This window comes from Heterodontus francisci, chromosome 5 (assembly GCF_036365525.1).
Source record: "Heterodontus francisci isolate sHetFra1 chromosome 5, sHetFra1.hap1, whole genome shotgun sequence".
NCBI lineage: Eukaryota > Metazoa > Chordata > Chondrichthyes > Heterodontiformes > Heterodontidae > Heterodontus > Heterodontus francisci.
Window position 1 is genome coordinate 66,759,820 of NC_090375.1, and position 127,380 is coordinate 66,887,199.

Consider the following 127,380-nt stretch of genomic DNA (forward strand, 5'->3'; position numbering starts at 1 on the left):
GACAAAATCAAGGCTGCCACTCACTTCTGTACAATACTAAGGGCGTACTGTGCTGTCAGAGGTGTTACCTTTCAGGTGAGATGTCAAATGGAGGCCCAGTTGCCTGCTCTGGTGGCTGTAAAAATATCCCATGGCAGTATTTTGAAGAAGCGCAGGAGAGTTATCCCTGATGTCCTGGTCAATATTCATCCCTCAATCAAAATCACAAAAACAGATTATCTGGTCATTATCACATTGCTGTTTGTGGGAGTATCCTGTGTGCAAAATTGGCTGCTGTGTTTCCTGCATTACAAGTGACTGCACTTCAAAAGGTTCATTGGCTGTAAAGATCTTTGAGATGTCTGGTGGTTGTGAAAAGCATTATATTTATGCAAGTTTTTCTCTTTTTTTAAAAGGAGGAGGATTGCAGTAGGGTACCAGGACCAAAGGTGGGGGAGGGGGGCAGTCAGCCAGATTTTTATCTTAGTACCTGGAGGAAAGAAATGCAATGTTAAAATAAATTTAAAAAATCAAAGTTGTAGCAAACTTGCCCAAGAAGAAACATAATTTCAAGAAAAAGCCAAATGGCATTAGAGATGGGACAAACCACTCTGGTACTCAGTGTTAGAGATTGCAGGGAATGACAACATGTTGAAAGAGTGCTGTCTAGACCATGGCACTAATGGGCAAGGGACTGCACAGGAGGGAACAGCAAAGGTAGAAATGCAGTTGCTAAAAGAGATTCCATAATTAAGGGGACAGACAGGCATTTCTGTAACAATCATCTCGAGTCCCACACGAGATCACAGAGAGGGTGCAGCATAATCTGCAGGGGGAAGGGAGTGAGCCAATAGTTGTGGTTCAGGTCAGTACCAACGACAGAGAGGGCAGGTATTGAGATTCTATAGTCAGACTTTCAGAAGCTAGGGAGGATGTTAAAAAGTTGGACCGCAAAGGTAATAATCTCTGGATTACGCCTAGTGCCATACGCTAGCATGAGTAGGAATAGGTAGATAGGAGGAATCAGTGTGTGGCTTGAAGCTTAATGCAGGAGGGAGGGCTTCAGATTCTTGGGACATTGGGACCATTTCTGGGGCAGAAGTCAGAAGGGATGGGTTGCACCTCAATAGGACTGGGACCAATGTCCTTTCAGGGAGGTTCACTAGTGTGGTTGGTTTAAATTAAATTGGCTGTGGATGGACACCAGCATATAGAGGTAGAAAAGAGGGATGAGATGCATAGAGTGTTGGATAATATGAATGAAGGAAGTAGTACCCTAATAGATAGATGCAGACTAAGAAGGACTTCAAGGAATCTAAAGACAGGTTTAGAATGCATGTATATGAACACACAAAGTGTGCTGAATAAGATTGGTGAGCTACAAGCACAAATAGCCGTGTGAGAATATGGCATAGTGGCAATAATGGAAACATGGCTTAAAATGCTGAGGACTGAGTGCTTACTATTCAGAGGCGCAAAATGTTCAAAAAAGATAGGAAAGGAGAAAAGGGAGATAGGATGGCAGTACTGATTAGGGAAGACTTTGTAGTGTTGGAAAGAGAGGATGTCCTTGAGGGGAAAGGACAGAATCCATTTGATTAGATTGAGAAGCAAAAAGGGGATTATCATGCTACTGGGGGTATTCTATAGGATTCCAAATAATGTGTGTGTGTGTGTGAGAGAGAGTAGCAAATCTGCAGGGAAATCACATGGTGTGCAAGAACTATAGAGTGGTGATATTGGGGGATTTTAATTACCCAAATATCAATTGGGATAATATTAAAGGGAAAGGAAGTACTTCTGAAATATGTTAGGGCGACCTTCCTTGATCAGTATGATCTCAATCCAACTAAGAAAGAGGCATTAAAATAAAAGCAAAATACTGCGGATGCTGGAAATCTGAAATAAAAACAGAAAGTGGTGGAAAAACGCAGGAGGTCTGGCAGCATCTGTGGAGAGAGAAGCAGAGTTAATGTTTCAGGTCAGTGACCCTTCTTCAGAACTCTGTTCAGGAACAACAGTTCTGAAGAAGGGTCACTGACCCAAAAAGTTAAACCTGCTGAGTTTTTCCAGCACTTTCTATTTTTTTGTTAAGGAAGAGGCATTGCTGGATCTGGTGCTGGGAAATGAGATGGGTCAAGTGGACCAAGTGTCTTTGGGGTGGGGGGGGGGGGGGGGGGGAGGCGGGGTGTTGGGGGAGAAAGCACTCGGATAAAAATCATCATATCGTAAGGTTTAGATTAGTAATGAAGAGCAAGGAACAATCCAAAGTGAAACTTCTAAATTGGAATGTCTGTTGAAGCAGAGATGGTAGAGGTAATTGATGGGATGATAATTGATAGGTAGGATGTACTGGGAAGGCTGGGTATACTTAGAGTCAATAAGTTACCTGATCTGGATGGCTTGAATCCGAGGTTGGTAAAGGAAATGGGAGTGGAGATAACTGAAGGGTTTGCCATAATCTTCCAAACTTCCCTAGATACCAGGGTAAGTGCCAGATGATTGGAGAGTGGCAAATGGGTCACCTTTATTCAAGAAAGGGTGCAAGGACATTCCTAGTAACTACAGCCCAGTCAGTTTAACAGTGGTAAGGTTTTAGAAACGATACTCGGGGGTGGGGAGGGGGGGGGGGGGGGGGGGGCGGTGGGGAGGAAAGTCAACAGGCACTTGGAGAGATTTGAGTTAATTAAGCAGAGCCAGCATGGATTAGTAAAGGGCAATTCATGCTTGAGTAATCTAATTGAACTTTTTTGATGAAGTAACAGAGAAAGCTGATGAAGGGAATGCAATGGATGTTGTCTATATGGTTTTAAGAAAGCGTTTAACAATGTACCACATAAAAGGCTAGTTAACAAAAATCGAGGCTTATGGAATAGGAGGGTCAGTGTCACCTTGGATAAAAAATTGGCTTAAGGACAGAAAAAAAGATTAATGGTAAATGGTTGTTTTCAGACTGGAGGATGGTGGACAGTGTTCCACGAAATTCAGTGCTAGGACCACAGCTTTATTTTTGCTATATATAAATGTCTTGGATATTGGAATACAAAGCAAAGTTTCAAATTTGCTGATGATACCAAACTTGGAAGTGTGGCAAACAGTGAGGATGATACAAACCGACTGCAACAGGACATAGATAGGCTAGAAGAATGGGCAGACAAGTGGCGGATGAGATTTAATACAGAGAAGTGTGAGGTAATGCATTTTGGCAGAAGGGATTGGGAGAGGCAATACACACTGAATGGCACAGTTCTAAAGAGTGTGCAGTGACAGAGGGGCCTTGGAGTTCATTTGCACAGTTCCTTGAAGGTGGCAGGATATATTGAGAGAGTAATTAGCAAAGCTTATGCTATCTTGGGCTTCATAAATATAGGTATTGAGGACAAAAAGCAGAGAAGTTATTTTTATAAAGCTCTGGTTTGGTCACAACTGGAGTATTGGGTCCAGTTCTGGTCACCACACTTTAGGAAGGATGTGAAGGTCTTTGAGGGGGTGCAGAGGAGAATTACCAGCATGGTTCCAGGTTAGATTGGAAAAGCTGGTATTGTTCTTCTTGGAGCAAGGGAGATTAAGGGGAGATTTGACAGAGATATACAAGATTATGACAGGTTTAGATAAGGCAGATAAATAAAAACTGTTCGCATTAGCTGATGGTACAATGATTAGGGGACACACATTTAAGGTTTTTGGCAAGAGATGTGGGGTGATGTGAGGAAGAACCTTTTTTCAGCAAGTGGTAATGACCTGGAACTTGCTGCCAATGAGGGTTGTGGAAGCAGAGAAGATTAATGATTTGAAAATGAAATTGGATGGGTGCTTGAGGGAACTAAACTTGCAGGGCTACGGGGGAACTGACTGGATCACTCTGCAGAGAACCAGCATGGACTTGAAGGGCCGAAAGGCCACCTTCTATGCCGCTATTACTCAATGAATTAGGATTAAAACCAGATAATGTAATTTCAGTGTGACAAGTTTACATGGCAAAACAACATTGGAATTTACAATGAAAAAACGTTTACACAAAAAGTATAACAGAAAATTGGCAACCTGGAGTCATGTGGTGAAAACACCAAGTGCACACAGACATGGCTTATTTTTAATTACAGATGTACAAATAAAAAAGGCTTGCAGTTAGCATATAGATATTACATTTTATTACAAATGCAAAATAATCTTTAAAAAGAGAAACAACAGCAGGCATTGACCAGGACTCTGAACTTCACAAGTGCTTTCTGATCTGCATAATCCCCTCACCAAACAGTAATTAAATTCATTGATTTGAGGCTTTGTTTTCTTAACAATTAAACTTTGTGGCCATAAAAGCACACAGTCCTGTTGCAATAAAATACTATACAATGCTATGCACGACACAGTATAACATACATATCTTGATAAAACATACTATTAACATAACACTGGTGATTTACTTTCTACAGAACAGCAAGAAATCACAATTAACCATTCATTTAAGTTTACAAAAGAAGGATGAACAGATGTTTCCTCTATCTAAGTGTTGGTAAGACTGAAGCCATTGTCTCTGGACCCATTGTCTATGGGCGGCACAGTGGTTAGCACCGCAGCCTCACAGCTCCAGCGACCCGGGTTCAATTCTGGGTACTGCCTGAGTGAAGTTTGCAAATTCTCCCTGTGTCTGTGTGGGTTTCCTCCCACATGCCAAAAGGCTTGCAGGTTGATAGGTAAATTGGCCATTAGCAATTGCCCCGAGTATAGGTAGGTGGTAGGGAAATATAGGGACAGGTGGGGATGAGGTAGGAATATGGAATTAGTGTAGGATTAGTATAAATGGGTGGTTGATGGTCGGCACAGACTCGGTGGGCCGAAGGGCCTGTTTCAGTGCTGTATCTCTAAACTAAACTAAACCGTAAACACTGTTCCCTAGCCACCACCTTAATCTCTCTCCCTGTCAACTGTCTGAAGCTGAAACAGAATGTTATGGCATTATACTTTACCAAGATGATCTTCTGACGACATATCCATTCCATCACTAAGACTGCCTATTTTCATGTCAGTAACATTGCCTGGCTCCATCCATGCCTCAGTCCATTTGCTGCTGAAATCCTCATCGCGCCTTTTGAACCTCTGGACTTGACTGTTCCAATGCTAAAATTCATATCCTACCTCGCACCAAGTTTTGTTTACCCATCACCACTGTGCTCACTGACCTACATTGGCTCCCGGGCCAGCACCATCTCAATTTTAAAATTCTCATGCTTGTTTTCAAATCCCTCCATGGCCTCCCCCTCCCCTATTTCTGTAACCTTCACCAATCATTCAACCCGTTGGGATCTCTGCACTCCTCCAATTCTGGCCTCTTACACATCCCCAATTTTAATTGCATCCCAGCATTGGCACTGTGCCTTGGCCCAAAAGTCTGGAATTCTCTCCCTGAAACTCTCCATCTCACTTTCCTCCTTTAAGACGCTTCTTAAAACCTATCTCTTTGACCAAGCTTTTGCATCATCTGTCCTTTGTGGCTCATGTGGCTCGGTGTCAAATTTTGTTTCATAAACCCCCATGAATTGCCCTGGGATGTTTTACAATCTTATATAAATGCAAGTTGCTTTTGCTGTCATTTAGGGAAGAAACCATCTGTTGTCGCCTTGTTGAATCACGCCATCTTATGGCGCTCCTCTGCAAGCTTCAGGCATGATATTCTTTTCTTGGATGCCCACATTCTGTAACACCTCTGATTCTCTTGCCCTCTTCTTGCAGCCTGTGCAGGTCTTTTCTGCCTTTCTCATATCTGCTGCTCCTCCTGATTTGGCATCCTTAATAGTAAGCCTGCAGCATTCCCATTTTCAATAAGTCAAAGCAAGTAAATTCTTTAGAAAAGTTCTTGGCCTCCACAAGCTCTAGCTGCAACAGTATCAAACAGAGAAACACTTACCGTAACAGTCAAAAACCTAGCCCAAATCTCCCCTAAAATGACTAACCAGACAAAGACTTATTTTGATGGAGGTGAGGATCCCGTTAAACACGTGTGAAAGCTGGTTACCGATTTAGAACCCCAAAACATGAGGCCCATTGCAATTTGTCCCCCAATGTATTTTTCTTCCACTAAAATGTGTGTACCCTCTATGTTACAAAGATTAATTAACAAGTGAACATCAAGTGAGTTCATTCTAAAGTTAATTGATATTCAGACGGGGGAATGGAATTCTGATTCTTTGGAAAGGCAATGAAGAGCCTGCAGACATTATGACTTCAGTACACTGGTGTTTTGAAATTTTCTGTACGTTTTAGACAAAAGAATGCCCTTATTTCTTTACTCTGTTAACTTTTTAAAAATGTTACAAATATTTCCAATAGTTTGCTATTTCTGCACATATTATTATATAGCTAGGTATGGATTAAACCAAACAGGCCTGTGTAGAGTCAAGATAATACTTTAGTTTACAGGAATGGCTAACCTTACATCATTCAATATGTATAGTTATTGGCATAATTACCAACTTGTTAGACTATCTGATGAAATATCTCAAAAGGTTACATCCCTGACATCTTGCCAAATGTAAAGTTATTTCTGCTTCTTTACTTTAACCTATAAATTTCAATGGAGGAGCAATGGCACCACTTGGATAATCATATCAATTCAATCAAACACAAATAGATCTCAAACCAAAGTTAATTTTACATAACTTTTATTTGCAACAGCACTTGTGTGAAGATTATACTCAACATTTCCAAAGCAAAACAACCATTTAAAATAAAACTACAAAAACATACACATGGATAATGCACGATCAGGTTAGGGCTATTCAGCAATACATAGTAACTTGGATTACATTTTGTGGTTAAAAAGTACCTAATCCTGTTCGGATACCGATAAAGGTCTCTGAAGTTGATCTTACAAGACCATTTGTAAGGTGACCCTAGATCACGGAGATGAATTTGATATTTATCCACTTCTTTAGAAAAAGTTCTCTTTTAATTTTCTCCCCCTTACCCCTCCTCTCCTGAATGCAAGAATGCATGTTGGAGTACCATTCCTGGGTCATGGCTGTTTGGCACAAAATTCAAGGGATCATTTGATATGGAAAAGTCTGGAGAATGAGTATTGATAGATTATAGAAGCATGGGATCACCATAGCTAAATCCTCAGCTTGTTTTCATGTATACATTTCCAGATCAATGGATAACAAGCAGGAGCAAGAATCTTGGAAGTTCCCTTCCAATACAGGATTACTGGAGCTAATGAAACACTTTCACTCCAACTAATTTAGTATGGAACAAGGACTATCAAACCTAGGGCTTTCATAATCTGTACATCTCAATTCCAGACCAGGTGGTGCATTGAGGGGAGGAAGCTAATTTGAGGGGAGGAAAACCTTTTCTCTTTAAGTAGCACCACAATTTAATCTACACAGCAGCATATTAATGCAAAGTTTCAACAATTTCTGTGCAAGCCAGAGGGGATAGCATCAGAAAATACACTTAGTGAAGTACCAATGTTAAAATTTCCCTCTGGTATTTTAATCATACAAAATGTGCAGTAGTACAAGTTAGAGAAATACAGCAAATAATATGTAAGATTTTTCCACTATAAAAACATATCTGACATTCCGAATAGCATTCATTGACTAGGTCAGGTCTTAAAGTTACTGAAGCTTTGCAACACAAAATGACAACATTTAATGCTTGATCCACTGAACATTGTTGAGCAAGTCAGCAGAAGCGAGTACGTATGCTAAAAATTCAAAATTTATTAAGCAAAAAAAGAAAATCTGGTATTGACCTGGTATTTGTGAAGTATGCACCTGTACCATTCCTGAAATGTTCTTTGTTCCCTACAGACGTCACAGAGAACAAAAGATAAAACGGTGCTCATATCACAGTCTTACCATACTTCATTTGTGCAGGAAATCAGTAAATATATGGAGAAGAAAATGCCAGAACAATGTGGCAAAGATATTTTTTAAAAACACAAAGTGCTGAGCTATAACAAGAACAAGCCTCTGGAGGTTGTGCTGGAACTTTAATTAAATGTGGTCTGACCAGTGCACCGTACTATGTTTAATTATGGTTATTACCATAGGGGTCAGGCATAAAAATTGCACCGGATGAGGCCCGCCATGAGCCTCGATGCTGGCAGGGCCCGTCCCGATATTGCTGGCAGCAACGAGGCCTTGTGGCAGCGCCCACCCGCATCACCCACCCCAGCCACTTGGAGACGGGACAGTAATTTAAATATTCAAATAAATTTACTTACCTGCATTAATGACTTTCCCGTCGCCTTCTGAAGTGCCGCCGCGATCATCATCCCGGCACTGCTGCGCCTTTGGATCCCCATCTGGAGAAACGAGGCGCAACACTGGTGGGGAGGGGGCAGGAGGTAAGCTTCTCAGTACAGGAGTGGGTCGACGGGGTCAAATGAACATCACTGGTGGAGGGGATGGTGGGAAGTGTTACCGTTGAAAGTTTGAGCAGTTTTTTGGGTGGTGGGGGGGGATATAATTAACTTAATTGATATTGGGGGGGGACAGAGGCACAAAAGAAATTATTTATTTTCTTTCATTTAATGTTTCTTTAAATATTTAAGGCATAATATTATTAATAATTTAAGAACTTAAGGCATGCAATATTTGAAATCATGTGCCAGGTCAGTAGTGGGGGCAAGAAGATTAAAGCCATTGAAAATGCAGATTGAGGCTATTATGGGAAAGTGTTAGGTACAGAGAATGATGGGCTAAGCAGCTTTTCCTTTGTTTTAAAAAAAACCCATTCTGTCCATGATGCTTGCATCTTTCAGTGAGCATTTAGAAATGACATGATCATGAACTCTTTCCATTTATTTCATTTCCTCACAAATGCAAATTACTATAGATAACATTGTCCTTCATTTCTCCTGCAGATCCCAAAAATAATCCAGTTAACCTGCACCACATCAAATATTACATCAGTAGCAAGATGTCCATCACTTGTCCCTATACTGAACGATGGAAAAATAGACCCCTTCATCAATGTAGCTCCTATCTTTTCAGTGTTAGTACTGAGATTATACAAAGTACTTGGTATACAGTCACTGACTGCATCAGTAGCACACAAGTGTTTACCTTTTACTCAGTGAGTAACTGCAAATGCATCTTGCTGTCATTGCTTATAGTTATGCATGACATGGTTAATAGCAATACTGGACATGGAAAGTAGGTTTTCAGGCCAATAACACAGCACTGCATTATGCTGTATGGTTTTAAACAGTAAGTATCCAGATTTTAAAAAGTTTTAAAAGTGACTATTTATTTCTTCACATTGAGTGGAAACATTTTAATTCTAAAGTCTGAGGGCTGGATTTTGTTGAGCTCCCGACGTTGGGCTCCATGACGGGGGAGGGGGTGGAGCCTGGAAGGTCGCACTGGCAGCAGCCCGCATGGAGCCTGATGCCAGGATTGCCAGGCCCAATCTTCCCGGCGGCAGCGAGGCTCCGTGGCGGTCCCCTGCCACTTGGCGACGGGACCCAACTTTAAATATTTAAATAAAGGATAGGCATGCATTTACATACCTTTCACAACGATCTTGTCAGCTATCCGGGATCTTGCGAGCAGCAGCTGACACTCACGCACCTTCACTTTCTCTTCCAGGGAAAGCTGGCGCCACTGAGGTGGGGAAGGGGGGAACTTAGGATTTTTAGTGAAGTTGGGGGGTGGGGGTCAACTCTGTATTTCCAGTGGGGGGCAGGGGGGTGACCTCTGCACTTTGTGAAGTTGTGGGGTGAGGTTGGTGGGGGGGGGGGGCGGGGGGGGGGAAGGTCAGATAATACCGTATTACATGCAAGTGTTTTTTGGGGGCAGGGGGAGGAACGAGGTGGCCATTTATTTTCTTTGTATTGGGGGTGGGGGGGCCGTTTACAGGCCACAAATCAATTTACAGTGTATTTGGTGGGGGGAGTACAGGCTTCAAATGAGCAGATCTGGAAGCCCTTCCAAAATGGCGGCAGCGCCTGCACAGAGGCAGTTGACGCTGTTGCCAGCGTTGCAGAGCCTGCCCCCGCCACGTGATTGGGGGGGTGGGCAGGGAACTGATCACCCTGCATATGTAGGTGAGCCACTGTGGGAGAATAAAATTCAGCCCCAAGTTTCTCAGATATACACCACCCAGATGCACTAAAAGCAAACTGATTTCTTCAAAATCTTACATATTGAAGAAAAATTAGCAGGAATGAAAAAACAGTTGTAGCATTTGATAGCTCATTTAAATTATTGTCCGCAAATACTTTTTGTGGTTTTACAGTGTAGCAGGTGAACTTGGATTCTTGTGAGACCAAGGCTCCAATCACAAAGCCTGAATAAAATTCCTAATATTTTTCTTAAACATAACTACCATTAGATCGGATGTTGAATTTTTAAAATGTTTATATAGAGAAAAAGATAAGATAAAGAAATAGGTTAAAACAAAATACAATGGACAGGGAAATTCTAGAGAAAATGCTTCAATGGTAAAGCAGTCTTTACAGATAGTCGTCCCATAGAGATTAAGTATAACGTAAAGATGGGTCAGATTGGCACTGATGGTCTCAGGTAAGATAGGTCTCTTTAAGATCTCTTAAGTTAATATAGGTTTCACTATACATCAGCATCTTGTTACAAAAATCATGCTACATATGTAGGAATTGTTTCTGTGAAAGAATTCTAAACTTTTCAAACAATCTAGCAGCAGCAGTGGCAGAATGTTAGACATCTGTACAGGGTATAAGGGCTGAAATTCTAGTGACAAATGGCTTTTGAACTCAACTAGGACCTATATCACTAGACATGCCAGAGAAAGCTATCTCATTAATCAAAAAAGCAACATCGATGCTGGTCATGAAAATATAATAGGCTACACCATCCCACCTATAGGAGAGTTCAAAGTACCAGAACAGCAGAAAGAATATGACACTGGGGAGGGAAAGAATATAATATACTGGGAGGGAAAAAGACAGCCAAAATGTTATGCACAATTTATAAAACACGAAAAAGAATCAGAACCTTCATGTTGGGATCTATACTTAGAATCAAAATGATTGGGACCCGAGCAACATATTCCCATTAGAATGGAATTCTATCTACAGCATAAAAAATTGTAAATCTACAATCCTACAGGAATTATGTACCCTTTGCAAGGCACAACATTTAAGAAGATTACTAGTATGTAACTTATGCAGACTTATAAAGCATATAGTTATGAAGCACTCAAATCTTCCCAACTCCCCTTTTGTTCTTCTCAACCATTCCCACCGCAATCCAACACTTGCTAATCTGGATGGTTGATTTTCCCCAAATATGGTCCAGCCCAAGATAGACAAATCTCCAGGAACTGATGGTTCCCACCTTAGAATATTAAAAGAAATAGGTGGGGAAATTGCAGATACCTCTGTCATAATTTTACAAAGGCTCTCTAGATTCAGGAACTGTGCTTTTGGATTGGAAAACTGCAAAAGTCACTCCATTATTTAAGAAGGGAGAAACCAGGCAACTACAGACCCATCAGTTTAACATCAGTTGTGGGGAAGTTACTGGAATCTATCAAAGATAGAGTAACTAAGTACTTGACTAAGTACTTGGACAAAGAAAAGCTGATCAAAGAGAATCAGCATGGATTTATGAAGGATAGGCTGTGTCGGATTAATCTAGTGCATATTTTGAGGAGGCACTGGCATGGTGGACAGGGGAGTGTTTACAGATATTTCAACATAGACTTTCTGAAAGCTTTTGATAAGATCCACAACAGAACAACAACAAATATGAAAGCACATGGAATTGGAGGTAATCCTGTGACAAGGATCAATAACTGATTGAGAGATAGGACACAAAAGGCGAGGATAAAGTTTTCCCTGATTAGCAGGAAGAGACAAGAAGGTGTTCCCCAGGGATTTGTACTAGGGTCTCAGTTTTTCATCATAGAAATTAATGATTTGGATGAAGGAACAGAGTTCTATATCAAAGTTCGCACTTAACACTAAGAGGCACAGCTGTGTAGATGGGAGCAGGAAGTTACAAAGGGACATCGAAGGCTAAATTGCAGTGAAGTATGAGATCATTCACTAACGATCCAAGAAAGATTGGAATATTTTCTAAATGAAGAGACCCAGACCTGTGGAGGAACAAACAGATTTAGGTATGCACAAATCACTAAAAGATAGAGTGCACAGATTGAAAAAATATCAAAAAGGCTAATGGGATGTTGTCTTTATTTCAAGGGGACTGGGATACAATGGGAAGGAAGTGATGCTTCAGTTGCAGAGAGACTTGGTCAGACCCCACATGGTGTACTGCATTCAGTTTTGGGCAATGCACCTCAGGAAAGATAAACTGGTCTTGGAGATTCACCAGAATTCTGCCAGGGTTAAAGCGTTAAATTGTGAAGGCCAGTTGCGTAAACTTTGTTTGTATTGCCTTGAGTTAGAAGGTTGAGGGATAATCTAATTGAGATCTTTAAAACACTAAAGGAATCAGACAGGGCACATAAAGAAACTATTTCCACTGGTATGGGAATCCTACACCTCAAGGACTGCACCGGTTCAAGAAGGCAGCTCACCACCACCTTCTCAAAGGCAATAAATGCTGGCATAGCCAGCAATGCTCACATCCCCCAAACGAATATACAAAAAAAAAAGGCATAATCTTAAAATTAGAGCTAGGCTATTCAGAAGTGAAATCATTAAGCATTTTCCCCCCACACAAACCAAACGACAATGGAAATTTTGGAACTATATTCTCCAAAACACCATGAATGTTGGGTCACTGGAAATCACAGAATAATACAGTGCAGAAGAGGCCCTTCGGCCCATCGAGTCTGTACCGATGCATTAAGACACCTGACCTGTCTACCTAATCCCATTTGCCAGCACTTGGCCCATAGCCTTGAATGTTATGATGTGCCAAGTGCTCATCCAGGTACTTTTTAAAGTATGTGAGGCAACCTGCCTCTACCACCCTCCCAGGCAGGGCACTCCAGACCGTCAGCACCCTCTAGGTAAAAAAGTTCTTCCTCAAATCCCCCTTAAACCTCCCGCCCCTCACCTTAAACTTGTGACCCCTCGTAACTGACCCTTCAACTAAGGGGAACAGCTGCACCCTATCCATGCCCCTCATAATCTTGTACACAAGAAATTTTCAAGATTTTTCTTGGGTATCAAGGCATGTGAAGCAAGGTGGATAAATGTTGTTGAGGTACAAAACAACCACTATCTATTTATAATTGAATGGCAGAACAGGCTCGAGAGGATGAATAGCTTTCTCCTATCCTAGGTACAGTCTTCTACACCTTGCTATTTTTTCCAATGGATCAGGTTTAAGCTTCTCACCTTCATCAGCCAAACCCCCTCTTAAATGCTTTACCATCATATTCATTTATTTTAATCCACACCATATAGAGTGCTCTTTAACAAATAGAGTTTGTAAAAGACCCTTTTTGAACTAATACCCAGGCCTGACTATTTTTAAAAAACATCTTAATGGGTATTATGCTTTCATTTTACTACCATTTCACCCACTTAATGGGACACCAACTTGCAGTTATAGAATACTATAAAAAATAGATGCACGAAATCAAAAGGAGAACTTTTGAGATTTTGTTCTGCTCAAGGTGAGGAATGATGTGCTGGGGAATGGAACACTTTCCATTTGAAGCACCCAGCATTAAGTCTTCTTGGGTGAGGTATAACACACCGAGATGCAGAGTAAAGCTAGCTCTACTCTGTTTCACTTGCAAAAGGGTATTCTCTGCTGCACCAGTTTGACACATTTCCACACCCTGAGTCCTGTGGCTTTTCTGAGTGAGATTAGTACCAAACTAGCTTTGTGGTTGTAGGCCATGCGCACAAGGAAGTGGATTGAGAGTGCTCAAACTTATTTACATTCGACCATTACAGCTAGTAGACAGAGAACATTCATCCCTTCAGTCTGGGCTGGATTTGAACATTAGCCTCGAGGTTAGTGTTTAACCTACTGCAGCACCATTTTCCACTCCCAAGTTATTTTCTTTTTGAAAGTGAATGTGCTGTTTTCCCTCTATTTTCCATTGCTTCATCTTTCTATTTTGAGTAAAGATGTTGCAAAGGCAAAGCTGAGTCACTTGCTTCCCACAAGTCTGATAAGTTGAGTTATAAACTAGACCACAAACAAGGGCATCAATAAGCAGCAAAATGCATCACCAGCCTGGCCTGAATAACCTTACAGTGCAGATGCCACCTAACAGCTCACCTCCAGGGTAATGCTCAGTCTTTCTCCTACCTGATGTTCTGGAAGATGGCTCATATTAGCAAGAGTGTGAGGCTAAAAAAAAATTTTCTCAAATAAAATAAATAAAAGAACAATCTTCCACTTTGTTAGATCACGGTTTAGAAATCATGGTTTTCTTGCAGCTTAAAATTAAAAGTATGTGGTGCCTAACAATTCAATACAAAATGAAATTCATTCATAATATACAGTTAGTTTACTGTATATGTGCATTGCATGATGTTTAAACCAGACTGTTCTTACCAAACTAGTAATTAAAAAGACAGTGCCAACTCCTAGTCATGCTCAATACCAATTTTTAGTAAGCCCTCAAGGACAATGGTCCTGTTTCTCTGTGTGTCTATAACTAAAAACAGTAAAGTAAATTACCTACAGTAATACGTTTTTTAAAAAGATGTTTACAACTGATATAAAAGTCGCTAAGCTTTGGGCAGAGCTTAGGCATGCAGACGATATGTACACAATGCCCAGGGTGTGCTTAAGCTCCATCTGGAGTGCAGTGATTTTTAAGACCATGTGTAGCTCAGTAGGGTCTGTTCCTTATCCACACAAGTAAACACAGTACTCTTTGACAGCTGAGTTAACAGATATGGATTAACTTATTTCAACCTGATGCAAGTTTTTGTTTTAGACCTCCATTCTGAACAACACCTGAGCCTGCTTTCAAAAAATAAGATTTGTGTTCTTTTCATTTCCAAACTAATTTATAAAAAATAAATTAAAAAAACAAATGTTATTTATATGCTTTCAAAAGGTCCATTTTAAAAGTTCACCTGTAAAATGAGACATTACTTCAACACAAAAATTAAATATATGCAATACTAATGAGGATGGCGATTCGTAAGGCTTCATTCTTCATTAGTACTGAAATGATATCAGTGTGTTGACTCTGTACACACGATATGACCTATTCCAGTAGACACGGGTAAAATAGTTCACATATGGAGAATAGTCCAGTTTAATCTCATGGCAAAATCGCCCATACAGCGAAAACGCAGAGTTTGCATCACTGTCTCCGTCACTATAAAGTATCTGAAAAAGGAAAAGAAACAAAAAACTAAAATTGCAGTTGCTAACAAAAAAAGAGAGAATATATTCACATCACAACAGTCTGAAGCAGTGGCCTTCACATGCACAAGTACAGCAGTTTATTAAAGTTTGCAAATTACTTACAGTACAGAAAAAGGAAATGAGGCTCTTTAAGTCTGCACCAATGTTTTTCTCTATCAGCCAAGTGTAATTCCACTCCCCTGCTCATTCCTCATGTTCCTTTATGGTTAAGGACAATTTCATTTCAAACAATTATTTAATTCCCTTAAAACTACTATGAACTCTGCTCTAATAATTTGTGTCAGAGAATTTCATACTCTAATCACCCTCTGTGTAAGTATAAAAGCAAAATACTGCGGATGCTGGAAATCTGAAACAAAAACAAGAAATGCTGGATTCACTCAGCAGGTCTGGCAGCATCTGTGGAAAGAGAAGCAGAGTTAACGTTTCGGGTCAGTGACCCTTCTTCGGAACTGACAAATATTAGAAAAGTCACAGATTATAAACAAGTGAGGTGGGGGTTGGGCAAGAGATAACAAAGGAGAAGGTGCAGATTGGACCAGGCCACATAGCTGACCAAAAGGTCACGGAGCAAAGGCAAACAATATGTTAATGGTGTGTTGAAAGACAAAGCATTAGTACAGATTAGGTGTGAATATACTGAATAAGGAACATCAGCAAGTGCAAACCTGAAGAAAAACAACCTGAAAAAAACAGTGGGTAAGCAAACTGAACAAACTAAGATGAAATGAAATAAATGCAAAAAAAGATTGTAAAAAATGTAAAAAGGAAGAAAAAATAACTAAAAATGACTAAAAATGAAAGTAAAGTGGGGGGCTGTCATGCTCTGAAATTATTGAACTCAATGTTCAGTCCGGCAGGCTGTAGTGTGCCTAATCGGTAGATGAGATGCTGTTCCTCGAGCTTGCGTTGATGTTACTCTGTGTAAGTATTGTGGCTTCTAACCTCTTCAGTTACTTGTGATTATCTTAAGTTTCTACCCTTTCATTACTGTTTCAACTACAACTGGATACAATCCATTACTATTTGCCTTAAAGCCATGCTTCATAATTTTGAAGTAATTTTGGTTAGCATTTGTCCTCCTCAGCGAAAGTGGAAAGTTGCTTACTTCTCCAATCTCTTTTCATAATTGCAACCCATCATCCCAGATAATATTCCAATGCATCTATGAGTACATTTTTCATTGTTCCTTACAATAGGGCATCCAAAACCATACACAATACTCCAGCTAATGTCCAACAAAGTCTGTGTACAGGTTCAACATTACCATCTTACTTTTGTACTCAATGCCCAGACTTTTTTCACTTTAATTCCTGCAGGAATGGCAGGACCATTTTTAGGTCGGAAACTTGACTCACTGATTTGTGCGCCCAATCGTTTCTCTATCCCAGAGCAAACAAATTTGCATCCCGCCTCCGGGCTCCCCGACAAATTAGGGAGGGCTGGCGGGATTATGCATCCATTCTGTCAGTGGAAGGATTTCTAATTAAAAGGGATCCTGGCTTGGGTTACAATGGCTCCTATGGAGATGGATTCCAGAGGCTGCAGCAACCACAGGAATGGAGAGGAGTCCTTGGAAGGCTTCCCACTGGGGGTCTCACTCTTACCTGGAGGTTCTATTGCATGATCCATGGGGCTGCAGTGAAGTGAGCTCTCAAGGATGGGAGGACGATTTTAAGAAGTTAGGAAAGAAATTAAGAAGCAAGACCTCAAAGATGGTAATCTTAAGATTACTTCAGGTGCACACATACTAGTGAGTATAGAAATAGGAGGATAGGAGGATACAGAAGATGAATGCGTGGCTGGACAGATAGTGCATGAAGGAGAGATTTAGATTCTTGGGGCATTGGGACTGGTTCTGGCCAAGGTAGGATCTGAACACGGCGAGTGGATTGCATCTCAACAGAGCTGGGACCAATATCCTCACGGGCAGGTTTGCTGGGGAGGAGTTAAACTAGCTAGGCAGGGGTTGGAAAGCTGAGCATTGATTCAGAAGGGAGAAAAGCAGAGCTGGAAATGGAAGGCAGAAAATAAGCGCGAGAGTGGAAGGCTGAACAAACAAAAGTTGGAAAATAGACAAAAAAAAAAGAGTCCATTTGTGCTTAATGGTATATACCTAAATGCAAGGAGTGTAGTAAATAAGGCAGATGAGCTGAGGGAACAGATTGACATGTGGAAGTATGATTTCTTTTTAGCTGTTACTGAAACATGGCTTAGAGGGGGCAGGAATGGCAGCTTAACATTGCTGGTTACAAGGTTTTCAGACGAGAAAGAGGGGGGAATAAAAATGAAGGTGGGGTGGCAGTATTGATTAAAGAAACAATTATAGCCATGAGAACAGTGGATATGCTCGAGGGATCATCAAATGAAACAATACGTGTGGCACTAAGGAACAAAAAAAAAGGGGCAATCACACTGCTGGGAGTGTACTATAGACCTCCAAACAGTCCAAGAGAAACAGAAAAGCAAAATTTGTAGGCAAATTTCTGATAAATGCGAAAACAATAAGGCAGTAATAGTGGGAATTTCTATTTCCCTAATATTAACTTGGATACAGTCCATGTAAAAGGTATAAAGGGCACAGAATTCCTAAATTGCATTCAGGAGAACTTTTTAGCCAGTATGTGGCAAGCCCAAAAAGAAGAGGGGCAATTCTGGATTTAGTTTTAAGTAATGAAGCTGGGCAGGTGGAAGGAGTATCAGTGAGAGAGCACTTTTGTGGTAGTGATCATAATTTAGTTAGATCTAGTAGAGTTATGGAAAAGGACACATAAAATGGAGTGAGGATTCTAAATTGGGACAAGGTCAACTTTGCTAGGCGGAGAAGCAATTTAGCAAAAGTGGGCTTAAAAACAATTACTTGAAGGTAAATGTATGTCAGAGCAATGGGGAGCATTCAAGAAGGAGATTTAAGAGGTTCAGGGTAAATATGTTCCCACAAAGAAAAAGGGTTGATCAGCAAAATCTAGAGCCCCATTGATGACAAGGTGCATAGAGGGTAAGATAAGGCAAAAAACCCAAGCTTATGCTAGACAACGAGAGCTTAATACTACATAAAGCCTAGAAGAGAACCGAAAGTGTGGGGGTGAAATTAAAAGAAAAATTAGGAAAGCAAAACAAGGGCATGAAAAAATACTGGCAAGTAAAATCAAGGAAAATCCAAAAGATGTTTTATAAGTGTATAAAGATCAAGAGGATAACTAAGGAAAGAGTAGGGCCTGTTAGGGACCATAAAGATAACCTATATGTGCAGGTGGAGGATGTGGGCAAGGTTCTTAATGAATACTTTGCAGCTGTCTTAATAAAAGAGGGGGCCAATGATGATGTCATAGTTAAGGAGGAAGAATGTGAAATATTGGATGGGATAAACATTGTAACAGAGGAAGTATTAAGTTTCCCTCCAAGCCACGCACCATCCTGACTTGGAAATATATCGCTGTTGAATCAAAATCCTGGAACTCCCTCCCTAACAAAACTGTGGGTGTATCCGCACCAGATAGACTGCAGAATTTAAAGAAGGCAGCTCACCACCACCTTCTCAAGGGCAATTACGGATGGGCAACAAATGCTGGCCTTGCCAGTGATGCTCACAGCCCATGAAACAAATAATAATAAAAAAAACCTAGGCCCCTCTTTTCCTCTACTCCACTTAAAATCTTGTCACTTAAGCTGTATGTACTTGACTTTTTTTATACAGTGAAATGTATCTACTACCTATCTGCCCGTCCTGCGACCCTACTTATGCCATCTTGTAATCTTTCAGTCTTGTCACAATTTGCCCCACTCATCAATTCAGTGTCATCATAAAACATTGACATTCATCACTCAGTTAAGTCTGTCCACTTATGTACATAGGAAATAAGAGCGTTCCCAACAAAGACTGCTGTGGAACACCACTCATATTTTTCCAGTCCAAGAAATTTCTCACACCTTTCACTTTCCGCCCTCCAACCAACTGATGCCTTTCTGCAAAACTCCCCGACTTACACAGGAGACATTTTTTTTTTGCAACTGCTGACTAGACTCACATTGAGATCATTAGCTCCAGATGTACAACTCTTCCTATACGATAAAAGGCTTACATTACGCTTGTCAGAAATACAACACAACAAATGCAGTGCTACTTTCAGATAGGAGTGTGCAGATTTTTTCTATTAGAAGGGGAAGAGGACGTAAAAGAGAATATACATTGAATGCTAAAAGGGGCATTATAGGCTTAGCTTTTACTGATATTTAAAATGTGATGCCTCAAATAAAAAGCAAATCAATTAAAAATGCCAACAAAGCATAGGCTTTTATTTCCAGGAGTATGGAATTCATAAACAGAGAAGTTATGTTAAACTTATACAGGACTCTGGTCAGGCTGCATAGTTCTAGTCACCATGCAATAAAAAGAACAGAGAAGCACTGGAGAAAGTGCAAAAATGATTGACAGTGATGATACCAGAGCTGAGAGATTACAGTATCAGGAAATACTGAACAGGTTGAGGTTTTTTTCTTTACAAAACAGAAGACTCAGAGGAGAGAGAATGTTTCCACTTGTGGGAGAATCCTAAACTAGGAACCATAATTACAAGATAATTACCAATAAGCTAATAAAAGGAGATATTTCTTTACTCAGAGAGTGGTTAGAATGTGGAACTCGCTACCACAGAAAATGGTTGAGGCAAATAGCTTAGATGTTTTCAACAGGAAACTAGACAACTACATAAGAGACAAGGAAAAGAAAGATAAGCTGAAAGGCTGAGATAAGGCAGATGGAATGGGAGGAGGCTTGTGTGGATTATTAACACCAGCACAGACCAGTGTGGCCAAGTGGCCTGTTTCTGTGCTGTATATTCTATGTACACAATAATAATGCAGGTATATAAAAGACATGTGATTGAAGTGCCTCAAGGCAACATAAAAAAGCTTTAAATATCCATCATATGACTGTTGGCATTATTGTATTTGCTTAACCTACAAAAGGCTTCTAATATCTTTCGAGTGATGTGATCTGTCACATGAGCTGAAGACTGAAGAATGCTGAGTCACTGGATTTTCTACCGCACAGATTTCAGCTAATATAGCTAATGTAAATTCATTCTGCTGTAAAATGAGGAGTTATACTCTGTGAGATCATATTCTTATGCAATGGAAGTTGAAAGCAGAACTGAAACTATTTTCTACCATCAGTCCGTTAGAATAAACTCTAACATAGACCAACTTGGCCGACTTATATTTCAAATGCATCTCCTACAGCACTGATGCAGTTACAAATTCAGTAAAACTTTAAATATAGATAATGCTGGAGCAGATTTTAATTATGGACTCTGATAACAGGACATCTGACACTTAAAGAAGAAAATTATAACGCAGCATTTCAGTTCAGTACTTGCAAACAGCAATTAACTATAACATTCCTATGATTTTATAAAAATGATTTTATACAATTCAATGGTTAATAGCACCAATGTTTTGCACCATATAGTTTTTTTTATTCGTTCATGGGATGTGGGCGTCGTTGGCTAGGCCAGCATTTGTTGCCCATCCCTAATTGCCCTTGGGAAGGTGGTGGTGAGTTGCCTTCTTGAACTGCTGCAATCCTTGGGTATAGGTACACCCACAGTGCTGTTAGGAAGGAGTTCCAGGATTTTGACCCAGCAACAGTGAAGGAACGGCGATATAGTTCCAAGTCAGGATGGTGTGTGGCTTGGAGGGGAACTTGCAGGTGGTGGTGTTCCCATGCATCTGCTGCCCTTGTTCTTCTAGGTGGTAGAGTTCACGGGTTTGGAAGGTGCTGTCAAAGGAGCCTTGGTGAGTTGCTGCACTGCATCTTGTAGATGGTACACACTGCTGCCACTGTGCATTGGTGGTGAAGGCAGTGGATGGTGTGCCAATCAAGCAGGCTTCCAAATCCTGGATGGTATCAAGCTTCTTGAGTCTTGTTGGAGCTGCACCCATCCAGGCAAGTGGAGAGTACTCCATCACACTCCTGGACTTGTGCCTTGTAGATGGTGGACAGGCACTGGGGAGTCAGGAAGTGTGTTACTCGCTGCAGAATTCTCAGCCTCTGACCTGCTCTTGTAGCCACAGCATTTATGTCGCTGGTCCAGTTCAGTTTCTGGTCAATGGTAGCCCCTAGAATGTTGATAGTGGGGGATTCATTGATGGTAATGCCATTGAACATCATGGGGAGATGGTTGCATTATTTCCTGGCAATTGTGTGGCACAAAAGTTACTTGCCACTTATCAGCCCAAGCCTGGACGTCGTTTCGGTCTTGCTGCATTTGGGCTGCTTCAGTATCTGAAGAGTCGTGAATGGTGCTGAACATTGGGCAATCATCAGCGAACATCCCCACTTCTGACCTTATGATTGAAGGAAGGTTATTGATGAAGTAGCTGAAGATGGTTGGGCCTATGGCACTACCCTGAGGAACTCCTGCAGTGATGTCCTGGGACTGTGATGATTGACCTCCAATAACCACAACCATCTTCCTTTGTGCTAGGTATGACTCCAACCAGCAAAGAGAGTTTTCCCCAATTCCCATTGACTCCAGTTTTGCTAGGGCTCCTTGATGCCAAACTCGATCAAATGCTGCCTTGATGTCAAGGACAGTCACTTTCACCTTCCCTCCTTCTGGTGGCTTACTACACTGTTGAATATACTTCAGAAAGTTTTTTACAATCAATTATCTAAGTAATTAAAATATGTGTGTTGAAACAAGGGTAATCAGCTCACAGAAGCTTGTAAAGCTACATTTAAAAGTATTGATCACTGCTCACCTACCGTCTTTACACATCATTAAGCAGTGTAACCAGTTCTAAACTTTAAAATAAACTCTCAGGTTTATAAATCAGTTCTGTAGGTATGAACAGAAAACAAATAAGTGGTTTTACTGCTCAAAGTGTATTATCTAATATGTCAAAAGTCAACAAATAGGAAAAAGACAAGGGTTGAAACTCCCTCCCAATCACTGAAACAATTTGGAACTTTTCTTTAAAATGCTCATTCCTATAATATACCCACAGAACCTAGTATTAGGTAGATGAAAATTGAGCAGCAAATGAAAGTCAGGAACCTCCCCACAAAAACAGGAACAATTACTCTTTTCTTACCATGTACTGTATCATCATAGTCAAATACCATCTTAGTCTTCCTCCCAAACCAATGCATGAGTATTGGAAAATAGATCTTTAACAAACTTACATGGCCATTTGCAACATCCAGCAAGTCCTTTACTCGACAGCCTTTCACTGGTCCCATGTCGTTACAAATTCCCTCTTCAATTATGAAATAATCAGCTTTATATGACATGAGAATCATATAAATATCTTCTGCAGATCTCCTAGAATAGACCTGGTAGATCTAGTGACAAAACAATTAATTTCTGAAAACAAAGCAGCAAATTGGGTAGAAGAAAAGTCCCAAACCATGGATTTGCAACTCTATGAAAAGAAACATTCTTGCATTAGCCCATCATACTAAAATTTCTGTATTTAAATTTACTCTGGTACTAGCATTAACCTTTAGAACAAAAATATAACCTTTCTATCTTCGATACAGACAGTGCTGTATTATGCTAATTCATGAGGGGTGATGATTCCAAAGGCACTGGTCCCTCAGTATTTTACCCAACTGACCATTCTTCATGGATGAGCATAATAAGAGTGTTGGCATACTACTGAACTGTGTGAGCAGCAGAGCAGAACATGGTCATCATCTAATATCCAGCCAGGCTCTCAGTTCAGCAGGGTTCACTAGATCATAGTAATCAGGAACAGTCAGTTGCCAACTCTCCACTTCCTTAACTAGGGCGCCATGACCAACAATAGCATCCCTATTTCTGGATCCCAGCTGAGAAGTTAATTGGGCGCACAAATCAAACCTGTGTCCTTACTTACCTGTTCCATAATGGATGATGCATTTATGTAAATTCTTTTTAATTTTAATTTGTTCCTGGGATGTGGGCGTCGCTGGCTAGGCCAGCATTTATTGCCCATACCTATTTGCCCTTGAGAAGGTGGCGGTGAGCCGCCTTCTTGAACCGCTGCAGTCCATGTGGGATAGGTACATCTACAGTGCTGTTGGGAAGGGAGTTCCAGGATTTTGATCCAGTGACAGTGAAGGAACGGCGATATAGTTCCAAGTCAGGATGGTGTGTGGCTTGGAGGGAGCTTGCAGGTGATGGCGTTCCCATGCGACTGCTGCCCTTGTCCTTCTAGGTATTAGAGGTCGTGGGTTTGGAAGGTGCTATCTAAGGAGCTTTGGTGCATTGCTGCAATGCATCTTGTAGATGGTACACACTGCTGCCACTGTGTGTCAGTGGTGACATGAGTGAATGTTTGTGGATGGGGTGCCAATCAAGTGGGCTGCTTTGTCCTGGATGGTATCGAGCTTCGTGAGTGTTGTTGGAGCTGCACCCACTCAGGCAAGTGGAGAGTATTCCATCACACTCCTGACTTGTGCCTTGTAGATGGTGGGCAGGCTTTGTGGAGTCAGGTGGTGAGTTACTCGCCGCAGGATTCCTAGCCTCTGACCTGCTCTTGCAGCCATGGTATTTATATGGCTACTCCAGTTCAGTTTCTGGTCAATGGTAACCCCCCAGGATGCTGATAGTGGGGGATTCAGAGATTGTATTGACATTGAATGTCAAGGGATGGTTAGATTCTCTCTTGTTGGAGAATTGGCATTTGCCAATTGAAACATTGGGTGGGTCCATACAGAGGCAAACACCCAAAATGCGTACTGATTCATGTCAGTGGTTCAACGCTGAAGTAATACAATGCCACTTCAGTACAACCAGTGTGTGACATGATGTGCATCCTGTTAAGCCAATAAGAAGTGCTCACCTCCTCTGTCCGTTTTCGTAAGTCCCTATCTGAATAGAGAGGGTGGGTGGTCACTGTTCGGCCAGTACAAAGTTTCACAGTTCCCATAAGTTGCATGCTTCCAGCAAATACAGCAGCAGTTGGGGTTTGTCTTCTAGGCAATTAGAGCAATAAAAATTAGAAATAGATTTTTGTAAATTTTGGAATTCTAAAGCACAGAAATGACAGGTGCATTTAAAATGAGTCATCGAGTCGTACAGCATAGAAATAGGTCCTTCGGCCCACCGCGTCCATGCCGACCATAATATCTATCTATACTAATCCCACCTGCCTGCATTAATTCCATATCCCTCAATGCCTTGCTCATTCAAGTACCTGTCCAGATGCCTCTTAAATGTTGCTACTGTTCCTGCCTCCACCACCTCCTCTGGCAGCTCATTCCAGATAGCCACTATTCTTTGTGTGAAAAATTTACCCCTTTGATCCCCTTTAAACCTCCTCCCTCTCACCTGAAATCTATGCCCTCTAGTTTTAGTCACCCCTATCATGGGAAACAGACTCTGGCCATCTACCCTATCTATGCCTCTCATAATTTTATATACCTCTATCATGTCCCCTCTCAGCCTCCTTCGCTCCAGGGAAAACAGACACAGCCTATCCAATCTCTCTTTATAACTCAAGCCCTCCAAACCAGGCAACATCCTTGTGAATCTTTTCTGCACCCTCTCTAGCTTAATCACATCTTTCCTGTAGTGCGGAGAGCAGAACTGCACACAGTACTCCAAATGCAGCCTAACCAACGTTATGTACAACTGTAACATGACGTCCCAACTCTTGTACTCAATGCCTCGGCCGATAAAGGCAAGCATGCCATACGCCTTCTTCACCACCCTGCTACCTGTGTTGCCACTTTCAGGGAACTATGTACTTGCACCCCAAGGTCTCTCTGCTCAACAACACTCCCCAGGGCCCTGCCTTTCACTGTATATGTCCTGCCCTGGTTTAACTTCCCAAAATGCATCACTTTGCACTTATCTGTGTTAAATTCCATTTTCCAATCCCTTGCCCACTTTCCCAGTTGATCTATATCCTGAGAGAGGGCAACAACATTTATTTCGTATTTTAGACAACCTTCGTCACTGTCCACTATACCACCAATTTTGGTGTCATCTGCAAACTTACTAATCATGCCCTCTACATTCTCATCCAAGTCATTAATATATATAACAAACAACAGAGGGCCCAACACCGATCCCCGAGGGTGAAAGCATCAATAATCAGGCTCACTGGTATACAAAAGGAGGTTTACACAAAACTGTAAGCTTCTCAAATGAGAAATTCAGGTGGGGAGGAAAAAAATGAAGCTCATATCTTTAAGCAAAAAATGAGCGAACGAACATGCATTAAAAGAGCCACTTATCACTTCTCTCAGGGCGTCCTGAAGTGCTTCATTTACAATGAAGTGCAAAGTTACAAAGCACCCAATCCTCTATCCATCTTCTCAAATGGTAAAATGATATCTGGTACACATGAATAAGGGAGAGGGCAACAACATTTATTTAGTATTTTAAAAATGGTAGGGTTTCCTTTTGTTGGCATGATCAAAATTATGAAAATAAATTATTCTTGTATAAAAACCTGAGTCTACTGAGAAATCCCAATTTTTTTTAATAAAGTAAATATTGTGGCAGAAGACTTGTACCATAAAAAAGAAATCAAATATCGGCACCAAAAGTCCCTTATGTAAATACTGCATGAGGAAAATGGGTCTGTGCTCTGCAATGGCTCAAGATAGAGAACACCAATGTAAAGAATAAATTATTGAAATTAAATCAGAACAATGATGATGGAAAATAGTTCAGAGGATTAAAAATATTTTGAGATAAATGGCTTTCAATGGTCCCTTCAAATTAGTTTGGCTATCTACATTAGCATTACATTACCAGACAAGAGAAAAGATTGATAATGTGAACTACAAGAGAAACTAAAGTGACTAGGGTTGAAAACTTTTCGACTCCCGCCCTAATCTATAGTATGAAAATGCAATTATTTTGCCTCTTAGACATAGTTTAAGGCAAGAGATTGTGTTTTGAAGGTTCACTGATGTGCAGTTTCCATAACAAAGTAGAATGTCAGGCAGCAAATTAAAATGCTATTATGCATGGAGCTGGAGTATTGAATTAAAGTTGTCTGACTCAGCTGTATGCAGAGCAGAATTTACTGAAGAGGTTCAATTGTGCAGACTGGTGAGACTGCTTCTAGCATGACACGTGCCACACTATACTGATAGATAATCTGATTTCTGTCTCAACAAACTGCTGTCGCTTTATCCAACCATATTCAGCTTTCCATCTAAATTTGCTAACAAATGGAAGGTTATGGTCTGCCCTGAGATAATTGGGCTGAAACTAAGAGTCTCCCGTTACATTCAAAAGCTGGTAATTAAATGCACGTTAGTAGTAAAAGCTAGCTCAAATTAGCACTTCTATTGAGCTGAACTGACCATATTTGGTTCACATACCATTATGTGTATATTAAAATATATATAGCCCAAATACTTCTTATTTCTGTGGTAAAATATTGTTGCATTCCTTAAAATGTGGTTTGGTGATGTTTTTCTTCCTCAGAATGAATGACATTAGCATTGAGAAATGAAACGCTTTCCTATTTCATCCATCTAACCATCTTGTTTTCCATTTAAACACTTCCTAGGCCATTTAAATCCCTGTTTCATTTGCCTGTGCATATTTCCTTCTCTCTCCCCGTTCGCTTTGTCCTGTTCTTCTTCAAATGCGGTCTTTCTGTAATTCTTTCCATTTTAATTGGAGCGCTCCCCTCCTGCTTCCACACTTAAACCTCAGGCCTCACTCCCCTCTGCCCCCTCCCAGAAACTACCCTTGTGCTGCCCTCTGTGTCGACGTTGGCTGAATTATCTAGGACGCCGACTGACGAGCTGCATCAGGACGTCTGACTGGTGCCCACAGCTTGCCAGTGGTATCGTGTAGGTGAGGCCGGAAGTCTAATTTCCAGTAAGCCTCGGGTCTTCATCGGCAGGCGCATCTGATTTCCACCATGAAACCAATTTCCCAGTCACTGACTTTAATAAAGAATACACACACATACACACATAAAATTACAACTTACTTGATCCAGCTCATCAGCTCTACAGTATCAGCATCATAAAATTCTTCAAGTTCAGAGAGTTCAGCCATTACATCTGGAAAGAACTGATGTTGACGTACTTTAAGTTAAATGCATAATGATCAGCAAAACTAACACAAACAAATGAAAATGCACTATTATAACAGCATTTGCCTTGCCCCTTCTCCTGAAGGCAATTATATATCATAGTAATTTCCACAGTCACTGACCATCCTACAGCACCTCACTGAAATGGTCATTTCTCAAGCATAATCCCAGACAGTGAGTGTTAATTGGTTATTCAACTGTGAGAGGCATTACCATTAAGCAACAGAGGATTGAGATTGGTGTGGAGAAACATTACAGAGGCAGATTAGAGGTGCCTCTTCTGTAATCAACTGGGCTACAGCTATCTTGGGACTGCTCAGTGCCAGAAATGGGAAAAGTTTTCTTCTAATCTTCTGCATTCTTCCTCAGTTTCTCAGCCCTCTTTTAATTTCAGACAACTTTGATTCTTCTTGTTCCAGTCAAAGTCACTAATAAAAATGGAAAACAAGAGAGATCCCAGTACAGATCCTTGAAGCACATCACCACATCATACTAAACTCAAAAACAATCAATTAATTCCCTTTCTTTGCTTTCAGTCTCAGCCTATCACTTTACCTATGTGGCTACATTTCCTTTGATACCGTGTTCCTTAATCTATAGGAAGTCTCTTATGCAACAATTTATCAAACACTTCGGACTATCCAGATACAAACAACATCCACCCCAATCCCTTTATATAGATCCATTGATTTCCTGAAAAGAAATCAATTAGTTTTGTCAAGCATGACCAGCTCTTTACAAATCCATGATTAGTTTGTGCTTTGCTATGCAGTCACCAATTTCTTCCTGTATTATGGACCCTAGAATTTTTCTCACAACCAAGGGAAGACTATTTAGTGACCCAGAATTTCCTGGCTAATCTAATTCCCCTTTTCTTGAACAGGATAACATATACCACCCTCCAGTCTTTTCATATTCAATAAAGATATTTGAAAATGATGGTGATGCCTCTGCTATCTTTTTCCCAAACTCCTTAAGAATTCTGGGGTGGCACAACATCTGGACCTTGTGACTTTTTTTTACTTTTAGATTAATTACCATTACTAAAAACACTTCTTTTTAAAAATAGTGTCCTCTTCAATATTTATCCTTAGTAGTTTCTCTTCCACAGCTTCCTCAGACACTCCCGGAGTCCTATTTCACCATTCACTCTAAAAGCATATGCCAAATACTTAAAACATTCCTAAGCACAAGATGATCCCTTCATTTTTTTAACCCCACCTCTTCTTTGACTATTCTTTTACTTATTATGTGCTTACAACAGCTCTTGCTTTTCTTCTGTACATCAAGTGCCACCTTTCATACTTCTCCTTGGCCCTTCTAATCTCCCTTTTTGCATCCTTTCTATATTTTTTATATTTCTTATAGTTCCTCAGCCATGAAGCACTGGACTTAACAATGACCCTCAGCTATCCTACTTTAAAGCAAGCAAGGAGACACATTTAAGTGAATTAAGGCAGACTACATCATCAGCTTGTCTAACAGCAGAAAAAGTCACCACGTGCCCAGAAATGCCCTGCCCACATCTTCCTACTATCTGAATTACCCAGCCAACATTCACTATCTGCCCAGATACGATACTGTCTGGAAGTCCATATCTTCCCAATGTCTGAATTACCCAGCCACTTTTCGTAAGTGATTTCAAAACACATCTGATTAAGAAATGTGCTTGTTAACATAACATATCACTGTACTGGAACAGAAGTTTGCAAATATACTCACATCCTTCCACATGCTGAACCCTATTATGGTTGGAACAGCAGTACTTAACATAAGTGCCTAAATTAAAAAGAAATACAAAGAATATTACTTCTGTAGAAGAAAATTTATTAAAAAATCCTGTGGCTTTCAATGATCTAAAGGAGTATTCTGAATTCACCAGCAGCACTGGAGGAACTGTTCTTAGCCGCAACCACTTAAATACAGTCATCCAGATCTCAGGAGAGCAAACACCAAAGGCAGCGAACATACAGGCATAAGGAGTCCATAAATACTTCAAGCTGTGAAGACACAAAATGCAGTAAGGGTTATTTACAGGTATTCCTTTAAGTTTTTGTACAAACATCACAAACCAAAATTACACAGATAAATTGTCTGGGAATTCCCACTAATGTCAACAAAGTTGTGCAATTTCATATAGGAAGCTCAACAGCACCACCATCTGGGCACTGACTGGAATAACTCCATCCATGACTCAAAAGTAGAAAAGTTCACTTAATTTCCACAAACTGACTACATATTATTTATATATTTATTTTCTGGACTGCCACTATTACAAGTTAATACACATTTGTGTGAAATAACAGTTCCCATCCTACCACAAACTGCACAGTGACTATTATTTACACCAACTAATCTCTCACACAGCAATATCTCTTATAACATGATGACTCAGTGGGGAAAATCATTGTTCTGTGTCAGACTGAGATGTAGAGAGTATAAAAGGTCCCAGCTTCAATCTGTGGCTGTGGTTAATGGATCGCAACCACAATAGAAATGAGAGTGTTACATAGTGGCCTGGGCAGCGAGAGGAAGGAAACTATAGTTCCAGCCGCAGACCGTTATCCATGGACTGCCGCTGGAAAGTGCCCATGTGGATGTCGGGTGACAACAGGACCAGATTTTTTTTTTAATGTCTTTCTCCCTCTCTCACACACACAAAAATTACTGTTATCCTTTACAGGCGTCACAAAATTAAGGCCCCATCATTTTAAAGCCCATCAATGTGAAAACAATTAGTGATTTATTTTTATTTCTTTTAAAAACTTGCTAATAAGTTTAACAAAATTACAAAAATAATTAATCCCACCCCCCCCCCCCCACCAATTCGACACTAATCGAGACGTGAATGTAGGAGGTATGATCAGTAAGTTCGCAGATGACATGAAAATTGGTGGTGCCATAAATAGTGAGGAGGAAAGCCTTAGATTACAGCACGATATAGATGGGCTGGTAAGATGGGCGGAGCAGTGGCAAATGGAATTTAATCCTGAGAAGTGTGAGGTGATGCATTTTGGGAGGACTAACAAGGCAAAGGAATATACAATGGATGGTAGGACCCTAGGAAGTACAGAGGGTCAGAGGGCCCTTGGTGTACTTGCCCATAGATCACTAAAGGCAACAGCACAGGTAGACAGGGTGGTTAGGAAGGCATATGGGATACTTGCCTTTATTAGCCAAGGCATTGAATATAAGAGCAGGGAGGTTATGATGGAGCTATATAAAACGCTAGTTAGGCCACAGCTGGAGTACTGTGTACAGTTCTGGTCACCGCACTATAGGAAGGATGTGATTGCACCGGAGAGGGTGCAGAGAAAATTCACCAGGATGTTGCCTGGGCTGGAGCATTTCAGCTATGAAGAGAGACTGGATAGACTAGGGTTGTTTTCCTTAGAGCAGAGAAGGCTGAGGGGGGACATGCTTGAGGCATACAAAATTATGAAGGGCATAGATGGGGTAGATAGGAAGAAACTTTTCCCCTGAGCAGAGGTGTCAATAACCAGGGGCATAGATTTACGGTAAGGGGCAGGAGGTTTAGAGGGGATCTGAGGAAAAAAAATTTCACCCAGAGGATGGATGGAATCTGGAACACACTGCCTGAAGGGGTGGTAGAGGCAGGAACCCTCACAACATTTAAGAAGTAATTAGATAAGCATTTGAAACGCCACAGCATACAAGGCTACGGGCCAAGTGCTGGAAAATGGGATTAGAATAGGTAGGTGCTTGATGGCCAGCACAGACACAATGAGTTGAAGGGCCTGTTTCTGTGCTGTATAACTCGATGACTAATGAGTGTTGAACTGCGACAAGAGAAGACTAAGTAACTGAATTTAACTCATATATCTGCAGTTCTCATTAGCAATGTTTTTTTTTAAACATGAGTAGTGAGCACAGCATGGATTACTGGAATTCTTCCATTTAATTTATAACACTCTGCAGGTTCCAAGAACTTGAGTTCTTATTACTAAGCATCACTTTGAAAGGTGTCCACAGGATCTCCATAAACACACTTACCCTTGGAACATCAGTGCCAATGAACCAAAGAGCACCATGTGGAACATGTGGTAAACTACCTCTGGCCTCTCTCCGATCACCATATTCTCTAGTGAGCCATCACTTTTTTGAGGAACATCGCTAAACAAACAAATTACCACATTAAAATCTTTATGACTTCAGCAAAAGGAACTAAGAAACATTTTGGGACACAGAGGGTACAATCTATCAAAGCTGTAATATTGGGTAGCAAGGTCCTCATTTACTTATTTTAGATATCATAAAGAATTCCTCTACCTGCTTTGCCAAAAAGAGCAATGTCTATCAATGTATCACAATGTACCACAAAAGAAAAACACATTGTAGACATATGTCTACAATTTAGGTTCTATCGATATATTCTTGAAATTTGAAAATAATTTTCAACGAAGTAGAATACAATATTAAATTTTACCGATTCTTCTGCATCACAGATTGCTTGCTACCCCAAAAGAGTTCTATATATTGGCTGCATGAGGAAAGGGATGATATAGTACAAAACGATGAAGGTAGTGCAGTGGTTGCATTACTGGACTAGTAATCCAAAGAATGTGAGTTCAAATCCGTCATTACAAGTCAAGAATTTGAAATCAGTTTTTTTTTAAATCTGGAAATAAAGAGTTGGTGTCAGCAAAAGTGATCACGAAGCTGTGTTTTTTTATTCTTTCATAGGATGTGGACAGCATTTGTTGCCCATCCCCAAGTTCCCTTGACAACTGAGTGGTTTGCTAGGCCATTTCAGAGAGCCAACCACATTGCTGTGGTCTGGAGTCACATGTAGGTTAGAGTAGGTAAGGACAGCAGATTGCCTTCCAATACTCAGTCTCGCTTTCAATTCCAGATTTTTAATTAATTAATTAATTGAATTTAAATTCCACTAGCTGCCATGGTGGGATTTAAACGCATGTCCTCAGGGCATTAGCCTGGATCTCTGGATTACGAGTTCAGTGACATTACCACTACGCTACCGTCTCTCCTGTTGGATTGTCGTAAAAACCCAACTAATGCCCTTAAGGGAAAGAAACCTGTCATCCTTACCCAGTCTATCCTATATGTGACTCCAGTCCCACACCAATATGGCTGACTCTTATATACCCTCTGAAATGGCAGAGAAAGCCATTTAGTTATATTAAGCTACTACAAAGAATAACAAGAATAGCATTGTGTCAGCCGTGGCTCCGTTGGTAGCACTCTCCCCTCAGTCAGACAGTTCTGGCTTCAAGTCCTACTCCTGCTCCTATGTTACTATGTTCCAGGATTTGAACACAAAAATCAAGGTTGACATTCCAGCACAGGACTGAGGGAGTGCTGCAATATCAGATGAGATGTTAAGCCGAACCCTGTCTGCCCTCTGAGGTGGACGTAAAACATCCAATGGCACTATTCTATTTCGAAGAAGAGCAAGGGAGTTATCCTTGGTGTCCTGGCCAATATTTATCCCTCAATCAACATCACAAAAACATGGTCACCACTACACTGCAGTTTGTGGAAGCTTACTGTGTGCAAATTGGCTGATACACTTCCTAAATTACAACAGTGACTACACTTCAAAAAGTACTTCATTAGCTGTAAAGCACTTTGAGATGTCTGCTGTTTTTTTTTAAAATTCTTTCACGGGATGTGGGTGTCACTGGCTAGACCAGCATTTATTGTCCATCCCTAACTGCCCTTGAGAAGGTTGTGAGTGTCTTTCTTTTTCATATGGGACCACCTTCACCACAGCTCAAGAAGGCCCTCTACTATTTTGTCAGTACAATTGAGGATGTGCAATACATGCGGCTTTGCCAGTGATGCCCACATCCTGAAAATGAATTAAAAAGTATGATGATGTATGCAGGAGTATTCTCACTTGTATTCGAAAAGCTAGAGCTTTTTTTTTTAAATGTACTATTTAGCTTTCTAATTAATCCATCAGTCAAAGAATAGGTTTAAACACAGAACAATTAAATTGTGTGCTATGTTGAAGTTTGCAACTACCAATGTTGGTCATCAGCAGGCTGTTATTGTATAGTTGATAAATATAAGAATGTTGTTACTCTGAAGCATTTGTACAGCGATGATTTCTTCATATTTCGATTTGATTAATAATTGATTGGCTTCACTACAAGTTATTGTCTCAGGCTAAAACAGATATCATTGTGTAACTTCTGTCCCTTAGCAGCCTTTCAAATACAAAGTTATCTTCATGCAGAACAAATGCTCTATTTTTACAAAAAGTTTACAATTGTATATTGAATTGAACTTTGTTAGATTTAAAGATCAATACGTTGCTATAATGAGCCATTCAGCACTGCTGATGTTGGTAATGGTGACTTTTAAACATCATTATGCCTTGCCTCGACTGGTTTGCTGTGTTACCACAATGCTCGAATGCTCCAATTCACCTTTGAAGGTGTAAGCACTCCAGCTGCAACCATCTGAAATGAAACACTAATTCAGCCTCTTTTTCTCAAAAATGCAAAGCTCTCAAAGTTGTTGAGCTTTGTCACAATTTATATGCATCACCGGTTAGTCAGTGAAACAAAAGATTACTGGACCGTGAATTCTCTACTAAATAAATGCGCCAGGCTAAGCCTTTATAGCTTTCTTGAGCATTCCATGTTAGAACTTCTTACATGTAAAACATTTCCAAAAATAGATCTAGGATGCAATATCTGGGAGTGCTGGACATTGAACCAAAATGTCTGAAATACTAAATTTCCATTGCTCAGCGCCAACATCGCTCAGATTAATGAGCATAACATTTATCAAAAAATGAGGCACGTCGTCTCAGCATTCAATTGAATGCTTCCAGTATCATTCACCCTTTCCCAACCACTGCTTATTCTGTTTAATAAATTAATCCTTCAATCTCATGATAAATGCAGTAAAGTGATTTTATGCATATAAATCTTAATTGAAGTACACTGTGAGACGACAATAATTATTTATTGTGGAGTATTTCTTTAGCCTCTGAGCTAAATCCTTTGGGTCTACAGAGCAATAGTCCTAGTCGATAACCTCTACTTCCTCCCTTACCGAAACTTCCTGGAAACTACTTCCAAGGTTGAGAAAAGGCAGATAAGCCACACAGACATACAGAATGGAAGAAGACAGGTCTGGGTCAGTCGAATAAAGAATTCTTGTGATGGGGTCTGGAAGGTTTCCTGACAGAGCAGCAAGTTTGTGTTGAAGTCTCTAAATTAAAAAAAAAGGGGGAAAATAAACATTACTTAAGCAGTAAAGAACACAGCACCAGGAATAAGTCATACTGCCGATCATGCTTGCTCATTTTAGCATGCTAAACTTTAATTTCAGGAAGACTTTACTATAAGTACTGCGCTGCTGACATGTTCCAATAAAAATTGAATAAGTGTTTAAATGCCAAAATATTTACTAAAGTAACAAAGTAATATTCATACTAGGAAAAAAAAAAGAGATCTAGGTGCAAACCCAGATTTCTATCCAAAACACTCATTTCCATAGTATAATTACAGCATAACATGTATGTTAATTTACACAAGAAGCCAAAATTCTGCTAATATGGTTAAAGGGGACAGTAGGTTTTAGTATCACATATGGGAATTCACAGACATACATACTAACTTCAATAATCCGTAATATTTTAGCACTGCAATCCTTCAAAGTAGTAATTATTTCAATAATTGTTTCTGCTCAGATGTACTTATGGAGAAAAGGGATGGAAATTTTGGGGGAGAGTTTCTGTTCTGTTCACTTGCTGTGCTAGCTATGGTATCAAATAAGCCCAATTCCTGTTTGATGCACATCATAGAGGTTTACAGCACAGAAGATTTCATTAGATACCCAATGGCATTTTAAAATAAATTCAAAAGCACCACTGCTGTGCAAAAGTCAATATTTGTATTACTTTCCTTGTCTGTGACTTTTGGTCTTCCTAAAATCTGTTAAATTGTTACTCGCTGGCCTCCAAAAGCAACCAATTACACCTTTGTGAAGCACCTTGGGACATGTTTCTGTGTTAAAGATGCTATATAGAGTCAAGTTCTTATTATACTGTGTTGCATCTTTTGGGTACTGCCAATGTTTTCACCAAGTATATCTGAAACTTCCTTCTTGAATAGTATGTGCAGCAGCACGTGATACAGCATTGAGTGATAGGGTACAGATTTTAATCTCCCTATTCTGCTGAGTTTCCAATTCGAGCAATGCTTATATAACCTACCAGCAGTACCCTGCTAGTTTACCCTACCAGTTATGATGGGGCTGGATTGTAGCTATGACTCTGGCAGGATTCAAAGAAACACACCTGCTGTTGCCTGGGAGCTCCTAGGGAACTGTTGAAGCCACATGGACCACATGAGATGCTGATTTAAGAAAATTAGTCTATGGGCTGAATTTTACGGACTCGCCGACATCGGGGGTTGTGGCACTGGGGCCCGGAAAATGCCTCTGGGAGAGGCCTGCCACGGGCCACGATGCCGGGAAGGCCCCGTCCCATATTAACGGCAGCGGTGAGGCCTTGCACTAGTACCCCCGCCGCTCGGCAACAGGACCGAAATATCTAAATATGTTAAATGTATGGTAATAAATGAATTAATGTCTTAACTGCTGCCACCGGCCGTCCCGCTCCGATATTGCGGTCAGTTGCCAGGTCACCCGTGCTTTTGGATCTCTGACCGGAGATGCGATGCGGGACACTGGTGGGGAGGGGGAGGAGGTAGGTTTTCGGAGCAGAATGTGGCGGGTGGGGTGGGGAGAGAGAGAGGGAAGAGCAGGGTGAAACCTTTTTGATTGGTCTAGGGGGTGGTGCAAAGGGGTAGAGTTCAAAGTTTATAAACTTTGAGCGGGGGGGGCGGGGACGTTCAAGATCACAAGGTAATTTTTTTGGGGGGGGGTGGGAAGAGGGCAAGTAATAATTTGTTTAGTCATGGGGGGGTGGGTGGGAGAGGGTATTGAAACTTTTATTATGTTTTTCACTTTAAATTTATACTACCCATAATTTTAAAAATTTAAATGTGGAAGGGCTTGAAGCCCTTTAAAAATAGCGCCGGCACCGTGGAGCTGGATGCCGTTGCCGGGGATGGAGCGCCCGCCCCCTCCCACGTCATCGGGGGAGTGGGGTGGGGTTGGGTGGGTGGTCTGCCCCAGCCATGTAAATGACCCGCCACGTTTAGTATCGCGCCGGCTTTGCGGAGCAAATCCCGCGGCGTGTGCCCTGCCATCTTTGAAGCTCGCCGCTGATCTCGGCGGTGAGATGGTAAAATCAGCCCTATGTTATCAACTTTATGGTGCTTCTGGTTCTCCTATCGCAAAGTACAAAATGGAGCCAAAGAACCTTCCCCACTTGAGTGCAACATAATGCGCAGGGAAACCCCATCCAAAGCTGCTTTGTACGCTTTTCTCAGCTGCTGGCAGAGGCTTGAGCACAGATAATTTGTGTCCTATTGGCCTCAGTTTGTATATGAAACTTGTGAAAAAATAAAAATAATTCATAGAAAACCAAACAAATCAACACTATACCAGATAAATTTAGCTTTTTATTATATCTGTGCTCAGATTACTTGTAACCCATCATCTAAGTTACTTCAGTTGTACTGATCCACAAATACAAACTAAAAATAAGCAATGCATTATAACTGCCAAGCATTTCTCAGCAATGACGGCATACAAAATTTGACTTTTAAATAAATATTTCTAGGTACTGTACATTTTATCCTCCTGCACACACAAGTGGAACACACACAAAGAGATAATAATGCAAATGTTTTCAATCTTTACCTCATCCAGTGGCTAACAACCCCAACAAATCCAAAAGATAAAACTCCCAAAGGAAGGAAGAGCACTTGTGAAAAGTATAATATCACATTGAGTGGGACAGAGAAAAGGTGTTGAGTGGAATCAGGGTCAAATCCTTATTGCTCCTTACCTACATAAATGAGCTGGATACTGAAGAAATATGCAAGTCGGACAAATTTGCTGATGACACAAAACAGAGAGAAGTAGAGGCAGAGAGAGCAGGAAAAGATTTACATGAAGACTTAGATTGGGCAAATTAAATTTAATACCAACTGTAAAATGTTACAGCTAGATTGACAAAAGGTGAGATGTAAGTATGCAATAAGTGGAAGTGAACTAGTGTAGGGAGATCACGAAAAGGATCAGAGCAAGATGAAAAATCTATTTCAAAATCGAATGGCGCAAAGTAATTAAAGATGACACTAAAAAGGTAGAATATATAGCCAGAAAAATAGTCTACAAGTCCACCAACATTATGCTAATGGTTTACAATTGTGAGACAGTGAGACTCTACTTAGAGCATTAGGTTGCGTTTTATGCTCAGTATGGGTCTCCAATGCACAAAAATAAATGCTTGCATGAGAAAGGACACCAAGGGCAAACAGACCTGACTAGTGTAGAAGGAAGGAGGAAAGATCATGGAAGATTAAGCTTGACAGTCTAAACAGATGGTGGTTATAGAGTGAAATCGCATTGAAACATATAAAATATTAAAAGGGATTAATCAAGTTTATCTGGATGACGAAGTAATTAAGTAAAATTAAGAAAATATAAATGGAAATTAATGCATAGTAAATTTAGAACAGATATCAGGAAAACTTCTTTAGTGATAAATACTTGGAATAATCTATTAAGCTAGGTATAGAGATAAAATATTAGGCATGTGTGAAACAGAATTCAATAGTGGCAACAAAGTTCATGTACCAGAGCAACAAACATTGGCGATCCCAGACTTTGCTTAATGTTGTTCAGATATTACTGTTCAGATATTACTGTTTTTATTTTAAACACATACTTTTAACTCTGCTACCTTGATCCTGCCATACACTTTGGAGACGGGATAATAATTTTTTAAATGGTGTCTAGCTGACTGAAAACTATCCCCAAAGACTGAAGTTGCAGCCAATCATGATTCAAGAAGTGTAAGAATCATAGCCATGACTAAGTGAAAGTCTCATATTTATTTATTTCTGAGTTGATGTCCTGTGATGTTGCACAAAGTCAAGACCCAGGGCACTTTACAGATCAAGCAGGATCAGAGGGGGAGGAGATAATTTAGCCAAGCTGAGGAGGGGAGAGGAGGTGGGAGAAAGAATAAAGAAAGAGATGGGTGAGGAAAGCGAGCAGGAGGAGGTGAGTGGCGAGAGAGAGACAGGCAGGATGGAAGAGGGAGAGGGCATGGGGACATAGAGGAGGGATAGAGGGGGAAGGTGCAAGATGAGGGAGCGGGGACAGACGTGCATCCACATTTGTCTCAGTGGTGCAAAAGGGAAAGTGGTGTTTTTTCCATTCATGGAGAGAAGGATTCTCATGGGTAATTCTGTGTCGGGGTTGTGCTGTGAAAACGCTCACTCAGCTGGGGCTGGGGGCTCATTAAGAACCAGCAGAGAGGGTAAACTTAAGAATTTTACCTCAGGCATGGAGGTTAGGGTGTTTGCTGATGTGTATTTTTTGTTGATTGGCAGGTTCTATGATGTTACCTCATCAGGTGGGGGAAGGATGAAGTGAGAATTTTCCACAGTGGAGGGGGCAGGGAGGTGGGGGAATCTGGTTGCCGATTGTCCCTAAACATGGAGGCGTGGACCCCAGACTGTGACAGGGACAAGCAGCTGGGGGAGGCGTGTGGGAAGGGCATCTGAGATTTTTTTTGCCATTCAAAGCACAAGAAAGCAAAAGGTCTTTCGATGTGTGGTAGCATTTATTTCAGCTTCTTCTGTGGGGCTTGTGGATATTGATTTACTGGTTGGGGGCAGCGCATTGATGTGAATGCTTGTATGGAGGTTAAAAATTCAATTTGCCATATTTTGGCAGGTTATGTTAGACTGTAACTGGCTACATGACTCATTTGAGCTGGTTCTTTTCTCTTGAATCTTTAAATAGTGTTTGGGTTTTTTTGCAAGGACATTCTTTAAAAACATTTTGTTCCTTTTGGGGGTTTCTGAGGATGGGTTAGAAATTCTGGCTTTAGGTAGCCCTGTCACAGAACCATAAGTCATGTAACCATTATACCCACAGTACTACCTACCTTTGGAATTGTCAACCACACACTGTTTATAATATAAAATAGATTCTTTCCTCTGCCTACTTTTGTCTCACACTTAATGAATATATTGACTTACTGTTTTGGGTCTGGCCAGATGGTCTACAAATGGTCTACTGTCACCTACACTCTTATTTTTCTGGTTTTATTTTAATGGGTGCTAGTTCTAATTCCTGCATGACTGACTCTTTACCATCATTAACTTTGACAATGAATGTTGGCAGGCTATTCAACCGTGGTGGCATCATGGCCATGCAGAAGTGTATCTTTGCACAACATACACACTCAAACATGCACAGCAGGGTTGCTGAACAGCAGTCAGATGAGAGAGCCCAAACCAATTTTACCCTCTTCAACAGAACAGTGAAGCCAACTATAGCATCTCTAAGAGCACACTAAGATCAACTAATTTAGGTCAGTATTCACTGATTTACTTTGAACCAAAACCTCATCACACACCAAAGAGATAAATTAGCATCAAACTCAAACAGTTAAAGCTCTATTTGAAACTTACTGAAACTATTCTGCAGTGCCAAAATATTGCTCCAAAAAGAATTTGTAAAAAGTAAAAAGCTCAAACTTACCTTGTAGTATTCAAGTCAAATTTTGCTTCAAAAAACTTTAATATATGTTCATTTTCTTCTTGAGGGACCATTTTCTGCGAATATTTAAATAAACAGATATTGTGAATTCTAAGGTTGCAGTGACAGTCATAACGGCAAACAGAAACGTCCTAACAGGCTAAAATTACAAGACAAACACAGACTTTGCATTTGACGGAGAAATTACCTATCATTTTACTTCAAGTGACTTTAATTACCTTTACATGAATTTTCTAGCATTGATATGTTCTTGTAAAGTATGTGATTCCCACCCAGATACCTGTTGGGAGCAGGACTGTAGTGTAAAAGGATAAGTGTAGGGTCAAATTTAATGACCACTCCAGTTCTGTGAAACCATGGGGCCATCACCTGCAAAATGTGATTGGTCAGGCTGAACATTATAGGTTACATTAGATTAATGTGCTGCAGTTTTCAGTCAAGTGCCTATGAGACTGAAGAAGTATGCCAGTTACATTGGCCAGAATTTAACGTCCCGCCCCCACCCCCCCAACCGGGAGTGGGCTAGGAAATTGGGTGGGGGGGGAGGTGCGGGGGTCATAAAATCACATAAAATCAGGTGGCTGGAGGGGGTGTCATGCCCACTGCCTACTCGCTTCTGCAATTTTACCAGCGCTGGGGGTGTGCCAGGCGGCACACCTGCCCTTAGGCCAATTAATTACCACACAAGGGCCTCTTCCAGCCATGCATTCCAGCACCCGAGGTCGCCTAGTAATACCTGGGAGGCTGCCCCAGCAGCACAGACAGCCCCCGCTAAAACAACACCCCACCCTGCACTCGAACCACACCCTTCCCCCATCCAGGCCTAGCCAATTGTCCCCAGTGAGGCCCAACCCCCACTTACCTTTTTGGGGGCCGACACCCATTGTCTGCTTCTTGCTAGGGGCAGTCCCAGCAGTGACCAGCACTCCAGGTGGCGCTACTGGGACTGAAGAGCTGTCAGCCCTCTGAATGGCCGGCAGCATTTGGAGGCTGGACGTCCTGCCTCAAAGGAGCAAAAGCCTCGACTGAGGCCAATTAAGGGCCTCAGCTATGCAAAACCATAGTGTGACTTTCAGGCCCGGCAGAGGCGAGCTGTCCCCTGGCTTTCCAGCCAGTGGGTGGGGCCACCACCTCATTGTTAAATTTTGGCTATAGTTATTGGTTTTCTGAACAAATTCCATAAACTGGGAATAGTACATAATCCAATGGAAGAAGAGGTCCAAATGGTAACTATTTGCTCCAGAATTTCTCTTCAGGTGTTGTCCCTCTCTCCCTAGGTCTGCTGTCAGCAGCCATCTCCTCAAAAAAAAAAAATTCTTGACCCCACTGCCCTTGCAAACTACCATCCCATCTCCAACCACCCTTTCCTCTCCAAAGTCCTTGAACGTGTTATCGCCTTCCAAATTAGTTCCCATCCTTCCTGGAACTCCTTGTTCCAATCTCTCCAATCAGGTTTCCGACCCTGCCACAGAACCAAAACAGCTCTTATCAAAGTCACAAATGACATCCAATGTGACTGTGACAAAGGTAAACTTTCACTCCTTGTCCTTCTCAACCTGTCTGCAGCCATTGACACGACTGACCACATCATCTTCCTCCAAAGCCTCGTCCATCTGGGTGGCTCTTCCGTCACCTGGTTCCATTCGCACATAGCCAGAGAATCACTTACAATGGGTTCTCTTCCTGCTCCCGCACTATTACCTCTGGTATCCTCCAAGGATCTATCCTTGGACCCCTCCTGTATCTCATCTACATGCTGCCCCTCAGCGACATCATCGAAAAGCAGAGCGTTAGTTTTCACATTTATGCTGATGACACCCAACTATACTTCACCACCACTTCTATCGACTCCTCCACTGTTGCTAAATTATCCAACTGCTCATGTCCACCCTCCCATCCCCCCTTGCTGGGGCCTACTGGACTAGCCCCGGCGACCCCGCCTCACATACCGGAGGGCTGGGGTTCTAGCACTAGCTCGGAGTCCAAGGCCTCTGCAGTACCTGCAGTGGCCACCGCTCCTGGTGGCGCTGTCGATACTGCTGAGTTGCTTGCCCTCTGATTGGCCAGCAGCTCTTGGAGGCAGGATCCCCATCTTTGAAGAGATGGAGATCCTGGCACTGGGCACTGAGGCTTCAAAACCCCAGAGGATCGATCCAGGTGGCCCAAAAAGGCCGGGGGTTGGGGTGGGGGCTGGAAATTACCCAGCCTTTTTGGCCCTGGCACCGGGAGCCCTGCCTCCTCCATACAATCCAGCCGACTGTTTTCAGCCACTGTTCCAAACTCCTTCTCTAGCTACCGCCTCCATCCCTCTCCCTGGCAACAGTTTGAGATTAAGCCAGTCTGTTTGTAACTTTGGTGTCACTTTGAGATGAACCTCCAACCTTATATTCATGTCATCACTAAGAATGCCTATTTCCATCTCCATAACATTGTCTGACTTCATCCCATCCCAGCTCATCTGCTGCTGAAACCCTCATTCGTGCCTTTGTTACTTCTAGGCTTGACTATTCCAACGCACTGCTGGCTGGTCTCCCACATTCCACTCTCCGTAAATCTGAGGTCATCCAAAACTCTGCTGCCCATGTCTTAGCTAATACCAAGTACCATTCCCCTATCAGTCACGTGCTCAATGCTCCTGGTCAGGCAACGTCTTGATTTCAAAACTGTCATGCTTGTTTAAAAATCCCTCCACGGCCTTGCCCTCTTCCCTATCTCGGTTATCTCCTCCAGCCCCACAATCCTCCAAGATATCTGTGCTCGTGAGCATTCTCCAATTTTAATCGCTCCACCATTGGTGGCCACGTCTTCAGTTGCCTAGGCCCCAAGCTCTAGAATATCCTCCCTGCACATCTCAGCCTCTCAACCTCACTTTCCTCCTTTAAGACTTTCCTTAAAACCTACCTCTTTGATCAAGCCTTTGGTCATTGACATAATATCTCCTTTTGTAGCTTGGTATCATACTTTGTTTTATAATACTCCTGTGAAACGCCTTGGGGCTTTTTTTACGTTAAAGATGCTTTATAAATATAAGTTGTTCTTGAAATAGATTTGTATCTTTTAGGTTTTGTTATTTCAATAATTCTTGCCAGATAGAAAACATTCACATTTCTTGAGCACTTGCCAGAGACATTTTCTGGTGAATGAGACAATTTCATAATGGGCTGGATTTTACTGGCCCCTCGGCGTCATGGATCGTGGCGGGGAGACCTGTAAAATGCTTGTGGGAGCGGGCCGCCATGACCCACATGCTGAGAAGGCCCCACCACATTAGCAGCGGTGCAGCCCCCCTGTCGCCAAGTGGCAGGGCCTTCATTTCAATATTGAAATTCTGTAAAATAAACGCATATCTCCAAACCAGCTCCTGGCGGCCATCCCACACTGATTTTAAGGAGTTCCGAGGCGGGAAACTGGTGGGGAGGGGGGAGGGGTTTAATTTTCAGGTCGGGAGTTGGGTGGGGTGGGGAAGGGAGCGTGACAAACACTTTTTATTGGCTGTGGGAATGATGGGAAGCGGTTGAAGGGCAAATGTGTTGAGGTTGTGCTGGGAACAAAATACACTTCTATCAGATCGGACAATAAAAACACCATTGAGGGGGTTGGGCAAGGGACCAACAAAGTTCATTGATGAGAGAAGGGCTGTAGATGTCATATACATGGACTTCAGTAAGGCGTTTGATAAGGTTCCCCATGGTAGGCTGATGGAGAAAGTGAAGTCGCATGGGGTCCAGGGTGTACTAGCTAGATGGATAAAGAATTGGCTGGGCAACAGGAGACAGAGAGTAGCAGTGGAAGGGAGTTTCTCAAAATGGAGACGTGTGACCAGTGGTGTTCCACAGGGATCCGTGCTGGGACCACTGTTGTTTGTGATATACATAAATGATTTGGAGGAAAGTATAGGTGGTCTGATTAGCAAGTTTGCAGACGACACTAAGATTGGTGGAGTAGCAGATAGTGAAGGGGACTGTCAGAGAATACAGCAGAATATAGATAGATTGGAGAGTTGGGCAGAGAAATGGCAGATGGAGTTCAATCATGGTAAATGCGAGGTGATGCATTTTGGAAGATCCAATTCAAGAGTGAATTATACTGTAAATGGAAAAGTCCTGGGGAAAATTGATGTACAGAGAGATTTGGGTGTTCAGGTCCATTGTTCCCTGAAGGTGGCAACGCAGGTAAATAGAGTGGTCAAGAAGGCATACGGCATGCTTTCCTTCATCGGACGGGGTATTGAGTACAAGAGTTGGCAGGTCATGTTACAGTTGTATAGGACTTTGGTTCGGCCACATTTGGAATACTGCGTGCAGTTCTGGTCGCCACATTACCAAAAGGATGTGGATGCTTTGGAGAGGGTGTAGAGGAGGTTCACCAGGATGTTGCCTGGTATGGAGGGTGCTAGCTATGAAGAGAGGTTGAGTAGATTAGGATTATTTTCATTAGAAAGGCGGAGGTTGAGGGGGGACCTGATTGAGGTGTACAAAATCATGAGAGGTATAGACAGGGTGGAGAGCAAGAAGCTTTTTCCCAGAGTGGGGGATTCAATTACTAGAGGACACGCGTTCAAAGTGAGAGGGGAAAAGTTTAGGGGGGATATGCGTGGAAAGTTCTTTACGCAGAGGGTGGTGGGTGCCTGGAACGCGTTGCCAGCGGAGGTGGTAGATGCGAACACGATAGCGTCTTTTAAGATGTATCTAGACAGATACATGAATGGGCAGGAAGCAAAGAGATACAGACCCTAAGAAAATAGGCGACATGTTTAGGTAGAGGATCTGGATCGGCGCAGGCTTGGAGGGCCGAAGGGCCTGTTCCTGTGCTGTAATTTTCTTTGTTCTTTTAATGTTTTATTTCAATGACATGTGTTGTTGCAATGCTTTAAAAATTATTAACCTGAAGGGCTTGAAGCCCTTTAAAAATGGTGTCGGCAGCTGCACAGTGGCACTGGACACCGTTGCCAGGAACATGGCAGCCGACTCCTCTATGTCATCGGGGGAGGCCATTCCACCCCCTCCAGTTAAATGAGCTCCTGCGCATTATATCACGGGGGCTCTGCGGGGGTACTTCCATGTCGGAAGGCCGCCGACTTCACAGCGCGCTGTTAAAATTCAGCCCAATATATAATCTACCTTTCATGCCATTGTTTCGGTCATCAACACGCACGGGGAACAACACATTGTATTAAAAAGCACAGTATCGAAAGTATCACTGTATTGCGAAATACAAACTGCAAAAAGTAAATATCTTGTGATTAAAAAAAGTTCAAGTGGCACTTTGTGTATTAATCACCGCATAGCAAAATGCTGAGCTATACTGACTAGAAACCCCAGGTTCACCCTCACATTTTTGCTCAGTTAGCTGATCTTGGCTGGATACCATTTGGGTTGTTATACTGGCTTCAGTGCTCTTGGGTTCTGGAAACCAAAATCAGACAGGGCTTCTATTCATGATTAGGGTCCATTGACCTCCGACTGGAAGGTATGTAAATTTAAACACTGGATTAGGTTGGGATTGGGCTTGGCCGGAGTGTCCTCCATAGTGGAAATAGCCTACAAGTGCTTACTGTCTCGGCCCACCCAGGAATAATGGACACAGTATCCAAGCAGTCATGAAACCAAACTTGAGCAAGGATCAGAAAAGGTACACGAAAGCCAAGATCTCAATCAGGGTAGTAGCAGCAGGGTCTTACTATAATGAGGTAGAGCGCGCAAAGACAGATGACCAGTATTCCTATTCCAGCACAATAACAAGGTAATCCTTGTGTGAATCAAAAACAAATCTCGTGTTTAACCCATGTAGTTTATAAAACAAATTATTTGCATACACTCCTGTTTGGTGATGCAACTAAACTTTTTATCAGGCAGAATTTTTAAATAGGACATGAAATCACTTAAAACTGCATTCAGATCCTCTCAAACACAAGAGTCAGAAACATACTAACATTCCACAGAACAGAACTTTCAAACTCTGAGATGCAACCAAGAGGCTTCAAAAAGTGAATGGTGTTTTCTGTTAAAATAAATGAGAATGACACAAAGAAAATGCAGGCAGATGATGTGAACCACAGTAAGATTAGGAATGCTACAATTGGCCTTGGTGCAGTGGATTAGGGAAGGCAAAAAGAAAAGAACAGGCCAAAATAAAAAGTTACTGACTGCTATCTAGTCAAACTCACTGGAAGGCACAGATGAAAGCACACTGAATGAGCACAGGATCAGGCTTAGCTGTGATGCCATCTAAGGGGAACAGCACTCATTGTCTAGCCTCACACATAAAGAATGGCTCCGTCGATGAGGGTCAATGTCCACGGACCACACATCTTCAGGGGAGAAGAGAAAATGTGAGAAGGGAGGGTATTCCAAATTTTTAAAAATTTATAAATGTATGTATAGAAAACATGGCATAATGCAATAGTGAAGGATTCATTTTTAAATAAAGCTTATTCCAGATATTTGAAACAAGATTTCCCATAAAGTTTGCTATGCAAATGAACAGAAAGCTCCTTGTCTATAAGAGGAACATGCTATTCAAACATATTATTAAAACAAATAATTGGTCTTCAGCAAATGGAGTGCAAAATAATGACAAAAATACATAGCGAGCTGCTGGATCTTGTACTTACCTTTATTACAAGATTTAAAGTGACTGAAACTGTGAAAACCAAGTAGAAATGAAGCAGCAATTTCATCAGTCTTGCTACGAAGTGACCTTTTTTTAGATTTTGCTGTTAAAGAAAAGGGGAACGAATCGCTATTAAAATACAATTAGCACTTGCATCACACCCCAGAACATTTTAAACTAACTACTTCATAAAGAAAATTTGACCATTTCAATTATCAATCCTATTCAAAACAAAACAACAAAGTTGATTTTTTGCTATTATTTTATTTGTATTAAATGGGACAATATGAAGTGGACTCTAACATGCTTACTCAAAAGGTTAAATAAATGAAGAAGCTTCAAGGCCATATTCTACTACCTGAATGTACTTTGCAAGATGTGAGCCACCAATGAAGCTCAGCAACGGGGAAGCCAGCAAAGCAGAATTTCTGAACTGCATAAAATATCCCAGTGCAAGGCACACTAAATACATCCTGTATACATCAGTCACCTGCAAGAGAAAACCAAGGACAATCCTTAAACCACTTCACAACAGTACCCCTACACCAAAATATAACAAAAAATTTACACATACAGAAAACAGAAATGTAAATGACTTATGATCGTGTTCAGTACATTTATTTGTATTCAAACAGGTGTCAAAATAATTATTGTGCACTGCTTTGGTTTTATAATTTTTTTTAAAAGCATGTATTGTGCTTTCTGCCACCCGCTTTATAAAGATAGTTAGCAACGGTCAGAAATATGGTTTGTTGTATTTGAAAGATTTAGACTTGTAAACAAATATGGAAAACTATTCCTTCAAAGACTTGCATTAATGATCCAGACCAATTGCTGAGAAATCATGAAATCCATTATTTTAGCCCTCCGTTACATAGGGCGGCACAGTGGCGCAGTGGTTAGCACCGCAGCCTCACAGCTCCAGCGACCCGGGTTCAATTCTGGGTACTGCCTGTGTGGAGTTTGCAAGTTCTCCCTGTGTCTGCGTGGGTTTCCTCCGAGTGCTCCGGTTTCCTCCCACATGCCAAAGGCTTGCAGGTTGATAGGTAAATTGGCCATTAGCAATTGCCCCGAGTATAGGTAGGTGGTAGGGAAATATAGGGACAGGTGGGGATGAGGTAGGAATATGGAATTAGTGTAGGATTAGTATAAATGGGTGGTTGATGGTCGGCACAGACTCTGTAGGCCGAAGGGTCTGTTTCAGTGCTGTATTTCTAAACTAAACTAAAGTAAAATAAAACTATTCATCAATCCTGTAATCATATCCATTGAACTATCTACCCAACTATATGCTCCAGGCTATTGCCATTTCCCAGGAAAGCAGTTACTGAATTTATTCACTCTTGTGTTAGCATTATATCTACTCAACTAGCCAGCACAAAAGAACCACAAATAATTGGTCACATGCTATTTTCTAAAAGTCAGAGCACACAGCTTCATAAAGGCAAGTATGCACTGTATTATATACCCCCTGTTAAGTGCCTGTGATGCACAACAACTGAAGAGTCAGATGAAACCAGAGGGCTTGGTACAGGCAGTCAATTTCACACAGTGATACAAGCATTAAACCTACCTGCTAGCAAAAGTCTACCAGTTGCAAAGGGTCAGGTACACATCACTAAGTAAGGCAGTTTTAACACAAGCGACATGCTTTGAATTCTGGAGCAATCATTATGCTAGATCTAGCAATATTAACATCTTTTGGAATGGATCTCGGAGTCAATGTAGTACAATCAGCCTAATTCAGCTACTCCTTACTGCCAATTTCTACATCAACTGTAGGAATATAATGCTAAACAGTCCTAGTGCAAACATGGCTAACACTAAATATATTCCACAAACACAAGATATTCCTTCAACCCACTTGTAACAATTTGTAATGATTTAATCTTGACCACCACCACCAACAAAATGCACCTAACATGGTCAAAATGTTGTGGTCAGCTCCAATTAACTTCTCTGTACCTCTTTCCCTTTGATCTTTGTCCACTCTTCCGCCCCTCAAAAAGAATTTATATTCTATTGTTCACATACCTTGCGGCTTTGAGTTAGATCCAGACAATCCAACAGGAAAATGCTGAAGGCTTGTACAAATAATACATAGTGACTAATCTCCCACATCATTATAAAGGCAAAAGTAGATGCACACATCAAGAGATATGAAAACATCTAGGGCAGGAGGAAACAACAACATTAGCTACACACAGATCCCAAATTAAGATTTATATTATTATACAACTTACATTGGGAAGATACCATACAATGTTTTGTTGTGAAGAAATATGAATATCAAATGCAAGGGAAGTACAGCTAGATAGAATTAGGGAATGGAGCTGAAAGAGAGAGTGAAATGTTTTGAAAAACCTTTTGAAAGCAAGAATTAAGGTGGTAAAATGGAAGTGATTTAATATGAGAGTTCCAGAGGGGATGGACAGGAAGGATTGTTAGGATAGCATTAGAAAACTTACCTTGAAATCATATTGGCATGGATTAGCATCTCAGCAGCATGGGTGGCAGAGGTGGAGCAAAGATGGACAGTATATTGAAGGTAGGAAATGGTCCTTCGTCAGAAAAAGGAGTGGGGGATGCGCTAGATGTCAGAATTGGAGAAATGCAGAGCTCTCAGAAGGCTGAAGGGGTTATAGTGATAGGGAGGAGTGAGGATTTGAACATATGGTTGAGAAATTTTGATCAGTGGTGTTGGTGGACTGAGATCCAACATAGGTCAGCTAGCACAGGGGTGACAGGTCACAGGGTGACCGGGACTTAGTATGGGTTAGGATATGGGCAAAAGGTTTGGATCAGGTTCAAGTGCGCATTCTTGATTTTAATCGCTCCACCAGTGGCAGTCATGCCTTCAGCTGCCTCGACCCAAGGCTCATACATCACCTAAACCTCTGTGTGTCTCTACATCCTTAAAAACTTCCTCTTTGACCAAGCTTTTTGTCTTCTGTTCTAATATCTTTGTGTGGCTCAAATTTGGTTTGATAATGCTCCTGTGAAGCATGCTGGAACGTTTTAGTATATTAAAGGCATTACATAAGTACAAATTGTTATTGTTGAAGTTGGGACAGAGTCAAGGGAGTTCACACATTATTTGGTATACTTGTCAATCTAATGAGGTATGAATTGCATTGAATGTGAAAGACATCCTAGCTTGAAATGAACACAAAACAATTTACATAATCATATTTTTCCTCAGAATCCGAGCCATTTCAAAATGGTCAGGAACACAACAGTAGCGCAAAAGCTTTACAATTTTTTTTACTGGGTGAAGAGGAAATGAAAGAACTATATTGCTTCTATATGCATAATTATACTATTTAAGTATCTCAGTTTATCAGAGGCGAGTTTTTTAGAATTATATAAGTCAGTGTCTCGGGTCTTAAGACACCTATTTCTTACAGGCAAAGAGTGATCGTCTCTGAAATGGGCATTTGGATCGTATTGTATGTTAGGACCGAGGTGGGAGGAGTGCACTGTCTTCTGTAGTTCCACTTCTCCACAGGTCACAACAAATATTTAAATGTTTACCCCGTTACCGATATGGTCAGTCATATACTCTACTCTTTATCCCAGAATAAAGTACAGTAACCAGGTTTCTTTAATAAAAACAAAATTATTACTTTATTATAAAACAAGACTTATCCAGTAACAAAGCAAAGCATTAACACACAGATTGAAATATGAAAGCTCACTTTTTAAATATCCTACACATACACACACACACAAACAGGAAAAAAAATAAAGAAATTCTCTCTGCAGAGGCTTTTACAAAAAAGACAAAAAAAGAAATACTTTGGCCAAATACGTGCTAATTCTTGAAGAAAAAAAAAAAGATACAGAAGGATGTCAGTTGCCCTTTTTGATCTGGTGTCCGGGTATACAGAGACGGGTCACTGGGATCTTTTCAGAAGCAGTTCGTTCTGGAGATGTTGAGAAATAGTCTGGTAGGTATTCCAGGAGAAATGTGGCATCAGGGATTTTGGTTATCACTCCGGATTTGCAGGGTTTTTGCAAAGAGGTAGAGAAAGAGGAGCTGATACACTGGATTTCTCAGGGTCTCAGAGCTGCAGGAATGCTAAGCTGGGGGTTTCTTTTCAGCAGACTACAAAACCAACTGCTTTTCAACACTGACCACACCCCAAATGAACCAAAACAAAGGCCGGAATTTTACCGTTGTCGGCGACTCAGTCAGATGAGACGGAAGCAGGTGAAGAAGTCGCTCTCACTCAGTGCCTCGCTGCCTCCGGTATCACATGTGGGGCAGCCCCGTGGCATATTTCCGAATGAAAAGGGCGCGCGTGGGCAGGAGGCTGAGTGTCGTCAGGGGCAGGGCGAGAGCTGGAAGGGTTTGCTGAAAGCCATTTAAAAAGGTTTTCAGCAATCTCTGTGAGGCTTACCCAAAGCAAGAAGGAAGACATTGAGAGGAGACACTGCACATCGTGAGGGAAAAACAAGGGACTGAGGTTGAAAGAACTGTAGGAGGACTGAAAGTGCCCACCAGAACTTAACTGCAGGAATGGAAGGGAGAAGTAGCCGCACAGCCCCCCGCTTCTCAGAGGAATCCTTACATGTCCTCCTCCAGGCTGCCGAGGCAAGGTGAGAGGTCCTCTTCCGATCCGAAGGAAGGAGTCGTCACAAAGAAGGCATGGCTGGAGGTAGCAGAGGAGGTCAGCAGCCGTGGAGTTGTTAGGAGGACATGGCTCCAGTGCCGCAAGCGGGTCAATGACCTTCTGCACTCTGCCCGGGTAAGGGGCATTCCGCATTCATCTCATCTTTTACGTGACACGGGAGGGTCTATGAGTGCTGATGTTGCAAGGTTGAAGCCATCCATGTTCATCCTCTGCTACCTCCAGCCATGCCTTCTTTGTGACTCCTCCTTCCGTCGGATCGGAAGAGGACCTCCGACCTTGCCTCGGCAGCCTGGAGGAGGACATGTAAGGATTCCTCGGAGAAGCGGGGGGCCGTGCGGCTACTTCTCCCTTCCATTCCTGCAGTTAGGTTCTGGTGATTGGCTGCAGCCATGCCTTGGGCCGCAAAATGGACACATCTGTGACGCTCGGTGATCCAGATGTGTTCCATCCGTGCACTTCACTGGCATTGGTTTGAGATGCAGCACTCAGGCCAAGGGGTGAGTGTGTGATCTTCCAAGTGATAATGTCTTAACTAAGTCCTTTGTGTATACACAGGAGAGGAGAGCACATAATATCCGAGAGGGGTCCTCTCGAGCGGAGGCGTGTGGTGTGGCAATTGTCTCAGACATTGAAGGGTGCTCTCAAATGTGAAATCACACAGATGTGCCCATACTGTAGTCTACAACATGTCCTCCAGTCAGGAATGCTGATCACAACTGATCATTCTAATTTTCCCTGCAGGTGAAACACAGCAGGGGCCAGGCAGCGTCTCCATGGCTCATCCATCCACCTCTGAGGAGGAGGAGGGGACCTCAGACGGTGCAGTGTCACATCCTCGCCCCGCACCAAGCGCCAGCTCAAAGACATTCACCTCAATTCAGTCTCCTCGGAATTGTGGTCACAACCTGGTGTCAGCACCAAACAATTGCCGGGCCAGCTGCCAGAGGCAGTACGCAGTTTGAGGCTGCTCATCCCTCTGAGGTTAGCACAGAGGACCAATTGAGCCTCAGGAGGGCACAGGGGCAGCAGCCGATTGTACATGGGGGCTCTTCTCAGGGCCCTCCTGATGCACCCTGCAGCTCCTTGTCCCCTCTGCCAGTGACGTCAGCACCGCATACTCCCAGGGTGTCAGAGGGTGTTCCTGAGACTCCTCAGGGTCACCTTGAGATGTCGCAGCCCGCCCGGCCTCGGGCAGGCAGAGGACGCCCCCCAAAGCCATCCAGAGCAACGCAGCAGCCTGAACAGCCACCTGCCTCCGTTGTGGCTGGCGGCGAGGGATCGTCCACACACGTGAGCACTCGCAAACGTTTCAAAAAATCCTAGTAACAGCACTCTGGGGTCACTGGTGCAATTTGTAAATATTTATTTGATGTATAAACGCACTAAAAGTTATTAAATTTTTCACTTGGCATTTTTACATATCACAGATCATTGTTGATATTGTAGGCGATATAGTTGCTCTGCATGAGAAGGATTATTTGAGAGGTGACACATTTGGGCAGGGTGGTGTTTGATGGAAAGGTGGCCTGGTTCAGATCAGATTTCCCCCTGAAGGAGAGTGCCTCTGCGCTTCCAGCTCCTGTTAATGTCTCATCTCAGACTAGAGGCCTGCTACCCGACCCAAACCCGACGGGACCCGACAACATCCTCAGGCTCCGGCTTTCGGGCTCGGGTCGGGCCAAGTCGAGTCAGGTTGGACACACAGGTTCAGTGCTGTGCTGGTAAGTATTAAAAATAAATTTTGAAAAACTTACCTAAGCTGGGAGTCCGGGACAAAACTGAGTCTGCGCAGTGAGCGAGTGACGTCAATATGACGTCATCACGCATGCACGGCAGCTTCGTGGAGGTTCCAAGTCGGGAGGTAAGTAAACGGATGGCCGGGTTGGTCTTGGGTTGGGTCGAGTCAGGGTGGGCTCGGGGCGGGTTGGGCTTGGGGCAAAAACGGAGGGATTCAGGCTGGGTCGGGCTCAGGTCCACGGTGGTTTGGTCGGCTTCGTTTTCCCGACCTAAAGTAGGCCTCTATCTCAAACTGCCATGTCAGTTTATGGTCTGTTCAGAAGAAATGCCTGACTATTAGAGCCTCCCGGGTCTCTCGCAATCAACTCCACCATTCAGGTGGCTGCAGCCCCTCTTCCTTATCCGCATCACCATCCTCATCAGAGGAAGCCTCGTGCTGACCTTGATCATTCTCCAGGGAGTCTTCCCCTCTCCATCACCAGCTTATGAAAAGCGCAGCAGACGACAATAATTCTAGAAACCCTTGATGGCGAGTACTGCAGGGCTCCACCTGAGCGATCGAGACATCTAAATCACATTTTGAGAAGACATACAGTCTGATGGCCGTCTGGCTCTCATTGTAATGTTCCTCTGCATCATTCCTTGGATTCCTCACTGGTGTCATCAGCCTTGCCTTCAGTGGATAATCCTGTTGCCAAGTATCCATCCTTGTAGGCGTTCAGGAGGGCGGAATAGTGCTGGCACCTGGGAGTTCCGGAGAATGAAAGCATCGTGACTGCTCCCAGGGTAACGTGTGCACACACCTGCATGATTCCCTTACGATGTTCACAGATAAAGCTGAACATTCATTGAGTGGAACCCCTTGCGATTAATGAAGGCCCCTGACTGGCCTGCAGGTGCTCTAATGGCCACATGAGTACAGTCTATTACGCTCTGGACCACTGGGAACCCAGCAAAGGTGCTGAAGCCTCTGGCTCTCTTGGCCTGACTGGCAGTATCCGTCTTGAAGTTGAAATGGTTGGCATGCCTGAAAATGGCATCAGTCACAACCTTTTACAGTGATGCGCTGATGCTTGGGAGACTCCGCACATGTCTGTCGATGAAGCCTGGAAGGAGTCTGATGCATAGAAATTCAGTGCTACTGTTACCTTCAATGCGACCAGCATTGGATGGCCATCCACAGCGTTTGAAGCAACCTCCGCTGCTAGCATCTCACAGAGATGTGACAGTCTCCTGTGATAGCCGCAGTCTTCTTCAGCACGAGCATTCTGACAGTTGCAGGAAGCTCAAACATGGACGGTAGACCCTGCCTGCTGGGTAGGCTTGTTTCCTAACAGGTGGTTGCACCCGGGCCACTATGCCACCTTCTCCCCCTCCCCCATTACGAGGCTGCACTGTGTCAGTAGGTTGCGTGTTGCCCTGGCCAGTTGTCCTCCTGCCCCTCCTTGGGGCATAGTCATCCTCATTAGATGAGCTGCCTCCAGAGTGCACAATTCCCATTGCTTCTGTGTTCCACAGATGCAATTACTTCAGGTATTACCAGCCTGCTATAAGAACAGGCACACACAACCCCCTCCCTTTCACCCAAGAAATCAATATTGCTGGGGCCCGATCCGGAGTGAGTAGCACTCAGATGAACCCTGCTGAACAAGCTGAAACTACCACAAACTTTAAAGTCACACAAAGAAATAACAATGCACAAAGAACCAACAAACAGTACCTCCAACTCCCTCACAGATACACTGCCTGCCGACCTTTTAAACCTGCCAGGTTCCTGAGACACCCCTCAGTTTGTTTTACGGCTGTAAAATCTAACAGCCAACGTAAAATGGCTGTCAATTAGCATTTTAACGACCGAAGCGGACGGCAAGCGGCGCCTTGATCTTGCCCCCCCTGTCCGACCAGCATAAAATGGCATTTGTGCATCATGACATCGGGGACCCGACCTGATGTCATCAACTGCCATTTTACGTCTCAGATGCCTCGGAGGAGTCCCGTTTTTCAAAGGTAAAATACCGGCCAATATCTCAGAAGCAAAACCAATTCCTGGCCCTCATAAATCTTGACATGTCACTTCTCTGTAAACATCTCTCCCACGACACCAAGGTTTCCATTGTTTATTTATCTTAAGGCATGTGATATCCAGTAAAGGTTGTTTTCAAACAAGACCTCTCAGCGACCTTTCGGTGAACTTTCAACAAAAAAACAAAGTCCAGCGTCTGTGAAATCTTCAGTTTTCCAAAATGAATCCATTTCCACACTTTAAATAGGAGTCCTCAAAAATATTTAACAAAACATGGAAGCACTTTCATAACATGTATTATTAACCCATGCCCATTACTTCTTATGCAGGCACCATGCCAAGTTTGTGCTGTCTGATAATGTGCATGATTGCTGCGAGCAGCCAGCGGGCCCAAATTTGTGCAAGGCCAGCATCACTTAAAGCTAGCCAGCAACTCTTAAAGGCTAGGTGCATTCTGGCTGGAGCAGGTGCTAAAAGTGGCTAATGGCAAAATGGGAGAGAGCATGTTCCAAGGTTCTCTGACACTGCACTAGACGCCTTGGTGGAGGAGGTGCAGAGGAGAGATGCGATCTATTCACAGGGGGCAAGGAGGCAGTGGGACCAGATAGCCATGGCAGTCAGTGCCAGGAGCCTCAAGACCCTGGATGCAGTGCAGTAAAAAGTTCAATGACCTCACATGAGTAGTCAAAGTCAGTGAATGCATCTCTAAATGCCAAATCTTACCAACTGCATCACTAACCTCACACACTGCTCAATGCACCACAGCCCCATTACTCAGCTACCAGTAATCTTCATTAATCATGAGACGCACATAACATTAAGAGCTTCACCTCACCCTCATACTTAGCACTGCTGCAAGCCTCACATCCCGCTATTTAGCCATGACAGCCACATCGCCCAAACACACTGCACTATACTCTCTGACACACTTCCCTGTTGCCACATAAAAAATGGGAAAGATACAAAGGAACAAATTTGCAAGGAAATTACAGAGAGGTACTTTAATTGTCCTAATATTGACTGGAATAATAGAGTAAAAGGCAGAGAGGGGGAAGAGTTTCTCAAGTGTGGTCAGAAGAACTTTCTAAATCAGTACATTTCCAGCCCAATGAGGAAGGAGGCATTGCTGGATCTGGTTCTGGGGAATGAGGGGGATCAAGTGGATAAAGTGCCAGTAGGGGAACATTGATCATAGTTTAATAAGGTTTAGATTAGCTATGGAAAAGGACAAGGAGCAATCCAGAGTAAAAATAATTAATTGGGGAAAGGTCAATTTCAGTGGGGTGAGAATGAATCTGTCCAAGGTAAACTGGAATAAAGATTGGCAGGCAAAACTGTAAAGGAACAATGGGCTGCCTTTAAAGATGAAATAGTTTGGGTACAGTTGAGGTACATTCCCACGAGGGGCAAAGGTAGTACAAACAATGCCAAAGCTCCCTGGATGATGGCAGAGATAGGGAACAGAACAAAGCAGAAAAAGGGAGCATATGACAGATTTCAGGTTGATAATACAAGTGAGAACCAAACTGCATATAGAAAGTTCAGAGGGGAAATGAAAAAAATTAATAAGAAAAGCAAAGAGAGAATATGAGAAGTGGCTGGCAGCTAACATAAAAGGGAATCCAAAAGTCTTCTAGAGGCATATAAATAGTAAAAGGGCAGCAAGAGGAAGAGTGGGACTGATTAGAGAGTTTTAAAAAAAGGGATTTACACATGGAGGCAGAGGGCATGGCTGAGGTACTAAACGAGTACTTTGCATCGGTCATTACCAAGGAAGAAGATGCTGCCAAAGTCAAAGTGAAAGAGGAGCTAGTTGAGACACTGGATGGGCTAAACAAATTGACAAAACGGAGGTATTAGTAAGACTGGCTGTACTTAAAGTTGATAACTCATCAGGAGGATAATGAGGGAAGCAAGGCTGGAAATTGCAGAGATACTGGCAATAATCTTTCAATCCTCCTTAGATACAGGGGTGGTGCCAGAAGACTGGAGAAATGCAAATGTTACACTCTTTTTCAAAAAGGGGTGTTTAAAGGATAAGCCCAGCAACTACAGGCCAGTGATGGGAAATATTTTTAGAAACAATAATCTGGGACAAAATTAAGAGTCACTTGGAGAAAGGTGGATTAAAAACATGGATTTGGATAAAGCAAATCATGTTTCACTAACTTGATTAAGTTTTTTTGATGAGGTAACAGGTTGATGAGGGTAATGCAGTTGATGTGGCGTGCATGGACTTCTAAATGGCATTTGATAAAGTGCCAAACAGGCTTGTCAGCAAAGTCAAAGCCCGGGGAATAAAAGGGACAGTGGCAGCATGGATACAAAGTTGGCTGAGTGACAGGGAACAGAGAATAGTGGTGAACAGTTGTTTTTCAAACTGGAGGAAGGTATACTGTAGGGTTCCAACGGAGTCAGTACTAGGAACACTGCTTTTCTTCATTTACATTAAAGACCTAGATTTAGATTTGCAGGGCAAAAGTTGCAGATGACACAAAACGTGGAGGTATTGTGAACTATGAGGAGCATAGCGATATACTGCAAGAGCACATAGGCAGGCTGGTGGAATGGGCAGATACATGGCAGATGCAATTTAATGCAGAGAAGTGTGAAGTGATACATTTTGGTAGGTAGAACAAGGAGAGGCAATATAAAATAAAGGGCATAATTCTAAAGAGGATGCAGGTGCAGAGGGACCTGGGGATATATGTGTACAAATCATTAAAGTTGGCAGAGCAGGTTGAGAAAGTGGTTAATAAAGCAGAAGGGATCCTGAACTTTATAAATAGAGGCATAAAGTACAAATGCAAGGAGGTTATGGTGAACCTTTATAAAGTACTGGTTCGGCTTCAACCGGAGTATTATGTCCAATTTTGGGCACCACGTTTTAGGAAGAATGTGAAGATACTAGAGAGGGTGCAGAACTGATTTACAAGAATGATCCCAGGGATGAGAGACCTCAGTTAAGTGAATAGATTGATCAGGCTGGGGCTAGGTTGAGAGGAGAATTGTTAGAGGTGTTCAAAATCATGAGGGGTCTGGCGTGAGTCAAGAACCAGAGGTCACCAATTTAAGGTGAATGGCAAAAGAACCAAAGGCAACGTGAGGAAAAACATTTTTTGCGCAGCAAGTGGTTAGGATCTGGAATGCACTGCCTGACAGTGTAGTGGAGGCAGATTCAATCGTGGTTTTCAAAGGGGAATTGGATAACTATCTGAACAGAAAAAAGAATCTGCAGGGTTACGGTGAAAGGCCAGGGGAATGGGACTGAGTTGCTCTTGCAGACAGCCGCCATGGATACGACAGACCAAATGGCCTCCTTCTGTGCTGTAACCATTCTATGACTCTACAATAACTGAAAGCAGCAGGAGCTGACTGCCAGGGGACAGACATAGCTGCATGCCTTTACCCTGATGGAGGAGACAGTGGTCACCATCTTTGAAGCAGCTGTCGCTGAGGCCATGGTCAGCAGAGGGGTTGAAATCATAGATGATGATGGTATCCTCATTCCTAATCCTCCTTCTCACATCCTACTTCCCCCTCATCCCACAATCTCTTTTCATTTACAAGTTGCAGATTGTGTAAGTTACACCTCTTGCTTTACCGCCTCACCTCATCACAACCCTCCCCTTGTGCCTTTCTCCTTTCAAATACCCAAGAACTGCAACCTGGCTAGGCAGTGGAGCAAAAGCAAGAGGTGGAAGAGAAGGAAGGCAGCGATGAAGAAAAAACACTGTGAATCAATCACGAACAGTTGCAGCCTGCAGCTCAGATACTAACACTGCATGTAATTTAGAGGATAGCTTACAGGCGGGATCTGCATGCTGTGAGAAACTGGGCACGAGTGGCCTGCAGCCAGGACAAGGGTACCACAGGTGCCAGCTCATCAGAGGACAAGTTTGCACACGAGCTCTGCTGCAGAGAAGTCAAATGAGCACTTCAAAGGGGTGGGCTACAGCTGATGGGTATGCACAATGAAATGCTTGGTGCATTGGCAAGCCTGATAGAAAACCTGTGTGCAATGTCAAGGATCATGGAGGAGTCCAGCACCAACTTGGCACAGGGCTTTGCGCAGAGCTTGGAGGCCAACCTTTCCAGCGTGGAAGTTTATGGCCAACTGCATTAGCACACATGCAGACCCAACCACGATGCAGAGCGCCTGCGGGTCTGATGTCTCAGTTTCCATTGCAGCAGAAAAGGCTGGGTCCTGCAGTGAAAGCTCAGAATGAAGTAAGATAAGATCAACTTGCTCTCATGCAAGCTCATGTGCCATCACGGCTGCAGATAGCAGTATTCAAAGGGGCCTGAAGGGCATCACAGCAGTGCAGCAATCGATCCTCCAACTAGGGAGTGGCAGTGGTTCCGTGGAGCGTGAACCTGCTGTCTGTTCTCAGGATAACAGCATTTTTCCACCCACACTAGCCACTCCACCAAAGCTTTTGCTCTTGCCTGTCAGCCAGCCAGCCAGCCCAGTGCTTTGCCCATGCACAGTATACTATAAATGGCATGTTTTGAAAAGTGTAGATGTGTAGAGAGAGCTTGATGTCCATACACAAACCCCCTTAAAGGTGCCAGGGCAAGTTGATAAGAGTTAAAAAAACATATGGGTTACTCGGGTTTATAAATTGTGGGATAGAATATAAAAGCAAAGAGATCATGCTAGAATTTTATAAATCACTGGTTAGGCCTCAGCTGGAATATTGTGGTAATTCTGGACATCACACTTCAGGAAAAATGTAAAGGTATTCGAAACTGTAGAGAGGTTCATCAGGATGTTACCAGGGATGAGGGACTTCAGTTATTAGGGGAGGCTGGTAAAGTTAGGACTGTTCCCCTTAGAACAGGGAAGGTTAACAAAGTAGCTAATAGAGGTTTTCAAGATGAGAGATTTTGATGGAATGAATAAGAAAAAAAATTCCCTCTGACAACTGGGTCAATAACTTGAGGTCATGGATTCCAAAATCATTGGTAGAAGATCTAGAGGGGAGATGAGGAGCTCCGCCAGGGCCACTCAGCTCCTGACCTCATTACAGCCTTGGTTCAAACATGGACAAAATAGCTGAACTCGAGGTGAGGTGAGAGTGACTGCCCTTGACATTAAGGCAGCATTTGACCGAGTATGGCATCAAGGAGCCCTAGCAAAACTGAGGTCAATGGGAATCAGGGGGAAAACCCTCCGCTGGCTGGAGTCATACCTAGCGCAAAGGAAGATGGTTGTGTTTGTTGGAGGTCGATCATCTGAGCTCCAGGACATCACTGCAGGAGTTCCTCAGGGTAGTGTCCTCGGCCCAACCATCTTCAGCTGCTTCATCAATGACCTTCCTTCAATCATAAGGTCAGAAGTGGGGATGTTCGCTGATGATTGCACAATGTTCAGCACCATTCGTGACTCCTCAGATACTGAAGCAGTCCGTGCAGAAATGCAGCAAGACCTGGACAATATCCAGGCTTGGGCTGATAAGTGGCAAATTACAATCGCGCCACACAAGTGCCAGGCAATGACCATCTCCAACAAGAGAGAATCTAACCATCTCCCTTTGACATTCAACGGCATTACCATCGCTGAATCCCCCACTATCAACATCCTAGGGGCTACCATTTACCAGAAACTGAACTGGAGTAGCCATACAAATACCATGGCTACAAGAGCAGGTCAGAGGCTAGGAATCCTGAGGCGAGTAACTCACCTCCTGACTCCCCAAAGCCTGTCCACCATCCACAAGGTACAAGTCAGGAGTGTGATGGAATACACTCCACTTGCCTGGATGGATGCAGATCCAACAACACTCAAGAAGCTCGACACCATCCAGGAAAAAGCAACCCGCTTGATTGGCACCCCATCTACAAACATTCACTCCCTCCACCACCGACGCACAGTGGCAGCAGTGTGTACCATCTACAAGATGCACTGCAGCAATGCACCAAGGCTCCTTAGTCAGTACCTTCCAAACCCGTGACCTCTACCAACCAGAAGGACAAGGGCAGCAAATACATGGGAACACCACCACCTGCAAGTTCCCCTCCAAGTCACACACCATCCTGACTTGGAACTATATCGCCGTTCCTTCACTGTCGCTGGGTCAAATTCCTGGAACTCCCTTCCTAACAGCACTGTGGGTATACCTACCCCAAATGGACTGCAGCGGTTCAAGAAGGCAGCTCACCACCACCTTCTCAATGGCAATTTGGGATGGGCAATAAATGCTGGCATGGCCAGTGACGCCTACATCCCATGAATGAATTAAAAAAAAAAGTCTTTTCACTGAGTTGTTGGCATCTGGAACACACTACCTGAAAAGGTGGAGGAAGCTGATTCCATAAGCAACTTTAAAAAGGGAGTCGGACAGGTATTTGAGGATGAAGAACTTACAGCGTTATGGACAAAAAGTAGGGACGTGGAACTAAGCAAGACTGCTCTTTCAAAAAGCCAGCACAGGCACTATAGGCCAAATAGCCTCCTTCTTGGTACTGTAGTTTTCTATGGTTTCATGATAATTGATAATGCTCATGTGTTCCTAATTGCCCTATTCTGTCCACACTAGCACTTAAGAGGGAGCTGGATAAGCATGAGGGAAAAAAGAAAGGAAGGATATATTGATAAGGTGAGATGAAGTGAGGTGGGAGGAGGCTCATGTGGAGCATAAATACCAGCATAGACCTGTTGGGCCGAATGGCCTGTTTCTATGCTGTAAAATCTATGTATCTAGTAGCCATCCTCAAAGTTATGTTGGTGCTACTACAAGCAACATCTGAAAGTCAAAGACAGGAGAAAAAATACAGGCAGCAAGAAAATGCAGGTTTTCCAATTATTAAGCATCACACAAAACATTTAATCTAAATTTGGATTGCTGTGATTAACCACACTCACCTCCATAGTAGAATTAATGTTGGTTTTCAGATAGCCTGTGAGTGCCCCAACTTGTAATGCAAAATATGGTAATGCCCAATTTTCCCTTAAAGGAATGGTATGTTCCACTCTGGTTGTATCAATCCTAAAATAGATAAATGAAATCAGATTAAGGCACATGCAATTCTGAAGTCTAAGTGTAGGTGTCAGGCTTGGCCCAGTGGTAGACAGAAGGTTGTGGAATCAAGGCCCACTCCAGAAACTGAAGCAAGCAATTTAGGCAGATACTGCAGTACTGAGGGTGTGTTACACTGTTGGAGGTGTTATCTTTTGATTAAGACTTTAAACTAAATGGATATTGAAGATCCTATGGTACGATTTGTAGTAAAACAAGGACGTTCTCAGTGTTCTGGCCAATATTTATTCCTCAGTCAACATCACTAAAAACAGTTTATCTGCTACGTAAATCCTCTGCACAAATTGGCTTCAGCCTGTCCCTACATTACACCAGTGACTACACTTCAAAAGTACTTCAATGGCTGTAACACTTCGGGACATTCCAAGGTTGTTAAAGTGCAAGGAATAGTCATAATAAAGCAACATCTGTGAAGACAATGTTGATTGGCTAATGCATGCTAAAGTAAGTAAAATAAAACTCATGAGTGTATTGAAACAATGAATTCCTGCACCACCTATATTATCAAACTCTACACTATCATGGTGAAGCTGTTCTGTCATGACTACTAATACCATGAAATATTTACTTTAGATTGGCATCTCTTAGGAATTTGATTCCACAATAGGACCTGATCAGAGACACCAGCTGCAGCAGCAGTGGCGGAGGATGAAAGAGAGCAGGAGAACAACATGGACCTGATCAGATACACTAGCAGCAGCGGCAAAGGATAGAAGACAGAGAATGGGGTAACAGCGCAGACCTGATCAGAGAAACTAGCACTGAGAAGAGGAAAAAGGTGTTGGTGGCAGGGGAGGGTGGAGAGGTGTGAGGGTGAGGTGGGGGGGGGGGTGGGGGGGGTGGTGCTGAGGGGAGAGGGCTGAACAGTGCAGACCTGATCAGTGACACCAGCAGCAGTGACAGAGAATAAGAGAGAGCACGTGGGGGAACAGCATGGACCTGATTGGTGCATTTCCAAAATGCAAGGAGTGATGCCAAAGGACAGCAGGTAAGTGAGTGGTTGGTGAGTATTAGTTTGTTTTTAAAACTAGGGCAGTGGTTTAAACCAGGACAGGGAAACTATAATGTACTATATTAATTTTATAGCTTAACTAGTTAAACTAATAACATTTCAAATCGGGATAAAAAAATAGCAGTAAGTGAATTCATAAGAGTAAGAGTCTGGAGGCATTAATTAAAATTAATTTAATTTTAATAAATAAAATTAAAAGCAAGGTACCAACTAGTTCCTAAAAAAGGGAATAGAGTTTGTTTTTTTTAAAGATCATGGATGGGCATCTGAGACCTGTTGCTTGCAATTCCTGCACCATGTGGGAACTTCAGGACACTTCATGTGTCTTGGGGGTTCGAAGTCACGTGTGGAGGAAGTGCCTCCAACTGCCTGAGCTTAAGCTCAGGACTTCTGAGCTTGAGGGGCAGCTGGAGTCACTGCGGAGTTTCAGGGAGGATAAGAGTTTCCTGGATCGAACGTTCCAGGAGGTGGTCACCCCACAGGGAGTGAGAGTTCAGGATAGATGGGTGGCCATACGCAAGGGTAATTCAAGTCCCCCAATATCACCACTGTATATTTCTTGCACATCTCTGTGATTTCCCTGCAGATTTGTTCCTCTCTCGCTCTCTCTCACTATTTGGAGGCTTACAGAATACCCCCAGTAGTGTGATCATAGACTTTTGCTTCTCTTACCGAATGGATTCTGTCTTTGCACCTTCAAGGACACCCTCCCTTTCTAACACTACAAAGCTCCCCTAATCAGTACTGCCACCCACCTCCCTTTTTTCCTTCCCTATCTTTTCTGAACACCTTATATCCTTGAATATTAAGCACCCATTTCTTACTATTTTTAAGCCACATTTCCATTATTGCCACTACATCATATTCCCACATAGCTATTTGTGCTTGTAGCTCATCAACCTTATTCACCACAATTTGTGCGTTTACATACATGCATTTCAACCCTGTCTTTGCATTCCTCATAGTCCTTCTTTCTCTGCTCCTATCGAATATGGTACTACTTCCTTTTCTAGTACTATCCAGCACTCTCACACCCTTATGCGCCCGATTATTATTTTTTACTTCTACATGCTGGTATTCATCCCCCAGCCAATTTAGTTTAAACCTTCCCCAACCACACTAGTGAACCCCCCCGTCAGGACGTTGGCTCCATTCCTGTTGAGGCACAACCCGTCCCTTTTGAATTGGTGCCTTCTGCCTCAGAACTGATCCCAATGTCGCAAGAATCTGAAGCCCTCCCTCCTGCACCATGCCTCAAGTCACACATTGATCCTCCCTATCTTCCTGTTTCTATTTTTGCTAGTCACGGCCCTGGCAGTAATCCAGAGATTATTACCCCTCGAGGTCCTACTTTTTAACTTCCTCCCTAGCTCCTGAAAATCTGACGGTGGCATTGGTGCCGTGGTCTGGCCTGCACTCCTTCATGGTGTCGTTACTCCCAACAGTATCCAATGCTGAATATCGGTTTGAGAGTGGCACACCACACATGAATACTCCTGCATCTTCTGCCTCTTCAGAAGATGAGGTGCTTTTCCGCGAGCTTGCGTTGATGTTCACTGGAACACTGCAGCAGGCCGAGGACAGAAATGTGGGCATGAGGACAAGGCGGTAAATTAAAATGGCAAGCAACTGGAAGCTCAAGATCATATTTGCGGACCAAGTGGAGGTGTTTTGCAAAGTGGTCACCCAATCTGCGTTGGGTCTCCCCAATGTAGAGGAGACTGCATAGTGAGCAGCGAATACAGTATACTAAATTGAAAGAAGTACAAGTAAATCGCTGCTTCACCTGGAAGGAGGGTTTGGGACCTTGGATGGTGAGGACAGAGGAGGTAAAAGGGCAGGTATTACTCCTCCGGTGATTGCATGGAAAGGTGCCATGGCAAGGGGACCAAGTATTGGGGGTGATGGAGGAGTGGACCAGGGTGTCGTGGAGGGAATGGGCCCTTCGGAATGCTGACGGGGAGGGGAGGGGAAGATGTGTTTGCTGGTGGTGTCACACTGGAGGTGGCGGAAATGGCAGAGGATGAGCTTTTGGATATGGAGGCTGGTGGGATGAAAAGTGAGAACAAGGGGAACCCTGTCACAGTTCTGGGAGGGAGGGGAAGGGGATGAGGGCAGATGTGAGGGAAATGGGTTGAACACAGTCAAGGGTCCTGTCAACCACAGTGGGGGGGAATCCTCGGATGAGGAAAAGGGAAGACACATCAGAGACGCTGTTGTGGAAGGTTGCATCATCAGAACAGATGCGTTGGAGACGGAGAAACTGGGAGAATGGAATGGAATCCTTACAGGAAGTGAGGAAGTGTAGTCAAGGTAGCTGCGGGAGTCAGTAGGCTTACAATAAATACTACTGGATAGCCTATCCCCAGAGATGGAGATAGAGAAGTCGAGGAAGGGAAGTGTCGGAGATGGACCATGTAAAGGTGAGAGAAGGGTAGAAATTGGAAGCAAAGTTGATGAAGTTTTCCAGTTTGGGGCGAGAGCAGGAAACAGCACCAATACAATCATCAATATACCGGAAGAAGAGGTGAGGGAAGGGGGCCTGAGTAGGACTGGAACAAGGAATGTTCGACATACCCCAGAAAAAGACAGGCATAACTAGGACCCATACGGGTACCCATAGCAACACATTTTATTTGGAGAAAGTGAGTGGAGTTGAAGGAGAAGTTGTTCAATGTGAGAACAAGTTCAGCCAGGCAGAGGAGGGTGGGGACTGGTTGGGTCTCTGTTCAAGGAAGAGGCAGAGAGCCCTCAGACCACCTTGGTGGGGGATGGAGGTGTAGTGAGATTGAACGTCCACAGTAAAGAGGCGACGGTTAGGGCCAGGAAACTGGAAACTGCCAAAATGACGTAGGGTGTCAGAAGAATCACGGATGTAGGTGGGAAGAGACTGGATGAGCGGAGAAAGAATAGAATCAAGATAGGAGGAAATAAGTTCAGTGGGGCAGGGACAGGCTAAAATGATGGGTCTACTGGAACAGTCCTGTTTGTGTATTTTGGGAAGGAAATAGAAGCAGGCTGTTCGGGGTTGTGAGACTATGAGGTGGGAAGCTGTAGAGGGAAGACCTCCAGAGGAGATGAGGTCAGTGACAGTCCTGAAGACAATGGCTTGATGTTTGGTGGTGGGGTCATAGTCCAGGGGGAGGTAGGAAGAAGTGTCTGAGAGTTGGCGCTCAGCCTCTGTAAGGTAGAGGTCAGTCTGCCAGACAACAATAGCACCACCCTTGACAGCAGGCTTCATGAAGTTCATTTATTTATGCATTCAAAATTATGAAGGATTTTTATAAAGTAGATAAGATCAAAGTGTTTCTACTAGCAGTAACCAAAGAACACAGATTTAAGACAACCAGCAATTAAAACCAAGGGAAGATTAGGAGAACGTAGCGAGTTATGATATGGAATGAACTACCTGAAAAGGAGGTAGAAGCAGAATCAACAGTAATGTTCAAAAGAGAATTGGATATATTCAGGAAAAGGAGACATTTGGAGGGCGTGGGGAAAAAGGGAAGTGTGACTAAGTGGATAGCTCTTCAAAAAGCTGGCACTGATACGATGGACCGAATGGCCCCTTTCTATGCTGTATTGTTCTATGAAATACAGTGCTGTACTTACTGAGTAATCCCAGTACAGATTGAAGCATTGGGTTGAGGGCTGAATGTCAGTTCAGAAACAGATTTAATAAGCTGCTGCTATACCTTAAGAGGACAGTAATTACTCCGAGAAATGTGTTAGCAGCAAGCAAAATGATAACTTCACTGGAGTGAAAATGATAGTTGAGGGTACTGCAGAACCCCTTTAACAGGAGAGCTCTGGAGGCCGAAGGAGGTACAGTAAAACTAGGCTCTCATTTTTGAATCCAAGGAGCATCATCCCGAAAAATCTGCAATTTTGGGCTTCAAAGAAAGATGCAACCTAGTAGGCAAATTCTATGTTGCACGTGAGGAAGTTATCAGCACAGGGGAGGAAAAAAAATGATCATTCTGTAGAAGTTTGCCAAACATATCCTGAATGTTGCACCATCTTGGAGAGTGCAAAGCCCCCTCCTGCTGTTGGTCATTTTTCAAGCAAGTGATAAGGTCATTCACTGTGGTAAATAAGACATCAGTAACCTGATGCATCTGGTTTGCTTTGACCGGGTGTCATCTGCAGCTGCTTCAAAAACAAACTCAGTTGCATAGACTTTTACCACCAGAACCAGAGCCATCCCAGTTGTGGATGAAATTTGAAGTTCAGTCTGTGGAAGAGGGAAAAGTTCTGAGACTGCTTCTCTGATGTAGCGTGTACATTTTTTTTTTTTGGACATGCCCAAGCAACTCTGACAGGGTCTATAGACACCTGTTTGGGCAAGAGTGGGTTGGATCGGGGCTGGCCAACTCCAGTGCAGGAGCAGTGGCCTCTGTGCAGTCCTGCACAACTAATCCACTGAGCAAGAGGAACTTCCAGGCGAATATCTACCCAATGAACATAAAGGTTTTGAATTAATTAGTGGTAGAAACAGAGAATATTAAGCTAAAATTCAGTGTAAAATGGGCTATAAAAACGTGCACAGGATAAAATGCAACAAAAGAAAACAAAAAACAAAAGCACCAGCTTACCGTCACTCCCAAAGCAGGTTACGCAGCTTTAAAAGAATGACGGTCAATAATCAGAAATTAGTTTGCAGATGTGCCTGTTTGAAAAAAGTCTTCAGCAACCATGTCATATTTCAGTGGAAAATCACAAGGTAAGGAATTCTAACCTAATTAGCACAAGTTTTACTTCCTTAATTAGGTCCATGGATGTCCAATAATGCACTTACATACATTAAAGAACACTCCACTATGTGCAGGTACATACCTTGTTTGCGATGGTAAAAGATAAGAAAATCCAATTTCTGCATTAAGACAGGCTTACCGGTTGATAATGTACCACACTACTGTAAGCATGCCTGCCATCCATGTCCCACTCAGCATCCAGCTTGTGACATACAGGGCAGTCACATAAACTGCTTGCAATCCAAATATTATGCCAATGTAAAAATATACTGGCTCAATTGCTTCCTACAGAAAAATTGAAAAGAAAAAAAAACTTAATAATGCCAGTTTCTGCAAAGTAAGTTTGCACAGAATGGACAGATGTATTAAGCAGAGTCTCTAGAATGCTCCATTCAGATAATTTCATGATCCTGTCGCAGCCCTATCTCTGACCAATGCTCCCTGAAAGCCAAGCTTCCTGTTGGGTGCCAAGAACGAACCTTCACAAAGGGATTCAAAAAGGGATTGACTTACCATTAATTAGGAAGTTACGAAGAATGGTCTTATTAATATTACAGCACCGACACCCACAAATTTTTTATTTATTTTTATTTATTTTATTTAGAGATACAGCACTGAAACAGGCCCTTCGGCCCACCGAATCTGTGCCGACCATCAACCACCCATTTATACTAATCCTACATTAATCCCATATTCCCTACCACATCCCCTCAATTCCCCTTCCACCTACCTCCAATAGGGGCAATTTACAATGGCCAATTTACCTATCAACCTCCAAGTCTTTGGCTGTGGGAGGAAACCAGAGCATCTAGCGGAAACCCACGCGGTCACAGGGAGAACTTGCAAACTCCGCACAGGAGGTACCCAGAATCGAACCCGGGTCGCTGGAGCTGTGAGGTTGCGGTGCTAACCACTGCGTCACTGTGCCACCCAAATATAATAGCTCTGCTGAAGAAACACTCCAAAATAAGGCCATATTATTGTATATTCATTAAAAATGTTTATCCCCCAGAACCCATATTTCATAAAAAATAAATCACATTGCGACAGGCACCTTTTTTTTTAGGGACTTGGTACAGAAATCCAATGTTGCTTTACCTAGCCATAGCAGTGTGCAGAGGTGACTGGAACTACAAATAAAACACAGCAGAGAAATAAAAGCAAAATATTGCAGATGCTGGAAATCTGAAATAAAACCAAAAACCAAAAAAATGCTGGAAATACTCAGCAGGTCTGGCAGCATCTGTGCAGTGAGAAGCAACGTTAACGTTTCAGATCAGTGACCTTTCATCAGAACTGGCAAAGGTTTGAAATGTAATAGGTTTTAAGCAAATAAAGTGGGGGTGGGGCAAAAGAGAACAAATGGGCAGGTGTTGATAGGACAGAGGGTCACAGAGAATAACTGACAAGGAGGTCATGGGGCAAAGACTAAGAGTGTGTTAATGGTGCGGTGAAATAAAAAGCATTAGTGCAGACAGGCTGTTAAATGACAGAATAATGAAAGCCCTAGCCACTAGCAAAAACAAGAAAAAAAAAAGAAAAAAAAAAAGTGGGCGGACACATGGTAAAAAAGTGTAATGATGAAACAAACTACAATAAAAATAAAAAATACAAAGTAAACTCAAAAAAAGGGGGAGGGTCAGGCGTGCTCTGAAATTATTGAACAGCAGAGAAATATGTACATATTATGGGTTTAAAAGGTACTCGAGTCAGTGTTTGGAGTTGACAGCATGGTTTCCGCAAGTTTGACTAGTGTTGCATTTCCCAGCTGTGATGGTTAATTTTACTTATTCCAATTCAAAGAAATAACTTGCTGAAAACCCTTGAGAGAAAAACTTAAAAAACTTAAAATGTGAGTTTCTGATAAGTATTTAAGGGCTAAACCACTTTTAGATCCTCCTGCTGTTGTTATGAGAAGCACCTTTAAACAGCCAGGCTCTGTATCTATTTTCAATAAGATCAGCACTTTCAGTAGCGGCTGTTGTCAGGAACACTGGAGGTCAGCATGTAATACCCTCAGCTCCCTGCAGCAGAGGGCGGGCAGTTGGCTCAAGGATGGTGTTTTTGGCAATCTCTCATGGGTTAAGGAACTGGAGTCATGGGCAGGTATACAAGAGAGCTGTAAGCCAGCAGATATTACCAACAGGAGTACAGCAGACAACTACGGTAGCAATGGAAAGATGCAGCTGAGTAGGGATAGGCAGAGCAATCAGCAGTGTATAGTAATTTAGGAACTTTTCACAAGGGCTGTTACTCCACTATGAAAGATTATCAATGTTCTGTCGTATCAGACAAAAGTTCCTTTAAGACCCTACATTAGTAGTGCTCTTACTGCTATAAAATATATTTTCTCCCGACACCACAAAAACATTTAACCGTAGCTCTCTTAGTGCCTTCATATTCAGAATAAAAACAATAAAACAAACTGCATTCAAAGATAGTGTCTATACATGCACTACACATTGACGAGTACATACTTGACTACCGGTAATGCGGTACAGAATGCCAGCGAAGACTTCTGGATACAAATTGATTTGCTGCACTGAATTAAGGGTCCTTAATGACAACGTCTTGTTATCATGCATCAATTCAAAAAGGCCTAATGGTAAAATAAAATATCTTCCATTAAAGAGGAATATTGAAATAGTGTAACATATTGTCAAGAAGACCCCCACCAGCCAAGAATGAGGCATATTAATTTTGTCATATGAACATTAATTTTGACAGTGCTTGGAGAGATAAAAGAATTGCTCACTGATTCAATTAACAGAGATTGGGCTGAACAATGGTCAGGGTAAGAGACAGCACTACACCAACAACCCCACCCCCAACCCCGAGAACTTTGGAATCCACAAAAGACGCAAGGGGGGGGGTTTGTTGAAAAAACTCAGTCACATGACTAACCTGCTGGCCAAACTGGAGATTTGAATTGTGCTCACAGGACAGTTTGAATTCAGACTGCAGATTGTAACTGAACCTGGAACAAGACAGCCTCTCTCGCTTTCTCACAAGCCTCTGGACCCACCGCTTAAACCTCAAGAGAGAAAAGACTCCTACAACGAAACAAATTGAAGCGTGCACTGGGCCCCAATGAACAGTAAGACTTACCGGCAACCAAAGACTCCACATTGAACTTAAAGGGCCGTAAATAATTACCAGATATTGCCTTAAACATTTCCCCTTTATTCCTTCTACTTTTTCTGTCTCTATCTGCGTGTGTTTATTGCATATGCATGCTAGCGTGATCGCGTTGTGTACTCATAGTCGTTAACCGAATTAGAGTTTAAGATTAATAAACTTCCACCTTTCTTGTTTAAATCTAAGAAAACTTGTCTGATTTATTTGCCTTACAGTTGGAAAGCAGTGAACAAGGATTCACTAAGGGGCGGGTGGGGGGGGAGCTAAAAACACGGTGTTTTTAAAATTAAACCCTGTTACTGTTAGACCAGGCAAAGGCTGTTGGGAACCCCTAGACCCCTGTCTTACCTTTTTCGTAGTTTAGAAAGAAAAATGCAGCTCCAAGCTTATTTAAACATACTGAGCAAATCACTTTTATACAACATTATGTAACTAAGTTTCTTGCCTGATAGGCTTTCGCCATGAAAGATGGCTTGGTTACACATGAGAATGACCACACCAGTGAGGAGGTCATCAGCAATGAAGCACAGCATGTGTGAAACATCAGAGATCCAACAGCACAATGGGTTACAAACATACAATAAATTAATCTGCATGTCCCAAAGTAAAAAATGCAGGTTACATTACAGAACACCCGAGCAAAATACTTACACTCCAGATACAAGCTTTAAAACACCCTAGAAATTGAGGGACAAAAGTCATGCTGCAAACCCAGAGGGAAAAGACAAAAGGGTATAGAATTAAAAGTGCTACAATAGGTTATGAGTGGCTTCAACTGGTTGCGGCTTGTGAGGAAAAATCTACCAAAGATACATTGCAAAATGTTTTAAAATACCTTCTTGGATTGACGTTGCCTGCAACATCTTTTTATAATAGTAGTAGTACAAGCCGCTGTCCTCTTGAAAAGAGATTTCTCGTTCAAGATCCTAAAGGGCACAGAAGCGAACAAGGTTGGTGACGGCATTTAGCCTTGTTCCTACAAAACCATGAAGCTAACAGTGAGAAGCCTGAAATATGTGTTACAATGACTTTCATGTGTAGAAATATCACATACCAGCAAACAAAACTAAACTGTATACACATTTGCAAATCTGTGCAGAGGATATACAAACATTGATAATGCATGAGGTATGTATATGCTTGATCAACTTTTCTGTTAGTTTTGAAACATTCAAGGGGAGATATTCTTGGATGTGCACCCAAGTACACTGATCACCTCAGGGCAGCGAATACTGGGAAATCAAGGGGTTTCAAGCACATACCTGTAAAGGGACTCACCTGATTTTCCTCAATTTAGCCACAGGTTCCTTTACAGGCATGTATTCCTATGCACCTGATTTAACCGCTGATTTAACACAGAACCCTGCCAGAACTTTGTACTGTTGACATTTCAGTGTCGGCACTTCAACTTATCAGATGTCAAACTGCAAACTCATGACCCGGTTTGGCCCTCAATCTAACATTACCATCAAGCCAGGGGACCAACCCTGATTCAATGAGGAGTATAGCACAGCATACCAGGAGCAGCACCAGGCATATCAAAAAAATGAGCTGCCAACCTGTTGAAGCTATAACACAGGTCTACATGCATGCTGAACAGCAGAAGCAGCATGCTATAGCGAGAGCTAAGCGATCCCATAACCAACGGATTAGGTCAAAGTTCTGCAGCCCTGACGCATCCAGCTGTGAATGGTGGCGTGCAATTGAACAACTAACCGGTGAATGACGTTCCACAAACATCCTAAATGATGGCACAAATCAGCATAATAGTTCAAAAGACAAAACAGAAGCATTGGCAACCATCTTCAGCAAGAAATGCACAGTGAATGATTCATCTCAGCCTCCTTATGAGTTCCCCAGCATCACAGATGCCAGTCTTCAGCCAATTCGATTCATACCACATGATTTCTAGAAATGGCTGAAGGCACTGGATACAGCAAAGGCTAAGGGCCCTGACAACATCCCGAATGTAGTACTGAAGACTTGTGTTCCAGAACTAGCTGCACCCTTAGCCAAACTATTCCAGTACAGCTACAACAATGGCATCTACCCGACAATGTCACTGAACTAGTAATTTGGAGGCCCAGGCAAACACCCATTTACCTCCTCTCTCCTCACTATCCAATGTCCCAAACACTCCTTTCAGGTGAAGCAGTGATTTACTTGTACTTATTTCAATTTAGTATACTGTATTCGCTGCTCACAATGTGGTCTCCTCGACCTTGGGGAGACCAAAAGCAGATTGGGTGACCGTTTTTTGGAACACCTCCGCTCAGTCCGAAAGCATGACCCCAAGCTTCTAGTTGCTGGCCATTTCAACACACCCACCCTGCTCTCATGCCCACGTCCTGGGATTGCCGCAGTGTTCCAGTGAACATCAATGCAAGCTCGAGGAACAGCACCTCATTTACCGATTAGGCACGCTACAGCGTGCCGGACTGAACATTGAGTTCAATAATTTCAGGAGCATGACGGGCCCCTTTTTAAAAAAGTTTTGGTTATTTTTTATTTGTTTATTTCATTTTAGTTTGTTTCTAACTACTGTTTTTTTCATGTTTGTGCTTGGGGCCAGGGCTGTTCATTTTTCTGTCAATTAACACCCTCTCTGTACTAACGCTTTGTATTTCATCACACCATTAACATACCATTTGCCTTTGTTCCATGACCTTCTGGTCAGTTATTCTCTGTGACCCTCCGTCATATCGACTTCTCTTTTGTTATCTCCTGCCCCACCCCTGCTTTACTTGCTTAAAACCTTTTACATTTCTAATATTTGCCAGTTCTGATGAAGGGTCACTGACCTGAAACGTTAACTCTGCATTTAACCATTTTTAGGGCACCTTTTCTAGCCCCTTGCCCTAGTGGGTAAGCAGAGCTAATCCTGAGCAGGGTTACTCAGGCACAGCTACAAACACTGAACCATCCTGCTGCCTTGATTAAGAACAGAGCAATTAATTGGTAGCTGCCGCCTAAGTGTCAGGTTGTGACTAGAAGCTCCAGATATCATGAACCTGCCCCTGTCGCCACCAGTTAATCGCCAAAGGGCTTGAGAAAATATGCTACCTGCAGAAGGGCCCGTGTATGGTGTCTTTTAGAGTGGGAGGCCTCTTGCATTGCAAGCCCCACACTATCCTGGTGGGGCATTACCTGGTTTCAATAGTCAGGCGCGCCCGTCTAATTGAAGACAAGGCGACACTGCAACCTTCTGTCCACCTTTACAGCCATCAGCTGGTCCACCACTGAAGGAAGATGGGATCTTGGAGTACCAGATTGTTAATGAATAACTCAGAACAACCCGAGAGACGAACAGCAATAGGAGCCCATGAGCTCCGACGCACTTAGCAAGACCTATAGAGCAGATGAGGGACAAATGAAAGAAAATGGCAGTGGGTATACTTGCTTCTGGAAAGGGAAGTCACGAGAACACAGAATTCATGGAGTCAGCTTTGCCATCAAAAACAAACTCATGAAGAAACTCCATGAATAAAAGCAAAATACTGCAGATGCTGGAAATATGAAATAAAAACAGAAAGTGCTGGAAATACTCATTAGGTCTGGCAGCATGTGTGGAGAGAGAAGCAAAGTTAACGCTTCAGGTCTGTGACCTTACATCAGAACTAACAAAGGTATGAAAAGTATTAGGTTTTAAGCAAGTGATGGGGGTAGTGGTGGTGGTCTCGCTGGACCTAATGCTTGGTCTTTTACCACAACCATTAACACGTTCTTTGCCTTTGTCCCATGACATCCCTTTATTTAATCTCTCCTGCCCTTTGCCCTATCACACACCTTCTCTTTTGTTCCCTTCCCCACCAGCACCACCCCCCCACCCTTCACTTGCTTAAAACCTAATACTTTTCTGATGAAAGGTTACAGACCTGAAACATTAACTCTGCTTCTCTCTCCACAGATGCAGCTTAGTAGTTCCAAAAAACTCCATGAACCCTGTTGGGATCTATGAGCATCTTATGACACTCAATCTTAAGCTCAAAGGCAATCAATCTGCCACCCCATCAGTGTTTATGTACCTACCTTGGACTCTGAGGACAAAGTGAATGAAACCTTCTATTCCAACCTGGACGCAACTCTGGCAGCTGTACCATCACAGTAAAAGATCATACTTCTCGGTGATTTCAATGCCAGGGTGGGGGACAAACACGCCCTTTGACTGAAGACCATTGGAAAGCATGGAGTTGGAAAGTCCAATCCCAACAGTGTGTGCCTCCTTACCCTGTGTGCTGAACACAATCTTGAGGTCACCAACACCCTTTTCTGCCAAAAAAAATATTTCAATACATCCTGGCAACATCCAAGATCAAAGCACTGACATTTAATAAACTATGTGATAGTCAGGACCAGGGATCAAAAAGATGTACAGATTACCCGTGCTATGGTTACGACCGACAAATGCTAGACAGACCAACTCATTCGCTTGAGGCAGGCCTGAAACTAGATAACTAGATAATGAAGTCAGTGTGACTAAGGGGAAGAGCAGGCAGGGAGCAGATGATGAATATAAAGGGACTGGTGGTCTGAGGTGCATTTGTTTTAATGCAAGAAGTGTAGTTGGTAAGGCAGATGAACTTAGGGCTTGGATTAGTACCTGGGAGTATGATACTATTGCTATTACTGAGACTTGGTTGAGGGAAGGGCATGATTGGCAACTAAATATCCCAGGATATCGATGCTTCAGGCGGGATAGAGGGAGGTAAAAGGGGTGGAGGAGTTGCATTACTGGTCAAAGAGGATATCACAGCTGTGCTGAAGGAGGGCACTATGGAGGACTCGAGCAGTGAGGCAATATGGACAGAACTCAGAAATAGGAAGGGTGCGGTAACAATGTTGGGGCTGTACTACAGGCCTCCCAACAGCGAGCGTGAAATAGAGGTACAAATATGTAAACAGATTATGGAAAGATGTAGGAGCAACAGGGTGGTGGTGATAGGAGATTTTAATTTTCCCAACATTGACTGGGATTCGCTTAATGTTAGAGGTCCAGATGGAGCAGAATTTGTAAGGAGCATCCAGGAGGGTTTTCTAGAGCAGTATGTAAATAGTCCAACTCGGGAAGGGGCCATACTGGACCTGGTGTTGGGGAATGAGCCCGGCCAGGTTGTTGAAGTTTCAGTAGGGGACTACTTTGGGAATAGTGATCACAATTCCGTAAGCTTTAAAATACTCATGGACAAAGACGAGAGTGGTCCAAAAGGAAGAGTGCTAAATTGGGGGAAGGCCAACTATACCAAAATTCGGCAGGAGCTGGGAAATGTAGATTGGGAGCAGCTGTTTGAAGGTAAATCCACATGTGATATGTGGGAGGCTTTTAAAGAGAGGTCGATTAGCGTGCAGGAGAGACATGTTCCTGTGAAAATGAGGGATAGAAATGGCAAGATTAGGGAACCATGGATGACAGGTGAAATTGTGAGACTAGCTAAGAGGAAAAAGGAAGCATACATAAGGTCTAGGCGGCTGATGAAAGACGAAGCTTTGAAAGAATATCGGGAATGTAGGACCAATCTGAAACGAGGAATTAAGAGGGCTAAAAGGGGTCATGAAATATCTTTAGCAAACAGGGTTAAGGAAAATCCCAAAGCCTTTTATTCATATATAAGGAGAAAGAGGGTATCTAGAGAAAGGATTGGCCCACTAAAGGACAAAGGAGGAATGTTATGCTTGGACTCAGAGAAAATGGGTGAGATTCTAAACGAGTACTTTGCATCGGTATTCACCGAGGAGAGGGACATGACGGATGTTGAGGTTAGGAACAGATGTTTGATTACTCTAGGTCAAGTCGGCATAAGGAGGGAGGAAGTGTTGGGTATTCTAAAGGGCATTAAGGTGGACAAGTCCCCAGGTCCGGATGGGATCTATCCCAGGTTACTGAGGGAAGCGAGAGAGGAAATAGCTGGGGCCTTAACAGATATCTTTGCAGCATCCTTAAACACGGGTGAGGTCCCGGAGGACTGGAGAATTGCTAATGTTGTCCCCTTGTTTAAGAAGGGTAGCAGGGATAATCCAGGTAATTATAGACCGGTGAGCCTGACGTCAGTGGTAGGGAAGCTGCTGGAGAAGATACTGAGGGATAGGATCTATTCCCATTTGGAAGAAAATGGGCTCATCAGTGATAGGCAACATGGTTTTGTGCAGGGAAGGTCATGTCTTACCAACTTAATAGAATTCTTTGAGGAAGTGACAAAGTTGATTGATGACGGAAGGGCTGTCGATGTCATATACATGGACTTCAGTAAGGCGTTTGATAAGGTTCCCCATGGCAGGTTGATGGAGAAAGTGAAGGCGCTTGGGGTCCAAGGTGTACTAGCTAGATGGATAAAGAACTGGCTGGGCAACAGGAGACAGAGAGTAGCAGTAGAAGGGAGTTTCTCAAAATGGAGACGTGTGACCAGTGGTGTTCCACAGGGATCCGTGCTGGGACCACTGTTGTTTGTGATATACATTAATGATTTGGAGGAAAGTATAGGTGGACTGATTAGCAAATTTGCAGACGACACTAAGATTGGTGGAGTAGCAGATAGTGAAGGGGACTGTCAGAGAATACAGCAGAATATAGATAGATTGGAGAGTTGGGCAGAGAAATGGCAGATGGAGTTCAATCAGGGCAAATGCGAGGTGATGCATTTTGGAAGATCCAATTCAAGAGTGAACTATACAGTAAATGGAAAAGTCCTGGGGAAAATTGATGTCCAGAGAGATTTGGGTGTTCAGGTCCACTGTTCCCTGAAGGTGGCAACGCAGGTAAATAGAGTGGTCAAGAAGGCATACGGCATGCTTTCCTTCATCGGACGGGGCATTGAGTACAAGAGTTGGCAGGTCATGTTACAGTTGTATAGGACTTTGGTTCGGCCACATTTGGAATACTGCGTACAGTTCTGGTCGCCACATTACCAAAAGGATGTGGATGCTTTGGAGAGGGTGCAGAGGAGGTTCACCAGGATGTTGCCTGGTATGGAGGGTGCTAGCTATGAAGAGAGGTTGAGTAGATTAGGATTATTTTCATTAGAAAGACGGAGGTTGAGGGGGGACCTGATTGAGGTGTACAAAATCATGAGAGGTATAGACAGGGTGGATAGCAAGAAGCTTTTTCCCAGAGTGGGGGTTTCAATTACTAGAGGACACGAGTTCAAAGTGAAAGGGGAAAAGTTTAGGGGGGATATGCGTGGAAAGTTCTTTACGCAGAGGGTGGTGGGCACCTGGAACGCATTGCCAGCGGAGGTGGTAGATGCGGGCACGATGGAGTCTTTTAAGATGTATCTGGACAGATACATGAATGGGCAGGAAGAAAAGAGATACAGAAGCTTAGAAAATAGGCGACATGTTTAGAGAGAGGATCTGGATCGGCGCAGGCTTGGAGGGCCGAAGGGCCTGTTCCTGTGCTGTAATTATCTTTGTTCTTTGTTCTTTGAAAAGGAACCAACAGCCGTGACAGGAACGGAGAAAGTTCAAGATCTCTGTTCTGCCAAATGACACCAAACTCAAGGAACATCAAGAACAAATGCTCAATCAGTAACTAGAGGAACAGATGGTCACTCCATCAAGCAACTTCCAAGATAACTGACAATTATTGAAATCTATCATTATTCATACATGCCAAGAAATCCTCGGACAATCACAAAAAGACATTAAGACTAGTATGATGACAGCGACACAGAAATATGCAAACTCAACTCATCGATTGTAAATGGACAATAATCCAAACATGGCAACAGGATACAAACTCCACAGAAAAAAGCTTGCCCACCAAACAGCCAAAGCTGAAGTTCAAAGCAAAACTCACAATTTGAAGAACAAAAGGTGGACAGAGAAGGCTGAGGAAATTCAACTCCTCGTTGACATGCATGACAAACAGCAACCAAAGAGATCTTTGGACCTTCAACACAAGGACGAACATTGACAATATCCAAAGATGGCAAGACTTTCCTCAAAGCCACAGACAGCATCAACACCTGCTAGAAAGAGCACTCTGTAAACTACTCAATCAGAACTCCACAATGGACTTGCACCTACTGGAGAACCTCCCACAACATACAATCAGAAGTGAGCTGGACTATGATCCAGCACTTGATGAAGTGATAACTGCTGTCAAACAGATGAAAAACAACCAAGCTTCTGGTCTTGACAATATCCCTGCGGAACGACTGAAACGTGGAGGAGACATACTAATCTCTTGGATACGTGCCATATTTGCGAAGCTCTAGCAGAATGAAGACATTCCAAGTGACCTTAGAGACGCCACAATGATCATAATCTTCAACATAGGCGATAAGTAAATCTACAGGGTCCTGGCATTGCTCTCAACTGTTAGCAAAGTCTTAGTTAAGTTACTCTGTAATCACCTCTTACCAATTGCAGAGAAGGTCCTTCCAGAGACTCAGTGTGGCTTCTGACCCGCCAGAGGAACAACTGGCGTGATCTTCACAGCACGCCAACTTCAGGAAAAGTGCACAGAGCAGAACATCCCATTGTACATGGCTTTCTTCGATTTAAGAGCCTTCGACTCAGTGAATCAAACTGCCCTTTGGAAGGTGCTACAACAATATGGATGCCCAGCTAATTCACAATCATCATATATCCCCTACATAACAATATGCAAATAACAAAGACAATGGCTCCACCACAGACCTCTTCCATGTCAAAACAGGCATCAATCAGAGGTGTGTCAATATACCAGCACCATTTTCAATCTTGCTTGTAGCAATGCTGCAACTCACTACTGACAGGCTCTCCCCCCACCTCTCCCCCCACACCCCCCCCCCCCACCACCCCAAGGTGTGATAATAACATCACACTGATGGTAAATGCTTCGACCTCAACTGGCTGAAGGCCAAAACCAAGCCAACAACCATTTCTGTAATAGAACTACAGTATGCTGATGATGCACAAGTTAGTGCTCACTCTGAAGAAGAACTACAACAGATAGCTGACGCATTCAACAAACTCTACCAGAGTGTGGGACTTGCCCTGAACACCAGGAAGATCAAAGTTCTCAACCAAACCACACCAAATGTATCAAATCCAACAACCAACTGAGATTCATGGTAAAATGTTGGAAAACGTCCCTCACTTCCTCAGTTTGGAAACTATTCATCCCAAAAAGCTGATATTGATGAAGAGGTACACCACCGAGTCCAATGTGCTAGCTCAGCCTGTGGTAAGTTACATACTCAATGTTTTTGAGAATCATGAGATCAGACCCAACACTAATCTCAAAGACTATCGGACAATGGTTCTCCCCACATTTCTCTGAAGCTTGGATAAATTATATGCGCCATATCAAAGCCCTAGGGGATCTTGCGAATCAAGTGGGAGGACAAAAGAACAAAAGTGACCATCTTCAGGACACTGGCATGCCAAGTACAGAGGCTATGATAATCTCACAACAGCTTAGAGGGACATGTTGTCAGAATACCCGACTCAAGACTGCCCAAACAGGTGCTCTACTCAGAGCAAAGGCAGGGAGTCTGTTCACACAGACAAGGACAAAAGAGCTGAACTCAAGAGGTGAGATGAGAGTCACTGCCCTTGACATCAAGGCAGCATTTGGCCAAGTACAGCATCAAGGAGCCCTAGCAAAACTGGAGTCAATGGGAATCAGGGGGAAAATTCTCACTGGTTGGCATCATACCTAACACAAAGGTTGTTATTGTTGGAGATCAATCATCTCAGTCCCAGGACATCACTGCAAGAGTTCCTCAGGGTAGCGTCCTAGGCCCAACCATTATCAAGTACTTCATCAATGAATTTCCCTCCACTATAAGGTCAGAAGTGGGGATGATCGCTGATGATTGCACAATGTTCAGCACCATTCGTGATTCCTCAGATACTGAAGCAGATGCAGCAAGACCTGAACAACATCCAGGCTTGGGCTGATAAGTGACGTAACATTCGCGCCACACAAGTGCCAGGCAATAACCATCTCAAACAAGAAAGAATCTAACCAACTCCCATTGACATTCAATGGCATTACCATCATTAAATCCCCCACTATCAACACCCTGGGGATTACCATTGACCAGAAGCTGAACTGGACCAGCCACATAAATACTCTGGCTACAAGAGCAGGTCAAAGGCTGGGAATTCTGCGGCGAGTAACTCACGTCCTTTCTCCCCCAATGCCTGTCCACCATCTACAAGGCACAAGTCAAGAGTGTGATGGAATACTCTCCACTTGCCTGGATGTGTGCTGCTCCAACAACACTCAAGAAGATCGACACCATCCAGGACAAAGCTGCCGTTTGATTGGCACCCCATCCACCACCTTCAACATTCACTCCCTTCACCACCGACGCACAGTGTGTACCATCTAAAAGATGCACTGCAACAACTCACCAAAGCTCGTTAGACAGCACCTTCCAATCCCGCAACCTCTACCACCTAGAAGGACAAGGGCAGCAGATGCATTGAAACACCACCACCTGCAAGTTCCCCTGCAACCCACACACTATCCTGACTTGGAACTATATCACCGTTCCTTCACTGTTGCTGGGTCAAAATCCTGGAACTCCCTTCCGAACAGCACTGTGGGTGTACCTACACCACATGGACTGCAACGGTTCAAGGTGGCAGCTCACCACCACCTTCTCAATGGCAAGGTTGGGCGGCACAGTGGCTAGCACCGCAGCCTCACAGCTCCGGCGACCAGGGTTCGTTTCTAGGTACTGCGTGTGCAGAGTTTGCAAGTTCTCCCTGTGACCGCGTGGGTTTTCGCCAGGTGCTCCGGTTTCCTCCCACAGCCAAAGACTTGCAGGTTGATAGGTAAATTGGCCATTGTAAATTGCCCCTACTATAGGTAGGTGGTAGGGGAATTAAGGGAAGGTAGGAACATGGGATTAATGTAGGACTAGTATAAATGGGTGACTGATGGTCGGCACAGACTCAGTGGGCCGAATAGCCTGTTTCAGTGCTGTATCTCTAAAATAAAAAAAATAAAAAAAATTAGGGATGGACAATAAATGCTGGCCAAGCCAGCAACGCCCACATCTCATGAACAAATAAAAAAAAAACAAACACAAGGGCCAAAGGAAACATTTCAAAGACAATCTAAAATCCTCCATGAAGGTCTGCTCTGTTAACATCAACACATGGATAGATGCCTAATCACGACCAAAATGGCGATCCATCATCAAAACAGATGTCAAGACCTTCAAATCAATAAAAGCAGCCACTGCGAGAGAACAGCCATTGAAAGACGAAAAAAAAAAAGAGGGCAGCTGCTCCAGCCAACAATCCGCCACAACCGATAAGCTCACTGTGGGAGAGCCTGTGCAGCTAAGACAGGGCTCATAAACCATCTGCGAATCCACAACCAACACTTCCACCCAACCATCCACAAGGAAGAATCACCCTCGACACAAGGGATGATGATGAGTAGATTAGAGGAAATGAACTGCCATCACTCATGGAAGGATTGTTATGTGCTCCAGGCAATGGCATGGCAGGAGGTGAAGGAACAGATGTGGCATCTGCTGCTGTTACATAAGAAACTGCCAAGGTGTGCCACTGCAAGTGGAGGTGATGCAAGGGTGAATAAGGGTACCGTGGAGGTAACAATGCCGCTGGAAAACAGAGTTAGGAGAATAACTGGTGATCTACTTAGTGGAAGGATCATTTTGTAGGTGATAGAAATAGCAGATGCTGATCTGTTAAATGCAGAGGCTAATGGAGGGAAAATGCAGACAAGGGGACCCCATCATTACTGTAAAAGAGGTGGGAGTGGCAAAAGAAGAAATACAAGAAATGAGGCAGACCTGTCAAAATTTCTGCCGACCATTACTGAGAGGAAACCAGCATTAGAAGAAACTTTGCCATGCAAAATGGAATAATCACAGAAAATGTCACAGAGACAGAGAAATTGGGAGAATTAATGGAAATTGAGGGGGAAAGAAATATTATCCAGAGAGCTATGAGAGTTGGCAGGCTTCTAATAGATTTCTGTAGAAAACCAATCACAAGAAATGAAGAGATAGAAGTCTAGGAAGGAAAGGGATGAGGTAGAGATGGATTATGTAAAATGAAGAATTGAAAGCATAGTTAATTAACACAATTCTCAAGATCCGAGCAAGGCAGAAGGTAGCACCAAAACAATGGTCAATGTAATGGAGGAAGAGGTCAGTAAAGGGACCTGAATAAGACTGAAACAATGTGTGTTCCACATAAGCTGTTCAACATTTCCTATAAAAAGTCAGGTATAGCTGGGCTGCCATTGTAACACCCATTATAAGGAGGAAATAAGTGGAGTCAAGAAAGTTTGTCAAAGAAAGAAAATGTTCAGCCAGGCAAAGGGTGGTTATGCTGAATGGGAACTGATATAGCCACTGTTCAACAATTTATTTACATTTTGTTAAATAAGAAATGAATCATGTCTTTATTGCATTTCTGTTACATCCAGTAATAAGTGACAGCTGGAAGAATACCAAAGGCAGCCCCCTGGAAAGCTAAATTAGGTTCACTTGGTAATGGATTCACATAATGCGCCATTGTTTAACTTTATTAAATCTGCCATTTTCCAATTCAATGATTCCCACATCCTTACACTAAAATTGCAACCTTGGCTGCATTTTTAGGATTTACCACTATGTTTAATCTCCATTTCACTTTTGGAATTTACTTTGCTTGCAGTGTGTCAACTTATTTCCATTTAATACCACTGATTTGATCTCTTTAGAACAACAGTATTTATATAGCACCTTCCACATATTAAAATGTCCTAAGGCACTTCAAAGGATCGTTATCAAACAAAATGTGATACCGAGCCATACAAGGAAACATTAGGGCAGATGACTAAAAGCTTTGTCAAAGAGGTAGGTTTAAGAAGCATCTTCAAGGAGGAAGGAGATAGAAACGTATAGGGGTTTAGGGAGAGAATCCCAGAACTTAGGGGGCTCAATTTTATCAGCCCCTCAACACCATGGGTCGCGGCGGGGGGGGGGGGCTGGTAAAATTCTGCGGGGAGAGGCCCGTCTCGACCCCCAACGTCGAGAAGGTCCCGCTGTATATTACCAGCTGCTGGGGGGGACCTCGGTGCAGCCCCCCCTCCCCCCACCCCGCTTGACGATGGGGCCTTCATCTAAATATTTAAATTAACAAAATTTAAATGCAAATGAACTTACCGACAGGCGCTGGCCGTTGCTTGCTGATTTTTTGGCCACTGAAAGCAACTCGCGCACCTTAGGAGCTCCATACGGAGTTCCAAGGCGAGAAACTGGTGGGGGGGGAATAAAATTTTCAGGGCGGAGGGGTCGGGGAGTGGGGAAAACACTTTTTATTGGCTGTGGGGATGGTGGGAAGGGGTTGAAGGGCAAATGTGAGAAGGTTAGGAGTGAAAGTTTGGGTCAGCAGTTAAATAACTTTTCAGAATAAGGGGCAATAAAAAGACCATGGGGGTGATTGGGAAAAGGCCTCCATCTTCCAATTACTTATTAAAAACCAATTACATGTAAGATGCCTTTAAACATGTAAAATGTTTGCTAAGGGCTTGAAGCCCTTTAAAAATGGCGCCGTTACCGGGGACGTGGCGGCCGCCCCCTCTATGTCATCGGGGGCGGCCGCTCCAGTCCCTCTATTTAAATGAGCCCCTGCACGTAATATCGTGGGGGCTCGGCGCCGGCACTTCCCTGTCAGAAGGCCACCGCTTTCATAGCACAGTGCACTGATAAAATTGAGCCCAGGGCCTTGGCAGCTGAAGGCGTGGCAGACAACGGCGAAGCGATTAAAATTGGGAATGCTGAGAGGCCAGAATTGGAGGAGCTCAGTTGTCTCAGAGGGTTGTAGGGCTGGAGGAGATTACACAGATAATGAATGGTGAGGCCATGGAGGGATCTGTAAACAAGTATGAGAATTATATATGATATAATAATAAAATAAATTGAGGCATTGCTTAACCAGGAGCCAATGTAGGTCAGTGAGCACAGGGGTGATGGATGAAAGGGACTTGGTGCAAGTTAGGACGCAGGCAATAGACTATCGGATGACCCAAAGTTTACGGAGGATAGAATGTCTGAGGTCTGCACAGGAATAGTCAAGTCTAGTGCTAACAAAGGAATAGATAAGGGATTCAGCAGCAGATGAGCTGAGGTGGGGCAGAGTGAGGCATGCTATGGAAGTGGAAATAGACGGTCTTACTGATAGTGTGGATATGTGGTCGGAAGTCCATCTGGAAATCAAACATAACACCAAGGTTGCGAACAGTCTGGTTCAACCTCAATAAGTTGTCAGGGACAGGAATGGAATCAGTGGCTAGGCAACAATGTTTGTTGAGGGGTGGGGGGAGACCTAAAACAATAGCTTCAGTCTTCCCAATATTTTGTTGGTGGAGATTTCTGTTCACTTAGTCCCAAATGTTGGACAAGCAGCCTAACAATTTAGAGACAAAGGTGGGGTCAAGAGAGGTAGTGCCTTTCGTCAGCAGACATGTGGTAGCTGATGCTATGTTTTCAGATGACGTCACCTGGAAAGCTCAGAACTGGTAGTTTTAAATAACCCCTATTCAAAACCACAACTCTGACTGGTGACAAAAACATTAGCTTAAAAGGAGAGATAAAAGGTGTCACTATGGCAACTCACAAGTTCAAGTTATACTTGTTTTCTTTGTAGGATATGTGAAACATTTCTTTGCCCAGGGTGTAGCTGCTGCTTCCTATCTCCTTCTGATCTCGTGAATTACATCAATTAAGCTTCCAATTCTTCAAGTTTACATTATCCATCTCATACTCATCCCTTCCTGGACTTCTCTCTCTCATTTTTTTGTCAGTCATTGTCAGTTTAAACTCAGCTAATTTTATATGAAGTATGTATCAGAAAAGATAATGCGAGATCAAATGAAGCAGAACAGCAGTAAAACCACAAAATGAAATACCACCTCGCAATGGGGGGGAAAACAAACCTAATAGCATCAAAGCTTTTACAAGAAATAAGCTTTTTTAAGTAACTGTTCCTGTAAACTGGCAATTGTCAAGATTATTATTTCACTATAAGTGTGAAAGTCACCTTACACAGACTTTGGTATCATTTACTAATACAATGAATCTGTAGGGCCCTTATTAATACAGTAAAACAGAAACTCAGATGCGTTACTCAATACCTCTGTTTGGAACAGTGTCAAAATAGTGCTTTGTTACAAGAAATGTGAACACAGATGACCTTCATCGCTTCAGTGCTTTAATCACTTAACAGTAGGAATGACTATAGATTTCTGCTCCAAAAATAAAAATGCTTTAAAAATACATTGTGCTGATAAACTAACAGTATCCCGAGTTTTAGATATTTGTCTTGTAGTCCGCGTACTAAATTTGTACAAATAGGCACTTCATTTTTTGTGCAGGTTCTGTGATGGAAATTAAATATGAATCTAAAGGTGATTTCTCAAAAAGTGAGGTTTCATTATCTGTCTCAGAACCCCCAGGGAGTATAGGGAAGAAGTACTTCTCCCAAGAAAGTGGAATAAAGAAAAGTAAAAAAGTAAATAACACAGCAGGTGAGCCATCCTAGGTCCTAAAAGTGCAATATCTACCATAGTCTTGCCTGTGTTGTGCTTCATTCATCAGCCATTAAAGTTACCTTAAATTTACAATTACTTAGATCACCTAGGGGCAGCACCACAGCCTCACAGCTCCAGGGACCCGGGTTCAATTCTGGGTACTGCCTGTGTGGAGTTTGCAAGTTCTCCCTGTGACTGCGTGGGTTTCCGCTGGGTGCTCTGGTTTCCTCCCACAGCCAAAGACTTGCAGGTTGATAGGTAAATTGGCCATTATAAATTGCCCCTAGTATAGGTAGTTGGTAGGGGAATTTTGGGGATGTGATAAGAATATGGGATTAATGTAGGATTAGTATAAATGGGTGGTTGATGGTCGGCACAGACTCGGTGGGCCTAAGGGCCTATTTCAGTGCTGTATCTCTAAAATATTTTTCAAATATATTTTAAAAAACATAAACAGGCTTTATGTAAATCCAATAGTTTTCCAATTCTATCAATAACATTTGTTTGGAAACTGCAGTGAAATAGTATATCACAGACCAATGGCTGAGAACTGCATGCTACTCAGAGACTTTCAAAAAGATGCACTAAAGTATCTAGAAATGCTGAATCTCGGAGATTCACAAGTGTCAGTCCTCTCCAAATACACAAGAACTCCTTCAAGTGAGAGATTTGAATGGGAGAACTGGCAGCAATTGAGTGGGACATTGGATCCAAGTCTGGTCCTGTTCTTAGAAGATGTGCACTTTCTAGCATAGGGATCAGAAGTGGGAACTCTGGCTGTTTTCTTCTCCCTTCTTTCGCCCAGGGTCATTTTGACCAGGTGTAGCATTCTGACTGCAACTGTTCTAATTTTATTCATTGCTGCTTATTTATATTGCAGTATCTGAAATATCAACCATCACAGATCTGTAAAGACATTGCAGGACATGCTCTGAGCTGATGAAATCTGAACACTGAATATATTGTCTAAAACTTGTAGCTGTGCTACAAAGTGTGAAATTTTTCACAAGTCCAACACCAGCAGCAGCTAAGCACTTCTTGATGTCTCGACACAATCTACATCGGACAGTAATAACATCTGCCTTTGCACAGCAACCACCTTACATTTAGGCTGTTTGCAAACATGTTAGTAAGTTGTAAGGTTTTCATAAATCCAAGCTTCATAATCACTTAACACAAGGTAATCTTAAAATGCACTAGTACAGGCTCCAAACTAGCCATTATACATTTTGGAAGGGCTTCCGAACCATAAGCATAACACCATTTGAGTTACTGAAGAACCTTTGCAGTACTGGTTCACTGTCAGAATAAATCTAACGTCAATTTCAGAGATATATTATAAAACAGATAAAGTGAATCAGGAATGTAAATCAAAATAATCCAACAACATGCAGGACCATTAAAAAAAATAAATACCTTATTTGAAAATAGGGCTCTTTGGAGAGGGAAAAAGAGGTGGGTCGGAAAAGTTTCAAGGCTGTTTTGAAACATTATTCCAATTCAACAATGGCTTTCAAATTGCAATACTTTTGAAAAATTGACTCTTAGATATAATTCTGTACTTTACTATACGGGCGGCGCAGCGGTTAGCACCGCAGCCTCACAGTTCCAGCGTCCCGGGTTCAGTTCTAGGTACTGCCTGTGTGGAGTTTGCAAGTTCTCCCTGTGACTGCGTGGGTTTCCGTCGGGTGCTCCGGTTTCCTCCCACAGCCAAAGACTTGCAGGTTGATAGGTAAATTGGCCATGGTAAATTGCCCCTAGTGTAGGTAGGTGGTCGGAGAATTGTGGGGACATGATAGGGAATATGGGATTATTGTAGGACTATTATAAATGGCTGGTTGTTGGTCGGCACAGACACGGTAGGCCAAAGGGCCTGTTTCAGTGCTGTATCTCTATGACTCTATACACATATTTTATACCCACTTCTAATCATGACAGAAATCAAGGCAGAGAAAAACTTAAAATAAAATGTAGCATTTAGATTGTAATCCCGTACTAAGTATTACAGAGTGGTTCCACGTTTCTTAAACACACTCGGTGTAGCATAGAATAATAGGGATCAGGAAGGCCCTTGATTCAATATCTGAACTGTTTGGAGTTACCTGATCTGATGGGAGCAAACCAATTGACCTCAGTGTCTCTAAATAACTGAAGAGAAAAATAAAATCAGCTAGGGTCTGCTGAAAGGTGTGCATATGGACAGTTAGTGAGTAAGGGATTGGGCTTGGATTTGATGCCCCCATAGTTGAATAGCATGACAAAAATACACATTTGGACAAAATAGTATATGGCCAATTGAACTGCACTCCAGCAGAAAGAAAGAGCAAACTTGCATTTATATAGCACCTTACATAACCTCAGGGCATCCCAAAATGCTTCACAGCCAATTGAATACATTTAAAGTGTCGTCATTTTTGTAATAACTACTTCCTTCAAGAAAGAGACAGAGGAATGACGGCGGGAGTGAAAAGGAAAAAAGTAGTGTCCACCATTTGTAGCAGGTGCATTGGTGTTAACGTGATTTTCCTGTTACATGCAATGGCTGGTAAAACTGAAAAGGTAAATTAACAACATATTTTTAAAATATAGAAAACCCCAATTGTTAACAGTCGCATCCAGAATCTCATCACTAAGATAATTACACTTTAAGATGGTGTGAATAGCTGATTGAAACTGCTTGTAAACCTCACTGGCTGGAATCAGTACAGCCTTTTAAATTGGTAAGTACTTGTTGAACTGCCTGAAATATTTAACATGCCACATTATAAGTGTCTCCTTTGCAATAGACTCCTAATGGTGATTGCACCATTTCCCAATATAGATGGCTGCCCATGCTAAGTATGGACAGTCTAAGTAGTTGGGGCAGTTCAGTGTATTCTAAACAACTGTCAGCATTCAACTTCAGAAAGACACACATTAAGAGCACTGTAAAAATACTCAAAAAACTGCTTACAATGATTATATTAGAATTTTTATTACATATTCAAAGTAAAGCTCAATATTAGAGTACCTGGCTTGGAGAACCTTCCGGACAGGACAGGATTTTTGTTTTCTCTCCTTTCTATCACAGTCATGCACGGCTGATCCTTCCCCACCACCCCCAACCCCCCACTCCCCACCACCCCCACCCCAAACAAAAAGAAAATTGCTGTAGGGAATATAGGTGTTCACATGATAGTACTATTTCTTGGAGATCAGGCACAGACCTTGCCATTCAATCTTCTAAATATCAACAAATGAACAATCTACACCAGCAAAGTGCTGCTTTTAAACAAGACTTGAGGTCATCTGGTTCAAAGGCCATTAACAGACACTAACACTTGCCTTTATTAACATGCAAAGAATAGCCACTTGAACAAGGTACCAGAGAACCACAACTGTTTGTTAGTGTGAGTTACCACCTCTAATAAGAGGATGGGGGGGTGCTGGAGGAAGGAGGAAAAAATACCTTTGGCATTATCATGAACAGCAAATTAGACACACCTCAAAATATACTAACAATCTCACCTGTCTGCTAGAAAACCAGAATTTTCTTTCGTGGAAGGTAGAAAGGTACACAGCATATAACATTCCACTTGCAATTGCTGCCCAGCTGCCAAAGAAAACCTTTACCCACTGATGAAATGCGGCTGCAAAACATTAAAGAAAAATGTTCAACTCACAAACAAATATGAAACACAGAACTTCCCATTCATACTTAAATTTTTAAATTCAGACTAGAAAACAATAATTTGTGGGTGTACATTATATAAACATATCGAATTAGAATTGTTAAAAACAGTATCAATGTTAACTTTTACAATTAATTGTGCCTTTTTCCCTCTTAAGGGCAAACTCAAAAACAGATAAAATTTAGCTCAGTGTGGCACACTAACTCATCACGAGTCTACCTTAATTTATAACTTCATGTTAAATAAAAATGTAATCCAGTCCTGTTGACTGTTTATTTACAAAACCAGGGGCGGTCTTTGTGCAACTCTGTTCTGCCAATGACCTGTGCAGAATGGGTACCATTTACTGTAATTGGACATATTAAGTTATTTTCTCAGGTTATATAATGTTCTAGTTAAATTATAACTTCGTTTGCATAGCCCCAATAAACACTTAAGGGCTTCTTGATTACAACAGTTCTTCCAACATGCAAGTATTTGTGTTTTTGTAAAACTGAATATTAGACTTCCACAATTATTCCAAACAGCAGAAATGTAATTGTTTCCAGCAACTGGATTCAGTACAAGGAGGGGGTGCCAGCTTGACCAAATTCAAACTAGGAGCAACCAAAGTAGATGTGCAGCTGGGAGAGGCGACACAGGGAAGAAGAGGGAAAGAGTAACTCAGAGATATAGGGCTCTGCCCCTCGACGCCACGGGTTGCGACACGGGGGCCGGTAAAATGTTGCGGGGAGAGGCCCACCTCGACCTGCGACATTGAGAATAGCCCGCTGCATATTACTGGCGGCGGCGGGACCTCGGTGCAGCGTCCCCGCCACACGGCAGCAGCACCACAATCAACATATGGTAATAATTACTTACCTATGCTGATTATGAAGCCCGCTGCCTCTCCACCGACACTGCCGGATTTTTCATTGAACGGGCGGCCATCACGTGCCGTCCTGTTCACGATCTGAAAAGCCGGCGGATCCTCACTCTGCATTACGGAAGGGCGGAGGGAGAGGGATACACAGGGGTCTAACTCTGCATTCTGGAAGGAAGGAGGGAGGGGGATATGCAGGGGTCTAACTCTGCTTTCTGGAAGGAAGGAGGGAGGGGGATATGCAGGGGTCTAACTCGGCATTCTGAAAAGGAAGGGGTCTGGGATTACTGGAGGTAAAGCTGTGCTGGAATGAAGGAGGTACCGTGTATCATCCCTCCGTTAACAGGTTATGCTCTGTGCTTGTGAGGGGGCAATGGCACACTAGGCACCCTGTGGGTGGGGAGGGTGCTAGAAAGGGCAGAATCATCAAGGTTTTAGAGTCATTGAGTCATAGAGTCGTACAGCATAGAAACAGGCCCTTCGGACCACCCCGTCCATGCCGACCATAATGCCTATCTATACTAATCCCACTTGCCTGCATTAATTCCATATCCCTCTATGCCTTTCTCATTCAAGTACCTGTCCAGATGCCTCTTAAATGTCGCTACTGTTCCTGCCTCCACCACCTCCCCTGGCAGCTCATTCCAGATAGCCACTATTCTTTGTGTGAAAAATTTACCCCTTTGATCCCCTTTACTCACCCCTATCATGGGAAACAGACTCTGGCTATCTACCCTACCTATGTCTCTCATTATTTTATATACCTCTATCATGGCCCCTCTCCGCCTCCTTCGCTCCAGGGAAAACAGACCCAGCCTATCCAATCTCTCTTTATAACTCAAGCCCTCCAAACCAGGCAACATCCCTGTGAATCTTTTCTGCACCCTCTCTAGCTTAATCACATCTTTCATGTAGTGCAGCGACCAGAACTGCACACAGTACTCCAAGTGCGGCCTAACCAACGTCATGTGCAACTGTAACATGACGTCCCAACTCTTGCACTCAATGCCTTGGCCGATGAATGCAAGCAGGCCATACGCCTTCTTTGACATTTGTCAGGAAGCAGGTGTTGGGGCACTTAAAATAGGGCCCCAGCACCTGCTGCACAACTGTCAAAGGGTTCCTCACTGCGCCGAATGTCCTACCTCTCCTCATGTAATATCAGGGGAGAGACTCGGCACAGTGATGCTAATGAGCCCCCGCACGTAATATCTCGGATGCCGCGCTGAGTTGAAAGGGCGCTGCCGCACAGCGCGGCTCCCGAATAAAAGTCAGCCTATAGTGTGGGAAACGCCTGAGGTTCTGAAGTTGTCTGACAGTGTTGGATACAATGATCAGAAGGAAGACTGGCTGCGACAAGTCTTTTCAACTTAAATTGGTTTATGTGATAACAACCCAATGGAATTCCCAATTCTATTCTTCCCAAGTATTTCTCAATCCAGCAATAATGTCTGCATTGTTTACAGTAATATCTACTTGGAATAAAACGGAGAATATGCCTTAGGTAACTAAAATTACTTGTAGCCATTGTGTTGTTACTATTGCAGTCTTTAGACTGCAAACTTTTAAAAGGTCATTGCAGGATCTGTAAAAGTAAGAAAAAGGGATATGGTAGCATAGTGGTTATGTTACTTGAGTAGTAAGCGAGGGCCTGGATTAATGACCTGGAGTTCAAATCCCACCATGGCAGCTCGAGAACTTAATTAATTAAAAAATTTGGACTAAAGACTGGTGTGGTGACCATGAAACTACCAGATTTCCATAAAACCCATCTGGTTTTACCATCATTCATATCTTTTAGGGAAGAAAATCTGCCGTCCTTACCCAGTCTGGCCTACATATGACTCCAGACCCACAGCAATGTGGTTGACTCTTTAATTGCCCAATGAAATAGCTTAGCAAGTCACTCAGTTGCATCCAAGAAGGCAGCTTATGAAGGGCACTTAGGGATGGGCATTAAATACTGCTGGCCTTGCTAGCGCTGCCCACATCCCACGAATGAACACAAAAAAAAAGGAAAATAAACATGCTTACGCTTACTCTTTGCATCCTTGCTACCTGTGCTGACCGTTTTGTCTTTCAGTGTCAGTTTTTCTGTGCGTGCCTCCTTTTCTTCTTCTTCCTCCTTTGAGGCGATTTCCTCTGCACAAATTTGTTCATCCTCATCCTTCGGAACAGACTCTCCATCTGCTGCTCCCGCTACCATCGGCTTGGCCGCCTCCTGAATGGCAGATTCTTCCACACATTTCTGTGTTCTCTTTCTCAGTTCTGTCATTTCACCTATAGTATAAAAGATATTCTATTACTAAAATAATTAAACTATTTGGAACTGAAGAACACTCCAAAAGAACTTTCAGAGAAATTAAAAGTTACCATTATCCCCCACAGGCCACTGGCAACACAGACACAAAAAAAAACTTTGGACAAAACAATTACTATTCAAGTAAATGAAAATTTTGTCAATAGATAAACAGAAACAAAAGCTAATTTCTAATTGAATTTATAAAAATATCACACATTGTATATTGTGCTGCAGTATTTGCCATCTACAGATTTTAAATTTCATGAATGAATTTGCAAAATAACTTGCAAAATATTACTGCTAGTCCCTCATAATATTTCATGTCCCCACTAAACAGATTACCTTTTGGTCTAGAAGGTTTACTCGACTAATACCTGGAATGGGTGAGCTGTCTTAAGAGGAAAGATTGGACAGGCTAGGCTTGTATCACTGGAATTTAGAAGAGTAAGAGGCGACTTGATTGAAACATCTTAGATCCTAAGGGGTCTGGACAGGGTGGATGTGGAAAGGATGTTTCCCCTTGTGGGAGAATCTAGAATTAGGGGTCATTGTTTAAAAATAAGGAGCCAACCATTTAAGGAGAAATATTTTCTCTCAGAAGGTCATGAGTCTTTGAAATTCTCTTCCTCAAAAGGCGGTGGAAACAGAGTCTTTGAATATTTTTAAGGCAGAGGTAGATAGATTCTTAATAAGGAAGGGGTGGAAGGTTATCAGGGGTAGGTGGAAATGTGGAGTAATCAGTTCAGCCATGAACTTATTGAATGGCGGAGCAGGCTCAAAGGGCTGAGTGGCCTAATCCTGCTCCTAATTCGTTTGTTCGTATGTATGTTCATATGTACTATTTGGTATAAAATAGAAAATCAGATATTAAAGAAATAATTTATAATTCATAACAAATCTACTGTTCCTTAAGGTGTAAAGCACCACAGGCTATGTGGTCCAACTATGGCTAACAAGAGAAGTTGAAGATAGTATTAGATTAAAGGAAGAAGCTTGTAATGTTGCCAAAAAGCGTAAGCCTGAGGACTGGTAGGATGCTAGGATTCAGCAAAGGATGACCAAGAAACTGATAAAGAAATTACAAGAGCGTAAACTAGCAAGAGACATAAAAACAGATTGTTAAGGCTTGTATAGTTGCGTAAAAAGGAAGAGATTGGCAAAAGTAAACATGAGTGAGCCCCTTACAGGCAGAGACAAGAGAAATTATAATGGGGAATAAGGAAAGGCTCCTTTTGCTGACAACGCAACCACTAGGCGGCACAGTACTAGCAAATGCACAAATGCAGCCTATTCCACTGAAACATCACTGTCTGCAACATTACTGTCTGCAACATTCAGGCAGCTGCCAGGACTAAAGATGGTGCTGCTCAATTTATCACAGAAAAACAAATTTAAATCCCCTCAAAGATTGCCATCGCGGCCTCCATCCCACCCCCAACAGTCCCTTGCTCCCTCCTGCGCATGCACCAGTTATATAGTACCTAGTAATCCTAATTCACCTACAGTGAATTACTTTAGGAGCAGCAACTGTCGTTTCAGAAGCAAATATGTCACCCCTTGCAGCCCGCCTTGCTTCTACAGGTGGCATGGTGAGGAACGATCGAACGTGGGAGCGAGTGGCTGAGAGGAGGAAGGCGGCGCGGTCTACAGCTAGCGTCAGGAGGGATTGGGGGGTGGGGGGGGGGGGAAGGCAGAAGCAGGGAGTGAGCAGCTGGAGAGCGGGATGGGGTGAGGGGGGGGGGGGGGGGTCGGAAGCGGGGAGTGAGCGGCCGGAGGGTGGGGTAAGCGAGGTGCGAGCGGATTGGAGCAAGTGGTCGGGGGGGAGCGTTTCCAGCGCATGCGCCAGTTATTCCTGACAAGACATAGGCAGCGCATGCACAGCATCTCACTGAGTTCAGGAGACCATTTGCGCACGTGCGCAGCTTGAAGCGCTCTGATGATGTCAGCGGGACGCTGCATTGTCAGGTGTCACTTTGATAAGGAAATGGCAGAGACATGAAACAAATACTCTGTATTTGTCTTCAGGGCAGAAGACGCAAAAAACATTTCAGAAACAGTGGGGAATAAGGGTATACTGAGAATAAAAAACATAAAGAAATTATTAGGAGAATGGAGAAATTAATGGGACTAAAAGCTGACAAATCTCCTAGACCTGACAGCCGACATCCTAAGGTTTTAAAAGAGTCGGTTACAGAGATAGTGGATGCATTGGCTTTGATTAACAGAATTCCTTGAATTTTAAAATGGTTTCCATAGATTGGAAGGTAGCAAACGTAATCCCGTTATTCAAGAAAGGAGGGAGAGAGAGAAAACAGCGAACTACAGGCCAGTTAACCTGACATCAGTAGTAGTGAGGGGAATGGGGGGAATGCTAGAATCTATTATTAGGGACTTGCTAACAGAGCATTTAGAAAATCATAATGACTGGGCAGAATCAGCATGAATGCATGAAAGAGAAACTGTGTTTGACAAACCTGTTGGAGTTTTTTGAAAATCTAACTAGTAAGATGGATAAGGGGGAAACCAGTGGATGTAGTGCATTTGAATTTTCAAAAAGCATTTGATAAGATGGCACATGAAAGGTTATTACACAAAATTAAGGCGCATGGAATTGGGGGTAATATATTAACATGGATTGAGGATTGTTTAATGGACAGAAAACAGAGTAGGAATAAACAGGTCATTTTCAGGTTAGCAGGCAGTGAGGTACCACAAGGGCCTCAGCCATTTACAATCTATATCAATGACTTGGATGAGGGAACTGAGTGTAACGTATCCAAGTTTGCTGATGATACAAAGTTAGGTGGCAAAATAGGCTGCGTGGAAAAGAAAGAAAAACCTGCAATTATTAGCACCTTTCAAGACCACTGGAAGTCCCAAACGCTTTACAGTTGATTAAGAACTTTTGAAGTGTAGTCACAGTTATAATGTAGGATGTCACAAAGAGCCTGTAAAGGGATGTAGACAGGGATGAGTGAGTGGGCAAGAACATGTCAGATGGAATATAATGTGGAGAAATGTGAAGTTAACTATTTTGGTCGGAAAAATAGAAAAGCAGAATATTTTTGAAAAGGAGAGAGACTGGGAAATGTTGGTCTTCAGAGGGATCTGGGTGTCCTTGTACACCAGGGGTATCCAACTTTTTTGCATGAGCAACTACATTACAATGTTTGTCCTACATAGAGGCCGGTGAGGGCATTTCTGAAAGATAAAGACATTAGAAATAGGGCATACTGGGAAAAACAAAACCTCAACTCTTTTTCAAACAATTCCTCCCTTCGCCCATCATGCACCAGGAACAGAAACACACTGCCACCTGGTGCAGCCCCGCTCTCTCAATCCCTGCATCACCTCCCCTCAGCAGCATCTCCTCCGTCTGTGTGTGCTCACCCCTCCCCTGCCGTCTCTGCGTGCTCACTCCTCCCCCGCCCGCTCTGCGTGCTCACCCCTCCCCCACCGACTCATGTGCTCACCCCTCCCCCACCGACTCTGCATACCCGATTGACATCACCAGTCTTCCCAGCAAGTCTCACACACCCACCAGATTCCGGCCTGCAGGCCCAATGTTAGATAACCATGTTGTCCACAAATCGGAGAAAGTTAACATGCAGCTACATACAGTTGCTTCAGAGGGAGAGCAACAAAGGTTCACTAGACTGATTCCTGGGATGAGGGAGTTGTCCTCTGAGGTGAGATTGAATAGACTAGGGCTATATTCCCTGTGGTTTAGAAGAATGAGAAGTGTTCTGATTGAAATATACAAAACTCTTAAGGAGCTTGACAGGGCTGGGAAGATGTTTTCACTGGATGGGGAGCCTAGAGCTAGGATCACAGTCTCAGAATAAAGGTCAGCCATTTAGGATTGAAATGAAGAGAAATTTCTTCAAAGGGGTGCGAATCTTTGGAATTCTCTACAGGGCTGTGGATGCTCAGTTGTAGAGTATATCCAATAGATTTTTGGATGCAAAGGGAATCAATGAATATGGGGATAGTACGGGAAGGTGGAGTTGAGGTAGATGATCAGCCATGATCTTATGGAATGGCAGAGAAAGCCTGAAGATCCTACACCAACTCCTATTTCTTATGCAAGTGGCAGATGTAATTTAGTACTGGTAAGTGTGAGGTGATGCATTTTGGCAGAAGGAATAGGGAGAGGCAATGTATAGTTAATGGCACAGTTCTAAAATATGCAGGAACCTGAGGGTGCACGTGTACAGATCTTTGAAGGTGGCAGGACATATTGAGAGAGTGGTTGGTAAAGCACATGATAGAGGCATAGAGTACAAAAGTAGAGAGGTTCTGCTGAACCTTTATAAAGCTCTGGTTAGGCCCCAACTGGAGTATTGCTTCCAGTTCTGGTCACCACACTTCAGGAAGGATGTGAGGGTGCAGAGGAGATTTACCAGAATGGTTCCAGGAATGGAGGAATTCAGTTACAAGGTTAGGTTGGAAAAGCTGGGTTTGTTCTCCTTAGAACAAAGGAAATTGAGGGGAGATTTAGATTAGAGATACAGCACTGAAACAGGCCCTTTGGCCTACCGAGTCTGTGCCGAACATCAACCACCCATTTATACTACTTTAATACAAGTGTACAAGATTATGACAGGCTTAGATAAGTTAGACAAGGAAAAACTGGTATAAGGACTAGGGGACACAGATTGAAAGTTTTGGGGAAGAGTTGCAGGGGGAATATGAGGAAGTACTTTTTTTACACAACAGATGGTAAGGACCTGGAACTCACTGCCACAAGGGTGGCAGAAGCAGAGACAATCAGTGACTTCAAGAAGAAGCTGGATGACCACCTGAAAGAAATAGACTTGCAGGGCTATGGGGATCGAGCCGCGGAGTGGGACTGACAGCATAGCTCCATGGAGAGCCTGCATGGACACAATGAGGCAAATTACCTTCTTCTGTGCCGTAAATGACTCTATGCTCTGAGAAACACAGCAGAACCTTTTCTCAATTCCATGGCACCCAACGAATGCAATGCCACAACATTAACACATACAGATTCATTAACAGCACATACTTATATACAAAAACTTATGCATTATTCCCCAATTCTGTGTCATTAAGCAAGGAATATTAGCAGGTCTGATATTAGAGGCTTTGACAGGAATGCTCCCATTGGCATTAGTTCTGGCTAAAGATTCGAACTCTGTGGATGAATGGAGTTTCACAATTGAGTGGGTACACAGACAAACATATTTCACACAAAAGTCTATCAGGCTTCGTAAAATGTACATTCTAAGATGAGTATTTCAACCAATTATGGACTGATTCTAAACTTTTTTTTTAAATATTCCAATGTTCGGATAATACTGTGTCTTACTGCTTCGGTGTATGAGTAAACCTGTAAATAAATCTAGTAATTTTAGTCTGAACACAAAAGAGTTAGCAGTGGGCATCATGCGTGACCTCCAACATTGCAAGTAGGAGGTAATTACTACCCATAAACACAATGGTCTGGATTTGTAGCCTCCACCAGGGCCAGGTACAGAGGCAGGTAGGTGTGGAGTTTCATGCCGCAGCCTGCGTGCCAGTTCCCTGGCTCCATTTTCCCAAAAGCGGGATGCGGGCGGAACGGCAGGGCTACACAATTTAAGGCCTATTATGGCCTGTAAACAGAGGCCGACTGGGATCTTCCAGTCGGCCTCCAGGTTGCTGGAGGTGACAGGGGACAGTTTCACTGCCTGGAGGCAACCACCCAGCAGCACACCGGGGGGCCAGCACTCCAGGCAGGGTTAGAGGCCCTCTCTGCCTGCCTGGGTGCAGCAGCAGCCCCAGGCTGCCCTGTAGAGGGGTTCCCCCCAACCACATGGGTGGCCCAGCAGCAAAAGCCATTTTTAATTTAAAGTGTGAAAAAGTTGGGAAGTGCCTCCATTTTGAAGCGCCTTTTCCCCCACTTACTGCCATGGCATCCTGCTGCTGATTTCAAGCTGGAAGGCTTTTCCAGCTTCGAGAACTCGCTTGCTGCCTTTAATTGGACAGTGAGCCATTAACTGGCCGCTCTGGGGAAACTCACATTGAATGACTCTTTCCCACACACTACAGGCTTCTGACCCACATTTGAGTGTGACATGGGGTTCAGAAGCCCACAGGGAAAATCCTGCCCAGTATCTCAGACACAGCAATGGTGAATTTCTGCAGTGATGTTCCCACTCATCTACCACAAATTTGACAGAAGATCCACAGAAATCCAGAGAAACAGCATAATTGTTGTTTAATAAAAACAGAAAATGCTGGAAATACTCAGCAGGTCAGGCAGCATCTGTGGAGAGAGAAGCAGAGTTTATATGGAGTTCTAATGAAAGGTCTCAGACCTGAAACGTCAACTCTGCTTCTCTCTCCACAGATGCTGCCTGACCTGCTGAGTATTTTCAATACTTTCTGTTGTTACGACCGAGGCAGGAGGAGTGCACTGTTTTTCTAGTTTCACTTCTTTACACGTCACAACATATATTTAATTTTTTTCCCAGTTACTGATACAATCATGGATTCTATTTTTGTCCCAGAATAAAATGCACCAAGTTCCTTTAATAAACAACGAAATTATCAGTTTATTATAAAACAAGTCTTAACCAGTAACGAAGCAAAGCATTAACACAGAGATTGAAATATAAAAGTTCCCTTTTTTACCTTAGCCCCTCACACACAAACATATATATATACACACACAGGTTAACCAAAAAAATTTACTCTTTAGAGCTCTATTACCACAAAAAAAGACAAAAAGAATACTTTGGCCAAATACTTGCTAATTCTTGAAGAAAAAAAGATATGGAAAGATGTCAGATGTCCTTTATTTAGAGATACAGCACTGAAACAGGCCCTTCGGCCCACCGAGTCTGCGCCGACCATTAACCACCCATTTATACTAATCCTACACTAATCCCATATTCCTACCACATCCTCACCTGTCCCTATATTACCCTACCACCTACCTATACTAGGGGCAATTTATAATGGCCAATTTACCTATCAACCTGCAAGTCTTTGGCATGTGGGAGGAAACCGGAGCACCCGGAGGAAACCCACGCAGACACAGGGAGAACTTGCAAACACCACACAGGCAGTACCCAGAATTGAACCCGGGTCGCTGGAGCTGTGAGGCTGCGGTGCTAACCACTACGCCACTGTGCCGCCCAAATACACGTAGACTGTCACTGGGATCTTTCTAGAACAGCTCTTGTCAGGCGTCGTTGAAGAGCAGTTTGGGCAGGCTTTCCAGCAAAAATGCAGCCACAGGGGTTTCAGACAGTTTCTTAAAGAGATGGAAAAGTTGGCAGTCTTTTTTAAAGAGATGGAACAAGCTGGGTTGGAGTTTGCTCCCTTGGCAAGTTTTCTCCAATTGTCTTTTTAACACTGTCCATATCACCAACTCACTGTCCAAAGCGAAACCAAAAACAATGTCACAAGAGTCAAGCCTCCTGACTCCTATAAATCTTGACCCGTCACTTATTTGTAAATATCTTTCGCCAAGTCAAAAAAAATCCCTGCTTGGTAATTATCTGAAAATTGGTGCCTTCCATTAAAAGGGCTTGTTTTTAGCACTCCTTGATTCTACCAGTTACTGTTGCTTACAAGCTCAGTCCAAAAGACCTTCTGATGACCTTTTTAAAAACACAAAGTTCCAGCATCTATGGAATCTTTTATCAGTTTTAACACACAAATCCTCAGAATTTAACCAAAAAAATGGAAGCACTCGTAACACTGTTTTTATTTCAGATTTCTAGCATCTGCAGTATTTTGCTTTTATTAAAATTGCTGTTTAAGCCCTTTCTCTAGGGTTTCCGTAGCTTTTCCAGTGAAGTAATAGCAGAGGAGCAGGAAACCTTCTGCGGAAATATAACTGCTGCCATGTACAAGGGCATTGATTACCATGCATAGCAGACTTAGTCTACCTACTGAACCAAACTTCTTGCTCAGAGCAAAAGACAAGAAAGTCTTCAAGTAAAGCGTGACTTCAGCAGAGTATGAATAATTCATACATTGGGTTGTATGGGGCTGGTAGGAAATTAAATAGATATTTACTTCTTAAACTGCAATGCATAAAAGAAACACTTATTTTACGTAACTATATTGGGTTACCTGCACAAATTTGTTTATGTAACTGACACGCAGGAGGTAAAGATACATCTATATACCTGTCTACAGTGGGCGGAAAAAATACATTTATGCGCTTAAAGATTGCTGTGGAATCAACAAATTAGTTCAGACAAGCATATCTGCAGGAAGTGTGTCTAACTGAAATCACTTGAGCTCAGGATTTCAGAACCGGAGGTGGCATTGAAGACAATGTGACACTACAGGAGCAAGAGAGGTTACTGGATCAAGTGTTTCAGAGGGTAGTCACCTAACTGAGTGATAGGAAGCAGACAGTAGTAGAGGAAGAAGAGGTGACTATTGATAGTTCAGAAAAAGCAAGGAGGGATGCCCAGAGAAAACTGTCCTCTCTGACAGGTTTGATTCAGTGGCTTCCTATGGGGAAGATGATTTTTATGATGGTGAATTATGTATTTTGGAAGGACTAATGAGTGACAATACAAACTAAATGTTACAATTCTAAAGGAGCTGCAGGAACAGAGAGACATGGAAGTTTGTGTACAGAAATCTTGGAAGGTAGCAGTGACCAGATGACACAGATTCAAGATAATTGGCAAAAGAACCAGAGATAAGGAGAATTTTTTTTAAAAAGCAAAGTGAGTTACGATGACCTGGAACACAGTGCCTGAAAGGGCGGTGAAAGAAAATTCAATAGTAACTTTCAAAAGAGAATTGGATAAATACCTGAAGGGCAAGAAATTGCAGGGTTATGGGGAAAGAGTTGAGAGGGACAGTATCTTTCAAAGACCCAACACAGTCATGATGGGCCAATGGCCTCCTCCTATGCTGCTTAGTTCTTGTATTCTATGAGGACTCAGTAGAACAATCAAATCCATTCCATTGGCACCAATGGCTCCAGGGTGGATGGGGAAAATGAGCAATAGGAAGTTCAATAGTTAGTAGAATGGACACTATCTTTTGCAATCCACTCCTAGTGCCCTGAATGCTTTGTTGCCTCCGGGTGCTCGGGTAAGACATTCTGGAAAGACTAGAAAAGATTATGCAATGAGTGAAACTGCAGTCAGTCATTATGGCCGAAGTGGAAGCCACCAATTTATGAAAGGAAAATGTTTTGTAAAAGCAGTTTCAGATTTTGCAGGACTTTGTGGATGATAATCACTGGATTATACCCCCATCCATATGCTAGAATAGGCAAAGATAGGAGACCTGGATCTGGGGCCAAGTGGGAAGAATCTCAGCCTTTCAGTTATGTTCATACTTGATGCTACCTATGAGTGACTAAAACCACAAAGCTTGTCATACCCAGTATCCTGCAACTGCTGTCCAAAGCCTCAAAATTTCTTCACCAGTCATATAAAGAATATCTGCCTTCAATGAGGTGGTAGGACCTAATCAGGTCAGCTTGCATTGTTAAGGCTAACAGTCCTATTATTCTAGATTTTCAAGCCGACAGCTTAATCGTTCCAACTGTTTTTTAAAAATCTACATTTGCATCAAATCTGCTGTATTTTCAGCATGTTCTGTTTCTGTGGTTTATTTATGATCATAGATAACAATAATTTGTATTTAGAAAGGAAAACAAGACTTACAAATATATACATCAGCAATAACATATTAAAACATTCCAAGGTACTTCACAGGAAAACAAAATTTGACACTGATCCACAGAAGGAGATATTTGGACAGATGATCAAAAGCTTGGGCAAAGCAGTAAGCTTTATGGAGCATCTTAAAGGAGGAGAGGTAGAGATCCAAAGGCTTATGGAGCAAATTATAGAGTTTAGGTCCTAAGCAACTGACGACATGGCCACCAATGGTGGAGCAATGAAAATCAGGATGCACAAGGTACCAGAATTGGAGGAATGCAGAGATGTCCGGGGGGGGGGGGGGGGGGGGTGGTATTGCTGTTGTAGGGCTGGACAAGGTTAAAGATAGGGAGGGGTGAGGCCATGGAGGAATTTGAAAATCGAGCCGTTGCAGACCACAAGCCAACAGAGGTCAGCAAGCACTGAGGTGATAGGTGAATGGGACTTGGTGCAAGTTAGGAGTTAGTCAGCGGTGTTTTGGATGAGCTCAAGTTTACAGACGGTGCCAGATAGGAGGCTGGCCAGGGGAGTTTTGGAATAGTCAGGTCTTGTAACAAAGGCATAGATGAAGGTTTCAGATGAACTGAGGTGGCAGCAGAGATGGGTAATGTTACAGAGGTGAATATAATGGTGATGGAGAGGATATATATAGGGTTGGAAGCTAAGCTCAGAACTAAATAGCTAACCATTTAGTTCAGCCTCAGTGGCCAGGAAGAGGGTTGGAGTCAGTGGATAGGAAACAGAGTTTGTTACAGGGACTGAAGACAATGGCTTCAGTCTTTCACAGTTTTACAAGGTAGGTCAGCAACCTATCTGACTGTGGAAGAAATCACAACCTAATCCATTACGATCCCAGCTGCAGTCCACACACCTAGACTTTCCAGCAGGGTCACTGAATAATAATCAGAAGTGAAAACCATTAATTTTTCCCTCTCCAGCTCAGCAGTGCTGACGAGGCCAATTACAAGGTCCCAGTTGAGATCAGATAATCATTGCTTTCTATTTATCTCTTGCCCCACCCCCACCTCACTTGTTTATAACCTGTGACTTTTCTAATATTTGTCAGTTCCGATGAAGGGTCATTGACCCGAAACGTTAACTCTGCTTCTCTTTCCACAGATGCTGCCAGACCTGCTGAGTGGTTCCAGCACTTCTTGTTTTTATTTCAGCTAATTCAATACAGCTTAGTAAATGAAAAGCAGGAACTTTTGGTTTGCATGGTTTAATACTATACCGGCACATTCCCTTTCCCACTTCCTCAAAATTATCCCACGCAAAACATAAAACTAGCTTTTATGTTCTAAATGTTGATGGACCTATTGATTTATTTCACCTTTGATATGGTATTTGCAATTTTTCCATTTGATCCCTGTGCTTTAACTGTTGCTTAGCATCTCAGCAAAATATACATTTATCAACCATATACTTCAAATCAACTGGGCCATTGCCAATCTTAATCTCATCTGATCTCACACAATACCTTTAATAGTCAATCACAGCGCGCACCCTAGATTTATTTACATCAAGGCAGGAAGGGAAATGCTAACGATCAGTCTGTCTTCCTGTTTTAAAACCCCTCATTCAACTTACGGATTTAATTTGCAACTATGGAAACCCTACTACAAGTCAACCGCGACTGCGCGAGTGTAGCCCATCCGACCAGAAAAAATGCAACCTAAGTACTATTTCAATCATTCAATTTTTGAAAGATACAGACATTCATAAAGCTACAGAAGATAGTTACAAACCTGATACATAAACAGCCCGGGCCAGCCAGCGAGCATGCGCGCGCCGACCCCGGGAAGCGCGAGCAGCTTCTGTCTGCACGAGCTGCCCTGACAATTGCACCTTTGCAATAAACCAGCAAACAAGCAGCCACGGTTGAAAAAGAACAAGGATGTGTATTTATACAAAGAAATGCAACATTAGGATGCTACCATTACCGACAAACAAGTTATCAACTAAACCTGCTCTCCAGCCAGAATTCCCTGCGCGGGTGCTGCAAATAATTGTGTCCGACTCGTTTAAAACATGGTTCCTAGGAATCAACAAAACGCCTATTAAGTTTCTATCTCGGAATAATCTTTCATTTTCTCTTGGGGGGAAGGGAATATATTTAATGAAAGGGGTAAGCGAGCGTTGTTTAACCTACCATTGTAAATCAGTTGTAATCAAAAAGGCTAATGGCATGTTAACCTTTATCTCAAGAGAGTGGGAGACAAAAGTGAGGAATTGTGCAGAGTTGTGGAATTCAGTTAAGTCGTATTGAACTTTGGGCGGGCCCCAGCTGGTGTGATGGGTTCCCTTTTGGACACCAAACCTCAGGAAGGTATATTGCCCTCGGAAGGAGGTGGCGGGTGGTACAACACAGGTTGAGTAAGTTAATACCAGGACTAAAGCCGTTAAATTATGAGGCCAGGTTTTATAAACTTGCTTTATATTCCCTTGCATTTAGAAGGGTAAAGGTTGATCTCAACAAGATCCTTAAAATTATAATGGTATTTCATAGGGTGCTGTGCATTTTTTTATGTTCGTTTGGAGGATTGGGCGTTGCTGGCTAGGCCAGCATGTATTGCCCATCCCCAGTTGCCCTTGAGAAGGTGTTGGTGAGTTGTCTTCTTGAACCACTGCAGTCTGTAGGGTGTAGGTACACCCACAGTGCTGTTAGGAAGGGAGTTCCAGGATCTTGACCCAGCAATAGTGAAGGAACGATGAAATAGTTCCAAGTCAATATAGTGTGTGGCTCAGAGGAGAACCTACAGGTGGTGGCATTCCCATGCATCTGCTGCCCTTGTCCTAGGTGGTAGAGATCGCTGGTTTGGAAGGTGTTGTTGAAGGAACCTTGGTGAGTTGCTGTTGTGGTGGTCTGGCCAAGGGCAAGTCCAATGTTTTTTCTCCACCCAGGAGAGATGAGTATGACTAGGGAAGAGGGCATATGAGGTGGTTTCCTGTTGCCTTCCTCAGACCGGAACAGAAATTGAACTACGTGCTAGCCGTCTAGCCAACTGAGCCAGTCCCCCTCAATTAATCGAGTAAAGGCAGAGAAATTAATTCCTCTGGTGGAGAATCCAGAACAAGAGGACATAATAAAATTATTACTAGGTCATTTACCAGTGAAATCAGGAACCACTTTTTCACACAAAAGTTCCTCCCAATAAAGAATAGAAATCTTGAACTCTTGTCCCCAAAAGGCAGAGGATACTAGGTCAATTGAAATTTCCAAGACTGAGATTCATAGACTTTTGTCCCACATGAGTATCAAGGGATATGGTACAAAGACATAAATGGAGTTCAGATACAGATCAGCCAAGTTCGAACTGAGTGTCTCGAGGAAATGTAGGAACACGAGTAGGCCATTTAGCCGCTCGAGATTGTTCTGCCATTCAATGAGATCATGACTATCTATGACTTCAATTTTCAGTCTGTTAACACCCTATCTGTACTAATGCTTTGGCTTTCAACACACCATTAACATATTGTTTGCCTTTGCTCCACGACCTTCTGGTCAGCTATTCTGTGACCTTGACCTATTTACACCTTCTCCTTTGTTATCTCTTGCCCCACCCCCGCTTTACTTGCTAATAGCCTTTTACATTTCTAATATTTGCTAGTTCTGAAGAAGGGTCACTGACCTGAAACGTTAACTCTGCTTCTCTCTCCGCAGATGTTGCCAGACCTGCTGAGTATTTCCAGCATTTCTTGTTTTTATTTCAGATTTCCAGCATCCGCAGTATTTTGTTTTTACTATCTATGACCTGATTCCACATCTCTTAATAACTCTGGTTAACAAAAATCTTCAAATCTTCAAAGGGGATGGGCGGCGCTGTGTTTAGCACCGCAGCCTCACAGCTCCAGCGACCCGGGTTTGGTTCTGGGTACTGCCTGTGCGGAGTTTGCAAGTTCTCCCTGTAACCGTGTGGGTTTTCGCCGGGTGCTCTGGTTTCCTCCCACAGCCAAAGCCTTGCAGGTTGATAGGTAAATTGGCCATTGTAAATTGCCCCTAGTGTAGGTAGGTGGTAGGAGAATGGTGGGGATGTGGTAGGGAATATGGGATTAATGTAGGATTAGTATAAAATGGGTGGTTGTTGGTTGGCACAGACTCGGTGGGCCGAAGGGCCTGTTTCAGTGCTGTATCTCTCTATGACTCTCAGTTTTAAAATTAACAATTGATCTAGCATGAATTTCCGTTTGCAAAAGAGAGTTCCAAACCTCTACCACCATTTGCGAGTAGAAGTGTTTTCTAATTTCACTTCTCAAAGTCTGGCTCGAATTTTTAAACTATGCCCACTAGTCCTAGACTCCCCAACCAGTGGAAATAGTTTCTCTCTATCTACCCTATCTGTTCCCCTTAATATCTTGAAAACTTTGATCGAATCACCCTTTAACCTTCTAAATTCCAGGGAATACAATCCTAGGTTGTGTAATTGCTCCTTATAATTTGACCTTTGGAGGCCAGATAACATTCTGGTAAACCTACACTGCAATCTCTCCAAGGACAATATATCCTGCCTAAGTTGTGGTGCCAACAACTGCTCACAGTATTCCAGGTATGGTCTAACTGGGGCTTTGTATAAGTTCTGCCCTTGAGATATAAAGACCAGCAGGCTTTCAGCTACTCCTTCAAGAACACACTGACACAGATCCACACGGCTTGCATTCAGGCTTGCCAGCTGGACATGCTGGCCATGTATATGTATTAGACCCGTCTGTGTAGCGGAGCCTGGTCTCCAATCGTTTCGGACATCCCTGCTATTGGACAAAGACCTTGTTTCACTCGTACTGTGTGGTAGTCAGTGTGCAACGGCCACCCCACGTTAAAAGAACCCACGCACAGGCATCTTCCACCCCCTCAAAAGACCCACAACCCTGGAGTGGAAGAAAGTCATCCTCGTTCCCAAGGGACTGCCGAGGAAGAGAAGAAGAGCCATTTTGATTATTTTCTGTACTTGTTCATGGCATTTTAATGAGCTATATACCTGGACTCCCAAGTCTGTTTGCACCTCCACGGTTTCTGTTTTTCACCATTTAGAAAGTACTCTTTTCTACCCTTTTTAGTTCCAAAGTCAATGACTTCACATTTTCCTGTATTGAATTCCATTTGCCACAGTTTTACCAATTCACTTAATCTATTAATATCCCTCGGTAATTTTATGCTTCCATCTACACTGCTTACAATGCAACCTATCTCTGTGTCATTGACAAACTTGGAAATGCAGCTTTCTATCCCATCATCTAATCATTAATGAATACAGCGAATAGTTGAGGCCCCAACACAGATCCTTGCGGGATACCACGAGTTACAACCTGCCAATTAGAGTACCTGTCCATTATACCTACTCTGTCTTCTGCCGCTCAGCTGATTTCCTAACCAGGTCAATAATTTGCCTTCAATTCCATGAGCTTCAACTTAACTTTATCAAATGCCTTCTGTAATTCATATAAATGACATCCATAGACATTCCCCTGTCCACTACTTTAGTCCCTCTTCATAAAATTGAATCTGTTTCATCAGGCATGACCTCCCCTTTACAAATCCATGCTGGATCTCTCTGATTAGCTGAAGATTTTCAAGGTGTTCAGTCAATCTATCCTTAGTTAAACACCCTAGTAATTTCCTGACAACAGATACTAGGCTAACTGGTTTATATTTCCCTGGTTTGCCTCTCACCTTAAGGGGCTGAGTGGCCGAGTCAAGTATCTTAGAGTAAGCATTTATCAATTGTAAGGTTATGATTTTTCGGGAGGTCCAATTCTACTGGAAGCATTGTACATCCCTTGAGAAACAAATATGGGGTCACTAGAGTCTTAACTCTACAACTTTAGTTATTTCTGACATTAATCACACCTTCCAGGCTGGGACTGACATAGTATGTTTTTGTATCTTTCCAAGAAACACAGCATACTCTTTCCAAAAAATATTTACTTATACCCTCTACAAGATTTTTAAGCTCTGCATTTGTTAATAATTTTGCATTGTCTTTAGTCTTTACTCAATACCAATCTAAGAACCCCTACATAGCAAAATCTGTTTTTGTAATCAGAGGCAAATATCTTCAACAGGAACATGACTAGTTTTCAGCGTTTAAAGACTAAGCTGCAAAAAAAAACTGCAAGTTAAATAAGTAACTTAAAGCATGTCAGCTTAGGGGCGGAGTCGGGCAATGGTTTGGTTGAGCGGATGGAAAAGTGGCAAATGGAATTCAGTCCAGAGAAGTGTGAGGTAATACATCTAGGGAGGCCAAACAAAGCAAGGGATTACACAAAAAATGGGAGGATATTGAGAGGGGTAGAAGAAGTGAAAGACCTTGGAGTGCTTGTCCACAGGTCCCTGAAGGTGGCAGGACAGGTAGATAGAGCGGTGAAGAAGGCATATGGAATAAGAGCAAAATACTGCAGATGCTGGAAATCTGAAATAAAAACCAGAAATGCTGGAAATGCTCAGCAGGTCTGGCAGCATCTGTGGAGAGAGAAGCAGAGTTATTGTTTCAGGTCAGTGACCCTTCTTCAGAACTGATAAATATTAGAAATGTAAAAGGTTTTAAGCAAGTATAGCGGGCGTGGGGAAAGAGATAACAAAAGAGAAGGTGTAGATAGGACAAGGTCACAGAGAATAACTGACCAGAAGGTCTTGGAACAAAGGCAAATGGTATGTTAATGGAGTGCTGAAAGACAAAGCGTTAGTACAGAGAGGATGTGAATTGACTATAAAGACAAAGCACTCCAAGCACGAACATTAAAAAAAAATTTTAAAAACAGGAACAGTGGGTAAGCACAGTAGAAACAAACTAACCAATAAGGCATATGGAATGCTTTTCTTTATTGGCCAAGGTATAGAATACAAAAGCAAGGATGTAATGCTGGAACAGTATAAAACACTGGTTAGACTGTAGCTGGAATATTACAGACAGTTCTGGTCACCAGATTCATATTGTGTGGTTCTACCACCTTGCTAAATGGGATAGATTTCAAAAAGATCTAGCAATGCAAAACTGGGAATCCATGAGGTGCTGTGGGCCATCAGCAGAAGCAGAATTGTACTCAACCACAATCTGTAACCTCATGGCACGGCATATCCCCCACTCTACCATTACCATCAGGCTGGGAGACCAACCCTGGTTCAATGAAGAGTGCAGGAGGGAATGCCTGGAGCAGCACCAGGTATACCTCAAAATGAGGTATCAACCTGGTGAAGCTACAACCCAGGACTACTTGCGTGCCAAACTGCGTAAGCGGCATGCGATAGACAGAACTAAGCAATCCCATAAGCAACGGATCAGATCTAAGCTCTGCAGTCCTGCCACGTCCAGCCGTGAATGGTGGTGGACAATTAAACAACTAACTGGAGGAGGTGGCTCCACAAATATCCCCATCCTCAATGATGGGGGAGCCCAGCACATCAGTGCAGAAGATAAGGCTGAAGCATTTGCAACAATCCTCAGCCAGAAGTGCCAAGTTGATGATCTATCTTGGTCTCCTCCTGAAGTTCCCAGCATCACAGATGCCAGACTTCAGCCAATTCGATTCACTCAGCGTGATATCAAGAAACGACTGAAGGCACTGTATCAAGCAAAGGCTATGGGCCCTGACAATATTCCGGCAATGGTACTGAAGACCTGTGCTCCAGAACATGCCACACCCCTAGCCAAGCTGTTCCAGTACAGCTACAACACTGGCATCTACCCTGCAATGTGGAAAATTGCCCAGCTATGTCCTGTACACATAAAGCAGGACAGGTTCAACCCAGCCAATTCCCGCCCCATCAATCTACTCTCAATCATCACTAAAGTGATGGAAAGTGTCATCGACGGTGCTATCAAGTAGCACTTGCTTAGCAATAACCTGCTCAGTGACGCTCAGTTTGGGTTCCACCAGGGTCACTCAGCTCCTGACCTCATTACAGCCTTGGTTCAAACATGGACAAAAGAGCTGAACTCAAGAGGTGAGATGAGAATGACTGCCCTTGATATCAAGGCAACGTTTGACCGAGTATGGCTTCAAGGAGCCCTAGCAAAACTGGAGTCAATGGGAATCGGAGGAAAACTCTCCGCTGTTTGGAGTCATACCTAGCACAAAGGAAGATGATTGTGGTTGTTGGAGGTCAAACATCTGAGCTCTAGGACATTACTGCAGGAGTTCCTCAGGGTAGCATCCTAGGCCCAACTATCTTCAGCTGCTTCATCAGTGACCTTCTCTCCATCATAGGGTCAGAAGTGGGGATGTTTGCTGATGATTTGCACAATGTTCAACACCATTTGCAACTCCTCAGATACCAAAGCAGTCTGTGTAGAAATGGAGCAAGACCTGGACAATATCCAGATTTGGGCTGATAAGTGGCAAGTAACATTTGCACCAAGCAAGTGCCAGGCAGTGACCATCTCCAATAAGACAGAATCTAACCATCTCCCCTTGACATTCAATGGCATTATCATTTGCTGAGTCCCCCACTATCAACATTTTTGGGGTTACCATTGACCAGAAACTGAACTGGAGTAGCCATATAAATACCATAGCTACATGAGCACGTCAGAGGCTAGGAATCCTGCGGTGAGTAACTTACCTCATGACTCCCCAAAGCCTGTCCACCATCTACAAGGCACAAGTCAGGAGTGTGATGGAATACTCTCCACTTGCCTGGATGGGTGCAGATCCAACAACACTCAAGAAGCTCAACACCATCCAGGACAAAACAGCCCACTTGATTGGCACCCCATCCACGAACATTCACTCCCTCCACCACCGACGCACAGCGGCAGCAATGTGTACCAACTACAAGATGCACTGCAGCAACGCACCAAGGCTCCTTCGACAGCACCTTCCAAACCCCCGACCTCTACCACCTAGAAGGACAAGGGCAGCAGATGCATGGGAACACCACCACCTGCAAGTTGCCCTCCAAGCCCATCCTGACTTGGAACTATATTGCCATTCCTTCACTGTCGCTGAGTCAAAATCCTGGAACTCGACAGCACTGTGGGTGTACCTACCTCCCATGGACTGCAGTGGTTCAAGAAGGCATCTCACCATCACCTTCTCAAGGGCAATTAGGGATGGACAATAAATGCTGGCCTGCCAGCGATGCCCACATCCCATGAATAAATTTATTTTAAATTACAGGAAGGACATCGTCGCTCTGGAGAGAGTACAGAGGAGATTTACAGAATGTTGCCAGGGTTTGAAAGTTGCAGCTATGAGAAGAGATTGGCTAGGGTTGATTTCTTTAGAACAGAGGAGGTTGAGGGATGACTTAATTGAGGTTTACAAAATTATGAGGGGCCTATATAGAGTAGACAGGAAGGACCTGTTACCCCTAGCGGAGAGGTCATTTACCAGGGAGCACATATTTAAGGTGATTGGTTGAAGGATTAGAGGGGACATGAGGAAAAACTTTGTTACCCAGAGGTTGGTGGATGTCTGGAATTCACTGCCCGGATTGGTGGTGGAGGCAGAAAGCCTCAACTCATCGAAAAGTTACCTGGACATGTGCTGTAACCTGCAGGGCTATGGTCCAGGTGCTAGAGGGTAGGATTAGATTGGGCAACTAGATTTTTTAGCTAGCACGGACATGATGGGCTGAATGACCTCCTTCTGTGCTGTAACTTTTCTATGGTTCTATGGGTGAGTATGGAGTCAATCACACAACAGCAGTTTCCTGACTCGAATCTCCAAAGCTGCTTTTTAATTTATTTTTTTGAATAAACTTCCCAGTGGTATTTCAGTCAAAATAAATCCACACCACCTGTCTTTAATTTAAAAGGACTAAAACAAATTTTCAAACACATTTTCTTTTTCCTATTATTTTAACTCTCCAATATTTTGGCGCCACAATCTTAAATTGAAAGGCACATTCAACAACCATTCACTTTCATGCACCTTAAAAATATTTATTCCTGTAATGAGTTACAAACTTTCAAATGCCAAACTTTTCATGATAATCCCAAGTTGCGCATCAAGTAACTATTCCCATAATTTGCATCACTAACTGCCTGTAGTCGCCATCCACAGAAGATCAGTTTCAAAATTTGATAATTTAGTCAAACACTCATCAATTACTCCAAATCATATCAAAACCAAAACAGAAGTCAGCAGCAGTTTCTGCTCAACAGGTTATTAGTTAATAATGTAGTATAAGGGTTTGAAAGGGTTAATGTCTGGAATAGTGTGAGTAACACTATGATGATGATATGAGAACACATGTGAAAGAGACTTGAGAAGAAGAAGCATCATGACCATCAGAGGAGTTAGACATGTTTAAGTAAATTTTATATAGTTCCTGAAATGTAATAAATAGTTATTGGTTAAATTCCAAAGACTCAGAAATCTCTGTGAGCCAGACTAAACCAAAAATACAACAAACAACATTACCATTAACTTTTAAGATCATGTAGCCAGCAGCAAACTTTCACACATTCACAAGTACTTTCAGAGACTAAAACCAAAATCTAGCAGCCTCTTCCTTTTTGAATAAATACTGAAAATGCTGAAAGCATTTATCCTATTTCATTCTCACAGCAATTTTAATTTTTCCACTGGCTTTTTAACTTCTTTCTCTTTTTCCTAACTTTTTTGTTACATCTTAAGTGTCCAACCCAGAGTTTTTTTTATGGAACTTTTTTACATTTGTCTGCTCTGAAAGGCCATGGATATTAACTCTGCCAATCTGCATCCTCCGAGGCAGTATCAGTCATTGACTCCAACACAATCTTACCTGTATCCATACTAGTCAATTTCCCAATAGGAATTTTCTAATATGTAACCATACCTCGGCCATGCCATTTGTGGTTCTCTTTGCAGGAAGTGAGCAACATAGCACAATAGCTTCCACCCTTTCTCTACAGAGAACTCTTCATTCTTTACTGAACCATCTACACGGTCTCTCATTGTTTTAAACAGCTCGTCTCCCTCCATCAGGAGCAAGAGCTCCTCAATTCCCTTAATCACAAACAAATATTTCTGGATTTTGTCTTTTTCATACAATTCCTCCACCTGCGTTTCTCTTCTTGCCATGCAAAATTGAGTTACAAACATCAACAATTTACGACATTTTTCTACATTACAGGTCCGATATAAATGCAAGCTGTTGTTAGTGTTGTATGAAAAATTAAAGAGCCTGAGGTTGTCTATCTGCTTTGCATTTTGGAATTTTCTGGTTGTGTAATATAGCATTTTTTTCTTTAATATTTGCTTGCTGTACATAAAATTCGACAGTGTAAGTCATGTTGTACCATTTTGTCAGTTTAAAATAACTATTTCCAAATTCTGTTGCTTGTTCTGGGGAATTGGTTATCTCAGTTGGCTAGTGTATGATGGGTTCAATCCCCATACCAGCTGTGGGAGTTCATAGAGGCCTGTCTCCTCACCTTGCCCCATGCTTGAGGAGTGGTGACCCTCAAGCTATACTTCAAACTGTCTCTCTAATGGGGAGAGATGCCTTTGGGACTACGGCTAGAACAATCTCTTGTTCAAAATTCACTTTTTTTTTTGCCTGTCTCCCCACTCTTTCCATGATCTTTCACAATCTCAGATCTTTGTTGCTCCTCAGTGCATGTGTTCGCATAAGTATTTGTGCTATAACCCCTGTTGTTTCTACCAAATGTTTTCTTCATCACTGAACCAGGCTTCTTTGAGTCCTATGCATTTTGAAGGGAGATGACCCGGGCCCCACTCCTGGAGAGCTTCTTCCAAGACCCTATGTGGTGAGGAAAAGCACCATCTGCCATGGACCCTCCAACTATCAGTCTGAATTCCCTTTTATGAGGATATGAATCTCAGTATTTTTGCATTTTCAGTGCTGGTGTCTTTGGAAATATCCAGATTATGAATAAAATCAGTTTTAGGTCCAAATTCACCATGAGGTTAGTCATTCAGTCTCACTACCTGTTACCAAGTTTTTTTTTAAACCTAGTTTCCACTACTTCTTAAATGTGTACCCAGTCAGTCTCCAATTCATGGTCTCCAAACCCTCAGTATATACACAGAATCACCTGGAAAAAATGTTGTCCTCTCAGCTCTAAATCGTATTACTTACTTGCTGTCCTGGTTCTCATTTATATGACTTTTTAAAATTTTGAGACAGAGTGAATATTAAGGATGCAATTGAAAATATTAGGAAACAGTGATGATAATTCCAAAAGAACAGATATGTGGCAGATGAAATTCAATGCTGTGAAGTTTGCTGTAGTGCATTTTGGAAGGACAAATTAGGAGAGGCATTATAAACAAACTGGTAAAATTTTAAAGGGGTGCAAGAACAGAGAGACTTGAAGATTTACATACACATATTTTTGAAGGTGATAGGACAAGTTGATAAAGTTATTAAAAAATACAGGATCCTTGGCTTTATAAATAAGAGGCATAGAGTACAAAAGCAAGGAAGTTATGCTAACCCTGTATAAATTACTGGTTAGACCTCAACTACAGTAATGTGTCCAATTAAAGTGTAGGCACAACACTTAAGAAAGATGTCAAGGCCTTGGAGAGGGTGCACATGAGATACACCAGAATGGAACCAGGGATGAGGGAATTCGGTTATGAGGAGGAACTAGAGCAGCTGGAGTTGTTCTCCTTGGAGCAGAGAATGTTAAGAGGCGATTTAATAGAGGTATTCAAAATTATGAGGGGTTTTGATGGAGTAGATAGGGAGAAACTGTTTCCACTGGCAGGAGGGTTGGTAACCAGAGGACACAAAGTTAAGGCAATTGGCAAAAAAGCGAGAAGGGATATGAGGAGAATTTTTTTTAATACAGCAAGTTGTTATGATCTGCAATCCATTGCCTGAAAGGGAGGTGCAAATATAACAGTAACTCTCAAAAGGAATTTTTTTTATATTCGTTCATGGGATGTGGGCGTCACTGGCTAGGCCAGCATTTATTGCCCTTGAGAAGGTGGTGGTGAGCTGCCTTCTGGAACCGCTGCAGTTCATGTTTGGAATTGAATATCTGCTTAAAATGAAAAAAATAGCAGAGCTAAACAGCAGGGGAGTGGGATAAATTGAATAGTTCTTTCAGAGAGTTGGCACAGGAATGATGGACAGAACAGCCTCCTTCTATCTATCTATGATTGATTATTGGACAAGGAAATGAAACAAAAAACAAATAACACCTTGCACATATATCGTGTTTTTATGTAGTAAAACATCCAAGATGCTTTACAGAAGGATAACTAAAGGAAGAGTAGGGCCTTTTAGGGACCATAAGAGTAACCTGTGTGTGGAGGCGGAGGATATGGGTATGGTTCTTAATGAGTACTTTGCATCTGTTTTCACAAAAGAGAGTGATGATACAGACATTGCAATCAGAGAGGAGGAGTGTGAAATGTTAGATGGAATTGACATAATGAGAGAGGAAGTATTAAGGGGTTTAACATCTTTGGAAGTAGATTAACCCCCTGGGTTGGATGAAATGTATCCTAGGCTATTAAGGGAAGCAAGAGAAGAAATAGCAGAAGCTGTGACCATCATTTTCCAATCCTCTGTCTACAGGTGTGGTGCCAGAGGACTGGAGGACAGCTAACGTTGTATCATTGTTTAAACTGGGAGAAAGGGATAGACCGAGTAATTACAGGCCAGTCAGTCTAACCTCAGCGGTGGGAAAATTATTGGAAAAAATTCTGACAGACAGGATAAATCTTCATTTAGAAAGACACAGATTACTCAAAGCCAGTCAGCACTGATTTGTTAAGGGAAGGTTGTGTCTGACTAACATGATTGAATTTTGAGGAGGTAACAAGGAGGGTCGATGAAGGTAGTGCGTTTGATGTAGTCTATATGGGTATTAGCAGGGCTTTTGATAAGGTCCCACAAGGCAGATTGGTCACAAACGTAAAAGCCCTTGGGATCCAAGGCCAAATGTCAAGTTGGATCCAAAACTGGCTCAGAAGTGGGAAGCAAAGGGTAATGGTTGTTGGGTGTTTTTGTGAGTGGGTCTGTGGGGTTCCGCAGGGCTCAGTACTAGGTCCCTTGCTTTTTGTGGTATAGATCAATAATTTGGACTTGAATGTAGGGGTTATGATTAAGAAGTTTACAGATGATACATAAATTGGCTATATGGTTGATAATGAAGAAAAAAGCTGTAGCCTGCAGGGAGCTATCAATGGACTAGTCAGGTGGTAGAACAGTGCCAAATGGAATTCAATCAGGAGAAGTGTGAGGAATGCATTTGGGGAAGACTAACAAGACAAGGGAATACACAATAAATGGTAGGATACTGAGTAGTGTAGAGAAAGAGAGGGACCTTGGAGTGCATGTCCACAGATCCCTGAAGGTGGCTGGACAGGTAGATAAGTCAAGATGTCATAGAGGATACTTGCCTTTATTGACTGAGGCATAGAATATAAGAGCAGGGAGGCTGTGCTGGAACTGTATAAAACACTGGTTAGGCCATAGCTGGAGTAGTTTAGTTTAGTTTAGAGATACAGCACTGAAACAGGCCCTTCGGCCCACCGAGTCTGTGCTGACCATCAACCACCCATTTATACTAATCCTACACTAATTCCATATTCCTACCACATCCCCACCTGTCCCTATATTTCCCTACCACCTACCTATACTAGGGACAATTGCTAATGGCCAATTTACCTATCAACCTGCAAGTCTTTGGGCTGTGGGAGGAAACCGGAGCACCCGGAGGAAACTCGCACAGACACAGGGAGAACTTGCAAACTCCACACAGGCAGTACCCAGAATTGAACCCGGGTCGCTGGAGCTGTGAGGCTGCGGTGCTAACCACTGCGCCACTGTGCAGGAGTACTTCCTGTAATTCTGATCACTGCATGATAGGAAAGATGTGATTGCACTAGAGAGGGTACAGAGGAGATTTACGAGGATGTTGCCTGGACTCGAGAATTTTAGTTTTGAAGAGAGATTGGATAGGCTCGGGTTGTTTTCTTTAGAACAGAGAAGGCTGAGAGAAGATCTAATTGAAGTGTATCAAATTATGAGGGGTCTAGATGGAGTGGATATGAAGGCCCTATTCCCCTTGGTTGAGGGGTCCATAACCAGGGGGCATAGATTTAGGGTAAGAGGTAGGAGGTTTAGAGGGGATTCGAGGGGAAATCTTTTCATTCAAAGGTTGGTGGAGATCTGGCATTCATTGCCTGAAAGGGTCGTAGAGGCAGAAACCCTCATAATGTTTCAAAAATACTTGGATATGCACTTGAAGTGCTGTATCCTATAAGGCTACTGACCAAGAGCTGGATGGCTCCTTGTCAGCTGGCATGGACACGATGAGCCAAATGGCATCCTTTTGAGCTGTAAATTTCAATGATTCAATAATTCTAAGTGATTATCAAACAAAATTGGACACCAAGCCACATAGGAGCTATGAGGAGAAGTGACAAAAAGATTTGTCAAAGTGATTGGTTTTAAGGAGCATCATAAGGGAAGAGAGGTAGAGATTTAGAGAAATGGAGAGATTTAGGGATGGAATTCCTATAGGGCCTAGATAACCGAACGCATGGCCACCAATGGCAGTGCAAAGAAAATTGGGAATGTGCAAGAGGCCAGAATTGAAGGAGCGCAGAGATCTTGGAGGGTTGTAGAGTTGGAGGTTTTTACAAAGAGGGAGAGGCGAGGCCACCAAGGGATTTGAACAGAAGGATCAGAATTTTAAAATCAAGGCATTGTCAGACCAGGAGCCAATATAGGTCGGTGAGCACAGGGATAATGGATGAACAGTATTTGGGTACGAGTTAGAATATAGAATATAGCAGAATTATGGATAAGCTGAAATATGGAGGGTGCAAGGTGAGAGTTTGGCCAGGAGAGCATTGGAATAGCCAAGTCTGGAGGTAACAAAAGCAAGGGACAGCAAGACCACTGAAAAGACTTCTTTTGTTGATATCTCATACCACAACATTAATTTCCAACTGTAGCACATAAAAAATGGAGGTGAACAGTCTGTGCGAATGATTACATATTTTTTAAAGAATATATTTTTCTTGGTATTTTTCTTCCTCTCTTAAGATTTTGACTGTGGCTACTGTACAGCCCAAATCCCATTGCCGTTCAGTAGGTCATATATAGCCATCACTTATGTGTGTTTGTTGCTGATTGTAGTGAATGGAAGAAAATGAATGGCGGGATTAAATCAAAAACAAATAACAATTAAACCAGATTTTATATTTTGTAAACATATAAAAATGTTGACAGTGAGCCTTCAGTGCTTCGTTATTCATTCGAAAAACAAGAGTCATAGGCAGAAATTCTTTATGACTAAGTCTTGTTTATTTAGGTAGGTTATTTTATAGATAATTAGCAAACCCTAGTTTCGATTTGAGTTATTTATTGAACCACGTAGGCCAATTGCGGGAAGGGGTACGAAAAAGAACCCTTTACCGATCGTTATCTGCTTCTGACTAAGCTACAGTTCCGGCTACTGACTATAAATATTGCATAAATTACTGGAGCAACTAGCTATGCAGCTATTCTACGCCAAGAGTGTGTACACAGCAAAATTCCACCAAATATGTAAAAATGTTTGTGCATTTATAAATATATATAGACATAAATGCTTCTGCATCCATATGCATATATTAGTTTTGCGCATACGCACGTGGACCCCAACGGTCTAAGTCTTCAAATACATACAATCGCAGCCCATTCGTTGCTATTTCCCAGTGAAGCTTCCTGTGTTAGTGAGAAGCCCAGAATAAGGCGCCTCCCTCCCGTGCTCCACTCTAACATGTGGCATATTGTTTCAAACCAGTGACGTAGTCTGCCATTCATTCTCTTCCACTGAGCCTAATCCACTACCGTCCCGATGGAGGGGGAGCTAAAGAGCAAACTGTTCAGTTACAAGTCAGATCATACACAACTCCAGCTCTGATTAACTAAATCCCATAGTTCACTAATTACAGTTTAAAATAAAACACTGAAGTGTGGAAAAAAACTACAGCGTTACGCATTTATAAATACGGCAACATCTGGTTTCCCCCATGCTCGGAATAGGCGTTTCTGAGTTGACGTCAGCCTTTGTTTACAACTGAAAGGCAGGGTGTGTGTGTGTATGCGTGCGGGACTCGGCGCGGAGCGGAGTGGGTCTTCGTGCTGAATACCTTCCTTCAACAGCCTCAGTGCCTTTTTTGTACAATTAATATATTTTTTGAGATTGGGAGTAAAAGTTTGTTTACGACCGAAACAATGTTTTCAAATATAAGCTAGTGTGTTCGACTGGCTCCCAAAAGGAAAACGACAGAGGGAGGAATTACTACCGCCAGCAGCAGCAGAGAAACAAAGCGGAGATAACATGCCGCGGCGAAGGGAGAGCTTCCTCCTCCTCGAACAGGCCGTCACCGTAGACTCGAAGGAGATCGACGCTTTAGTGGTTAAAATTGGGGAGACGTTACAGTTCCAGCGGATCCCCAACGGCAGCAGTGGCGGAGGCACAAAGCAGCAGCAAGAACAGCAGCAATATCAGCTACATCATCATCACCAACGACAGTACCCACAACAACAACAACAGCAGCAGCAGGAGCCGCGTGTTTCGGCCAAGTGTGGAATGTGTTGTATCGAGCGCTGGAAGGTTCCGAGTCGCAACAAGCCCTACAGCGTTCCAAACCGATCGCGGGATCCGGGGCCGGCAGCAACTGGAGTCTCCGCAGCCAACAGCACCGGCAAACACAGCATGCGGCCATCTCCCGAGTCGGCGCCACAACACCAGTACCACGCTCACCAGAAGCTCGAACAGCTCCTGTCGTCCGGCAATCTGATTAAAGAGGCAGTGAGGCGCCTCCATAATCGACACCACTATGCACACATCTACTCCGAGAAGTTCGCGCTGTAGTGGTAGGGGTCATTTATTAACAAGAATACTCGCAAACATAACGAAGAGAATGAAAGCAACAAAAAAAAATCTTTATTAGTGTAGGTAGCTTACCCTGAAGAACATTGATCATCACGCGAATTGACACAGGGCTACCGAATATCGGGGTGAAATTTAAAAGCTTTTTAAAAAAAAGATTTGTCTTATCGCACTATACGATATTCTTAGGGAAGTTAACAAAACCATTGGGATCCAAGTTTGCACCAGTACTATGGCTACAGAGTTTTAAAAAATAACAAACGATGCAAAAACAATCTTTTGGATGTTGGCTTCAATCTAAAGATTGTATTTTTTGAACGGGTATAGCTGAGGTTACATAACACATGTTTACAGCAGCGAATCACACTGGTGCTTGTTTTTTTTTGAAGGAGTCGGACGCCGCAAGGTCGTTATCACGCTGACCTTGAATTTTTTGTTTCTCTTTGGACTCCGTGTTTTGACTGACCGTTTCCACAAATGTTTGAATTCCCCAAACCGTTTATCAGCGGTGGACTGAATAACACATGGCAGCTAAGCCGAGCCAACCCGCATTCCAAGAACGCTAGACACAGTTCACCAGGAATTCCGTGAACTGTTTACAGTACGTGTCGTACCCCACTGGCTTTGGGACCTGGTTTAATGGAAAAGTAGGGTTAAGATCGCTGTTATTTAATAGCCACTTAATTTTAGCAAACAGTAAATAAGAATGTATACTTCGTAACGGAGTACTTTGTTGTTCCTGTTATCCAGGAATTGATGTGTTGAATAAAATATGGCAGTTAAACAACTGTTTTTATTTGTTTTCTTTGAATATACTTTGCATTACTTATGTTCATTTGCATGGGTTTATTCAGTTAGAAAGGAAATATGTGGTTTGGTGCATGACAACCACAGGGACTGATTTTTTTCTGATGTTTTCTGTACAAATAAGGAAATCATAAAGGAGTGTGTAATATATATCCTGATGTGCGTTGGGGTAGGACTCTTCACCCATTTATATTTAAGTCAGGTCCACACAGCATTGTTAGGAGTAGTGAATATTTGCATGAAGAGGGGTCCTGGTAGACCACGTGCACTTTAAGTATTGAAATATTTTGCCATTTCTTGACACTTTCATGGATATGCAACTGTAATTTGCTGTAAATTTCCAGTGGTGGCTGTCGAATAGCAGAATTAGTGCTGGAATGGGCTGAAACATAAATCTGCAATCTAATGCACATTTAGATTTAGAGATACAGCACTGAAACAGGCCCTTCGGCCCACTGAGTCTGTGCCGACCATTAACCACCCATTTATACTAATCCTACACTAATCCCATATTCCTACCACATCCTCACCTGTCCCTATGTTCCCCTACCACCTACCTATACTAGGGGCAATTTATAATGGCCAATTTACCTATCAACCTGCAAGTCTTTTGGCTGTGGAGGAAACCGGAGCACCCAGAGGAAACCCACACAGACACAGGGAGAACTTGCAAACTCCACACAGGCAGTACCCAGAATTGAACCCGGGTCGCTGGAGCTGTGAGGCTGCGGTGCTAACCACTGTGCCGCCCAACCACTGCGCCAAAACAGTAAACTGCAGTGTTCCTGTGCTTTAAACAATAAAATTCATAGAGAGATACAGCACTGAAACAGGCCCTTCAGCCCACCAAGTCTGTGCTGACCAACAACCACCCATTTATACTAATCCTACATTAATCCCAGATTCCCTACCACATCCCACCATCCTCCTACCACCTACCTACACTAGGGGCAATTTACAATGGCCAATTTACCTATCAACCTGCAAGTCTTTGGCTGTGGGAGGAAACCGGAGCACCCGGCGAAAACCCACGCGGTCACAGGGAGAACTTGCAAACTCCACACAGGCAGTACCCAGAACCGGATCACTGGAGCTGTGAGGCTGAGGTGCTAACCACTGTGCCACTCATATAAAATTAATATTAATTTTAAGTTATGTGCTCTTAAGTACAAACATGGTGCAAATGGCATATTGAAAAATGCCTATTTGATAATCACATTTCTCAGGAGTACTACCAATGGGCAATTTTATTGCAGTTATTTTGTTTGAATCTGCCTAAACCCACAATCAGTTAATTCTGAATAAATTATATAAATTAAAAATTTGTATGGAAGGAAAAATTATTTGATAAATCACTTTTATTTTGGGAAAATTCCTTTTTGTTTCAAAGATTTGTCAAGAAATTAGCTCAAAAGATGCATTATTTGGATTTCGTAATTAGCGAAGAAACAATAGTGCAATCTAACATTGCCTCTGTCCATAGCTTTCCTTTCACTGCTGTTTAAAGTTTGAAGGTGCATACAAATCTAACTGGGTCTGGATCTGCCATTTCGATGTAGTAGTATGAATCACCACTTTTCCAACACTTGTTGACTCCAGTACAATTGGAATTGGTGAATTTAGTTAATGGAATGTCTACAGGGAGAATAGTTTTGTCCTTCCCTGAAGTCAGTTTTCAGAAGCTAAACCATCAGTATCAGAAAAAGGAAGGAACTGAGTTGAGTCCAGACCATCAAAACATGGTCAGTTTCAGGGTGGCATGTAGCTATTCTTAGCTGCTTGGAAAACAGAAATGGTTAATGGGTTACAGGAAGACAAGAGAAATAGAAAGCATATATAAAAGTAATGATTAGGCTATGAATCGAGTAAATGGTAGAACAGGTTGAGAGATCCTATAAAGCCAGAAGAGAAAATAATGAGACAAGTGAAAGTAAATTACAGAATGAGTGTATTCAAAGTTCAGACAGTACAGTGCCAAGCAAAATAGAAGAACACCATGAGAAAACACAAGTGCAACAGGAACAGGAAAGCAAAAGTAAATTTTATTCTAATTATTCCTATATTTTTGCCCCAGCCCTGCATTGAAAATACCCACCTCATAGAATTGCTTGAGTAATGGCTATGGATGAATTGCTTCTACCTGCAGAAGCTGGAATTCAAGACATGTGAGCCTTCATGCAAGGGAGGGGTTTGTTGCCGCAATTGTTCTGTCAGTGTTTATAGATCTTTATTGTATATGCCATACTACAGTTAGTATATGTTTATCATGTTCCAGGAAATAGGTAATTAATATATTGCAGGTACTTGCATGCTGAATAATATGATGCTTTGTCTTATCACACAAGTTTGTGGAGCAAAAAATCATGACTAATTCAAACAGCCACTTATTTACCAAATTTACGAAATGGGAACAAATAAAAAGTAGCAATATAAACCCAATGGAGAACAAATAAACAGAAAACTATCTACTCATGATTGCAAAACTCAAGGGTGTAACCGGAAAACACCCGTTACCTGGACTGGAGCTCTGTGTCTTTTGCACATGTATTTCTTTAATCTCTGCAAAGGCAGACTGAATAAACAATAGATGAGGCAAGCCTTGGTTTAAATCATTAACCTGCTTTATTCCACAATACCCCAACTTAAAGAGGTCACCTGGCTTGATTTAAGCAGGAAGTCTTATAACTATCCTCCAGCATTTTAAACTCCTTCCATCAGTGAAGGCTCTCAGCATTTCCCCTAACTAAAGAAAAATTGACTGCCTTTGCAGCTGGCCTGTTTCAAAATTTTTTTTACTCTCGCATCTTTATCCTCACTCAATGACAAACAGAAATCAAAGAGTGAGAGGTGTCCTCTGAATTACCCAGACAAGCTAACAAATTCCATCTTTTTAGCCTCTAAAGAATCCAATTTCTGACGAGCATATTAACCAAACTCTGCCTGACTACTGATGTGGGATGCACAGGGGATTGTCCTGAGAAACTATCTCCTTCAAAGCAAGCTGTACCCTAAAAGCAGATTTTTAAAAAGAAATTATATCTGAATCCTTTATCTGGAAACAAATGTTCAAAAAATCCATAACGTGGCAGTAATAGAATGGACTATGTAACATAACGTTCAGATAGAACAGGACCAGGGACTTTTTTTATTATTCATGGGATGTGGATTCCTATAACAAAATTGTATATATGAGAGAAATATATCTTGCAGTTTTCCATTGCTAAACAACAACACCCAGGAATGTGTTCAACACCAGATTTACAAATAACAGCTGCAAAAAATATTTTTTTCTGTGTTTTATATGGTATAGGTGATCAAATAAAAATGCTGCACTTGTTTGGGATGAGATTTGTTTTCCATTGGTATCAGGAATGATGTGCTGAAACTAATAAGTGTTTACAAAGTGGTTTGATGCTAATCTTGCACATTGGAGTCAGTAAGTCAACGAGATGTTGGCTATGGCAAATGATTGCCTGTTCAGATGCCGATCATTAGAGACTCATGGCAATCATTGGAGACTTGGCTGTGGAAAAACCCACCTTTGTGTACTGCTACACCAACAACAGCTTTAGCAGGAATTGGAAATCCTCCATGGGAAATACAGCAACAGTGTAAATGTTTGTAATGTAAATAATTGGGAATAAGAGGTTTTGGGCAGGAAAGAATGAAGTTGTTGTCATCTTAAAGTTTGATCTGAATATCAGTAATATATATAATACTTTTTACCTTGTCAGTGATGTGATCCATTCCTTCTGTAAAAGTGCTCTGTTACAGTGATGGGCAAACAGCTGTCACATTTAGTCTGCAGCAAGTCATGGTAAAGGTCATAAGCCTCACTCTGGCTTCCCGACTACTTGTAAGCAATGCCATGGGAGTAGGATTGCCAACTCTGGATATATTCCTCTAGGTTCCATCACATGATCTTCTACTTGCAACTGCCCTACAGAGTCAAACAGCCTTTTTCCCAAATTGCTAACATTTTTAAAATGAAAAAGATGAAAATGTCCAAAGAAAATGAAAAGAAAGACTTTTTAAAATTCCACTATGATTTTTCTCCTGGGTTGCTCGCAGCAGTGTCCAGGCAGTTAATCTTGAATTCCTGGAGATTCCAGGGCATACCTAGTAAATTGATAATGCCATATGGGAAATCCATTTGGATATTAAACATTAGTTTTTTTTTTAAACTAATGTTTCTTTTAATAATGTGAATCCTCCATTGTATGTTTTTGTCCTTTCTCATGCTGTCTACAATTGAAGGAAGTATGCAGGCCACTCAACATCCTGCAGACTGAAAAGAATAATGCAGAGCAGTTGGTATGCCTTCATGTTCCTCATTTCAGTGACAACAATCATGCTACTTTCTAGGCCTTTTAATATCATTAAGCTGTGATGTTTAGGTGCATTGTAAGGTGTGATCTTCTATAAATCAGCTGAGGAGCTGCATCAAACTCTATGGGGCATGCCTAGGCAATAGAAGAGTTTAATCATTTGGTAATCTGCAGCGGAATCAGTTTGTAAATGGAAATTATGGAAAAGGATAGCTTCTGGGGAAATGCTTTTGTTGTCTTCTTTATAATAACCATTCTTCCAGCTGTCAAGCTTTTGAGCACTGCAGTGAGAGTCAACTTTTCTTAAGCAATATATCAAGGATACTACCTAACCCGAGGACAAGATGATCTGCAGGGAAAGGCCAAAGGTCTGTAAATCTTTTGGCATGTTCATTGTCTTTTTAAGAGCATTTATTTAATGATCTAAATTCAAGAGAATTAATTCTCCAACTGGTTTTATAGACATTTATAGAAAAACCAGGCTTATATAATGCTTTGTTATTCTATTAATGCATGGCATAACTAATAAAACCATTGTGGGTTAGAGGACTGATATATTTCAATGTATAATGTGGACAATTTTACATGCCACAGGGAGTCAATAACAAGTGTAGCCTTCAGAGGAAATGGGGTACAGGATAGGAGATAATTGCACCAGTAAGTGCAGATATAATTTGCTTCCCATTTCAAAGATACACAGGGGTTTCTTTTGCTGAAAGGGTTAGAACAGGTACTAAATAGGTGCTGTACTAACAAGACATGCCTGTTTCAGGGATCGAGTGAGAGGGTGTACGCATTCTCGGACGCAGCACTCCAGGTCCTGGTGAAGCAGGTCCAGAGGAGGAGGGATGTCCTGTACCTGCAGTGGGGAGAAACAGGTCACCACCCTCCTGTCCCACTTTACTGCAGCAGCTGATGTTGCTTTACCTGGCCTCATCTCCTCCTCCCATTTCTCCAACAGACCAAGGGGGACCCTTAGAAAGATGTGATGATCCTTTCTCCTAAGGTGCCCAATAGAGTAGCACAGCACGACTATTTTTAGGTAAATTTCCAGAGTAAATAGTGATAAGAGTGTTGGTGAAGTTTTGATAAAGTGTCCCAGGAAGTGGCCTGGTGTGTTTCAAAGGTTCTGTTCAAACCTCCAGCAGGAAGTGAGCAGTAAAAGATAATATACCTTAGCACTTGAAATTCTCGGCAATGACTTGTTTACCCCTGTTTTTTTTATTTGTTTATGGGGATGTGAGCGTTGCTGGCCAGGCCAGCATTTATTGCCTATCCCTATTTGCCCTTGAGAATGTGGTGATGAGATACCTTCTTGAACTGCTGCAGTCCATGTGGGGTAGGTACACCAACAGTGCTGTTAGGTAGGGAGTTCCAGGTTTTTGACCCAGCAACAGTGAAGGAATGGCGATATAGTTCCAAGACAGGATGGAGTGTGGCTTGGAGGGGAACTTGCAGGTGGTGGTTTTCCCATGCATCTGCTGCCCTTGTCCTTCTAGGTGGTAGAGATCGCGGATTTGGAAG

At 42.6% G+C, this 127,380-nt stretch overlaps 2 protein-coding genes across 7 annotated transcripts; one reads left to right on the forward strand and one right to left on the reverse strand.

Annotated features, from left to right (window-relative positions):
- Positions 1 to 6,621: 6,621 nt before the first annotated feature.
- Positions 6,622 to 120,691, reverse strand: LOC137369892 (probable C-mannosyltransferase DPY19L4). Of its 6 annotated transcripts, none has more exons than XM_068031574.1 (19): positions 119,509 to 120,691; positions 93,012 to 93,251; positions 89,946 to 90,067; positions 71,787 to 71,877; positions 70,291 to 70,412; positions 67,953 to 68,098; positions 61,873 to 61,996; positions 48,642 to 48,776; positions 46,966 to 47,097; positions 46,609 to 46,710; positions 39,978 to 40,051; positions 34,395 to 34,553; positions 31,359 to 31,478; positions 29,224 to 29,344; positions 29,067 to 29,123; positions 27,240 to 27,322; positions 24,117 to 24,249; positions 22,474 to 22,632; positions 6,622 to 15,245 (listed from the first exon to the last, which is right to left on the reverse strand). In XM_068031574.1, exons 1-19 carry the CDS (start codon positions 119,519 to 119,521, stop codon positions 15,072 to 15,074), a joined length of 2,307 nt encoding a protein of 768 aa, XP_067887675.1. In that variant the 5' UTR covers positions 119,522 to 120,691; the 3' UTR covers positions 6,622 to 15,071. The 6 variants fall into 6 exon arrangements, with proteins under 6 accessions (XP_067887675.1, XP_067887674.1, XP_067887676.1 ...); XM_068031573.1 differs by having other exon boundaries at positions 93,006 to 93,251; XM_068031575.1 differs by lacking the exon at positions 119,509 to 120,691 and adding an exon at positions 104,675 to 104,756 and having other exon boundaries at positions 93,006 to 93,251.
- gbp (glycogen synthase kinase binding protein) lies at positions 119,914 to 121,496 on the forward strand. Its single transcript, XM_068031580.1, has one exon. It carries the CDS (start codon positions 120,167 to 120,169, stop codon positions 120,701 to 120,703), a length of 537 nt encoding a protein of 178 aa, XP_067887681.1. The 5' UTR covers positions 119,914 to 120,166; the 3' UTR covers positions 120,704 to 121,496.
- The last annotated feature ends 5,884 nt before the right edge of the window (positions 121,497 to 127,380 follow it).

What these genes read in the sequence shown, in the direction of transcription:
- LOC137369892 (XM_068031573.1), bottom strand. An exon ending in GGCAACGTCAATCCAAGAAG is followed by an intron (nt 70,413 to 71,786) that starts GTATTTTAAAAC and finishes TTTTACCATTAG; the next exon opens with GCCTTTTTGAATTGATGCAT. An exon ending in GGTTCAGCATGTGGAAGGAT is followed by an intron (nt 27,323 to 29,066) that starts GTGAGTATATTT and finishes CGTCAACATCAG; the next exon opens with TTCTTTCCAGATGTAATGGC.
- gbp (XM_068031580.1), top strand. Translation starts at nt 120,167, where the DNA reads ATGCCGCGGCGAAGGGAGAGCTTCCTCCTCCTCGAACAGGCCGTCACC.